Source organism: Vipera ursinii (assembly GCF_947247035.1).
Source record: "Vipera ursinii genome assembly, chromosome: 3".
NCBI lineage: Eukaryota > Metazoa > Chordata > Lepidosauria > Squamata > Viperidae > Vipera > Vipera ursinii.
Window position 1 is genome coordinate 92,838,784 of NC_139516.1, and position 134,767 is coordinate 92,973,550.

Consider the following 134,767-nt stretch of genomic DNA (forward strand, 5'->3'; position numbering starts at 1 on the left):
CATATGAAGCTACTCAGAATTTCGGCAAGAGATGCAACATAGTTATGACAATTTCCTTTTAAACATTATTTTAATGTTTTTCACTATTACTTTTGCTAAAGTTACTACAGTATTGGATCTCATACCAATTATCTCAAACTAAAAATGCCCCATAGTTCAGGGGTCCCCAACTCCCAGTCCATGGCCTAGTACTGGTCCATGGCATGGCAGCAACCGGTCCGCACAAATAAGCAAACCCCATCCACGAGATGCAGGCAGCACATAAAACCATGCACTCTCTGGTCCATGGAAAAACCTCTCTCCACGGAACCGGTCCCTGGTGCCCAAAAGGTTGGGGGCCTCTGCCACAGATCACTCCTGATGGTAATGCAGATCATTCCACAGTTAAAGAGACCCTTGCACCTGCATCATACTTAACCTAAATGCATAAATTTAGAAAATAATGCTCATAAACAGATCTGGTTAAGTTTCACTGAACCAAAAGTTGTGTCATCACACTATATTACCAACCATTTTCACTTTAAAGAATATCAGTAGTTAGCACTGACCTTATATCAGAAAAGGGTAAGATGTCAACATTCAAGGTTACACTTTCCACATATATTTATTACATGGCTCTCGCAAGCAGATGATAGTTTTCACCAGACAAGTGCCTAAAGATACACACATGCACAATTGATTGATTAATCATTTGCTACCAAGTTGGAGTTGACTCTTAGTGGTCACATAGATAGATAGACCTTCTCCACGTTTCCCAGCTTTATGGACTTGGGAGCCAGATCTTCACATAATATGTCATTGTATGATCATTTGAGTCTGGTTATTTACACAACAAGCTAGCATTTTTAAACAAGGAATTTAAAAATCTTTAAAGCCAGGATTCTTAATCTTTTGGAGACAATATATATAACTAACATTTTGTGAGCACATCAAATAAAATGGCTGCTGTAGAGAAGGGAGGTTTATCCATTCATGCAGTGGGTAATGTTAGTTATAAATCATTAAGTTACCAAATCCAAAGCCAGGAAATTGCTCCCAGCCACTTTCTGGCCCTTAGCAAACTCCCTATTAACTCACTTATGTAAATATATTCTGAATAAGAGGGCACTTCTGTAAGCAAAGAATTGGAATGCAGCCATTTATATTTTCTAACATGATCTTGGAAATGAATCCCAAAGCTGATGCTTTGTGATGCCCCATGTCAACTTCCATTATAACATTGTTCAAATATATCTTGAAGAATATTGGAAAAAAGTAGAACGGATCAAAACACTTAGGAGAGGGCAAGGAAGACTGAGAATACTTCTATATATTTCGAGGGTCGGGGAAGCACATATGTTGGAAAAGCCAGTGAACATCATGGAACTGCAATCGAAATGCTATGTGTGCTGTGTTATGGTAAATTTGAGCCAATATTTCTTGCTGAATTCATAACATGAAATAAGAAAGTACAGTTACTGATTTTTGGCTTTTTCTCATTTGTAGATAAGGTGGGATGAGCAGAAAATAGCTTATTATCCATTACTGGGCAGCCAGACTCCACCTAATATATGTTAATTGCTAGATGCTTGGAAATCAGTAGAAGTATTTTTGTGGACAGCTCTACATACGTATGTGAATATTGTTATTGTTATTGTGCTTGTGATTATGGCTTTTGAGATTGCAGGGATATGACTGGAGAGTCCTTCTTTTGAAACTTCATTGCTGATTGTGTGAAAATGATTTGGGCATTATTAATCTCAGCAAAACCAATTCCTGAAGAGAAGGAGAAAAGGAAGGGGGAGGGAATCACTCTTGACTATTTTAACAATTCAGAAATCATACTGATTTCAGCAAACTGGATGGGGTGAAGGAGCAAAAGAAGCTGAATGTCTGGCATTCTGTCAATACAATCAGACTCAACCAACAGTATCTACAAAAATGATTTCAAATGTTACCATTTCCCTCCTTTTCTTTTCGCCCATTTGTTTGGAACTTTGAAAGCCTATAGGCAGCATCTTCTCATTTTCTCTAAGGGAACAGGCGTCCAATGCTTAGTATCAACCCATACAAATTATCAGAATTCTTTTCTAGGCAGAATAACATATTAGTGATAATCAATGTTTCTATCAAGGTATCTTTTCCCAGGTGATTTGACAGGACTTCAGAACACCAAAGGAATCCTTTCACACACAAACACACACACACACACACACACACACACACACACACATCATTTGTGTTCCTCTTGTTCCTCTGGCTAGGTTTTTTTCTTCCGCCTTTGTTCATTTTTTCCTCCTTTATCTGTATTTCTTACAGCCGCCTGTGTTTAATTCCACACTTTGTCTATCTGTACCTTTGTTCACACCTTCCCTCTCACAAAGTCTATCTTTCCTTAAAGGTGCGAAATTATGCAAAGCTTTTCCCTTAGGTCTGCCCCACCATGTTTCCCTCCTGCAGACAAGCTCTCACACTCCTAATGAGGTTAGCTACCTTCACTCATCTCAGATACTCATAATGAAAGGCACTGATTCCTTGGAACATCAGTTTTCCAGTATTTGAAGAGAGAGGGGGTGCCCTTCACACAAGGGAATTTGCAAGAGGGAATAGAAGTGAAGGCTTTTATCAAAGCCAAGGACAAGCTGGTTGGCTCAACCCTAGTTGTGTTCCTATCCTCTCTCCTCACAATGGGGGCAAGAGAAAAACCTGCAAAGTTCTACTGAGTGAAGACACTCTTTGTACACAGACTTCCGTCTTAGGGTATACCTGAAATAAGCCTAGTTAATTATGTTAACCACCCAGCTATGTTAAACACTTTTGCATAACTAATATACTAACACATAATAATTGTGTTTCAGTTTACTGTATATAGAAGATTTTAAAAAAACACTTGGGAAATAAGCCCCATCCATATTACTGCATTTAAATGTCAGGAATAAAATAATGTCAGCATAAATATATAAGCAAGCCAGTCAGTTAATAGTTTATTTTTGAGAATGACAATATTATTACTGATGTGGTAGAAATTATCTTTACTATCTGCCTATATGCAACAAGTTATACGAGGCCAGAAAGTTTATTTGACATGTTCTGCAGCCTCCAGACCAGCCAGCTTCCAAAATGATGGGGCGTGTCTGCATTTATAGTCCCACCATATCTCAAGAGCGCTATCTTGAAAAAATTGGATTCTTTGGCAAAAGTTTTCTAATATTACAGGGAGGGACCTTTTACAAAATTGTCTACCAGTATATGTTTTTTCAAAGAAAACATGCATTTTATCTTTAGCTTTGTTTTCTTTAGCAAGGTCAGTTCTGGGGTGTATCCAAATGTTTTAATGTTTATCTATTGGGAGTAGGTGGGAGTTGGTCATCAAATGAGAAGGAAATAAGTTTTAACTGGGATTGTGATACAGACAAGGGAAATCAAACCTTGTTCCACAATTATCCGGCGTGATGCAATTTTTTTGAAAATCAAACTATGGCTACTGTTCAAAGTTTTTTTTAAAGTCAAATCATAGTATAAAACATGCTTGATGACTTGGCCTTGTCATTTGTAGATTCATTTGGACGTTTCTTTTACATGTTTAATAATTACGTACAAGAGTATTAAATAGGCCTGATGTGTGCTTTCACATTAAGAGCACCTGACTTTAAATCATGATAAACAGAGCAGGGATAGTGTGTATATATAGAAATGACTTCCCTCCAGAGATATTTTACCCCATTGTATGGCTACTGGGTTCATTGGCCAGCAGGGACATGTCATTGGACTCAGGGATATGTTGTACTCCTGTATGTGCTACCCTATCATATTATTAAGAGGATAAAATGGGTGATTCCACTGTTTCACTGAGTTCTTTTGATAAAGGGCTCTTTCCATTTTAAACAAAGTGTTTACAAATGGACTTTAGTCTACACAAGTTTATTCTTTTACAAAAATCTTAGATTCTCAAGTGACCAAGTCCAGGGTAATTTATGATGTGTCAGAGTACTGTCAATCTAGAAAAGCACTGCCTGCTAACTCTAACTAAAAGATAAATTGCAATTTACACTCTTCCCCCATTTTTTATAATGTACTTTCCTAGTAATTCAGAGTAAGCTAATTTGATTTGCCTGGCCTTTGAATGACTGTTCTCTATTCTATATTTTAATTGTCTGTAGCAAGAAAAGTCTTATTTTTTCACTATATTTGACTAATATAACGAACACATATGAAAGGAATGTTCATAATTCCTTGCTATTTTCTCTAAGTCCCAAAGAACTGGAAGTTCCCAGATGGCCTTTCCCAAAGCATATAATACTTCTAGTAATATATCTTATGGAGGCACAGGGTGGTTATGCATTGGATTTTTAAAATTTTGTAAGCTACTTGGAGTCACCTGAAGGCCAATACATGTGCTAGCTACAACTCGCACTTGACCATATGATGAAGAAAAAAAACAACCATGTGAATTGGCAGAAAAAGTTGTTAAGTTCATTGCCATAGCTACTAAGTTTTCAACTATGATGACACATGAATCCTTGCCTCATATAAGCTTCTGCTAAAAGAAATTTCACAAACACACATTTGGCAGCAAAATACACTGTTTAATTTGGCATGCCCACTTCCTCCAAAGAGGTCCGGTAGGTTTAACAGCTGCACACCTGCATAAAGAAATTCTTTTGGGTTTCTTTTTTGGCCAAGCTCAATCCATATCCTGTGCTTCTGCTTATATTTTATTAAACTTTGTTTTCTTGTGTGGTCTTACCCTGAGCTGTTCTTTCCAAATGCCTGAAATCATTACTGTATCTTTGTATCAAGCCTTCAGATGAAGAAGCGTCATCCTTCAATGTGCTGAATTTGGTTAGTTTTGTGTGTTTTGCTTTCATGCATTCAGAAAATTGCTAGATCTTACATTTTGCAAAATATATTCATTTCCCTTTTTAAAATGCTTGCATTTCATTTTTATTTCAGGATTAAAGATCTGATAAAGTACACTTTACAATATCTGATTTTTTTAAAAAAATTCTCCTGGAAACAGTTCTGGGTTATTGTGTTGTTGTGGTTGTTTTTGACATTTTGATGGTGCTTTTGAGCATACTATATTGTTGGATGTGCGGTGGGTAGATCTGCCCACCCTCTCTGTAAGAGTATATGGGAATGACTGAGGGGGACAGGGGAAAGGGGATGGTCAGATAAAAGACAGCATAACCCATAGCTGCAGAGTGGGCAAAGAAAAAAGCTTGGAAGAGAACCCTCATTAAGTTCTCAGGCTGTAAAGGTGACAGCAAGAGAGTTGCACTTTCAGAATTCCAAGTTTTTGTTAATGGGTTTTACAATAAATTAGAATTAGCTCATCAGCCCATATTTCCTGTCCAGTCCATCTGGTAAGGCTGAAGTCTCATCCCAAGTCTCCTTGACTTATCTATAAAAATCCAATATGTTCTCTTGTGGTTTATTTGAAATGGGGGAAGCAGATTGATCCAGGTTACTGGAGAGAAAAACAAACTAACAAATACTTAGGTACCTTGTAGTAAACTAAGGGCATGAGTATAATTCTCCAGCTATGAGAATTTTGCTTAAATTATCTCCTGCTCCTGCTTCAGAAACAAATGGTTGTCATCATTTTGAATCAAATTTGTTATGGAAAAAACAATTATATACTACATAGCATTATTAAAAAGCATAAATATTTTAAATGAGAATTCCCTTACTGTGTCCTGTACAAGACTTATAAGCAGCCTAGGAGAGCAGCAGAAAGTTTTGGGAAGAAAAAGGTCAATAACCATACAAGTAGAGAAGGGAAGGACATTGAAGAGAACAATATGGATAGAGTGATATGTTTCAAAATTGCAACACAAAAGTCTAACTGTGCCTAATCCCCCAGCTCACAACTGTAGGGAAATCTTTTAAAGGACACTTAGTTTGCAAACCTCATGTTCTAATCACTTTCGGAAATTGCCCACTGTAAAGACCATCTCAAAGCTATGAAACAACCTTCAGAACAAGTTTAAACTATCATGAGGTGAGTTTTTCTTCCCCTCTGAACAAAAGAAAAATTATAAGATTGGGAATTTAAAGAATTTGAAATAAACAGTAAAAAGCTAAGATTCTGAACAAAAAAAAGTTACACGTGGATTAAGGGTCCAGATAAATTTGGAATATTGATTTTTACTGAAAGATTTTGAAATTGAAATAAATAGCAGACTTATTTTGGCTATCCTGGGTATTGTAAGTCAAAACAAAACAAAGATAACTAATAATTTTAGAAATTAGACACTAGAAGGAACAAAAAATATTTTAAAAAATTAGAAACCTGATCTTAATGTCAGTTAATATTAATACCTACAAAATGACACAAAACATAACATCCAAAATATCAAAGGAGATTTTTGAAGAATGGTGGCAGAAATTAGTAACTACAGTATCAACACTGTCAGTTATGATATCTGCTTCTATGGGTAGACTGTGTCTAAAAGAAGTTAATGAAAGAATGACAGATGTAGAACAAATTTTATCTAATAAAATAGAAAAAAAATTGGAACTGGATCTACAAGTGACATGTCAAGAGAATGATTTGGGAAAGGACACTTTACTGGATATAAAAAAGAAATTGGCCAAAGTTTTAAAAATTAGAAGTGCAAATGATAAACCAAGTCAATGACCTGGAAAATGTTTTCTTACTGGATCTAGAAAAGAGGCTTGAAGAAATCTGTGCAATAAGATTAGATTTCTGTTCAATTTTTCTGTATTCCATGACACTATCTGACTGTGTTAAAAATTAAAACTGTTAGAAATAAAAGTAAGGAATATAAAGTTAGTTTATTTTATCAAGGTTAAAATAAGACATTTCTTTTTGCAATGTTCTGGGAATTCTTTATTGGACTTGTAGACACCAGGATGGAAAACTTGGTGTTTATGGATTTACTTATAGACAAGGGATGGGACGTAAGATGAAGAAATATCTGTAACCTTATATAGGTTACTAAATTTGTTTGTACCTGATGTGATAACGGCTGGAAGACATTTCTTTATATATTTCTTTTTCTTTATTGTATTCTTTTCTCTTTTTTCTGCACATTTTTGTTCCCCATTTTAGTTTGTATTAGATTTCACTATTGTAATTAAAATTCTTAATAAAAATTGGAAGGAGACAGAGGAAGAGGAAAACGTCTGTCCGCACACACTTGATTCATTTCAGCAGTAAACTCAGTTTGAATAACTGTGAGAGGATATTATCAAAAACTCCTGAAGTAGAAACAGGTCCAAACAGCTGTTAACCATGATGATCTTGAATATTTTTAGAAGTGCAATAGAAAATCCCTTGCAATCACAATATTATTTTCATTAACAATTGGGTTATATAGCCTTTTTATCCTTCTGCTATATTTGCTTCAATGAATATTTAAAGATGACAATACATTAGAAGCATTTTAGCACAACCTGCTGGCTAATTAATGAAGTGCAACAGAAACCTTTACCTTCAGAATTGGACAGAGAAGCTGTACAGACATTTTTTTTTCTCCCCAACTTAATAAAAAGTTGTTTGAAGTCCACTTGGTATACATAGTTTCCCCAGACAAATGACTCTGCATTTTAGATATCATGCACGCACAAACAACTCCAAAACAACAACAACAAGAAGAACAAAATAGTAATAAAAAGAACAGCATTAAGATGGGAAGGACAAAGAAGGAGATCAATAAATCGGAGTAAGAAGGTAACTGGACAGCAAAAGTGTTAGAAAAGAGAGAATATTTCTGGTTATGCAATGCAAAAACAATACAATTACCTGGCAGGAATTTCTTGTAAGCAATAGTCAATGATCTAACCTTCCAGTTAATTTTAAATATATTCTCAGGACTGCCATTATTTACAACTACACAGGTGTTTTTCAAAGTTGGTAAATATAATCTACTGTAAGTGGACTGCAACATCCTGGCTGGAGAATTCTAAGAATTCAAATTCATTGGTCTTAAAGTCACCAAGATTGAAAAACCACTAATCTATACCACGCATATTCTCAACGGCCTTTTTTTTTCTTATCATCACTGCAAGATGACGCCCACTCTCAAGTAATCTTTAACCAGCCTATGGAAGTGGTCATATACATCCATCTGCCCCTCTTTAAAGCAGCTGTAGTTTTCCTCTGAGTCATGCACCTGTCCTCCACAGTTCCTTTGATCCAGAGAAAAGTTGCATTTATTTTAAGGAGTTGCCAGCAGATGCTGTGCCAATCTCCCTGTTTCTGTGGATCAAAAGCAAAGTTTCCCCTGAAAATATGAAGCCCCACATAGCCATATGTTTTCTTGGCTCACCCCTTTGCCATTACTCCATTGTGCAAATTGCATACTTTTTGTTGCCTGTTCCTCTGAAACCTTCATTTAGAACAGGGGTCTTCAAACTTGGCCCTTTTATGACTTGTGGACTTCAGTTCTAGCTATCATGCCTGGCTGAGGAATTCTGGGAGTTGAAGTCCACAAGTCATAAAAGGGCCAGGTTTGAATACCCCTGATTTATAAGCTTCTGTATAGCTAGTCCTTGACTTACAACCAAAATAAGTCATAAGTCATGACACTTGTAAAGCAGGTTGCCCATGTGACCAACACAATTTTATGACCTTTTTTGCAATGGTTATTAATTGACTGCCATGGTCATTAAGTGAATCAATGGTTCACTATTGACTGGTGTTGCTAAAAACCGGAAGTAAATTTAATTTTTGATTAAAACATTGTAAAATGTGGTTGTGTAACTGTGGAATGCTGCAAATGGCCATAAATATGGGCTGGTTGTCAAGTACAAATATAGTCACATGACTATGGGAGGTGGGGGGCAGCACTCAGAACTTCTGAAACAGGTTATAGGTAGGATAGTTGATGATTGATGATTGATAATCATTTAAAAACATAAACATGGATTTTATATATTTATAATGTATTTTATGTTTATCCTTTTTCATTGTCTGAAGTTTTTAATCATAATTTTACTTTCTTTTTATAAAAATATCTTATACGTTATTTTTATTTTAAATTAGGAACGGTTCAAAAATATAATATCTGAAACTGTTTTCCATATAAAATTTAATGCAAAGTGCAGGCTTTCCAAAGGAATAAACTATAAAGAATAAAATAGAGCATCTTGTAAATAAAACGTCTATTCAAGCCATAGAAACAGAGTACAAAACAGAACTTCTGTATTAACATGTCTAAAAAACATTAGCTGAATAAAATTTATCCAGCTTTCAGCATTCATAACTTTAGATTTGTTGGTGATTCAGATGAATTTCTGTACATACAGTGACATCCTGAGGCCAAGTTTAGATTTGCAATTCAAAAACTTTTACTAGAAAGTTGTGCTTTGGCAAAAACACTTCCAAATTGCTGTTGAGAAAAGGATATCATACTTTTAGTAGCTGAGCTCAACTCAAAGAAATTGTAACTTTTTAAGGTCCTTTACCCAATTTCTGTGACCAGGTTTATACTAACCCAGATCAACTTTATTTTAAATCTCTCTTGTTTTGTTAACATTTATACAAGTTGTCTCAATTCATTATTACCAAGTAAACCTGAAAAACTGAAATCTGTTCATTTCATTTTAGTATACTATGACTCCAGTGAACGTTATACATTCTTTCTCCATATTTAAACTGGAATCACTTTGTAATTGTTAGAGCCAATGAGCCAAAACTAATTAGACCTATATCATTATCATGTAATCTCTATGGATTTTGACCAAAGATGAAGGGTCTTGGTCCCCATTCCAAAACATTTATAAATAACTCTCCTGCAATATCAGAAATTCGTTTTAAAATCCAAATCATTTTAGAAGTATGGGCCTAGTAGTTCTCATCTCTAAAAATATACTACGGCAACTGCAGGAAAGGTCAAATATGTCAAGATGGTGACTACAAGCTCACACTTGAAGCCTCATCCTTTTTTTACTTCCTCTGGGCATTCAGAATCAGTTGTGCTTTCTTTTTGGATACCAACTTGAATTTTTTCACAGACAAACATGTATCTAAACATGTGTATGAACAATTTGCTTTCCTCTTAAAAAACAACAACAAGGAACAGTAGACCAGTTGTCTTCTTTTGGAGCTATGGAAGATCTCTCTCTCTCTCTCTCTCTCTCTCTCTCTCTCTCTCTCTCTCTCTCTCTCTCTCTGGCAAATCTCCACACACACACACACACATATACAAAATTCACAGTCATCTTCTATCTATGCAAAAGTTCCTCAATCTTCAATATTATTCCTTGGAGGAAAATAATCCTTTGCGTTTTACAAGATGTGCTCTGTAAAGGAATGCCCATTTCTAAAATTCTGGTTTCAATTTTCTTTTGCGGGAAGATTCCCTGCAGCACATAGAGAGGATTTATTCAAGGTCTAAGCCATGTCACTTAAAACTGGATTTGTAGGTCCATTAAAAGAACTCTCTGCTTCCCTAGATGTATCCTTGCCTTTGAAATCATCACACATTTCAGCATCATCTCCATTTTCTTGACTCATAAGATGGAAATCAGATTCCAAAGAGTTATTCTCTTCTTCCTTGTTGGCTTCCTTCTGGATGTTAGTGATTTTCTCATGGCATTGGGCATTTTGTAGCTGTCCATTCTGGGCAGGATACAGGCTTGCAATGGTATCATATAGAAACTGGTAATCTTCCTAAATGACATTTAAAAACAGAGAGTTAGCATATGTGCAAACCCATCAGGAATTCTTTTCTTTCCCCAAGCAGTAGTTTCACTTAATGATACGATAATGCTCTAAAAAATGAGAAAAAGAGACAATGTGCTGCCTAGACTTAATTACTTAATATATTTCAGTGTTCATAAATTTCTGCTACTCTCACACTTGGTTTTCATGAATACAGGAAGCCTTTACAATGGATTCTTAAATAAGAGATATGAATAACCATTGGCAAGATTTCCTAAATTATAGCTCGTTGCTTGTCCATCACTTGCTATCTGTCAATATCCAGCTAAAGAATCCAGATAAAACTCCATGTTCATTCTGTTTCCGAAAATCTTACTGTTTAGTGAATACACTGCATGGTAATGTCAAAGCAAAACTAACTCTCAGGTTCCCAGACACCAGTTCATAGAATTAAACAATGATTTCTTCAGCCAACCCCCCAACATCTCACGTAGTCCAACAATTTCACTTTGTTATGGGAACAGTCTGCTTCCTCTCCACACCTGCTGTGGTGTCCTTGGAAAGGTTTCGGGCTCTCATGGTCTTCAGCAGAATTGTAGAGGTTTTGTTTCTCCATCTAACCCATTCTAAAGCAACACCTCCTCCCTCTTACTCTAATGGCAAGTTGAAACAAAGAGGCACATAGCTGCCAAAGTTTCATTCTTGACACTATCCTTCCCTGCTATAGCACAGAGATATAGCAGAGGGTCCCACAACAGGGACAGGAAGTATCTCCTCCCTTAAATATACACACCATAGGAGCCAAATTTACTCAGTAGTAGTTACTTCTTTGATTCAACTAAGTATGTGTTTTCTACTTTACTACTAGGAAAAATGTTCAACGTTAAAGAATTGAATGACTGTCCAAAATAAATCAAAAGGCATTAACATTCAATAAAGCAATTGTTGTTTGGACTCTGAACTTTTGCTTACTGAATGATAATGATAATGAAAGTATTTCTAAAGAAGAGATAGACTTTGGAAAATAAAATAAAATAATTACTAATATAATTTACTTACAAAGGAGGAGACCATTTCTGGTCTGGCTCTACGAAGAGCTTTCACAACTTGGAAAACATCTATTACACCTTCAGTCTCAGCACATTCCAAGAGATTTAGCAAAGCACAAAATACTCCCGTTTGCTTAGAACCATCACTATAAATATATATATTGTATGAAATAAAAATATATATTAGTTAACAGTGGTAGTGAAATGGAAAGACTAACAAAGCTCAACAATGTATAATGTACAGTATGTCCATAGGAGAAATGAGAAAGAACTGCTAAATCCTAAATTAAGAGGAGGGCTCACTGGAAATTCTTAAAATATAGATGAAAAAACAAACAACTTACTTTGATATTAAAGCAAATTTACTACCATTTTTGAAATAAGTGAAGAAACATTCAAATGAATTAACAGTTCAAAGAATAACAAAAAAGGGAGAGGGGATTAAGTACAATAATCCATGGTTCTTAAATTTGGCCAAGTCTTGGAAGTAGATGAAGAGTTCAGTATTGCACTCTTGAATAATTGCAGAAGCCTTAACTTTTGATTTAGGGCTCTGGGCAAAATATAGATTACTGACTTTATTTTATTTCATTTTATTCCATTTTTATATGCTGCCCATTTTGCTCTCCATCTTGCTTGTTTGGCTTACTGGTTACATATGTGTGCAGTTGAACATAATAGGTTTGTGCTTCCCTGTTTCATTTCAGTTTTCTGAGCCCTGTCCAAATTTCTAATTATTAATCATTGTGTAAAGACAGGTGAAAAGCAAACTATGGTTTAACATGTGTGTTCACTGTCATGCTCTGAGAGCTCCATTTTTTTCTGTAGTAGCACCAACCTTTTGCTGAGTTGACTCTATGACACAAGTGCTGTAGGCTTTCTATAAGAGCCTCCACTGCACAGGATTACAGATATTTCATAGATTCAGGTAAAACAACTTTGAATTCAAATAGAATGAATACTTATTTCAGAGTTTGGTCCTGGCTAACATATCCACCATGATCAAGAGTACTGTGAGAGGAAAATAGACTCTAGACTAAAGCAGTCCAGAAATCTTCCTTTTGGTAGGATCCAGACACAATTATATAATTGATATAAAATGGATACTTTAACTGTTTTTATTTCTGCTGTATACCACACAGAGTCTCTTGTTTGTTAGATGTGTGGCTATATAAATTAGCTTAATTAAGCAATAAATAATGTTGCTTTTTTTGAACAAATAATTTATATAATAGCACGAAAGACTTGTTATCATTCCTGTCTGTGGTTCAATGTGGTGTGGATTCCCAGGAAAGGAGGGGCTGCTTTTCAGAGGGCAAAAAGGCAGTGGATCTTGAAAACAATGGTTTGCAGAAAGAGGGTTAAAATGGTTCCTCCCTAGATTCTCCCAGAGTATATCTGTATTATGCAAATGGTTTCTTTAGTCTGGCAAGATTCTGTCTATATATGAAGACTAATAAAGGAAATTACTCTTAAGTAACTGCATCAATCTTTTTAGCAAGGGCAGAGCTTTCCTATTTATGACACTGTTGCTATACATTTGTACTCTGCCTCAGGATCAAGAACTATAGAACATAAAGTAATCAGTGGTGGGATTCAGCCAGTTCGCACCACTTCGGCAGAACGGTAGCTAATGTTTTGTTGCCCAGGCCCAGAATGGACTTCTGGAAGTGACATCCACACAGAGAACCGGTTTTTCACATATTTGAATCCCACCACTGACAGTAACCTATTTCAACATAAGTATTATTAGCTCACAACAGACCTTCAAACATGTCAAAATACCAATAAAGATGATACCTACCCACAGTGGACAACAAGTGGGACATTCCTGATCTTGTTGGTCATATTTGCTTCAGCTGCATCTTGGGTTGAAAACTTCTGTTTGAAATTCTGGATCATGGTGGTTAAGTCTTGAGGGGTTTCTGGGAGAGCAGAACTATCCCATTTATGGTACTGATATTGAAACACTTTCCTGTTGTCTTTCCTCTGCAACAAACGCAGGCAGAACAAAATAAACCATGAAGGTTCAGAGCCTTATTTGTACATGCACAAAGTTCAAAACATTTAATCTGGAAAGGCTAGCGTAGTGCTGACCCAAATGATTACTTTTGCTGCGGAAAGCCAAAGACCTCACTAATGCTTCCTCAAAAGATTACTTAAAATCTTAGGAGCTATGAGCTTCTTTACTGAGATTATAGTGACTAAAGTGTTTAGTTGCTTAGTGCCTTGCTCAAGTTTGTCAAATAAAAACACGAGTTGACATTTACGTAGCTGTGTGGGGTGTCTTCAGCCTGGAATAGAGGCAGAAGTCTCCTCTGCCCAATGTTTCCATGTAAGGAAAAACACCAACCTGAAACTGTAAATGACACAGACTTTTAAGAAGGATTTAGCATCAACACATAAGTGACTCTCACAGACCTGTTTCCCAATATCTCATTGACTAGGCTATTTCTACAACGAATGAAGGTGAATATACGTGTCCCAAGATACTGTTGCAGGATCCAGTCTACGCCAGTCACCGGGACAAGCAGTTTAGTCTTCCGAGCTTTCAGACATGTGCTGGAGCCCATCCTCAGGGAACTTCTCTCCAGCAGAATGAGCTGGGGAGAAGTTAGAAAGAAATTCCCCAAAGATGGGCCGCAGCATGCATCTGAAAGTTCTGAAGACTAAACATCTGGTCCCAGTGACCGGCCCAGATTGGGTCCAGTTTCTACAATACTTCCTGTTTTACACTTTCCTTCTCTCTAGTAACGGGTCAAGCCTCACAGTTTTATTGTTATTGTTTCTATTTCTGTACTTGTGTTCAAACATATTAAAAAGTATAACTTAAAAGAGTTAAAACAAAAGAAAATTATTTAAATAGAAAAATAAAATTACTGCAAAAAACATACATAGGCATTCTTGTAAAAAGATTGTGTGTGTGTGTGTGTTTGTGTGTGTGTGTGTGTGTGTGTGTGTGTGTGTGTGTGAAATGCTTGTTAACTATTTTTAGATTACCTTGCTAGGCCCCAAACATGGGACAAATCTTTATTTCCTGTGTCAGCCTAACCTGAAGGCCATCGACAGGCAGTAGTCACACCGGTGACAGCTCATATTTGTGTAAATTTTAAATGTTTGGGGCCTAGCAAGGTAATCTAAAAATAGTTAACAAGCATTTGACATATATCTCCCCTTGCTTCTCAGCTAACAAAGCGAGAGAGATCCTGTGGCTTAGAGGCGAAAACAACTGCCTAATGTGCAATCAGCCCAGGTTCGAATCTCAGAAGGGTATGGCTGACTGATGAAAACTAATAAGTTTGAAATGCATATCAGTCTCCCTTAATTCTTTGTTAGCAATTTAAAATTTACACAAATATGAGCTGTCACCGGTGTGACTACTGCCTGTCGATGGCCTTCAGGTTAGGCTGACACAGGAAATAAAGATTTGTCCCATGTTTGGGGCCTAGCAAGGTAATCTAAAAATAGTTAACAAGCATTTGACATATATATATACATATATATATATATATATATATATATATATATATATATATATATATATATATATATACCCAAGGACGTCTCCGTGGTCATGTGGCCGGCATGACTAGACGCCAAAGGCACACGGAACGCTGTTACCTTCCCACCGTAGTGGTCCCTATTTTTCTACTTGCATTTTTACATGCTTTCGAACTGCTAGGTTGGCAGAAGCTGGGACGAGTAACAGGCGCTCACTCTGCTACGTGGCACTCGGGATTCGACCCGCCAAACTGCCGACCTTCTGATCAACAAGCTCAGCGTCCTAACCCACTGAGCCACCGCGTCCCTTACATACATACATACATACATACATACATACATACATACATATATATATATATATATATATATATATATATATATATAAATGAGAGAGAGGTAGAGACAGAGAGATAGTGATAGTGATAGTGATAGAGATAGAGATAGATAGAGATAGAGATAGAGATAGAGATAGAGATAGAGATAGAGATAGAGATAGAGATAGAGATAGAGATAGAGATATAGGGAAGGGAAGGGAAGGGAAGGGAAGGGAAGGGAAGGGAAGGGAAGGGAAGGGAAGGGAAGGGAAGGGAAGGGAGTCTACATCATGGTTTAAATTCATGATGCATACCTAGTGAGTTGGAGATCATTAGAATCCCCAGAAAATATGGCCAATGTTTGTCATGTTGGCTGAATTATAATAGTTGAAATCCAGCATAGCTGAAAGGCATCAAATGAAATGCTATGAAATGAATCCTATTTAAACAACAGTAAATATGCCTTCCTCATACAGGCTACTTTAAATAATTTGAACAGTTATAGTTTCTCTCCAATCTGTGTGCATTAAAAGGAATCTATATCTCTATAAAGATAGATAGATAGATAGATAGATAGATAGATAGATAGATAGATAGATAGATAGATAGATAGATAGATAGATAGATAGATAGATAGATATCTCCATCAGTTCAATATTTGGAAACATAGTACTGTAGCATTTAAAATAAATCCAGATTTGCTTAATGATATTAATAACATATAGAAAAAAACATGGACACTAAAGAAAGTAGAAAATGAAACTTTGGAAGTGCAAGCGAAAGCCAGAGACGAAGTAGATGAGGATGAATAATTAGTCCTTTTACCTTTACATGAGTTATATCAAAGGCACGAATGGTGTAATTGGGACTACAGCTGCTATCTTTTAGTTCAACTATGATATTATCGTATGTCATTTTTTCTTCGTGCCAATACTGCGCACAGAGTTCCTAGATTTGAAGAAAGACTATATCAGTTTTTCCTGTGTGGAAATATGGACAAAATAAAATGAGTTGCCTTGAACCAAATTATATAAGAGCAATATACAGGGAGTCCTCAGCTTACAACCATTTGTTCAGCAACTGTTTGAAGTTACAACGGCACTGAGAAAAGTGACTTACTTCCAACCAGTCCTCCTTACTTAGAACCATTGCACCATCCTAGAACAACCCAGAACTAAGGAGAAATTTCCTGACAGTCAGAACAATTAATCAGTGGAACAACCTGCCTCCAGAAGTTGTGAATGCTCCAAGACTGGAAGTTTTAAAGAGGAGATTGGACAGCCATTTGTCTGAAAAAGTATAGGGTTTCCTGCCTGAGCAGGAGGTTGGACTAGACGACCTCCAAGGTACCTTCCAACTCTGTTATTCTATTCTATTCTATCCCCATGGGAACATGATCAAAATTCAGGACTTGGCATTTGGCATGTATTTATGATGGTTGTCGTGTCCCAGGATCACATACAGGTAGTCCTCAACTTACACAGTTCATTTAGTGACTGTTCAATGTTACAACGGCACTGAAAAAGTGACTTATGACCATTTTTCACAGTGACGCCCTTTGCAGCATCACCATGATCGTGTGATCTCAATTCCGATGCTTGGCAACGGGTTCATATTTTTGATGGTTGCAGTGTGCCAGGGGTCACGTGATCCCCTTTTGTGACCTTTTGACAAGCAAAGTCAATGGGGGGAAGCCAGATTCACTTAACAACCAGGTTACCGACTTATCAACTGCAGTGATTCACTTGAGGCAAGAACATAAAATGGGGCCAAACTCACTTAACAAATGTCTCACTTCACAACAACAAATTGTTGGGCTCAGTTGTGCTGGTAAGCTGAGGACTGCCCGTAGCGGCCATTTGAACACCTTCCCAGCTGGCTTCCAACAAGCAAAGTCAATGAGAGAAGCCTGATTTGCTTAGCCAGCAGAGTAATAACCACTGCAGTGATTCAGTTAACAACCATAGCAATAAAAAGTTGTAAAATTAGGTGAAGCTCACTTAACAACCACCTCAATTAACAAGCAAATTCTGGTCCCAATTGTGCTCAGTCATAACTTGAGGACCACCTTTACTTGGTATTCCACTGAGGGGAAAAAAACCAAACCAGCCATTCTCTTTCTCTTGAATAAGGTCGAACTGGATCATAGGGCATAAACACCTGAAGATCTTTTCAAACAGATGAAACAGAGTCATGCAGCATGAAGCCCTGTTTTAACTACTCTTATGAGCAATCGGATGTGCACACAGACCTATTATTTAGATATGCAAAACTACCATAGTATGGGGAGAAATAGGAAACCAGGCTGACAAAAACTGGAAACAAATTGCCTGGATGAAAGGTACGGATGCTTCTTTCACCAATTCTTGGAAATGCTAATGTGAAAGGCCAGATAGCTCCAGGATATTTCATGCTTCATTGTGGATGATATTTAGGGAGAAGTTCATTTAGTATTCTAAATTAAACCTAATTTTGCATTTCCAAACAAATATACAGTTAGGAACGCAATATTAAGATTTCAAAATGTTAACGTGCTTATTTATTTGTACCCGCCTTTATCATTTTTACAAATAACCAAAGGCAGCAGACATATCCAAAATTCCTTCCTCTTGTTTTCCCCACAACAACAACCCTGTGAGGTTGGTTGCACTGAGAGAAAGAGCAACTGGCAAAGGTGGGATGAGAACTCGCAGCCTCCCGCATTCTAGCCTGCTGCCTTGACCACTTCTATGCTGTTTTTCATCTAACACAGGGGCCTTCAAACTTGGCCCTTTTCACTTAAATACTTACAATCACTTACAATCCTCTGCCTTTCAACCAAGGATAGGTACCACTGAGGTAGATTCAATTGGTATATTTGTTTCCTAATGGATATGCTTTCAGTTCAGGGTATTTCTACAATGTTTGGTTTAGAGCACAGATCTGCAACCCGCGGCTCCAGAGCCACATGTGGTTCTTTCAGCTGTCTCCTGCAGCTCCCAGTCCTCTGCCATGTGCAGTCCAAAAAAAAAAAAAAGTGGGACTAAAAAAGTTCAATCAATTCAAATATGCAGGGTAGGTGCATATCTCGCCTTGGCTCCATTCTTCAGTCAAACCCTGTTCTGCACATGCGCGCATGTACGCGCATGCGCACACATTTTTTGCGGCTCCCAGTTTTTCCTTTTGTGAGGGAACCGGTTCCGAGTGGCTCTTTCACTGTTTCAGGTTGCTGACCCCTGGTTTAGAGAATTGAAACTTCGGCATTTTTCCATAACAGAAATATAGTCGCAATATGACTATATAGAGATAAATTCGCTCACCTGATTGTCCGTCAGCATAACAATAACTTTGACTTTCTTTTGATAAACCATGTTCCAGAAGTCACCTATTGTTTCTGGAAGTGGTCCTTGTGTTGCTATAATTCCATTTTGAGTCCAGTAACTCTGTTAAATAATAAGTAAATAAATAAATAAATAAATAAATAAATAAATAAATAAATAAATAAATCAAAACCAATAGTATGAAAATTTTTAGGGAGTAACATATACCAGTGCATATAAATTGAATGCATGGTAAATTAGAGGAAAGATAAATTACTGTCTGACATTGGTTAAAAGATAGTAACTTGCTTTAAAGATCATCCATGCAATAAAATAAAACCAAAAAAGGCAAATCTCTGTTGATTCAGTTAATTCCTGATATAATGTTCAAGAAAGCAATATATACTGATTCATATGTTTGTATACATCTATAAGATGGTCTCAGCTCTGGCAGGTCAAGCCCAAGCACTATCTGGCAGGGTGAGCTCCTGTCACTCGCCTCAGCTTCTGTCCATTTCGGTGGGAAGACGAGCTGGTGCTCTGTGCAGATTCCTGATTGCTCTGAACCTTCCCGGTTGCATCACCCATTTCTGAGGCAACTCCAGGAAGGGAGAGGGCCTTGGGTTACACTGCAGGAGGAGCTGCTTGTCTTTCTCTCTGGTGGGAAGCCATCTTGCCCTTCTGTGGCATACTTTGGGAAGTGTGCAAGCATGTCCTATAACAGGCTGGTATCTTGGCAAACCAAACTACTATTCTACAACAACATCGTGGTCTCTTGGCTACTGTAACAATGCCATGTGCTAACAATAATAATATCCATTGAAAGTAGGCGGGGAAAGAAATCAAATATTTTTTACGTTGATGCAAATAAATCTTTTAAGGACATTTTAGGTTTCTGTGTCATGAAACATTTTCTTTAAATGTTTTTTTTAAAAAAGTTGGAAAATAACTTCAAAGACAACATGAATCAAGTACACATACCGGTACAAAGGAAGCATTGATATATTTATTGGGTTCCTCTTCACAATCACTGTCCTCCTCAGAAGAATCGGCATCAAGTTCACTCTCTCTGCTCCCTTCTTCTTCATGTTTGAATAACACTCTGTTGTAATCATCTGTACAACAAGAAAGTCAGAACATACAAGACAAATAGCTTCATAGATGTTAATAGCACATCTCAGTTATTCATAAACCACCATACGAGCTATGGCAGCTTAACAGTCCTGTTAATCACACACAAGCTGGATCTTCACTGGTGTTAAAGATGGCAGCCATGCCTGCTTGACTCTCTCTCTCTCTCTCTCTCTCTCTCTCTCTCTCTCTCTCTCTCTCTCTCTCTCTCTCTTTTGTCTTCTACAGCAGTCAATCATCATTCCTTGACCACTAAATAAGACCACTCAGTTTTATTGGGCTACTTCAGAAAATGCACACTTTCATTGGGGACAAAAGAAGCAACCCACTTGCTGGCAAACAAGGGTCAGCATAGCAAGAGCACTTAGACTTATATACCACTTCACAGTGCTTTACAGCCCTTTCTAAACAGTTTACAGAGTCAGCATATTGCCCCCAACAATCTGGGTTCTCATTTTACTGACCTTGGAAGGATGAAAGGCTGAGCCAACCTTGAGCCAGTGAGTTTCGAACTGCCAAAACTGCTGGCAGCCCACAGGCAGCAGAAGTAGCCTGCAGTACTGCATTCTAACCACTGTGCCACCACAGCATAGCTTATTAGTATCTGTCTTGTAAGCTCTGAACTGGTTCCTCCTGGGTTTCCATGTGAATTTTAAAATGTTGATGTTAATTTATCTATACACTACTAAAGCTCTTAGGTCTGTCTATTTGTAACCTTCAACTGGGTGAAATAGTGCACTATAAGGCAACAGTTTTTGAACCAAGGAACCTCAAATGGGCGAACGTACAGAATATATCTAAAATCTAGGATCATTACACTCAAAGAATTGAAATTTGAAATGTTGTGCCCACTTCAGCACTGCCAAGCGGTCACATTGCCGTGGTCAGCAGTTGTCACATGAAGTCATTGCTCTGATTGCTTCCCACAAGTCTATGAGGAAGCCAGAAGGATAGGCACTGGGGAAACCCAAGTCGTGGTTTGTCCTTAGCCATGGAAATTCACTGAGTAACTTTGGGCCAGTTACTCTTCTTAACCCAACCTATCTCACAGGGTTGTTACTATGGGGAAAAACCAGGAGGAGGAAAAAACCTGTACAACATTTTGAGTCCTTATGAAAAGTGGATATAAAATTAATTAACAAATAAAGGTGATAAGGAAGACTTGGAGGTAGGTGTAAAATTACAAAGGAACTAAAAGTGCATTCTTTCATCTTATATTTCTTGATTTCCCCCCCAAAAAAAATTGATTGTATTGCTTAGATGACTGAGGCAAAAGCTAATATTTTTGCAAATTACTTGGAGAAATGTGTGGCTTCTCACAGTAGCAGGAGATGTAAAAAGAAAGTTTCCATGCAGTTTGTTATAAAAGTTCTCAAAAATTGTTTTAAAATTTAATGTTATTTTTTTAAAAATTTCATGGATCCTTTAGAACAATAAAACTCAGAATATGTTATTTGCAGATTTCCCTTTGCAATACTCACATGGAATTACTGTGGAACTCCGGTTTTTCTGTCTGTTTTCTTCTTTTCTACCAGCTTTCTGATTCTGCCAGTTCCTGTATAAAGGCAGTCGCTAAAAAAACAGATGTACAAAAGAAAAGTTATAATTCAGCAGAAATCCTAAACTGTATCTCACCACTATACTGTGTTTACTTAATTTTAAATGGCAATCAACTAAAGTGACCAGAAACCAATTGGCAATGACACAGAGTATTAACATTCCCACCCCTGCTTAAAATTAAAGTGTTAGTTTAGCAGTCATTTGCTGTATTTATTTTATTTTATTCATTCATTTATTTTTTAAAAAGGTGTCCCTATGGACTTTACTCTACTAATCATTGCTGACTATAGGAAACAGTGTTCATCGTTTCAAGGTCATGAAGTGCTGTTACCTTCCCACCGAATTGGTACCTATTTATCTACTTGCATTTGCATGCTTTCAAACTGCTATATGGGCAGGAGCTGGAGTGAGGTGAGGACGGAAACTCACCCATTACAAGGCGCTCAAGTCTCGAACCTGGGCTGCTGGCTTTCTAGCCGACAAGCCCAGCATCTTAACCATTAAGCCACTGCATTGCCTCATTTATTTATATCCCATCATTATTATTTTCACAAATTTTCACTCAAGCCAGTGAACATATCGTTCCTCATATTCTCCCTGTGAAGTGGATTAGGCTGAGAAAAGAGTGACTGCTCTAAAGTCACCCAGCCTGCTTTCAAGGCTAAGGTGGAACTTGAACTCATGGTTTCTTGCTTTCATGTCTGGTGCCTAAACCACTAGACCAAACTGGCTGTCTCTGTACGTCCAGACAAAAAAATCCTATTTACCTGAAATTCAGCTTCTAGCAGAGATGGATCATTGGGAGAATCCTTTTTCTTTAGCTGACTGAGATAGTTGGGAAGTTCTGAAACAAAGACTTCTGTTTCGCCAAACTGGACATATTCAACCAAAGCATGGTGGATCAAGATGTACTGTGCCTAATGGGTCCAAGGATTGCAGATTTTGTAAATGGAGGAAATGGAAAGTTGCAGCAAAAATGGGACTGGTAATTGAATCAGTTCAGCATTGCATAAAGTAATATATTGTATTTGAAATGAAATTATTTAAAACTCCCATAGCATATATGTTATAAAGGGAGCATATAGGAACTCTGTTTTTAAAGAGTTTTCTGTTTTAAAGAGTTTTTTTAGTCCCTTTGAATTTTAGGGTGATTGTTGCAGAAATCTTTACAGTTGTAGGCAGGTGAAATAAAATATCATGATATAACAAAGGTGAGAATTATTTCATACATTACAGAAAGGCAGTGCTAATTAATCAAACTCTTTAAATATACCTCCACTTGAACCATGAGGCATCGCTGACGTCGTAACTTTACAATATACCCGTATACATCAACTCGTCCTTCAGCTTCTAATGCTTCCAGCATTGCATCAATCCCAATATAGGTTCCAGTGCGTCCTACACCAGCACTGTCATAATCATAAATTTAAAAAAATACAATAAGCATCATTCAAGTTACTGCTGTTAAGATTGACAGATGGGAAATATGCAAGATTTGTTCTTAAATCAGTTCAATTCAACTCACAGAGAGTTTGATGTTTGATAAAGTTATTCCTCTCATTACACATTGATAATATTCCTTTTATTGTTTAAATTGTTAAGTAAAGTTAAGCAAATATATTGCTTCAATTGTTTAGTAAAGATTGTGCATTCGTATCAGTATGCAGCTTTTATCAGTATCATGTAACTGGATATGTAAAGGAAGATCAATTAAGTACAAGCTTATTGAGGAAAACTTATTTTACCTGCAATGGACTACTATTGGGCCACTAAAAAAGTTGCTTAAAGTATTGACTCGGCGGCGCAGCTTGAGCAGAAGATGGGGATCATCGGGTACCCCATGATCTGGCCAGCTTGTAAACTGAATGTGGGTCACATCTCTCCCTGATGACTTATCTCTTCTCTAGAAAAAAAGTCAGTTTAATGTCAGTTAAACATCAAAAATTCCATGTAGCAATCATTGATTAGTCTGACATAGGCCAGAGGTAGGGCAAAAATATGGAAAAGAAAATGAGACATGAATCAATAAACCACTGGTTCATCTCATGATTCTAGGCATTTGGATATTATAACTATCATCTGGATATTACATGAAATGTCTCATAGACAAGTATCTACTTCTGTCAACCCTATTAGGAAGACCAGAGAGAAAATCAACTCCACAGGAAAACAAAAACTATAGCTTATATTGATGTAGGCTATAATAACAGAATCTTGCAGATCTTCTTCTTATACTCCAGTAAATCAGGAAGGCATTTGCTTGAATTCTTTCCAGATATTATCTTGTTTCTCAGTACCTCACGAATGTTTCAATCCTCTTTGCCTAGGTAGAGTTCTTGCATATTCTGCCAAGGTCATCTCCCTTACTTTCTACAATTATTGAACAAATTGTTACAAGTTTTGGTGTTCTTACTTACATGGTTGATGTGCAGCTTCTGAATTATGTAATCTGGACACACTTCGCATTCATTTATGCTTACTATAATGTCCCCATAAGATGCAGTCTCTGCCTCCATTGTTGGCCAGTACTTGGCACATTTGATCTATGGAAATACAAAGATGCTCAATTATTTTAGCAGGATGGAATGTACACTTTCTGCTTTATTGCTAATCAGTTGGGTAGATTTTCAGTTTGTCTTTGTTATTGGGTATATCACTCTAAAGACACTTTTACGCAATGAACTAGCGCAAAATATATTTAGATTAAAAAGAGCCCTGGTAGCACAGTGGTTAGAATGCAGTATTGCAGGCTACTTCTGCCTGCTGCCAGCAGTTCGATCCTGACTGGCTCAAGGTTGACTCAGCCTTCCAGCCTTCCAAAGTCGGTAAAATGAGGACCCAGATTGTGGGGGAAAATATGCTGACTCTGCAAACCACTTAGAGAAGGCTGTAAAGCACCGTGAAGCGGCATCTAAGTCTAAGTGCTATTGCTATTGCTCGATGGTTGTATGCTGCATGTCAAGCTTGGCCAAAGCTGGGTGAAGAAAGTGGTTGTTCACTTTTATTCCTTCCAGGTAGCATGAATAACAAACAGGTCTTACCAGAAAAAAATGGCAGCAGTTCAAAATAAGTTTAACATTCATATCAAAGTGAATCTTTTTTATGGGCATAGACCAGCATAGGCTTAACATTAGCATAGGTAAGAGCTATTTTCTACTCTTGTTTCTCCCATTCTAGTTCTGTAACCAACTTTTAATTGAAACAGATTAATTTGCTTAGAATACAATTAATAAAACAAAAGGCAAAGTGCTAAACCTCAAGGCCATTATGTACGTCTTTATAGCAAAGACGTTTCCTATTAAATTAATCAGCTAAGCCAATTACGTCAACTTTCACTTTCAATAGCCATTGACACACTGGAATAATGGGTGGTTTAAAAGTGGGTTTTTTTTCCCCCAAGTAAAGGAACTAATAAATCACACAATGGATATTTTTCTCTCACCTTGCTGCCTTCCTCACAGCGAGTCACCATGACAACAATGGTTGCTTTTTGTTCCCAGATCATTCTCCAGAAATCATCTATTGTCTCTTCCTTGGGACCTGACAAAAATATTACGGTACTTTGATCACGTGAAACATTTCAAGGTAATAATTAGGGATGGGCTAATTTGTCAACTGTAATATCACAGTTTGCCTTTCTCCAGCCCTAAATAAATTGCATCTCATTGCTTCACTGGTTTGTAATTGTTTTTCCCGCAGCATGAATACTTGCAAAAGTGTTCTTTTCTTCTGTGGTTAGCAGAATATAACTTTCTCCAAATTGAAGTAGCACGGTGGAAACATACGTGCAAATATTCATATATTCATGCATTTTTGTATATTTTAATAATAATCATTTATTAATTCTGTATGTTTTAGAAGGAATTTTCATTAATACACACACACATGAATTTAATTTTATTTACAAGAGTCCAATCAGTTGGTGTTTGTCTCTAATATTGCTTTATTTCTAATTTGATATTTTTTCTTCTTGTTTATTTGTTTTATACTGTTTTCAATCAATTCCATTTATTTTAACCAAATATATTTATTTCTAATTAAAGAACAGAAATTAAAAAGATGAAATGACATTTATCAACAGTAACCTAGAAACCAACATTTCAATAAAACCCAAGGTAAACCCACTGTTTATTGCAAACATTGAGTTTTTCTATAACAGAAATTATATGCAACAAAAGAATTCTGTTTAGGTTGTCTCTTTCAGATATTGTATTATTTGTACATACTCCATACACACACACACACAGACACAAACAAACATGTACACACACACACACACACACACACACACACACACACTGCGGCGTCTCAGGGGGTTGGGAGTGGGGGGCACTGTTTTACGGTGGTTCTCCTGCCTCCTGGGCCGCTTGCAGTCGGTGTTGATGGGAGGACAGAGGTCCACCCCGAGATCTCTCGTTTGTGGAGTCCCTCAGGGGTCGGTCCTCTCTCCCCTCCTGTTCAACATCTACATGAAGCCACTGGGTGAGCTCATTCGTGGTTTCGGGGTGGGGTATCACCAGTACGCTGATGATACCCAACTTTTTCTTTCTACCCCTAACCAACCCAGTGATGCCCTCGCCGTGATGTCCCGTTGCCTAGAGGCGGTCCGGGTTTGGATGGGGAGAAACAGGCTTTGTCTCAATCCTGCCAAGACTGAGTGGCTGTTCATACCGTCATCTCGGGCTGACCAGTTTTCTCCATCATTAGCAATAGGGGATGAGGTGTTACCCCCCGTTGATAGGGCTCGCAACTTGGGCATCCTCCTGGATTCACAGCTCAGTTTTGAAGATCATATAGGAGCCGTGACCAGGGGGGCCTTTGCCCAGATTCGCCTGTTGCACCAGTTGCGGCCTATCTGGACTGAGATGCCCTACACACAGTCACTCATACACTTGTGACCTCCCGGTTAGACTACTGCAATGCCCTCTACATGGGGCTGCCCTTGAGGACCACTCGGAGGCTTCAACTGGTGCAGAATTCAGCCACGCGAATTCTCCCATGTAACACCTCTTCTCCGCGAGCTGCATTGGCTTCCGGTTGCCCTCCGGGTGAGATTCAAGGTGCTGGTAATGACCTATAAAGCCCTAAATGGCTTGGGTCTGGACTATCTAAGGGAACACCTGCTGCCGGCATCAAGTTCCCTTCGTCCTGTGTGCCCCCACAGGGAGGGCCTTCTCAGGGTACCGCCGGTTAATGAATGCTGGTGGGTTATTCCCAGGGGAAGGGCGTTCTCTGTGGGTGTGCCTGACCTATGGAACCAACTCCCCACAGAACTTAGGACTGCCCCTGACCTTCGCTCATTTCTCCGGGACCTGAAAACCTGGCTCTTTGAGCTGTTTGGTCCAGACTGTGGGGTTGTTAATTTAATTGGGTTTTAGATTTACTTTTGGGGCTTGAATTTAATTTAATTGTTTTAATTGATTTTGATTTTAATTTTTGTATTTCATGGTTCTAACTGCCCTGTAAACCGCCGAGTCCTACGGGAATAGGGCGGTATACAAATTCAATAAAATAAATAAATAAATAAATAAAAACACACATATATTTCATTAGGAGTATAAAGTAAGTATGAATACATACTCCATACTTCAAGTGGAAAAAAATAAATTAAAATAAAATATGAAGGGCCCTTGGTGGTCTCTGAGCTGAACCAAGCTCAGAATGCACCAAGGATCCCTCATTTCAATCCTGAGCTACAAATATTCTCTTTTATTGGTAAAATAAAATATTTGTTATTAATTGCTACTAAACTGAATGTGTTTTTAAAAAAAAATTAAACAAACAAAGTGTGAATTTTAGGTGTCTTGGGTTTTTTTAAAAAAAAATTAAACTATTTTAATTGTTTTCTGGACTTTGTAAGTTACCACGAGCCTGTTGGAATGGGGGCCATAACAAATTCAAACAAACAAACAAACAAACAAATAAATCCTTAGAGATGTTTAACAAGAACCAACTAAACTTGGTTTTTTTTCCCAATCTGACAGTTCATTAGATACATGATATTTCATTATCTTTGTACAATATATGGAACTGAAATAAATTAATCCCTAGTGATGGCTACCGTGAACCAGCTAAAGGTAAACATGGAACTTAAAAGTTTATTATTTTGCCTGGAAGCAACTTTCATTTTAAAAGTTGCAATTTGCCCAGAACATAAAAGGAACAAAGCAAAGAAGATATAACTGCATGTTCTTAGGCACATAAGGAATGCGTTGCTCTCTAGGATAGAAAGAATAATGGTTGAGCATGTCATGATGTAGAATGGGAAGGAAACTTCCACAGCTATACAGGTACATACCAATTTGTTTTATGGTATGAAAGGGGCCACCAATTCTGCTTGGCGGTCTAATCAGAGACAATAGAGGTAGCAATGATTGTATTAATTCATTTCTATGTGCAATTCAATGTCAGAAGGCTAATACAAACCTTGTGCAGCAATGTATTTTCTCATTTCTTTGAAACCCTATGATAGAAAGTCATATATAAGAGTTAGAAGATGATAAACAATGTCTGGCTATGTTTTTGCACATTTCAAATGAAAGTCACTCACATCAATATAGCTTGCATTTATGTAGTCGTATCCCTGCTCCCCAGGGCTTGAGGCAAGCTCCACACGATTGTAATCGTCTTTTCATATGGAAACAAAAATCAAGATCAAGAATATCAATCAATATTGTCAGTTTGTAATTTTTGAAAGCAGGTAGGGGAGACAACAACTTGAAAAGTTCACGTTTGCGTGATGTGCTTACAGGGGAGGATATCGATGTAGCGGTTTTTGTTCTGGTTAAAAGTCTTGCGTGCTTCTTTTATAGGGTATTTACTGAAGACTCTGGGAATGCTCTGCAAAAGACAATATCCATCTGAGCAAAAAACCTCAGGTAAAAAACAAATTCAGAGAAAGAGTGTGAGCTCCTGAATCCCTGTTTGGGGTTGTTGTTGTTTTTGGGCAGCTATTCTGATTCCAGTTTTCTAGTTCCATTTTGTTTAGCATAAGACCCAAATAATTCAGCAGGATATATTTCTAAATAAGCCTAAAACACAATAATTGAGGCCTATTAAATAAATAATGTAATCTGAATAGAGACATAAAGGCGCTTGTCTTCATATTTATATACATACTTCAGATTATTATAAAGAGACTGTTACTGTATAGCCCTATTCAGACATATTTAATCTAATCTCCCTGATATTGAAAGGAAGGGGATTTTTTTATGACGCTGCAATCCCTTGCTTTGGGGTACAGTCAGGGCGACTGATTGGAACTAAGCGTTTACTGGACAGATGCCTTCCTGACACCTCTGCAGAGTTTGCAGCAGACAATTACTCATTGCGCCCAGAAAGAAATATATGCTGCTACCTAGGATTGAACTCACAGCCTCCTGATTGTGAAGCAAGAGCTCCACCTCTAGGCGACCGATTGGTTCACCTGTCCGGCGGGAAAAGTAGGACACCAGGTTGGGTGTCACCTGTCTGGCGGGAAAATAGAGCCAGCGGATTGGCTGACTGAGGGGATGGGGAAAAGCTATAAGAGGGCACCTGGGGAAGAAGGACTCAGTTCCATCTTGTATTCAATAAAGAGATAAACCCCGTCTGCTGTCTCCTGATCATTACACGGGGCACCCACTACAGAACAGATACTAACCTGAAATTCATCCAGAAACAGCCTTCCTTCATCTGCTATTTTTCTCTTATAAGTCTCCCATAATAACTCTGCAGGAATTGGGTCTATGTTCTTCATGTATCTTTCATCATCTTTAAAAGTAGAAACACTTCCAGATAAGCTTCTGATATGTATAATGAAACAGTAATTCAATACGTGCTTGGGAACATGTGTCAAAATTATTGAATGGGTTTACTGCCTGATCTCAATGAGCTAAGCTTTAAAACCTACCCCCAGATTATTCAATTCAAGGGCATTTAATTCATTTCTGGCAAATCCATTTAAACTTTCACAGTAACAGTGGAGAGGTGAATAAAACATCCCCTGAAAACTAATACGACCATGCAATTGCAATTTATTACAACAGTTTTTCCACCTTCCCTTTTTAGGATCCTTAAATTTGCCAAGATTGAGAACACTGAAATGAAGGCAGCATACATTTTCTTGTAATTATTGCTTTTTTGCAAGAAAAAAAAAATTATACATGGATATTACTTGTAGATACTGTTTTTAATATACTTCAGTGGTGTTAATTGCATTTTTTTCTTTTTAAAAAATCCCTATGTAGGAAAAAGGGCTTAGAAATTTGTTTTGATTAAGGATCAGGAAAGAATTAGTCTTTTTCCACATATTGTATGTTTTTTTGTGATGCTAATCAGGCCATATTCTATTTACAATTGAGCCTGAATTAGAGCAAGATGGTTTTTATGTTTTATTGAAGTTGGTCCTCATTTGCAAAGATAAACAGTGTTTTAGCATATGTATTCTTTGTATTAGAAACTCTTGAAAAGGCTCTAAAGAAATATAAAATTATGCTGAATAAAGTTTAAATTCACTGCTCAAAATGACATCATAATAAAGCTAAAAGTTCATTTCTGGACAAAAGAGAGAGAATAAGCTAAATAAAATAAAGAGTGGCTGCCACTTTTCACTGTTATTTTTACAATAATAACGAGTGTGCGCTGATTCCATTGATATAGGCCATGTATTCACTGATGTAGGAAAGGATGATGAAAGAGACAACAGTGCGCTTAGGGCTTCTCTTTATTCTATCTTAGTTCAGAAGTAGGCCAGGAAAACTCATCAAGGTAGAGAATTCCATGTAGCAATGGAATCCCTAGGGAAAAAAACTTTCGTAGAACTATTTCAAGGGACCTAGAATTAAATATTTACCTCTGGTTACAAGACTTACTCCTTCTTCTTCATCTCTGCAAAAAATATCAAGAGATATGACTGAATGCTGAGAACAAAATATTACTATTTTTCAAGACCTTTTAGTACACTGGTGTGATCAGAATGTGAACACATTAAGCATTTTTTCCAATTCTGCTACTCCACCTTTGAAAGAGAGCAAGTTCCCTTCCTGCTCATTTAAGACCCAGAACAGCAGAGTGTGCTCCCCTGATACATATTAAGAACCAGGGCTTTTTTTGTCATAGAACGCTCAGAACGGAGTTCCGGCACCTTTTTTGGATGGAACCTTGTAGAGTAGGCAAGGCGGGTTGTATGACATGTGTGAGTTCCGGCACCTTTTTCTTTTACAAAAAAAGCACTGTTAAGAACTATTTCAAATGCCACATTTTTAAGCTAAACTTGAGGACAGCCTCACTCCCTGACATACAACTGAACATATTCCTGATCTATGTTACCCTGGCGTTATGTCATTAACTGATTCCCCTGGAGACCACTTGAAACTGGTTTCACTCTATTTGCAGATCCTAAGACAGACATAGCTTCAATGCATGGCTCAGATCCTTTTACCAAGGTTTGAACCCACAAAACCTTACATATGACGATTGTGTTGAGGCAGTGCACTTAATTCAAGAGCTATCTTGAATTGGGAGGAAGGTCTATATATTTCATGTACATAATAAATACACAGAAACCTGGTGCTTATTGGGAAAAAGGACAGGAAACAAAAAGGACAGGAAAATGAAAGGTCATCTCCTGGAAGAAAACTTGATGGTTGGAATGGAACCATTCAATCAGCATCTTTCTAAATTTTCAATATAAGTACAGGTTCATTATGTTCATTGACCGATGGTGTGTGTGTGTGTGTGTGTGTGTGTATGTGCGTGTATAAATAAAATTATCAAGTTCCAAGGAGAATAAAAACCAAAAAAAGGCAAATAAATGAATGAAGTACATAAACGTTACTTAAAATGCTAAAAAGAGATTGCAAATAATATTAAAGAGAAATAAATTCTAAATTAAGAAGGCCAAAATATTAGTACAGGTAGTCCTCAACTTCAAACATTTGTTTAGTGACTGTTTGAAGTTCCAACAGCACTGGAAAAAAATGAGTTATGACTGGTCCTTGCACTCACAACCATTGTAGCATCCTCATGGTCACGTGATCAAAATTTAGACACTTGGCAACCAGCATGTATGTGCCATGGGGTCACGTGTGATCACCATTTGAGAACTTCCCAGTTGGCTTCCAGCAAACAAAGTCAGTGGGGGAAGTTAATGACTGTGTGTTTTATTTAACAACTGTAGTGATTCACTTCTGCAATGATACACTTAACAACCATAGCAAAAAAAGGTCATAAAATTAGGTGCAACTCATCTAGGAGATATAGGAGTATAGCCAGCAATACCAACAGGCTGAAGAACAGCTTTTATCCAGGGCTTGTTAGGCTCTTGAACGGGAAATAACTTTATAAATTTTATGTATGATTGACTTGCATGGCCAGTGTGTTGTGCAATTAGCTCACATTGTGTAATAAGATGGAGGGTTTGTTGTCACTGTGAGTTGTGTGGGGGGGCATGAAGGGAGGCTCAGCCAATCTTAATGTATACATGGTTGTACTTTGACAATAAAGGTTCATTCATTCATTCATTTAACAACCACCTTGTTTTGCACCATAGATTCTGGTCCCAATTGTGACTGTAAATTGAGGACTACTATAAAACTATAAAGTAAAGGTAAAGGTAAAGGTTCCCCCGCACATGTGTGCTAGTCGTTTCCGACTCTAGGGGCCGGTGCTCATCTCCGTTTCAAAGCCAAAGAGCCAGCGCTTGTCCAAGGACGTTTCCATGGTCATGTGGCCGGCATGACTAGACGCCAAAGGCGCACGGAATGCTGTTACCTTCCCACTGTAGTGGTCCCTATTTTTCTACTTGCATTTTTTACGTGCTTTCGAACTGCTAGGTTGGCAGAAGCTGGGACGAGTAACAGGCGCTCACTCTGTTACGTGGCACTTGGGATTTGACCCACCAAACTGCCGACCTTCTGATCGACAAGCTCAGCGTCCCAACCCACTGAGCCACTGCGTCCCTACTATAAAACTATACCCCTCAGAAAATCAGAGTGACAATGAACTTCCATAAAATCAGAAGAAATCAATCAACTGAGGGGAGGGGGAATTTAAGTGTAGCTAGTTAAAATCTGGAAGGCATTCCAGCAAGACTAGCAAAAATGTTTAAAAATATGTCAAACAGATGCTGGAAATGTAAACATAACTCAGGCACGTATTATCATGTTTGGTGGACATGTGGCAAAGCAAAGGTTTATTGGAAAAAGCTACATGCTTGGTTAGAAAAACTATTGGGAGAACATGTTGAATTTAAACCTGAACTTTTCTTATTAGGTATAATGCCAGAAAAGATTAATAAACAAAGCTTATATTTGATTCTACATGTCACAACAGCAGCAAGAATAGTCTTCACGCAATATTGGAAAAATGAAGAGCTACCACCAGAGGAAGAAATAATCAAAAAAATATTGGAATGAGCAGAATATTACCAAATCTAGGATGCATTGTACAAATAGCTAAAGGAAAGAATCAAGGATTAGGAACCGAATATGCATTAGCGATTTTTTGAATCCAGACAGCATGCTGGTTGAAAAATTCATATATGTATGTAAGAGAAAATTAATAAAATCTTTATTAAAAAAAATCTGGAAGGCATTGGTTTTTGTCTTGAATGCAACTGTCAGTAATTGTGATAATAATGAAAAATTCTTTCTATAATTTTGTGTAAAATTTTCTGTGTTTTTCTGCAGTGCAATTTACAGTGATAGTAATGGGACAGACCAGGGTGCCATTTTCCTATCGTTGTCATACACACTTAGGAGAGCAAAATAATGCATTTTACAAAGCTACCTTGTGTTCTTTCTGTTAAGGATATATATTTTATACAGGACAAGAAGTAAAGCCAAAACTGTTACAATAATCAGGAACGCCAAAAATCCAATGACAGCTTTAGTATCATCTGTAGAAAGAAATGAAAGGAAACAAAGAAATGTCAACGTTTTGTTGTTATTATCTTGTGTTTTCAGTATGCAAATTAAACTAATCAGCAAATTAAAAGGAACTTTTAAAATGTTAACATACACTTGGTGGTTATTTCTTTCGATATTGGCTCTGAAAAGTAATGCCCATTGGAAACCAATACCTGGCAAGAAGAAGAAACAATAAATTTAGAGATTTGAAATGCTACAAAAATGAACTGTTACATAAATCTTCTAAAATTTTCTATGAAAGCCATATCTTAGGAAACCTTCATCAAGAATATATATGTCTTAAGGGACGTTGTAAGGAACAGCTGCCCAAGAGTTCAGTGCCAGGGTTAGGGTTATGTTGACTTAATTCTGAGGAAATGGCTAAGGATGCTTGGCTGTTAATTAATTTATTATTTCAATTAGCAATTTGACTGTATTCAATTTAGTTCTATTTAAAATTGCTGCAGGGTGCCCCTGACCAGATAAGGTTGTAGTTACCACATCTGACCAAAGGGATAAAAGATACATTTGGTCCTTGAAAACACTTGTCAATTGGCAACCACTAATGACAATGATAGATCCAATTACTGCTAACTATTGCTCCTATAATTCTGAAGCAATCCACTCCAGAACATTGTATCCTGAATTTAATCATCAGATTAGCCAAGCATAAACAGTGTTTTCAGCTTGTCTGCATGTCAGCCCTCATCCAACCATTAGCCTGGTTGAAGGACTGATTCAGAACATCAACTTAATTTATTATTATCTCAAAACCTTGACTTTACTGATGAGATAGATAGATAGATAGATAGATAGATAGATAGATAGATAGATAGATAGATAGAGATAGATAGATAGATAGATAGATAGATAGATAGATAGATAGATAGATAGATAGATAGATAGATAGATAGATGATAGACTGTATTTCAGGGGGAAAAGGTGAAATATCTCAGTCTCAAGTTTAGAACAATGCAACTTACTGTAAAAGTGTACGTTTTCAAAAAAGAAAGCTTGTCCACTTTGAATTTGCAGTTGCTGCTGTTCTTTTCACCACCACCATCCCATTTTAAAATATAGCGCTTGTGGGGTCCATTTAATTCATCTGGCCCCATACAAAAAACCTCTACGATATTGTTTCCATCGTTGGATAGGATTAAGTCAAAGTTTTTCAAAGGACTTGGTTCTGTTGAAAATTAAAATGGTTTTCATTAAAAGAAAATAAGCAGCACTAAGAGTATAGGAATCAGAATGCTCCAACAATTTCAGGTAGTCCCTGTTTAATGACTGCAATCAGTTCTTAAGCAAAATGGTCACTAACTGAAGACGCAATTAAGAGAAAGGCAGCGATGGATGCTGCAAAATTCACTGGTTGCTGCTCTTTCATTCAAATAAAGTTCTTTTGTACAGTGTCCTTTGACCTTTTTTCTTTTTTTGCTCCCTTGCAGGTCAGAGAGATTGCTTAAACAAGCTACAGATAGTCCTCAACTTAAAACAGTTCCTTTAGTGACTGCTGAATGTTACAATGGCAATGAAAAAAGTGACTTATGGCCATTTCTCAAAATTACCACCTTTGAAGCAGGCCCTGTGATCATGTGATCAAAATTCAGACGCTTGGCCTTCTGACAAGCAAAGTCAATGGGGGAAGCCAAATTCACTTAACAACTAGGTTACTAACTTATCAACTGCAGTGATTCACTTAACAACTGAGGCAAGAAAGGTCGTCAAATGAGGCAAAACTCACTTAACGAATGTCTCACTTAGCAACAGAAATTTTTGGCTCAATTGTAGTCGTAAGTCATAGACTACCTGTATATCTTTTTGAGTTGTTTTTCTCTGCAGTGCAGCATTTCCATAAAAAGTGCTAACCACAATTAACAAGGTCAGCTCTGTGACCTTAATTAGTTGATTAGAATCCTGGAGTTAGGAATGGTTAGGAATGGGGCGGTGGGGAGGGGGGTCAAGGGGAGGAGGGGGCAAACCCGGCTAAGCTCAGCTCTTCCGTTCTCCTTCCGACCGCTTGTTGGGCGAAAGTCTCCCCAGGCCGCCTCTGCCTGGCAGTGAGCGCAAGTCTCGGCTTGACGCTATCCCGGCCCCTGAAAGCCTCCGGGTTTAGATGCCCATTTGCGGGGCACATTGAAAGCAGGTCTCCTGCTTGAGCAGAGGGCTGCACTAGAAGTCCTCCAAGGTCCCTTCCAGCTCTATTCTGACCTTCAAGATGCCTGAAACTGACCAAGCCATAATCAGTTTTACACCAGATATTTTTGGTTGTCCTAAATGTGTGCATTGGTTGGGAAATGATATTTTTTACTACTGTTTATTATAGGTAGTCCTCAAGTTATAACCACAACTGAGTCTAAATTTTTTGTTGCTGAGACATTTGTTAAGTGAGTTTTGCCCCATTAGAAAACTTTTCTTGCTACAGTTGTTAAGTGAATCATTGTATTTATTAAGTAAGTATCATATTTGGTAAGTGAATCTGGCTTCCCCCCTTGACTTTGCTTGTCAGAAGTCCACAAAAGGAGATCACGTGACCCCAGGACACTGCAACCATCATAAGTATAAACCAGTTGCCAAGCATCTGAACTTCTGGTCATGTGACCATGGGGATGCTGCAATGGTCGTAAGTGTGAAAAATGATCATAAGTCACTTTTTTCAAATTGTTGTAACTTTGAATGGTCACTAAATGAACTGTTGTAAGTTGAGGATTATCTGTACTGTCACATTTACAAATGGTCACTATATAAGGCAGTTGCTAAACAAGGACTATCTGTACATAAAATATACTCTCCTTGGTGCTACCCAGTGCTTTTTTTGTAAAAGAAAAAGGTGCCGGTGTATCACACATGTCATACAACCCACCTTGCTTATCCTATAAGGTTCCATCCAAAAAAGGTGCCGGAACTCCGTTCTGAGCGTTCTATGACAAAAAAAGGCCTGGTGCTACCTATATTAATTATATATGCTAGATGCTACATACAGCACATTCAGAAAGTATTCTGACTCCCTTCACTTTTGTCAATTTTGTTATGCTGCAGCCTGATTCTACAATTGTTGAAATTCATTTTTTTCTCATTAATCTACATTTAGTACCCCGTGATGTCAAAGTGAAAACAGAATTTTAGAAATGTCTATAAATTTATTAAAAAGAAAAAACTGAAATATGTTGACTTTCTAAATCACTTAGAGTGCTGGAAAGCACTATAAAGCTGTATATAAATCTAAGTGCTATTGCTACTGCTATTGCTCAACTCACACATAGTGACTCCAGGTGGCATACATTAAAAATCCACAGTTAACAATTCACAATGTAAAGTCCCACCTCTACCACCTTGATGGAAACAACAGAATCAGACAAGCTACTTAATTGGTTCCAAATAGGGTCTCCAAGCCTTGGATCAAAGCATGTGTTCAGTGCCTTGATTATACTTTGAAATTGCATTTCTGCACTGTGATTAGCAATAAAAATTATATTATTGGGGTTGGTTGCATAGTCTGACAGCTGTTTAGGACAGATTAGATGTTTTTCATACACCCATCCAGTCTTTCCCAAGGACCTGGGATAAGCAAAAGTTGTTTCGTAATATTAAAGTTATCATTAAAGTATGTAAGTTGTTTCAAGTAAAACTTTTGCAATTGATTGATTGTGATTTGGTCAATGCCAGTGGTATTTAAATAATGCTCCAGATGTTTTGAGATTGCACCCAAGACGCTTACTACTACTGCTACTATAGTTGTTTTCTTTTGCCAGTCATTCTATTTGTATTTGATGGCCTTTGTCTTTTGTGATTTTTCTCTAGTTCTTTCTCTTTTATTCTGCTCTCTTCCATGTCCTCTAATCAGACTTTATAATGAATGTCTTCATCAAGACTCTTTAAATTATTTCCATATGGCATCTTGATTCCTTCTGTTTTCACTATTTTTTCCCCATTGATGATGAGGATGGAACATTTGTCTAGTCCAAACTCCATTGCGATATCCTGGCTGTGTATATGAACAGCAATGAGCAGTAATTATGTTTTTCCATACAGCTTCAAGATTATCCATGTTAAGGAGGTGGGCTGGTCTACCAGGTTTTTTTAAAAAAATATTTTATAGCCAGAGCCTGACTTGTTCAGTACTGTTGACAGAGGAATCAGTGCAATCACAGATAATAGTAATGAGTTACCTTGAAAGTTTCCTCTCTTCGTATTAACATCTCCCAGTTTATCACTCTTGATCAGCAACTGTGTCTTCCACTGTGCCATTAATCTTTTCACAAAGTTTCTGATGTTTTTACTGAGTCCTGTTATTTCTAGGCACTTGATTATCTAATCACTTAGCAGGGAGTTGAGCACCTTATTGTAATCAACCCAAGCTACATTCACGTTGGTCTTTTTTTTCTTACAATTATCCAAAACTTGTCAACTAGGAACTGATCTTTTGTTCTTCTGTTGTTTGGGCAGTTTCCTTTCTGCCTACGCAGAAAGAGCATGGTTCCAACTAAGCGCTGTTGGATTTCATCAGCTACAACACCAGTTAGCAATTTGAAAGTTGTTGGTAAGCAGATAATTGGCCTGTAGTTGCCTGGTGCTGCCCATTTTGTTGGACCTTTCATTATCAGGTAGATTTTGCCAGATGTTAACCAATCCTCAACTTCACCTTCTGGCAATATGTTATTAAACTGTTTGGCAATAAGTAAATATAGACCAATCAGATGTTTCAACCAAAAACCATGCAGTTCATTTTTATCTGGTGCTGAACAGTTCTTGAACTTCCTTGCCCTTTTCTCCACCATTTATGGTGTAATTATAAGTTCTTTCATTTCAGCTCTTTTTTATTCTATTCCGCCTCCTTTATCTAAGCTGCATTCTTGTATTGTTTTGGATTGATCCATAGCTGCACCCAAAACTGCACTGTTTCTTTTTGTCAGGGGTTGACTGATTTCAATGCAGACTCTCCTTTGATGAATTGCTAAAAATATTTTTGATTTAATGAAATTGGAGATTTTGCCTATCGTGTGCAATTTGATATTGATATTGCTGATCTTCTTGACTATAGTTTTTATTTGCTGCTTTATTATTTACAGTGCTTCCTTAATCTTCCTTGTTTCTAAGTAGTATTTCTTGATGAGGTATTCTTTCATCTTCTTGTCCTCCAGCTTCTTTTCTTTTATCTGTTTTAGTTTGCCTTCATCTAATCTTAGCTTGCTGATCTTATTTTCCAATTTGGTGATTTGGGGCTTTTTTTCTTCTTTGTTAGTTTTGGATCTCAGGTATTCAATTATAACCTCAGTCATGCTGTATATTAGTTCATTTGTTTCTTGCTGTGAGCTGGTGTTTAAATTTCATACAGTATTGGTATCTTTTAATACTTGGGCTAGTTGTTTCTTTGGAAGAAGCCTCAATGTAGCCAATCTAATTTTGTTGTTTTTGTGCTGTTCTAGATGTTTAGTTACTCTTTGTTTCAATTCTTCTTTTTTTAGTTAGAGAACTTTGTTTTTTCCGAAGCAAAAGCAATGAAGAAGTGCCTGGTTTGGGAATGGAAATGATTCAGTAGCAATGCTAACTGCTGCTACTGCCGACTCCTTCTTATTTGCTTCAACAGTCTGAGGTACTTCTGGCAAGAATCACAAAACTGTGTCTCACTTACTTTGGCCATGTCATATGGGGTAATTTACTGGAGAAAGGAATTATGTTGGGTGAAAGGAAACCAGGTTGTCAAATAACATAATGACTGGACACTGTCAAAGCTGACACCAGCCAGAGCATAGAAAAACTCAAAGAAGTAGTGCAAGACCAAAAGATGTGAAGAGATCTGACCCATAGAGTCCCTGAGAGTCAAACACAACTGAATGGATAATATCATCATCTTAATTATTGCTTTGTTTTCAATCTTTGCATATTTGCAACAAGTAAACCCCTTTTGGGACGCAATGGGTCCATGGTTAAAGATGATGAGCTTATCAGCTGGAAAGCTAACAGCCCAGGTTTGAGACCTAAGTGCTGATCCTGAGTTCACATTACTTGCCCCAGCTCCTCCTCACCTAACAGTTTGAAAGCATGGATATGCAAGTAGATAAATAGGTTCCACTTAAGTGGGAAGATAACAGTGGTCTCTGCACCTTGGCATATAGTTATGCTGGCGACATGACCACAGAAACATTTTCAGACAATGCTGGCTTCTTCTGCTGGCTAAGAAACAGAAGGAGCTCCTCCCCCTAGAATCGGACACAACTGGAGAGGGGAAACCTTTACCTTGGTGGAGCAGTGGGCTAATGCCTCCTTAAGTAATACCAGCTGCCTGCAATTAGTGCAAGTTCGAGTCCCACCAGGCTCAAGGTTGACTCAGCCTTCCATCCTTCCAAGGTAGGTAAAATGAGGACCCAGATTGTTGGGGGCAATAAGCTGACTTTGTAAAAATGCCACTTGGGGGCCCCCGAAAGACCTAATAAGCAGGCATATACATAGAATGAAGGCTATTGATTTGTGCTTCTTAGATTGTAAGCCGCCCTGAGTCTTCGGAGAAGGGCGGGATATAAATGGGATAAAAAAAATACCTTTTCTTCTAGTAGTCCTGCAGCTGCTGGCCCTGGTTGTTCAGCCAACAGTCCTGAGTTCTGTGCCTCATTTGTACACATGTAGAATACACATGATGGCACTTTTTATATATAACCATCCAGAGTCGCTGGGAGTCAAATAACATATAAATTTAATAAATAATACTAATATTATATATTGTTGCTATAACCTTAGCCCCCAATTAAATATTCACAACTAAATTTAAATATTTACAATTAAATATTCACAACTTACTTGTTGGCTGAGTCATATTAGACACAATACAGGCTTTCCCCTCAAGTTGTAGGTGATTTTTTATTTCTGTATATGCCCATATTCTCATTTCATATTTTGTGTAAGGTTTTAAACTGATCCTTGTATATTGCATGCGATTCTTTTCTTTAATAGTACCTAGATTTTCTGGAAATGTTAAAAGCATAAATACATTCAAATATAAATAATGTTGGTACAGACACAAATTCAGAAATAATTATTGGCACTTATTTTCATAAAAGGAAGCCCATTAAAATTGCCAAAATAAAGATGGATGAATGAACATATCAAATTTGATTTCTTATTTTTTCTGAATCCAGCAACTTTCATTTGCCAAACTGAGATCTATTTAAAAGAAGAAGAAGAAGAAGAAGAAGAAGAAGAAGAAGAAGAAGAAGAAGAAGAAGAAGAAGAAGAAGAAGAAGAAGAAGAAGAAGAAGTAGTTTGCACTAAGGTTTCTATGTATTTTGATGTATACTTTTTCCAAACACATCCATTTCATTTGCAATTTTGCATATTACAGTTTTTGCAATTTTCTTTAACAATGCAGTTATGAAGATTGTTTTTACAAACACATATTTTCTCTAATATATATATATATTAAATTAGAAAACTGTAAAATGGTGGAATTTGAATATTACCTAACTAGGTTCTACATTAATATGAGTTAGTTAGATACTTTCCATTGCAAACTAAACAAATTTCTTACCAAATTTCAGAATAATACTTTGTTTTGATTAATTTATCCTCAATTGATTTTTACCTCAGAATATTTATTGCAGTTTACAAAGTTTTTTTGTTTCAGATAATAAATTGTTCACTTCAAATGTGTGTAAATTACACACAAGTACTATATGACTTAGTTCTGGAACTTGGAAGATGGGAGAATCCAATTTCAATAAATTCTAGCTCTATCTATCATCTGCCTATCTATCTACTTGGGGAAATTAGTCTCCTAAGGAGCACAGTTGCTCATGAGGGTAGAACACTGGTCTGACAATTGGTTGGCTCAAGACCCAGCCCCCAACTGGGCATTCCCAGGCAACAGTGATCTCACCAGCAAATCCTTTGGCCGCAGAAGTACTTCAGTACTTCCGACATAGAAAAAAAATAGTCTCCTAAGGGAAGTGGATGGATGGATGGATGGATGGATGGATGGATGGATGGATGGATGCAAAGATGGATGGATGCAAAGATGGATAGATGGATGGATGGATGCAAAGATGGATGGATGGATGGATGGATACAAGGATGAATGGATGGACAGATAATTTCCTGCTCTTTCCCTCTGCTGAACTCCCAGCAACAATACTGCCTTTATTTCTACATTGGTCTATGTGATAGAACTTTACTTGGAATTAAAAATAATCTCTCTTAATATTTCAGTCCACTCCTTTGTTCAAATGTTGTCCTTTTTTCGCAAGAAAAACAGGAAGTCATGATGGCTAAAGGAAACCTTTTGAACAAAATTTGTTCAAAATTTCACATGGCCTCAAGTGAAATGGGCTAGGAATATTTTGCAATGAAGGACATGTTGACATCTCTATCTGTTCAATATATCAATATGAACTAGAGTGGCAACTGACTTTTATACTGCATTGACACAATGTATAAGCTGTGTACAAACTGCCAAGATATCTGAGATGTAGTACTGGTTGAGTGGCATCTACTGCCCTTCCCTCCAAGAGAAAAGGAATAATTTGAGGTCCAGAAGAAGTGGCTGAGGAGTAACCACTGTCCTCCACCAATATCTGCCATGCCTGTCTGCTAATTGAAACTGGGATGATACTGTGAAGATACATTGAGATCTACAGAAAGGAGAACTTCAGTTTGAAGGAGTCAATACAAAATCAAACTATTTTCAGTGTTAGTGATCGAGATTAGAAAATTACTCTGAATATATCCTTGAAATTAACTGTGTTATTCATATTCAACAGAGTAAATCTATTACTAGAAGAAGAAGCGAACAAGAGTAGCTACTTGTCAAGGTTTTTATAATGATCCATCCAGAAAATTTTGAAAATATTTTTTAAAAATCCTGAAAATGCATGAGTAGGTGTTTTCAAACAATTGGAAATATATATCGGTAGTACATAGCAATAGTAGCAGTATTATTAGTATACATACATACCACCAGTTTTTGTATTGCGTATGTTGATGTTATAACCATGAATAGGGCCATTTCTCTGGTTTTTTGGTGCACTCCAAGTAACTGTTATATTTTCTGCAGTTGAGTCTGATAAACAGTTTTTAGGTGGGTCTGGTACTGATAGAAAAAATAACAGAAAATCAAGCAATGACAAAATAATGATATCTGGGGTATGACAACAATAAATAGAATATGAGCAATATAAACCATGACTTTACGGAAGGGAAATAGAACCAGTGTCCAGCAGTAGATTGTGCACTTTTGCAACATTGTGTATTTCTAGAAAATGTCAGAAATTTCAGGCCTTAGAAATGTTTATCAACTTCAAACAGAGTAAGAATACAAGACCAGCAAGTCCTATGTGGAGTTAATCAACTACCCACATAGACCAACCACTTCTCCAACTCTACTTTTACAAAACTTCTACTTGCCCCAGAGGTGATATTTATTCAGGACACGATGTATGGTGATAATATCTCTTGAGAGTTGAGTGGCATGTACTGTAAGTGTACTAAATTCCTCTTTCCACAAAGTACATCTCTTTAGAAATCACATATTGGTCTCCAGAATCTCCTGCTAGTTGGGCCCATAAACAATGAAAAATAAACTTTCATCATTTCTAATCAATTGCAATTTTTGTTGGTGATTATAAGAGCAGTTAATAATTCCCAATGACTTCTGATGGGATGAGATGAAAAGTCAACACATCCCGTGCTAAATCTGGCACAGGGAAGTAAATATGAGCAATTATCCTGAGATCTGTGTGCAGAGGGAGAGTATTTATAACAACAGAATCTCCAAGTTATTGAAGATTTTAGAAAATCAAAATACAAATGACCTGCATTCTCCAAGTAAGGTACAATTTTCTTGTTAATTAAGGTTATGTCTTATGATGCTATAGATATATCCATCTAATATTCTCAGTAGCAAATAATAGCACTGAGTTGCCATTGTCTTTTCCCAAGATTTTCCTAATCTAATCTAAAGCTTTGACATTACTAATGCTCTTAAGATCAGCCAATCATATTTATACTGTTGCCCTCAGACAAAAAGAATGGAAGAAAGGAAAAAAGGAATAAAAATCCAATAAGGTCTTAAGTATTATAAGTGATTTTTTTAGATGACAATGGCAAAAATTCTTTAAAATCTTTGGGCCAAATTAAAAGTAATTTTAAATGCATATTTGCACTTAATATGCATGCTTTTGTTGGTCCTGAAAAGAAGTAACTTTTTTAAAGCAGTTACCTACAATGGGAGGAAATCACAAACTGTTGATCTTGTATTAATTCTCTTTAATCTCATTACTCTGTGAGGACCACCAAATAATTTATCTTTACCAAAATCATCCTATGCTTTAGTCAGAGGGCTTTAATTATAAAGTCTTCCAACATAATTATAAAACTTGGTTGGACTGCAGTTAGCCAGGCAAAAGTAAAGCCATGCTTTTCCAGATATCTATGATGTCTCTACAGGATCTCCACAGCATTCATTGTATGGAAACATTCACAGAATTCTAAGCATACTGTATGCAACATTCACAGAATTCTAAGCATACTGTATGCACCAGAGATGCGATCCTTCAGTCTGATCCATTAGTTCCGAAAAATCTTTTCAGGGTCTGAATCAGTTCAGTTACTTTCCATTAAAATTATTCAGATGTTGGCCAGTAAGACTAAAATGCAAACTGGGGAGAATAGCCACACCTGTGAACTATGCCTCCAGTTTCCCTACGGACCTAGCTGCTTATAATGAACTTTGATGATTTAGCATTATAGTCTGATATACCTTACCAAATATCAGTTATCAGGATCACTACACATACCTCTTCCTGTTTAAATACATTCAGAAATATTTAGTTTTGGGGAAAATTCAGTAAGTAGTAAGTAACAAAGCATAAGAAAATCATGGTGGGATACTCACTTCCATAGTCTGTTGTTAACTTAACTGTACGATTTATTGATTCACCATGAATAGTTGAATTGCATGTGTACTTTGTGTTGGGTGACACTTCAAATGTATGCTCTGGTTTATTCACATGATCACACATGAGGCTAGACTTATTACCTGTAAGGAATTAAAAAAAATGCCCTGAAATCTAAGCATCTGGGAGATTCTACATCTGCAATAGTCTTGCCAAGCCTGTCCTCCAGATGTGTAAACTTCAACTCCTACAATTCCCAAACTGGTATAAGGATCACTGAGAATTCTGTAAATTTAAATGCTCAAGAACATCCTGGGTTGGGAATTTTGATTTGCATGTTGAGTTTTGATTTCATTTTTAAAGAAGAAAAAAATGATTTGTTTTTCAAAGGAGAAAAGAAAATTAGATCTACAATGCAATAGAAATAATTCTAAAGACAATCCACCAAAAAGTTGTATCAGTACTACAGATAGTCCTTCTTTATTTACCATAATGGGGACCCACAATTTGATCATTAAATGAAACAGTCACTAAGCGAAACCTTAGCTGTGCTTATTATCTTTCTTCAACTTTCTTTTGCTTTACAGACTTTTGAAGGTCATAAATGTGAGGACTGGTCACAAAGTCACTTTCCATCACTGTATAAGTCAGTTGCTCAATGAAGCTTTCCTATATGTACATAAAATGAAAACTCAAATTGTTTGAAACATTTTTATAATAGTGCCTTTATCTTTTATAAAGTGAAGCTCTTATATACAAAGTACTTTTTGATTTCCCCATCAATTTTAGATCAAATGCCAAATTGATTCCATTAAAAAAAAATCCTACCATTTTGGAAGCAACAATATGAATATTTCAATTTACACCCAGCATCAGTGTCCCAAAATAAAGTTATTGTAGTATTACTGTAAGCTTTATTCAATTGCTTGTTTTCTGAAAGAGAGGGAGAGAGAAAAAATGAATTCATTTAAGTATTTTTCATGTTTTAAAAAATGCTGGAAAATTACATCTTCATTTACGTGGGTTACCAAACTATACACTGGATGAAACATTAACAAAGTTTTCAACAAACAAGAAAGAAGAAGAAAGGTGGAAGTGTAATTCCAACGATGAGCAGCTCCTTATTACTCTTTTCAAAGAATCTTTTCTCACATTGAGATCACAACATTGGAAATTCTTTTTCTTCCATGGGCTGATAGACCTTGTCTACCAGCTCATTACTCTCTCAACGATACTAAAGTATAAAACACCATTTCCAGCCAGAGAATAGGTTGTCTTAGTTTCTCCCATGCTTCTCGCCCTGAAATCTTCATCTGCCTATCAACCACAGCTTGTAAGGAATCTGGGATACAAGTTGTGGGATGAGGGAAGCAGGTATATCAAGTGAAAGCAGTTTCTGGCTTTCAGCTGTTAAATGGGATTCCTGGATAAATTCCCTGAAGGTTGCTAAACCTTCAGTTTTACATTTGAAAAGCAAAATGCCTCAGCCATTCCTATTTTAAGTTTGTTGCAAAATATTCTTCAAAGGGAGAGTGATACTTGGTAACACTTGGGATCTTGAGATCATGTCAGACAGGAAGGGAGTGTTTTTGAATCAGGAAATAGCTTTCTGATGAATTACTACCAGCCTCACCTAGCTAGCAAATTCAAGAGTCGCTAGGATTTCATAATTTTAAAAATTCCGATAGTCAAAGTAAAGATAAGTTCAGGTTCTTGCTTAATGATGGTAATTCAGACCAGCAACTCCATCACTAAGTGATGCAGTTGTAAAGCATGATGCCACTTGTTTGTTCTGGTTTACAATGGCAATTTTGGCATTTACAGTTGCCATGAGTACATGAATCCCATCACTGTTAAGAAACTCATTTGTCTTGTTCCCACAGCATTAAAGCGTGTCTATTTGGTCCATCTCATTTAGCTAAATTTGTACTCTGTATTGCTAAGAAGCAATACAGCCCTACCCCAAAATGATGTTTAATGCAGGCTTAACAGAGTTCGGAAAACAGCAACCCTTAAAAGCAATAATGTGGATTTTGTTTTAGTGAATTATAATTACCAGAAACGGGAACATAAATATAAAAATCTCTCTCGCAATCCTTGTTGAACTTTGCTGTTATGGTATAGTTTTGGCATTCTTTCAGACGAGATAAAGTATTGTTCTCTTTGTTCCAATCACAAGAACTGCAGGCAACATTCAGCAAATCTAATGATCCATTAAACATAAGGTATGGAGCATCCTTTGTAACTTTCTTAGAAAGGTGAATAGAGTCTACAAGACAAATGAACAAATAAAAGTTGGATGTAAGAATTAAATCCACCGAAGGCCACAAATGAGATAATAAAATGTAAATCATAAGTTTACAGTTTTATTCCTGTATTAATTAAACTACTTAGTACTCAGAGGATTCCACTTCTGCTCTATGGCAATGACTCCGCTCTTATAAAAACACAAAACGTCTAGAATCAGTGTGATCTAATTTTTTTCTGATTAGATTTATGAAGCCACCTCAAATCATTCTTCAGGGCCCTTGATGTGTTTACTCAATCTGGATTAGGTTTTCCTATACTGCTTAAGATAGTAACTGAAAATAAATTATGGAAATTTGGCCCAACTAGTTCTTACAGATTAATTTAATTGTTTAGGGGAAAAACATTTTTTTTCTTTGCAGCCTGTCAGTTTAAAGACTAAAAACGATGGGTCTGGACAAAGCTATCTCAGAGACCATACAACATATCCTTAGACTTCAACAAAGACTAACAGATCCAAAGTGCCAAATTATGCTTCCAACTCACCTTTTCTGGAAATTTTCATTCTCAAACAGGAAGACACTTACATTACACAGTTTTAATACTAAATCCTCCAGGAAGTAGAGAATAGAGGGATAGTTCAGCAACATTTTCAGTCTAGATAGAACAGTGTTTCTCAACCTTGGCTATTTTAAGTTGTCTGAACTTCAACCCAGAACCCAGAATTCCCCAGCCAGTATGTTTAGCTGGGAATTTTGGGAGTTGTAGTCCAGACAGCTTAAACTTGCCTAGGTTGAGAAACACTGATGATGTTATCACAGCGACATTGTCAAATGTGGCTTATCCAGGGCTCACCTGTATCTCTGCTCTGTTGTTCTGTTTATTAAAAGCACTTTTATTAAGCAAGCTGCCTGTGGTCCTCGACCTTTGACTATAATTGAGCCATAACGTTATGTTGCTAAGTGAGACATTTGTTAAGTGAATCATTGCAATTGTTAAGTTAGTAGCCTGCCTGTTAAGTGTATCTGGCTTTCCCACTGATTTTGTTTGTCAGAAGGTTGCAAAAGGGGATCACGTGGCCCCGGGATACACTGCAACCGTCCTAAATGTGAGTCAGTTGTCAAGCATCCAAATGTAAATCACGTGGCCATGGGGATGCTGCAACAGTCATAAGTGTGAAAAACAGCCATAAGTCACATTTTCAGTGCCGTTGTAACTTTGAACAGTCACTAAATGAACTGTTTAGTCATCTGTATTTGTTACCAAATGGACAAATACAGATGAAGAGCCCATGAAAATGATTCTCTGCTAAGGATTCCAACAAAAGCTCTTCTTTTTTAAAAAAAAGTATAATAATTTATATGGCATGTGTATATGTATATTTTAATACTACAAGAGAATCCAAAACAACTGGGGAGGCAATCTTTTAAACTGATAGAGCTTCTTTCTTATTCAAATGGTTATAATATATTTCATCTTCGGGGATTGTGTGTGTAAAAAATTAAAAACTTACCACAATCCTTATGATGGTCTGTAAAGAAAAAAACAAAAATAAGAGAAAGTCATGTGTAGCAAATGCCTTTAAGAGAAAAAATATAATTTTATTTAATATTAATATTTTTGGATGTACACATTCATGTACATATTTCATTGTGTTTTGGTTGAGAGGAGGAAGATTAAATAATATGTTGCATTGCTTAATAGAATTACTTCATAATTTCATGAAAATAATAATTGGATATTCAGCATCTGGCTATATTTAGGATGTGGCTCATAAACCATGCTGAAATGATCTGCCCAGTTAATGACATCAGACTTCAACAAACATCAATCATAGTTTAATTTCAGAATATAATCTATCTCTGTGATTTCAGTAGATACTTCAGTAACTCTTGGCTATATCAGACGTCTCCAGACCCTTATATTGGATAAGGTGAGTTGGATTGCTCCAAACAGTTGCAGAGTTTGTAACAGCTTCACAGCTATTAAACTAAACGCAGGTAATCTTCAATTTACCACCAGAATTGGGATTGTAATTTATGTTGTAAATCACTATGATCAAGTTGAGTTACCCCATGAACAGACTCAATTTTATGAAATTGTTAGAGTGATGTAAAGAGAATCACTTGATCACAGCTTCCAAAATGGGGATTTTTTGCCATATTTAATCAGAAACTGCCCCCAAAAAAGTTGTATATTGTGATCACATGATGACAGACATTGCAACTGGTTGCATAGAGAGTCAGTTGCCAAATTCCCAAATTATGATCATGTCATTGCAGGGGAGGTTGCAGCCATCATAAGTGTGAGTCCAGGTCATAAGCCGCTTCTTATGAGACTGTTATAACTTTGAACCATTGTTAAACAAATTCTCATTAAGATGAGGACTTCCTATAGCTGGATAATTGCCCAATACACTATTCAAACAAGCATATTAAGAGTAACCATACTGTAATCTTGCCTTATGAAAACTTCAGGAAAACTTTTGCCAAACGTGCATCAGAGTTGACCAGAATTTAATTACCTTGTATGCAATATTGAAAGGGAGCCATATAATAAATATGTCCTCCACCCTCTTTTTTCAGAAAGTTTTCCAACATCGAGGAAGTTAAACATGCTCAGAATCTTTATTAAGGTTGTGGCACAGTACGACATAGTTGTTGCTTTCTACTGTCCTTGCTACATGGGGCAGTAACATTCCACCGTTCTATAACCTCCTTCTTTACAGTGAAAGAAAGACATCATAACATCACAGTGTAAATGCTCTGTGATGTGTAGTTATTGATAGGGAATAACCGGCTACTTTGGTGGAAAATGTATACTATACCAGTAGATCCTAATATAATGCAAAGCCCCATTCATCTCCTGTTGTCATTCAACACTACATATACAGTGTTCTGCTTGAGAATTTTTAGCAGAATTATGATGTACAGATCACAGAAACCTGCAGGGTAGAGCATAGTCAACCAGTTTATCCTCAACTGGCCTCTTCCACTGACTCTGCTGACTATTTAACAGCAGCAATGGGTTTAGATCATCCTATGAAAACATGGCTGAAGCTATTTGAAGATTGAGATGCATAAGCAAGATCTTACTTTAACCTTCAGTCTTAAGACTGTACTTGAAACACATTTGGAAGCTTGTAAATCTCGCCCTCACAGTTTTTGAATGATGATTTATGTTATAGTTGTCTGTGTAATCAATTGAGACACATATAACAATCATGCAGAAATGCATTGCCATTGTTATAGTAATCATAGGTTTGGATTGTCACAATGCTCCTTCGTGTTTTTAGAGATACATGCATGGGCATATCTTCATCCAGTGCAATAAAGCAAACTGCAAGGATCTGACCTAGTTGATTTGTCAAAGCGTACTTAATTCTTCTCCTTAGCAAGCCTGAAGAGAGGGGATTTATTAGGATGGGAACTTTAAAAGGAGAGAGCAAACTTAATATTTTGTTTGTCCTTGAAGATGTTTCACTTCTCACCCAAGAAGCTTCTTCAGTTCAGATTGAATTCTTCAAAAGTTGCCTTTTGAAAAAGCACCTCTGAGACAACCATGACCTGAATGACTGAGTATTGCCATAGATATTTTGTTCTTTCTTGCATTTTGGATTTCTATGTAGAGATTGGAGAGGATGTTTTTTTGCCATGGGCATTGCCAAAGACTAACCCATCCATTTCTCTTTGGCCATTGCAATTTCTCAACCATCCTCAAAGTCATTCCCAGTTTCAAAAAGCAGAATGCTTTTCAGTAAGCAACTTGTGAGGCCAATAGGATATGGTCCATTAGCGCTGTAGCAGGTGCATAAACAGGCCTGCCTTTACACAAAAACCTCCCACCTGTTTTCGGAGATGTTCTGTGGCTGTATGGCCGTTACGCAATTTACAGCTTTATAACTGACAGAATTTTCCTGAATGAAAATTTAGGAATCTATAAAAATCTTGTTTTTGGAGATTGATTCTATAGCAGATGCATGAGGATAAAAATCGTGATCAAGATTTACCCTTCAAATGAAATTATTTGACCCATACATGTTTTCACGGGAGCATACACACTTTAAGATTATTACAATTCATTTCGTATGTTACATAAATGTAGTGGGGCTGCCCTTGAAGACTATGTGGAAGTTGCACTAGGTTTAGCATGCAGTGGTATGGGCCATTATGGGGCATCTTGGTGTTCTCATATTAATTTTCTGCCCTGCGAAGTTGCATTGGGTGGGATTGAAAGTGCTGGTTGCGATTCAGTCATTCTTGGCACAAAACTGGATTATTTGTGAGACCATTTTTTCTCCAATTGTTTCTATCAGTCTTGCTAAGACTGATAGGAAGATCACAGTTTAAGTTCCCTCAATTAAATAATGCCATCTAATAGGATCTAGGAAGTGGACCTTTTTTTTTTATAGAGATTAGATAGCCCCTGGCCCTGTTGGTCTTTTACAAACCATTGAAGATCTGAATGTCTTCCAGAGCATGGGAGACAGGAGGTTAGATGGCACGTGAAATGATATCAATATTGTTCTATATTTATTGGGGGGGGGGGTTATTAGCAACCATCATAACTTTCTTTATTTCTAGCTTTCTGCATTGATTTTCATGTGCTGTTAGCTGCCTAGAATAGCATCTGTGAGGTAGGCAGCCATATAAAATGATTTAGTAAATAATCAATAAATATATAAAGTGCCACTCTAAGGGAAAAAACCCACTATTGTTTTATGGTAGGCCTATTTTAATGCCTATTCCTTCTTACAAAATTGTAATAGTACAATGAAGTAATTATAATACTTTAAAATGAATTGGATACATATAAATAATTAGAGAGTTAGTTTGGCATGGGGGTTTGAGGCACCAGGCTAGAAACCAGGAAACCAAGGTTTGTAGTCTCGCCTTAGGCACAAAGCCGGCTGAGTGACCTTTGGCCAGTCACTCTCTTACTACCCTAAGATGACGGCAAGGGCAAACCACTACTGAAAATTTTGCCAAGAAAGCTCCAGTGATCTGTTCAGGAGTCAACACTGAATCAGAAACAGCAACAACAAAAACCCCTGAATCAAGTACTTTATGAGTTTTAGCTCTTCCTTCAGATTATAGGGCTGAATGCAGAATTCAGAAACAGTTTCTACATGATTCCCATTCAGTTCAGTCAACTTCTAGAAGAAAAAATGTTTTCAACAAATTTTAACTGTATTCAAAAACTTTGGATGGACAGTAAGTAAATGGGTGCAGGTTTGTCACCTATGGAGGTGGTGTTTGGAAGGGCTGAAGAGATGCTTGTTGTGGTGCCAGTGGTTGGTGTAAACAAAGTATTCCCATCATCTGCCAAGGAAATAAAGAGAATGTTAGCATCACATCCAGAAATAACTGCTAATATATTTCCCATCTAGGGAAACAATTTTAAAGTTTGAAAGGAAAGAAAATGCGCTGTGCTGCTTTTTCAAATCAAAAGTAGAAAACTTAAAAGTATAATCTTTTACACAACTACACATTACAATGTATTACATGCTACATGCAATCGACTGCACAATAACAGCTCCTAAATGCAACGGAATTTACTTCTGATTAGAAATGTATACAACTAATGTTAATTTAAGGTGCAATCCTTCCCCTACTTAATTAGAGATTATGACACCTCCCAGTGGTTTCAATCAGGGGTCATGATAAACAGTGGTCTGTCATGATGGTAATCAGATTAGGCCCAAATTAGCCTTTTGGTGTGTGTTTTTCATCCCATGGCTTGCTGTAAAGGAACAACCTGTTAAGAAATATGTCACAAACTTGATAGAGGAGCCATGAAGGATTTAGAAAAGATATTTAGATGCCATAATTTTTCTATACTGAAATATAAGCAGATTCATGCAAGCTATATTAATTGCTGAATTCAGTTCCCTTTGAATTTAATAATACCTTGATTTCAGTGCTACTGATTCAGTGCCACAATAGCCTATGCTACTTTATAAGATTTATAAGATTCCCTTAATAAAATTAAAGATCACACTGATGTTAGGGTTGGACAAGAAATAACATGCCACTTATGTTTTAATAATCAATTAAAATAATCAATTAATAATCAAATGTTAATCTCTTTCTGCCTTTGAACTGTTTTGAAGGGTTTAGACTTTAGCATCCTTTTAGCATTGGTAATGTTCTTTTATTTATTCCTATTAAACATCTCAAAATTTTCTATGCATTTGAACCTTGTAATGTCTTTACAAAAAATAATAAAATACTGGCCAGTGACCATGATAAATGTACTACTGTTAATCTATATCTAATCTATTAATATACTAATCTAAATATCACAAGGGCTGTGAAACCCTGTGATACTGTAATGCTCATTCTAGGTTTTGCAGACACAAAAAAACACAAACCCCAGAGCATGTTTTCACAGCCCGTTCAATCTTCCTGCAAGTAATTTTTAACTCACATAGATATGTGCACACAGTGACACACACAGAGAGACATACACAGACACACACACACACACATATTGCTTGAAACTCTCAGGCGAGTTTAATCCATAGATTAAGAAGTCCTGCTTTCTATGGTCAGAGCACACAAAAAAAACTTGTCACAGTTTAATCAGTCAGACAGTGTGCACACAAACAGGTTCATGCATATTTTATAATATTTTATTTATTTGTCAAATTTAGATACTGTCCATCTCACTCAGAGTCAGTTACATAATGTTGCATATTGGCCCAAGCATCGGCCTATCTTTGTGCATAGTCATAGCACACGTGTCCCACTAATTGTTTCACTTATTGCTCTACTAAGCAAATTATCTTAACTTTCCTGAATCTCAAAATTCTCGGGAGGGGGGAGGAGGAAGAGATGGTTCTGAATATCATTTAACAGATAAGAGTTAGCTGAAAGCTCCCTAGGGGTTCAGCCTTTCCTGATGCATAAAACAACACAGACTTAAGGCCAGCCTCTGCCTTGCTGAGATACGTCAACTTCACCAATTTTTCCATGTATTTACCTCTCAGACACTACAGAAAGAGCCGCTGCCTCATTTCCTACTTCATTGTATAGATACATACATAAACAACCTTTGCTAGGCAGATACCATCCAGATGGGTAGTTCCCAGCATTCTCAGCATACCAGTCTCAGTCTATGGGAACTTGGAGTGTTATGAGTCTAACACATCTGAAAGGAGCCAGGTTGGGGATAGGTGACATAGAGACGGATCATTCCAGATCGCAGAACTGACACCATTACCAAATTTCCTGCATTGCAACATTGTATAATCAAGAGTCCCAATAAAATGCTTCCAGCCCTAAGGAATTCAACATAGACATAGAGTTTTCCCATGCAAATAGACAATATTTACAAGGCATTATGACCTGAATTTCTCAGTTTAGCTTAGTTTCCTTATGCCTGAATCGCTAAAGCAAACCTGAGATTGTGAGGGAAGCAGAAGTAGCAATGAAAGCCACACTCTTTGTGCTAAGAGAGGTTTCAGTAAAATTAACAGCCTGAGGAACAGGAGGAGGTACTGTTTCGTTGGTTGGAGAACCAGGCTTTGCTTCAAAGGTGCTTGCAGGTGAGAATGGAGTGGTGCGTGAAGGTGTCAAGGAAAAGTCAGGAGTTGTTTTTCCTATGGAGGGTAGATAAGGAATGGGGGGAAAAACAGCATTATTGTGCACAGATTAAAAAAAATCCCACAAATTGATCTGGTTCACTCAGAAATGTATAAAACACAGTAATGACCTGAGACCACTTACCAGGGGCTTTATAATTAAACATTGCAAAACACAGCTCTACTCACCCATCCCTCATATTGTTACTCTAATATCACTTCTGTCCTTAAATTTAGCAATATATTAAAGGCATTTTAATGTTTAAATACAATTACATTTTAGAAGAATACTGATTTCCTGATAAAGTTTATGGTAGCCGCAATGTGCATTTTTAGCACTTTTAACCCTTCTAATTCTTCAATTATATTATTATTATTGTTGTTGTTGAAAAACTTCCTGGAAGTTGCATAAGCCTAACTTCACTGATCAGAAAGTCAGTGAAATGTCTCCAAAAGTTAGTAAAAACAATTAGAACATAATTAACCCAAGTAATATTTTTAGCATTTGCCCCTTGGAAAGGAACTGATTAAACATACATCAGAGAGAAAGGACACCCACGATTCATTTATACTGTTAGCATATGATCCAGCAACCACATTTCTGAGTACAGTTTACAAACCAGTGAAAGTATAAGACACAAACATAGAGCATATCCATACATTTAAGTTGCTCCTGTACTGTGCTCATGCAAATTTGATTAAATCATTTTAATAAAATCCTCTCCAGACCAAGACACTCTTACAATAGCTTGCAAGGTATTAATTTCAAATGATAAGCTATCACATCCTCCATTGGACAATCTCTCTACTGCTGTCCCTTGCTATTATTCTCTCCCTCCAAAAAACCCAACTGTGAATTATTTTCCCTTCTGTGGGTAGGTGTCTACACTATTGTGTATAAGTGTATGTGAGTGTGTATTTGTGTACACACTTATACACCAAGCCATCTGCAAAGAACTATTTTAAATGGATAAGAACACTTGAGGTAATGGTGGGATTCAGCTGGTTCGCACCACTTTGGCAGAACCGGTAGCTAATTTTTTGTTGCCCAGGCCCAGAATGGACTTCTGGAAGCGGCATCCATCCAGAGAACTGGTTGTTCACATATTTGAATCCCACCACTGACTTTAGGTGACATAAGATGGGAAAGTGTATTTCAGAGACAGAGCAGAAAATCACACCTTGAAGCTGCTTTTATGAGTCAGAAATCCATAGAGGATGGCATTGTCCATTTTTTCCTTTCTGTTTTGGCAATGGGACAACTGGGCAGTGTAGATAAGCTCAAATTAACAACCCCAGGGAAAACAAGGAAAGCCAAAATAAACCAATATTTCCAAAAAATGTAGACAGACAAATATAATGTTACTCCCCTTCAAAGGTTAGTAGCATTTTTTTTCTTTTTACAACTCTGTCATCCCTTGCATTGGGGTGGAGTCAGGGTGACTGAATGGAGCTGAACATTTACTGTCCTTCCTGAAACCTATGCAGAATTCACAGCAGATATTTTCTCTTTGCACCCTGGTACAGAAACATCTGCCTCAGCCTAGGATCGAACTCTCAGCCTCCTGAGGCGAGAGTCTTAACCTCTAGGCAACTGAGCTGCTCAGAGATTAGTTCCATTGACTAATGTAGTGACATTGATTATATATGGATAGAATGCAAACCCTCTTCCGTTTTTAGTCATTTTATAGCAGCTTGATTTCAAAGTTGTAATGATACATCTCCATCCTATTGCCCTCAATTCTTAACAGGGTTCTGCTCATGTGGATGTTGCTGATGAACAGCTATTGTGGCATAAGATCATATCCTATGAAAAGCAAAGATTTCACAAAAACAAATTAAATACACATATTGCTTACCATTTGTGGCCGCCTTAATAGATGTTGTTCCTGGTGGTGTTGATTGGCCTAAGAAGGAGGAAAATGGAGACATGTATACATTGTAATAATAATAATAATAATAATAATAATAATAATAATAATAATAATAATAATAAGAAGAAGAAGAAGAAGAAGAAGAAGAAGAAGAAGAAGAAGAAGAAGAAGAAGAAGAAGAAGAAGAAGAAGAAGAAGAAGAAGAAGAAGTTGGAAGGGACCTTGGAGGTCATCTAGTCCAACCCCCTGCTCAGGCAGGAAACCCTATACCATTTCAGACAAGTGGCTGTCCAGTCTCTTCTTAAAAACTTCCAGTGTTGGAGCATTCACCACTTCTGGAGGCAGGTTGTTCCACTGGTTAATTGTTCTAACTGTCAGGAAGTTTCTCCTTAGTTCTAGGTTGCTTTTCTCCTTGACTAGTTTCCATCTGTTGCTTCTTGTCCTGCTTTCAGGTGCTTTGGAGAATAGCTTGACTCCCTCTTCTTTGTGGCAGCCCCTGAGATATTGGAACACTGCTATCATGTCACCCCTCACCCTTCTCTTTGTTAAACTACACATACCCAATTCCAGCAACCGTTCCCTATATGTTTTAGCCTCCAGTCCCCCATTCATCTTTGTTGCTCTTCTCTGTATTCTTTCTAGAGTCTCAACATCTTTTTTACATCGTGGTGACCAAAACTGGATGCAGTATTCCAGGTGTGGCCTCACCAAGGCATTGTAAAGTGGTATTAGTACTTCACGTGATCTTGATTCTATCCCTCTGTTAATGCAGCCTAGCACTGTATTGGCTTTTTTGGCAGCTGCAGCACACTGCTGGCTCATATTGAAGTGATTGTCCACTAGGACTCTGAAATCCCTCTCACAGTTACTACTATTGAGCAAGGTACCACCTATACTATACCTGTGCATTTGATTTTTCCTGCCTAAATGTAGAACCTTACTTTTTTCACCATTGAATTTCATTTTGTTAGATAGCGCCCAGTGTTCGAGTCCTTCCAGATCCTCCTGTATCTTAAGCCTATCTTCTGGAGTATTGGCTATTCCTGTCAGCTTGGTGTCATTTGCAAATTTGTTGAGTTCTCCATCTATCCCCTCATCCAAATTGTTGATGAAGATGTTGAAGAGCACTGGGCCCAGAACAGAGCCCTGGGGCACACCACTACACACTTCCTTCCATGTAGTATGAAAAACAATGGTCCAGATATTTTACAAATGGAGGTTTGAGAGATTTTTTTTTACAAGAAAAATATTTATTTTTATTTGAAATCTGTACTTGCCAAATGGCTAAATGTAACTGAAGGGTAGCATTTCCCAGTATTCAATATTGGCCAATCTTACTATATCAAATGTAATTCAAATGATGTAATCTGCATAATCCACATTATTACATGATGATGACATGACACGCAAGATGACACTGCAGCTTCTGTACAACAGGTGCATACTTTCCTATTAGACATAGTTGTTAATATGACATGCCTTCAGACTAGAGACTCTGTTGTTCAATAAGTCAACTCCAACATAAGCATACTTCAATGTAACATAATACCTTTGTGAGTTTTCTAGGAACCAGCTTTGTCTATACATTTTAAAAATACTAACATAGGATTATCAATATGAAACGTAGGGTCCCCACCCCATCCAACATAAACAGTTTTGAAAGCTTTACTACTTTCAGATTCCAGTTTGTGTCTAAGGATTATTTAAACTAGTTGATAGTTCCCCTCCCAACCTCTTATTTAATGATATATTTGATTTATGTCCTGGTTTTGTTTTTCTTTTTTATGGATGGAGCTAACAAAAGTTAAAGCACACAATAAAACTTTAAAACGTAGGTTAAATGGAATTCTACACTGAATTAACAGCCGAGCAAAAGGGAACCCAGACTGGTTCAAACTCAAGGCTTTGAGATTGTTCAGAATTGGATTCACTTATGGCTTTCTGGGGAAAATAAGTCCCTTACTTAGGACTTCTTATCTCAAATTTAGGAAGGCCACAAATTAGTTAAGTGAGTTTTGCCCCATTTTACAAACTTGCTTGCTGCATTTGTTAAGTGAACCACTGCCACTGTTAAATTTTGGATGCTCACCAACGGGCCTGCATTTACAGCCATTTGCAGTGCCCTGCAGTCACATAACTGCGATTTAGCTTTGCCAAAAAATGGCATTTACTTCCAGTTACCAGCAAAAACCGCCCCAAAGCAAACAACCACCAAATTTCCTTAATGATCACTGCAAAAAAGATCATTAAAAATGGGTCTGCTCTGGTAATCGTAATTACAGTCTTAAATAGAGGACCACTTACATCTCATGATTTGCTTCATTGGATCACATTAAAACATAACTCCCAAGCTACAATCCACGGTGACTGGGCTTGCGTTATATGTTAAAACCCAAAACAAACAAACCAAATTATGATTTAGTATGAGGGGAGAGAGAATATAGGTGTCTATATTCTACATTTGTGTCTACATTTGTGTCTGGTGTATATATGTCCAGACGTGTAGAAAAGTAAGATTTATATACTATTTCTGATGGGATAGTAAGTTTATTTGTGATGGGATAGAAAGTATGTATGTTTACACACACAAACATATAATATATATTTGAATCCCATTATTCAGCTGTGAAAGGTAAGGTGACTGGAGGACAATGATCAGGTTATTCTTTTTGCTATCTTTGCTCATCCTTGAGTTTTTTTAAAAAGCATTTAACAAGAAATCAGTAGATGGCACCATAACATAACAAACTCCAACAAACTCTAATAAACTCTATGTCATAGAAATCAGTTTCACTATAAGAAGGTAGCCATGAGCCACTCTGTCAATTGATGAGGAGACTTGCTTTTAAAAAACCAAGATGTAAAAACCCTATGGCTGTGATCATATCTAGCTGATAATTTTTATTTTACATAGTCCACAGGAGTTTAGAGAAGTTTACATGATTTGAACTTCAACATGAATATGATATTTGTAAGGAAAACATTGCTAACTTTTGGCATGTTTTTGACAAAAAAAATGTTTTACTAATATTAGATCATTTTAGGGGGGGGGGCTTTTATTAAAGTCAAGTTTAAATTTTTTTTAAAGGCTTGGGTTACAAAACTCCAGGTCTAACAGCAAAAGTTTGCCACCTTATTTTTTCCAGCCATTGTATGGTCTGCTTTGTACAAGATTCTAAATCTTTCTTAAATAGAAGATGGCTGCCAGTAACATGTCTTGAAGTAAAGGATTTTTCACACAAGATGATCTAATGGCTATAAACCCCAGAGGTCAAAAAGTAACCTTTCTGCAGTTCAGAGAAGCAATTCTTCCAAAACTGGAAGGTGTTTCAAACTTTTGAAATGTATATAAAATAAATTTCAAGGAAGGAGGGGGGGAGAAGGATTGTTACTGATGTATCCCATACTGTATGACGGTATGTACCTGTATGTCAGACTGCAAGCATGCATGCAGAATGCTAATACACTGATAATAGTCTATCCAGGCAGACCAGCATTGCGGAAGATAATTAAACTGAGTTTCCAACAGTCAAATCTATTATAAAGCAAGCATCTTTTGCAAGCTTACTGAGAAGCAAATCCTTCTCTGATTACATCCAAATGAGTCTATACAGTACAACAGTTATTCCCAGTCCGATGCCTTAGACATCCATACTGAAGTTATACATATCAGTGTCAACCTTAATAGGAATATCAGACAGGAAACATGAGCTAATTCTACTTTATTGTAAAGCTACAATAACAGAATCTTGTAAGTCTGAAAGTATAACTCTTCCTCCATCTCTTTTACAGTCTGGGAAGCTAAGGAGGGTCTCTTCTGAGCCTCTTGTTCTGTCCAGTATCCAGCTGGAGGCTGTGCTGTCTCTTACCTGGTCACTCCTCTTCAGGCAGTTTTTCTTGGCCCATTCACCTGAGATTTTTTTCACCTACCATTACAATATCTGAAAGGAAATGGATGGAAGCTGGAAAGAGCTGATAAAAAGAACTCAGCTAAACATTAACTACTGTATGTTGTTGTTACATTTTGCTTTAAAAGAAGAGTGTGATCAAACTGCAAGATTCAAAGGCTGATCTTGCACAAGCCATTGTCAATCAAATGAATGTAGCAACTGGAGAGAAAACATTGGGTGACATGTCATGGAATGGTCCAGGGAACACAAGCAGTATTCTTATGTCACAAAAAGACAAAAATATGTTTGGCTTTGTCAGGAGAATCTATGAATATTGCAACTGCTTTGCAAATATTGGCTTATAACATACATTGCTAGCAAGCTCTTTCAACCTGCACAGTTCCCCAATTAACCTCCTAAGTGCAGTTGACATTAAGAAGCCTGAAAATTCTTAAAGGCTCTTCTGATGAGCACCCACCACCAGCAGAAGCTGTAAAAGAAGGGCTATATGGAACTGTAACAGAGATATGTTGAAAATAAAAACAGATTTGCTAAACGTTTGAGTGTGAGATCAGGTTTTGTTGAGCGGAAGCCAGATATAATCTGAATTTTAACTCAACAACAGACCACACCTGGTCTACAATGACATGAGTTCAAGCATAATTATCTAAGAAGCAATGTCTTTTTCTATATTTTCTCCATCTGCAAAATAATCCAGTTTTCCTCCTTCTTGATACTTTATTTTAACATGGATATATTATATCAGAGGTGCCCAACCTTTCCAGGTTGGTGGCCCAGAGGGAAAGGAAGGCCACGTGCACACACACAATGCTAACAGGGGTGTGCACATGAAGCTGGGGTTGGGGCTAGGACCCATGAAACACTGAGAGCAGGCCTAGCACCTGTGGAATGCTTGGGGCGGGCCTATCGCCCACATGACGCTTGAGGCAGGCCTATCACCCGCATGATGCTTGGGACGGGCCTAGCACTCATTCAATGCTCAGGGCTACACTAGCGCAAGGGGGAAGTGCATGCACACACGTATGCACACTGGCCAGCCAATCACGTGGCCTGATGGCCAAGTGGCCACGGCCTGGTAGTGGGCCACTGCCCAGAGGTTGGGGACCCCTGTGTTACATTATTTTAACATGCAGGGCATGGTTAAAAAGTCAAGAAGGCAGGCAGGATTGCATGATTCAGGCTTTGCCTTTTTTTTTTAATGTGACACGCTACCACAGTAGCAATAGACAGTACCCTCACAGCCTCCATCTTGCCTTTTTCTACCATATCCTGAAAACTTCTGAAAATGGAAAAGAATATCTTAGCAGTGATCGAGTTGCTAGAGTATCTAATTTGGAACAACATACTTCACCAGCATCATCCTTTAGCTTACTGTATATAATTGTATGGATAAGTTTAGATTTTAATTGAGACAAATAAAACCATTTCAAGTTATTAATAGAATGCCCATAAATATAAAAACTTGTAATAATGTCTTCACTAAAATATTAATATATTTTTAAAAACCTGTTTAGATATTTCTGCAAAGTTTTTCAGGAATGAAACTCATTAGACAACATCAATGGTTGAAATCAGCCTTCTTTAATTAACTGAGAGGAACTGGCCCAACCTATATGTCAGAATCTATATGGCAAGGTAAAAATAATTCTGATCTAAAGAATTGAAAGTTGAAGTCACTCATGACTAGGGATGGACAACCCAGCCTATTTCAGTTTCACCATGGCTAAGTTTTTTCAATCTTAAGTTTGGTTCAGCTTATTTTCAAGCTGCCTTTCTTTCTTCCAACTTAAATGCAAACACAATTTTGTATGCTTCTCATGCAATTTTACTAATGTGCATATTTTCTAAGCCATGAAATTAAGCTATAATTAAACCCTTTACTGTAACATAAACGTCTTGTAGACATTCTTCTGTAAAATAGGTATTTTAGGTCCATTATTGCATCTTAAGAAATAACATCACAAAATCCAGAAAATTCAGATTTGAGCATATCACTATACTCCAGTTCAGGTTAACATTTTGGAAATAAAAAGGAGGCTAATTTGCCTCCTGAATTGAAAATACAATTAATTTCTATTCCTTAGTTGCAATTCACTGTGTGCTTTCAAGTTCCTCTTTATCTTATCTTCAACTAACTAATTTAGAACAAATACAGCAAACAGGATAGCTTCAGCAAATGAGTCCTTAGTTACACATGTGTGGTTTCGCTATGTGCATTTCTGTTTCTCTTTTTCAGAAGTCTGCATAAAAGGAAGAGGATGTGCAGCACATTGTGGTTTAGAACATAAGCTCATCTAAGTGGCGAAACAGTTTCCATAGCAGCAACAGGCTCAGAGTCTCAGCCCACTCTAAGTGCTAAACCACAACTTCTCCAGTGCAGTTGTCAAGTTTCCTGATTCTGATTCTTTGCTACAACTGGGCCTTTCTAATGATGCTCATAAATTGTGTATACTGTAGTTGTACTAAAGATAGAGTCCATTTTGAGACTGAAATGGATGGGAAAGAGATGGAGGGAGGGAGGGAGGGAGGGAAGGAAGGAAGGAAGGAAGGAAGGAAGGAAGGAAGGAAGGAAGGAAGGAAGGAAAAGAAAGACCCTGCAGATGGATCCTGGAAAATAAATCAATACAATTTGCCCATGAGAATGTTGAAAGGAATTGTTCATGGAGGCTGAAGGCTGAATGGTAAGGGAGGGAGCCCTTCTTCTAACATATATCTTGAAATACGCAATAAGCATAACTGACTCCAGATAGTTAAATTGGACATCTAGTTACACGGCCACTGCTAAACCTCTGCAGAAGTTTGCATATTACTATATAGATTGTGTGTTTATTTCTCTTTATGTTCTCACCATACACTAAATAAATAAATAAAAGCTCCCAAGGTTCTCCTCTATTGTTCTTTCACCACAGTGTCTTCCCTGATTCAAAGAGGTTCTTTGCAGAGGAACAATTCATAATGATACCCAATAAACAACTTCTGCTGTGTATCTTCCTTGCTGGCAATTTCACAATCTAATTTTATATATCTAATATATGTGGAAAGATTTGCTGCAAGGGAAGCTGATCTCAGGAAAGGAAATCCAGAACAGAGGCACGAAAGAAGGCTCCTCAATGAATTACATATTGTAGGATTGGAACTATTTCACTGCAGAAATGTATGACATAATGTATCAGTAATATTTTTGTAGTATATATCTGAGCACACAGATACCAAATTATTTGCTTAAGACCCGAAACCAACCTAGAAACCTAGTTTGGAAAGTAAAGAACAGAAGGAAAAATTGAGGGAAATAGTGACAGGGGAAGAATGGAGAAAATAAAAATAAAGTGGGGGCAGATGGATCGGTTGATTCACATATAAATCATATTTAATTATAATACAGAATATAGTATAATGCAGAATAATATTCAAACATACAGTATCTTGGGAGATGTATTGCACAAAATGGGTATAAGGGGAAAATGCACATGGAAAAATAGGAACTTTTGCTTGGCTTTAAAAAAACAACTTATCTATGTAAAAGCACAATAAATCATAAAAATAGTAAATTGGGATGCTGGAAAAAAAAATGCAATCAAAGAAGTCCTTTCCTATGAGATAGAAAAGCCATGGGATTCTCAGGTACAATTTATTTGACCAGATACGTACTGATTAAAGTATTAGAGTGCTGGAAGACAAATCAGTCTGGGTTCACCATGACCTTTTTGTAAGTGTCTCGATGGCAGACAGAAATACAATGACATTAATCTAAAGCAATGAATAAACTTGCATTCTATTCTACTTTCAAATGTCATCAATGCATTAACACACAAATGGCCAATCCAACAACACAAAAAAATAATGGAACTCTTCTCTCTTTTCACTGTCTTTTGGCTGTTCCAGAAATCTATAACAGAGGAAAGCCTTAAGAACTCATGACCACTTCTGACATTTTTCACAAACAGCATGAGTATATGTCCAGAGTATATGTCCAGTATTTAGAGTCTGGTTGTGAGCATTATAGCATTGCTGGTGTCCTCAAGCAGTACACAGGCCACATAAAATTATGTGTATAATTTTGATAAAGTATTGATAAGACCATATACAAAATAGCAAAAATTTAAAATTTGATAATGACATTTCAAAGTTCAGTGATAGGACCTCATAGGATCTTGGCAAGCCTACATAAAATTTATTTATTTATTTATTTTATTTTATTTGTATACCGCCCTTCTCCCGAAGGACTCAGGGCAGTGAACAGGGCCATAAATACCAAAATAACCAAAATACAAAATTAAAAACAAATTAAACCCTAGTGCCCAAATGTAAAAATAAATTACATTAAAACAATAATTAAAACCCAAACCCATCAGACCAGGCCGGCTTGTTCAAACAAATAGGTTTTTAGATCATGTTAGATAACAAATTGCACCCAATTTTGCTAAACTTGTGAGATTTCTGCCACTAAAAAGAATACATTATTTGAGGGCTACCCACTACATACAAAATTGCATAATTGTCCCTGAAGCTAGAAAAGTTTATTAGTTACTGACATAGTCCATGTCCACATTGAACTATAACCACCACACATGAAGCTGTATTTGATTGAAGGCTACAACTGGTGCATAAATTAGTTCCACTTGGAGATAACATAGAGCAGTAATGGGATATTTTCCCTATTAGGGTATACTAAATCCTGATTATTCCAGTATTTGAGGGGCTGCAAAAAAGAAGAGGGGGGTCACGTTATTCACCAAAGCATCAGAGGGCAGGACAAGAAACAATGGCTGGAAACTGATCAAAGAGAGAAACAACCTGGAATTAAAGAGAAACTTCCTGACAGTGAGGACAATTAACCAGTGGAATAGCTTGCCCCCAGAAATCATGGGTGCTCCATCACTGGAGATTTTTAAAGAGGCTAAACAGTCACTTGTCTGAGATGGTATAGGTTCTCCAGCTTGAGCAAGGGGCTGGACTAAAAGACTTCCTAGGTCCCTTCCAGCTCTATTCTATTCTATTTTAGTCTATTTAATTTTGGGCTTTTTTCATTCAAAGTACTGTGCTGAATCATAAATAAGTCTTAATGAAAAATAAGATTTCTCAGTGCATTTTGTTTAAGACTTCAATCAAAGGCATCTGAAGCCATTTTTAAAAAATTCAGGTTCATTTCTTCAGGATAAATTCCCTTGACTGGAATTTAAAATGTAGGATATGGTCCATTGGAAAACTTTTAAAGTGGAAATCGAGCCAGTTTCCAAATGACCCTTAACCTAATTTCAATGTATTTATGGACATTCTTCTCATTATGAGTTAATTAAATTCCTGCCACCGGTAAGCTGTAGGATATTAAAGTGAGATGTTAGGAAATGAAAATGGTCAACCAGGGGAAAAAACTAAGTGCCCTGTGACTTCTTATGTTGCTATAATATATCTCCTATTCAGGAAGAGGACTCAGCTGTGGAGGAGAATTTAAGATTAAAGGATGTAGGATGTGCTTTTCAATATCTGCATACTCTACTCCCTGGCAGTAATGAGTTCTCATATTCCCCAGAATTATTAAGAAGGCCCCAAATGGATATCTAATATTGTCAATAATGAATGACAATCTCTTCCAGTTATTCTTTAAAAAATAAGTCCTGGCTTTGAGGATAGATGGACTAAGCAGCTGAAATAATTACCACATTCACTTAATGCCTCTGGGAACTGCCATGGACAGCATCTTTCTACGAATATAATACTACGTAGTAACCCAGGATTTTTATAGGAAACTGGTAGGGTCATGCCCTGGTTTCATCTAGGCTAGAGAATGGGCATTCTGGGCAAATTAGATTGGTCTTCTTTTCATAGAAAAGTAGAAGTTACAAGGGTAGCTTTGCATAGGACATTCTACACTTGATAGATGCTCTGATACTTTTGATGGCAAGACTTTACTCAAGCTTACACAACAAGTAGCTGATGTTGTGCCCTCTGACATCATTAGACAAAACAGAGAAAGGTGTAAACATTCTCTTCTTCTGTTTTGGAGAACCTGGTGATGTCAAAGGAGAAATTACAAGGTTCTTTTTCAGAATGATTGGGGCCTTGAAGAGCATTCATGGTACATATTCCCATGTGGTCTCTTAAGGTATGGCTCATGCTTTTCACCTGCCATGACCCCAATTTCTTATTGTAGTACCTACAATCCCACTGCCTGATATAAATCTAGCCCCTGCTCTTTTGAATACACACAAAACACATGCTCATGGAGTGATGATTTCTGTATACAGTCCCAAGTTAGCTGAAAGCAGTAGATTACTGGCCCTTGAAATTAGTTATATAGTCACAAACATTACATATTGAGCTTCAAGCATTTGTGTGATTAAAAGGGATAAATCCCAAACTGGGATTTTATTTTGATTGGCACTCAAAAAATTTTCTGCTTACGGAGATATATCCAGGAGCTGAAAGAGACAAGTAACACCGTACGTATATCTGACATACACACAGAAACATAAACTGGATTTCAATAATATTAAAGATCATAAGCAAATTCTTCACACAACTGTGATTAGTACAGTCATGGACAACTTTTATTCATAGTGAGCAGGTTCTTACAATCTTTTAATTAAAATAATTATATAGAAGGCTATATGAATGCTGAGAAGTGTATTATATATTATGAACTTTTTCCAAATGTTTGCAATATTTTGATGGCACTAGAAGTGGTAGCAGATGAAACCAGTTTCATTAACATCAGTCTCTTTATAAACTTGTTATACATTTTAATTGAAAAATTTCCAAGAACACTTAAACTATTGTTAGTAAAATAGTCATTGCAAGGATCAATAGACATTGATCAACTGGTGCAGAATGCAGCTGCGCAAGTTGTACTGGGAGTTTCCCGATACTCCCATGTTACACCTTTGCTCCGTGAGCTGCATTGGCTGCCGGTTGCCCTCTGGGTGAAATTCAAGGTGTTGGTAATGACTTACAAAGCCCTACATGGCATGGGTCTGGATTACCTACGGCAACACCTACGGCCGGCGTCAGCTTCCCTCCGTCCAGTGCGCTCCCACAGAGGGCCTCCTCAGGGTGCCTCCGATCAAAGAATGCCGATTGGTGGCCCCCAGGGGGAGGGCGTTCTCTGTGGGCACGCCAGACCTGTGGAACCGCTTGCCGGTTGAGCTCCGGATGGCCCCCGACCTTCGCTCCTTCCGGCATGATCTAAAAACGTATTTATTTGAGCAATCTGACCTGGTCTGTTGGGTTAGGGTTGGGGTTTTAATATGTTTTTAATTATTGTTTTAAATTTTAAATTTGGGCATTATATTTAATGGTTTTTTAACTTTTGTATTCTGTTTTTTATATTTATTGCCCTGTACACCGCCCTGAGTCCTTTGGGAGAAGGGCGGTATAAAAATATAATAAAATAAATAAAAAATAAATAAATTTTACTGTCTCTGTCACCATTCTTCTGGCAATGCTGGTATTCAAAATCCCATTCCAATGAATATAGGTGTTTGGGGATGTTATCAATTGCCTCAAATACCAACTGCATCCATTTTACAACAAATACCCTGAGAACTATGCCCTCACTATCAGCTTTGCATTTAATACTCATAGTTCCACCTGGAACCTCCTTTAGAAGAAGAAACTTAATAAACTTTTTTTAAAAAAAAATTACCATAAAATTTTGGTAAGCTCATGAGAGGGTTTTTTTTTAATTTTCAAATACCTTTAAGCTCCTTTAGTCACAATCCAAAGGGCATACAACCATAACTTTGAAAAATTTCTACCAAAAGCAGATCAATAAACAACATCTTCATAAACAATACAGTATTAGTAGACAATATCATAGTAACAGTTGTGTAACCAATCCAGTATCATATTCCATATTCAAATTAATGGTGCCATCGCCTATCAGTTGTTTGACTGCTCTAGTTACTATCCAGAAAAATCTGGGACAACCAGGTTTTCAGCAGCTTTTAAAAGGTCTTATGAGATAAATAACAGGTGAACATATTGATGAGTGGTCTCACAAATGAACATGTCTTGTGATACTCTAGCAACAGTGGCTACCTCAATGCCATTCAGAGGGTCTTGATTGTCCTTATGGGAACTACTATTGTTGCTTGATTTCCTTAGTGAAGACTTCTATGCTAACGTGTGCAATTAGAAGCAATGGCAAAAGAATATACTTTCTAAGTTAATGTTTGTATGGGATTCACTACCATAGATACGATGAAGAACTGAATCGGTGCCATGAGCACTAAGAATTGATTTTGTTTATGTAGATCAGGGGTGTCAAACTGCTGGCCTGGGGGCTGGATGCATCATAGCAAAACCACACCCACCCCATTGCCAGCAATGGCAAAAAAGTCATGATATGTCGCGATACGTCACATGGCGTTGCAAGTTTGACACCCCTGATGTAGATCATTCTTCCTGATAGGATATCTTTTCTACCTGTCTAACTTCAATACTGGCCAGTGTTATGATTCAGTGCTATCTACAAATTTTGAAAATATAAAATTACTCCCCCCTCAAAATTCCTTGTCAACACAACTTGAGGCATTACAGACTTTTGTCAAAAATGGCTATATTTAGTTTCTGCTACCCGCATTCCTCTCTTATATTTTGGACCCACCTTTTTATAAACTTATAAGTTAATGTTAATCTTTGTGTTTTGTTTCAGTTTTGCAAATAACGGGCACTGAATATTTTCCCAGATTTTTTAAAAATATTTTTAAAATATAAGAGTTATGCTTAAAATATATAGTCATGATGAAGGCTATGCTATCATTCTAATTGTTATTAAGATCTTACAGTACAACCTTAAACTGGCTAACTCAGATATAAGTGACACTGAACTCAATTTTGTCGGAGTATATGTAGGATTTGAGTCTTACTTTTATAAAACTGGGCATGATCCAGCAAAATGAAAGCATTTTTTTTAAATTTCAGTGAGAACTATAAGCCTGGCTATAACTTTCTCATTCAAGTTAAAACAATTAGCAGGGTTGATTCATTTGTCTCCAAAATGCAATGTTTATAGCTACAACAGTCTTTTAAAAAAATAAAAATAAACTTGTTAAATTTTATTGAAATTACGTGTGCCATTGTACCTGTTTTAGAAAATGCTGCTAAAACAATTAATAAGAAGAAAACACTTGGGCTGGCTATCCCTTTCACCCAAATGTTTATTTCATTCATTTTCTATCACACCTTTAATCTGTACCATACTGAGGAAAAAGTGGCAGGCAAAGGAAAATGAAAGAAATAGTGTGTGGTTTTAGTTTAATACGTTGAGGTGCAAAATCCTGAGCAAAGCCGAGGCTTTGAAAATCTGCCACTGACTTTTAAAAGTCTCTGTTCCAGGCCTCAAGTAAAGCCTTTGGGCGATTGCTGAGAAAACCTGTGATTACATGCGCCAGTGACTTTCTTTCCAACCCTTCTTCCATTCTCTGATAAACATGAGGCAGAGGATTCAGCAGAACTGTAAATATCTTTTCTGGGCTTGACAAAAAGGTATTTCTAAGGTGGCATTTCAGATATTCCCAGTAAGGCACATAGAGAAAATGTGAGAGAGCAAACTTTCACAAGGAAAGGACATCAGCTTTATTAGTTTCATCAACAAAGCAAACCCACTGTGCCTCCACAATGATAAATGTTTGATGGTAGATTTGTATGTAATATCATCAGTAGGCTGTCCAAAAATAAAACTTCCGAACGTGCTGTTGTAGAAACAAGAGAACTGTACAGATTTCAGCTATAGCATTGTACAGTAGTATTTGTCTACCTGACCTGGTACAAGGATTTGTTTTTGTTTTTTAAAGGTACCATTTTCTAAATTACTTCATTGGCTTGCAAAGCAGTTCTATATGGAGCATAGTAGAGTCTGGACTGTACAATGCATCTTTCTTGTTTCAATTCCTATAACAACATGACACTAAGCAGCATAGGGAGATCCAATGAGGAAGTAGGTTCCTTATAGCTAAAGTCATATGCTGACATAGCAATCCACAGGATACAATGGCTCTGAGTCAGGAAATGATAAGTCTCTTGCTTTTCCTGTTGGCCCAGCATATAAAAAATTGTAGATGAAGTTCTGGTTTTGGGTTCTGAGAACATAAATGCAAACTTCAACAAGAGGAAAGAAATGTAAATAGAATCGAGATTATGATGACAGACATCCTGAGAAACCAATAAGAAACACTGAGAACTGAGCCTTATTGGGAAAACTATAAGTCAACAAAAGGCAGCAAGCTTTAAGGCTAAACAACTTGGTATATTTTAGGTTAGCTTTTAAACCTGTTTAACCAAATTATCAAGGTAATTTCAGAATGAGTTTAGAGAAGTACTCCATAGTAGGCAAAAGTTGAATATTCAAATATTCAAAAGCGAGGTGGCACAGTGGTTAGAATGCAGTACTGCAGCTACTACTGCTGATTGCTGGCTGCCAGCAGTTCAGTAGTTCGAGTCTCACTGGCTCAAGGTTGACTCAGTCTTCCAAACTTCTGAAGTTGGTAAAATGAGGACCCGGATTGTTGGGGGCAATATGCTGATTCTGCAAACCGCTTAGAGAGGGCAGTAAAGTACTGTGAAATGGTATATAAGTCTAAGTGCTATTGCTAAGTGCTATTCTGCATGGTAATTCCATTCGTCTTTATTAATAAAAGGATTAATGGTTTAGGATGTAACCTTGTTTCATTTACAATCCAATTGCTTTTGATAGGAGAATAGAGCAAGTTTTGCTTTCTTGTTTGTAAGTTGCCCAGAATCACCTTGTAGAGGAGATGGATGGCATAAAAAATTAACAAATAAATACAATATATATCAGTAGACCTTCCAAATGCAGTACAGTACCTATAATGACATATCACAATTATGTAATGACATAAAAGTTATCAATTAGATCAATTGTTTGTGAAGTCCAATATGAAGTTTGTAAAGTTTCTTTGAAAGTCCAAACAAAAATTTTGTCCATTGCATCTTAATTTAGCCAAATGGAGGCCTTTAAAATTCATGCTTTACTGTATATTTCTTTCTTTCCTTCTTTCCTTCTTTTCTTCTTTTGTTCTTTCCTCCCTCCCTGACAATGGAACTGAAAGTATTCCAAAGGAATTCAGTTGATCACAAATTATCTTTTAATGGACAGTCTTAACAGAAAACATAAGCAAGGTAAGCAGAAATAAACTTTAGATCTCAAATTGTTTGGTCTGACAAGTTCTGTTCTTGTTTTTCATAAGGATCAATGCTTGGGTATGATTTCTATGCTCCTCCAAAAAATACTTTTGATATTGATTCACATGACTTTTGGTCACAACAGCATTTGCAGATGAGAGAGAGAAAATAAAGAAAATATTTCCTTTATGAGAAAAAAAATATAGAGAAGAGCTTGGTAATTATTTCAGTATCAGACAATTCACATAGCTTGTTCAGCCCTCTTTAGTAAGTGATAAGTGTTGAAGTACTTTGCTGAACTACAAGGGAGAGATTCTAGTCAAGTGTAGTGTGGAACACAATGAGAGAAATAATTCCCCTCTTCCTGTACAACAATGAAGAAATGAATTTTTCCCGGCATTTGGCCACCCCATTAGCAGTGCATATGTAAATACGGTTTTTTGCCTTTCATTAGTTTATTTCCTGGCACAGGCTTGATGTATTGAACAACTGACTGGTGCCGGATGTGGCTATGTTAATTTTATCTTCAGCATGCAGAGTCTTTTTAGTTTGCAATGAGAGCTAGCACCTGTTTCAGCTCCTATGCTTTCAGAAGCAACCTTTTCATTTCCAAGATCAGATTCTTATAAATGAAAAAGTAAATGAGCACTAATGAGCAAAAGCAACATTGCAGAAGCTCATGGGGGAAAGTGGATAAGGATTCTCGTCCACTTTAAGAAATTGCAATAACATTACTGGGTGTGAAGTCTTTGAAAATCACATGCTGAAGGGAAATCAAATCTTTTGTCATTACCCCATCAGCAGTTTGGGAGAACTAACTAAACTCCTTGAGTTCTTGACACAAAGTTGGATTCTTGTTGACTCTTTCACATGATTCCTTCCAATATTTTTCCAATCTAGTGTCCTTTATTTGTTGATATATGGAATTGCACTGTAAGTCTTCCATTTGACTTGGAAAGGCTGACTTATGGCTGAAAATCTTGCAAAATAAAGCCTAGTGTTCTTAGTGGACAATAGGATATCAGGTACAGTATGTCAAGCTTGTAAGGTTTCAGCCCTGAACACAATTTTGTCTTGCATATATTGCTTTCTTGAAAATTAACTTGATTTATTTGGTTTTTCACTTAAATTCACTTATTATCTTTATATTCTAAACATGAAACAATTCATACCACATGGATTCTAGAATGTTTCCACGTACATCAATAAACTTGATATATATAAATGTAATAAATATTAGAGTGTTCTACCTGAATTTTCTTGAAATCACAAAGGTCTATTTGTCTGATGTTGTATTCACATTCTTCAAGTGCCCAGCCCATAAAAAGTCCTCCTAACCAAACTTTTAAAAAACACACTTTACATTGGAGAGAACTGTGTAGAGAGAGTTTCCTCCTTTAAATTTCTGGGAGTCTACCTCTGTGAAGATCTGACCTGGAAAGTTAACACAACTCAGGTGGCTAGAAAGGCCCAACAGAGGCTTCACTTTCTTAGGGTCTTGCGGAAGAACAGGGTAGAACAACAGCTAATGACCCTCTTTTACCGGTCTACTATAGAGAGCATCCTCTCGTATGGTATTGTGGTTTGGTATGCTGGTCTGACAGCCGCGGATAGGAAAGTATTACAGAGGGTAGTGAGCACAGCACAAGACATTGTGGGCTGTTCCCTGACACCACTGGATGACATCGCCAGGGCTCGTTGCCTTGGAAGAGTGAGGAAGATTCTCAGGGATGACTCACACCCTGGACGGTATCTCTTTACTCTCCTACCATCCGGTAGGAGATATAGGAATATAGCCAGCCGTACCAACAGGCTGAAAAATAGCTTTTATCCGTGGGCTGTTAGGCTTTTAAATGGGACATAATCTTATGCAGAATTGACTTGGGAGGCCGGTGTGTGGTGTAGTTGGTTCACATAGTGTGGTGGGATGGAGGGTTTGTTGTCACTGTGTGTTGGGGGCAGAGAACACAGGGGGAGGCTCAGCTAATCTCAATGTACACATGTTGTACTTTGACAATAAAGGTTTATTATTATTATTAAAAACAGAAAATTTGATCTGCAAGAAATTAATCAGATATCACTTAATGTTCTAAAATGTATGATTAAAAACAGGCATGCGAACTCATTAAATAAGTTGAGAGTTTTGGGAAAAGGAAATTGGATATAAATGTAGGGAAGTCTGCAATTATTGCTACAAGATGATTCTGAAATATAGAAATGTCAGTCTCAGATCTTTGGGAGATTCTATATGCACTGTAGACATTTTAACTATTTAAAAATCTACATAAGGATGCAATTCAAAATGCCAGTGGGAATTATATGTATGAGGGTCCCCAAAATCATCTAGAAACTTTGCATGGAGAGAACTATTATTAGTTAACAAGTAATGTGGTACACAAATGAGAAAAAACAGCAAGTAAAAACAAAACTTAAATAGCAATAAGTATTGCTGAAATAATATGGGGGAGATGTTCCTAGCAAAACCTTTGGAACTATTATGGCAGAAGCCTGCCTTAATCCACCCTCAAGGTTAAGTGATGCCTTATATTAAACTATTTTCTATATAATGTATGTTTTATATTTAGATAGGCAGATCTGTTAAAGATGTCAAGAGGTTGTTCTAGGTCGGGTATTGTCTGACCCAAAGACTTGGGAAAGTATCTCCATCAGATAGCTAAAACACCTTTAAGTTGTGCGAACTTCAACTCTCAGAATTCCTCAGCCATCATAAAATTGTCAAGGTTAAGAAACATTGTCCTAGAGTGATTTTAGACTCAAATAGCAGGTCAGCAGAATACTAGAGAAAAAATGCATGCACACAGATGCACATATATATACACAGAGATGCAGATCATGGAACTGCAAACCATGCAGCTCAGTGTGCAGTGAATCTAGCCTGAAGCAAACAAACAGAGATATCATTCTGAAAGAGATTTATCCTTTAAACTATGTTTGTCATATAATAACCTTTTCAGGATACCAGGTCAGAAAGTTGTGCACCAAAGCTTAGCAGCAATTTTCCATCCCTCTCAGTCTACTGCCCAAAGCAATGATTTCATTGCAACTAATGGCAGGATCAGCATGGATTGTTCCCCATGCTACACAGTCAAAATGCGTAGCCTAGCTTTTTCCCTACCATATGAGGATTGGAGTTTGGCTTGCATCTTTGCTCTTCATACTTAGTCTAAGAATCTCTCCTAAGTGTCTGGTTGATACTGGTTCCTGTAATTGGTGTAGGTTAGTTTCACATCCCTATGGGCAATCTACAGCATGTTGCCATTTTATATTTAAAAGAGAGCATGCGGTGTTTGAAATAATCTAGAGATGCAGAAGGGAGGGGCTTTTCACAGAGGCAAAGAGACCATGTAGCTTGGAATCTTTGGTATGCAGGAAGAGGGCCACAGTGGATCCTTCCTAGTAGTTCACAGGGTATACCTAGTACTCATGCAGGTAAGATATCTGTCTATAGGCAATCTGGCAAGGTATCTGTCTATAGGCAAACAACAATAAAAAAATTACTATGAAGTAATTCCTTATGTCACTCTTGGTCTCTTGGACCTGATATATGCTATTGTTGAATCATATGGCAATGGGCCTGCCTCAAAGGACTGATAATGAACTGTATACACATATACAGTTTTCTTTTCACTACACGCATTCAACAGAAATACATGCCTGCTGCTTGCTGCTTACTCTTCTTTTACTGTTTTTTTCTGATTTTACTACCATGTGTGGCTACTAGTCACCCCAAAGTCAAGTGTTGAAAGACTTTTTTTTTCAATCCTTACTTTTTCTGTTAAAGCAAGATTAACAGTTTCAATAGATACCCTTAGGTCCAGAAAGGTTCATTGCAAAAAAAATTGAACTAAAATGTAGAGTAAGCAATAAATCCATGAAACATTCCTACTGATGCCTCATAGTATAGTATAGTAAAACTGAACAAGAGAACATATTATGTCCAAATTGGCTGAGTTCTTAGGATTTCTGGGTTCTCAGAATTACAATGTCAGACTTACTACTTTGAAGACAATGAACATGCTTGATCTTATGTTCCCTTATGGTGTCACTTTCTATTCTCTCACTAACCATGGCTAATGAACAATTTAAATGGAAGGTTGATTGGTTAAAGTTGTAATTGTCCTAATTTAGCTAAGGATATATTTTTAATGTTTAGACTGCATTGGTCCTTTTTCAATCATGTTAAGTGTATAAAATAAGCACTAAAAGTAGTTTCTCCTTCTTTCACTCAATAGTAGCTTTTATTCTATTAAAATATTAATGTTTCTTTAAATATTACTAAAGTACTTGTTTTATACATTGAACACACGATTCATTAGTTTTTAATTATTAAAAGGCATATGGTTAATCAACTAAAAATAAGTAGATTGTCTCAGATATTGTTGGGCTAATTAACTATTAAACAAGATAAGCACATGCTTAAGGCACCAAAGGAAGGTGGGCACCACAGGGGTTTTTCCCTTAGATATAATGATAATGACAATGATGATGACAATGACAGTAGTAGTAGTAGTAGTAGTAGTAGTAGTAGTAGTAGTAGAGTTGGAAGGGACTTTGGAGGTCTTCTAGTCCAACCCCCTGCTCAGGCAGGAAACCCTATATCATTTCAGATAAATGATTTTCCAGTCTCTTCTTAAAAACTTCCAACGTTGGAGTATTCACAACTTTTGGAGGCAAGTTGTTCCATTGATTAATTGTTCTAACTGCCAGTTCTATCTTTGTTTGGTGAATGGCTAAAGTTTAAAAGTTTGGTTTGAAGGGATCTTCAAATATCACTCTTGTTTTCATCCCATGGCATGAAAATTTTCCTTCTCTCAAGAAGCACCAATGTGGATTTTCCACAGGGCATTGCTTGTTCTTAATCTGGCCCTGAGAAGGTTACTTTTAGAAGAAGATCATGGATCAAGATCTGAGACAACCAAGATCTGGGACAAGCATGTCCCTGAATGCTTGGAATAAGTGTGGAAGTCAATTTGATCAGCACAGATGAATGAAGAGTTAAGTAGAATGATAAAACAGAGGGCAGGATCTGTAGGAGTGGTAAATAAGAGCATTTTTAATAAAGCTTATTTATTTCATTTTTTAAAGAAAGGAGCAAGATGTGGGTTTTGCAGAAAGTGCAATTTATTAAACGTTGAGGAACGTTTTAATACAAAGAGAGAGGAAATGAACTTAGCAACATGCTGCATAGATGGGAGTGGTCACACACATCCATAATACCTGACCCGGTTCTAATTTTCCTTGAAAAACTGAAATAATACAATCAACCAATAATAAGTAGAAGAGAGTTTGTGTTTTTATATTTTAGATTCTTAAAACATGGGTCTTCCTATAACAACCACACTGTTTTAATAAGGATGCCATATAAATGTCACAACAATGCAGCTTTTGTTTACTATAGCTATTTACTTTTCCTCTGGATCAGTGTGACATATATGGATCCTCCCTCATTTTAATCTTCTCAAGAGCCTTGTGAGGTAGTGTGGGCTGAGAAACAGCAAAAACTCACCTACCGAGTGTGATAGCTGGATTAACCCTTCCCGGTCCAACTCCTAAATTATATTAGTTTGATTATAAATGATTCTCAGCAAATAAAATATAGGATTTTGAAGAGACAAGAATGTTATGATTATGGAGAATCATGACAAATACACATCCTTTCCATTTTCATCCATGTTTTTATTGGAATAATGGAAATATGAAATTAAGTAGCAACTAGACTCCACAGTGAGATAAGCTCCATTTGGGGGATGTACTACATTTTACTGTAGATCAGGACTCAATAGATGGAATGCTTCTTCATGGAACAAAAACAAAAGCAAAAGCAAGTCACATTTAGAAAAAGTAGAAGTCAAAGAGAGAGACTCTTAAGTGGCCAAGTAGGAGTGAGCTACTAAACATCAGATAAACCAGGAGACAGAAAATGGGGAACAGATTTGTGATGCAGATCAAATTACAATTCCATGAGCCTATGGTTAGATGGCCTAAATACTGATATTTGAACATAGATCTTTTTAACATTTATACAGGTAGTCGTCAACTTACCACCACAAGTGAGCCAAAAATTTCTGTTGCTAAGCGAAACATTTGTTAAGTGAATTTTGCCCCCATTTTATGACCTTTTTTGCCACAGTTTTTAAGTGAATCACTGCAGTTGCTATGTTAGTAACCCAGTTGTTAAGTGCATCTGGCTTCCCCATTGATTTTGCTTGTCAGAAGGTTACAAAAGCTGATCATATGACCACGGGACACTGCAACCATCATAAATATGAGTCAGTTGCCAAGGGTCTGAATTTTGTTCACATGAACATGGGGATGCTGTAATGGTCATAAGTGTGAAAAACAGTCATAAGTCATTTTTTTCCAGTGTCATCATAACTTTGAACAGTCCCTAAATCAACTGTTGTACATCAAGGACTACCTGTATTTTATTGTGTTTTACCAGTCTAGGTCAGGGCTTTTCAACCTTTTCACCCATTGTTCCACTTTTAGGATATGGCAACATCCGAGTACCACCAGTCGCCTAGCAAGGTGTCAAAAACTTGATGACCAAAAAAAAACACGGAAAAAAGTGATGAAATACAGGTAGTCCTCGACTTACAACAGTTCGCTTAGTGACTGTTTGAAGTTACAATGGCACTGAAAACAGTGCTCCCCAAGCCACAGCCAAGCAAGACACCTGCCCGCCCAGCGGCGCTCTTCATCTTGTCTGAGGTTTTCATTTTTATGAGCATTTCAGTTGAGGATTGGCAGCAGGGTTGGGGTGAGGGTGGGGGTATTTGGTTTTTATTTTTTCCCCTGTGCTGGGTGGTTGCAGCAGGTTTTGGTCGCTTCACATGACCCTGGGATACAGTCACCGTCATAAATATGAGTTAGTTGCCAAGTATCTGAATGTAAATCACAAGACCCTGGAGATGCTGCAACATTCCAGCTGATCGGTGCTTCTTCTGGCGGTGATCCTGGCACTTCCACTGAGTCCTGACAGCTGTTCAGCTCTAGCTGTCTCTCGCTCAGGCTTGTGCGGTGCTGCCATCAGTTCAGCTCATTCCCCTCCTCCGCTACTACTTTTCTAGGATGGTCCCATACCACCTGCCAGGTGCCAATGTACCACAGGTGGTATCCGTACCACTGGTTGAAAAGCCCTGATCTAGGTGAAATATTAAAAAAATATTGCCATAATGTCGTATGCCTTTTGCTAAATAAATAAATAAATTTGGGACCATTATGTTCAGGACAAAATGTTGAAAATAGATTTCATGATATTTACAACAATATTGTACAGTAATATGGAAAGGACCTGTCTAATAGGTAAGGTTGAGTGTACTTAGGATAAACAAGACTAAAACTTAAGCCTTATCTCTAGAAAGCTTGCTCTACATTGGTAAACTGCCCTCCCTCCTCTGAAATCCTAGAACGCTAGAAGGATTTTCAGAGGAAATATAAGTCCAAAATAGGGAAGAATGAAAAATAGAACCTATTTATTTATGCTAATATATTTTATTTAGGTCATCTAAATCTTAAGATGAAACTTTTATCAAACTTTCATGATACAGTTTATAGGATAACTCAGAAATTATCCCTCAAAATGCGTATACTAGTGCAGAGATAGACACAAATGTAGAGCAGAGTTATTATATTGACATGTTATTATAACAATCATTACATCTTATATGTTTTTATTATAAAAAATACTTAATAAAATGTATTCCCACCTGGAAAACGACACATGTAAGTATGTATGAATATTAACATATTAAAATGCCTATGAACTTTTCAGTTGATATTTTTTGGATATATATATATAAACTCAGACGGAAGGTGTCTTGAAGCAAGTTTTGAAAAAAAAATAGTATGAAATGCCTATCTGAGGCTAGGTCTAACTGAAGAGTTAGTAAATTGTAGCTGGCAGTTAGTATACTGTATAATGAAGACAAAGAAAACTTACATGGCATCTAAGTATAGAGATATACCTACAGAATTCCTATTCACATAGCTTGCTTCCAAATAACTTACATGGCATCTAAGTATAGAGATATACTTACAGAATTCCTATTCACATAGCTTGCTTCCAAATAACACCTATATTGCCCATGAAAGATTTCATAAAGTCACTTTGTTAGGCTAAACAGGGTCTTAGAATGTTATTAATTCAACTTTATTTGCTGGAGGACTTAATATCTGCTGACAGTGAACATACACCATCAATATATCTGCATTGATTAGATCTATAGGGAGCAGATAACAAGATAACAAGATCATAGCCATATAATTGTATACTTTACCAACATAAGGGGTCAGGTACTGAATCACTAGCAAAACATCTTGAAATCAACCATAATCATGGGGAAAAATAAATAAAATTTCAGTATTTGCATTTTTTTTAATTTTCTTCTTAAAAAGAAAGATCCCCTAGCTCTTTTAACACTGACTGGACACATGTAAATGAATTTTCTGCATTGTAATATGAAAGGCCAATGGATTTCATATCTCCTGTGTTGCATTCAAAATAACTGAGCAATTTTCATTACAGTATTTACTAATAAAACTGCCTTCTTTTCTATCTTAAAAGTCATATGATGTACTCACTTCATGAAAATTCATGAAGCTGAAATCACTCCATATTAGATTGGGTGGCTGAATGTCCTAGGTTGTGAGCATCTGCAATACCACAAGCATTTTTCAATTTTCTGTTATCAACTTGATGCATGTTCCTCAACAATACCCATAATACTTGTGGCTTTTGCCTCATTCACTTTTTATCCTTCTTACTATTAAGAGGTCATGGTGATCTGATCAATTCAAAGAGTTTTTATCATATGTCATGTTTATATCTTACGCAGGTCATTCTATCTTCAGGCTATTTTACATTTTGACAAAGCAGAGGTTTAATACATGATTGCTGAGCTTTTGTTCTGTGTTATATTGTGAAAACTAATGCTTTTTAAAAAATTTATCTAGACTTTCTATTTGAATATAGTGCTGTGATGGGGAAGAACAATCTTAATTTTAACATGGAGGTTATAAATCAACAAAGAATTAAATGCATTAAGCTCATTCACTGTTTTAATTTGTTATTTTATTCTGATGGATTTAATCCTATCCTTCAGTCACTACTGCAGTTCAGTACACAAGGCTAGTCTTGTTGCTATTAGAATTACAGATAAAAGGTCAAAGGACCTTCAGAGAATAATTGCAGAGTATGACAAGAGAGGAAGCTCACGTAACATTGTATGCTGCTGAACATATTATGTTAAATAAAAGTAGCAATGCTTTAATTAGCTGTCTTTATTTAACTATGTCAAATGCACACCTAATGGTCACATTCACAACAACATGCTAAACTCTCTTTGGTTAGGATTTCTGTGATTTAGAATAACATTCGTACAAAATAAGAGTTATCAATCACACTAAAAATCAGTTCTGAAGCACAGAACCCCGTAACAGATATAGAGAGTCAAGGAACTTCTCAATGCTGAAAATGCAACCTTCTGGATGTGGCTGCAGATAAGGCCATTCATCAGTTCCAAGCATCAACCTTTCCATTATTAACGACACTCAGAAATACTTCTTGTTGATCTTATTAAAGAATGACGTGGCTGCTGCATTTGAATCCTTCATCCCAAAAGGCCAAGTATAACTTTGTTTTCTCTTCCTACCACTTTCCTTCTCCTCCTAGATATTCAATCCTAATGTTATTTATTTGCTATTTATTCATTCCATCTGCACAGTGCTCCATCTCAACAAGAAACTCTGAGCAGAGAACAAAGTTAAAAGCTCTTTCTATGATCTGTTTGTGGAAAACAGTGTTGTTGTTTTTTACTTAAACCTTAAGTAAAGCCTTCAGATTCCATTCTGTGTAATTCTGAATTGTCTTTACAAAGACAGACGCGAGACCGTAGGCAAGGTTCAAAAGGTTTATTCGATTCAGCTCCCGGCAGCTGACTGTCAAAAAACTCCGGGTTTATATAGGGAACTGTCAAACGATTCAACCAATCAGGTAACTGTATTTCCCCGCCGTTCGGAGGACGGCCAATCAACACTCGGTACTTTGACAGCTCGGCGGCTGTCAGGGAATTCCTCTCAGCTGAGCGCTTAGCTCAGTTCGGAGGACCGAGTTGTAGACTGCGGATTTGACAGTTCCGGGAACTGTCAAATCTGGCGCGTGCGCGTTGGCCCCCGGCCACTCTTTTGACAGCTGTCAACGGGAATGGCGGCCAGCCGGGTGGTGCGCATGCGTCGTTGCTTCGGGCGGCCATTTGACAGCTGTCAACTGTCAAATGTCTGCCGGCCCGGCTTTTTCTCGCGGCTTGGAAACTCCTGGTTTCCAAATATGATTCACCCCCTTTCCCCCCCCCTTGAACAGGTATGTTATGCCTAACAACATTTGAACGTTTTAACACAGTATGGTTAACAGATTTTTTGACAGATGGAGGGTTTCCCTTCCATTCAAAGTCTGCGAGGTATGCGGGGGGTCTTCTGGCTCGGCTGGACCGTCGGGGACAGAGGGTGCTTCCTTCGGGTTGCGTGGCCGGAGGAGTTGCTTCTAGGTGGGGCTCGGTCAGTGGCTGTGGGTCCTGGGGAGGGAAGAGTTCATCAGGTCCGGGGGTGTCGGTTGGTGAAGGCTCGCCCAGAGTTGGTTGTAGAGGGGGGTTGGGGAGTGACCTCGGTCGGAGCTGATCTGTGTGTCTGCGTTGCGTGAGTCCTGCCCCGGTGTCCACTGTGTATGATAATGGTCCAGTTTGGTCCAGGATAACCCCCTGAACCCACTTATCCCTTCCCCCATAATCTCGGGACCAAACACTTTGTCCTTTGGCGAATGTTTTTGGCTGGGTGTTTGGTGTCATTTCGGCTGCCGGTCTGTCGGGGTGGAGTCTGTCGAGCCTTGTCACCAGGCGGCGGCCCCATCGTAGTTCGGCTGGGCTCTTGCCGGTGGAGGTGCAGGGGGTCGAATGGTGGGCTAAGAGAAATTGTGCCAAGCGACGGTGCCAGTTCCCCGTGATGATTCTTTTGAGGGCGTCCTTGGTGGTCCTCACCATAACCTCCGCAAGGCCGTTGGACGATGGGTGGAAGGGAGCCGATGTCGAGTGCCTAATACAATTGCTCCTCGTGAAGATCTGAAAGTCATGAGAAGCGAATTGAGGGCCGTTGTCTGATATAATTACGTCGGGGAGACCGTGTGTGGTGAAGATTCCCCTGAGGGCTTGGATGGTTGCGGCAGAGGTTGTGCTGTGAACCGGGAGAACCTCCAGCCACTTGGAATAACTGTCTACAACTATGAGGAAAACCTGCCCTTGGAAAGGTCCGGCATAATCAATGTGGATGCGGGACCAGGGGTTTTTTGTGAGTTCCCATTTGTGAATTGGGGCTCTGGGTTGGAGTGGGCGAGATTCTTGGCACAAATAGCAACCTGCGATGTATTTTTCTATGTCTTGGTCTATTCCTGGCCACCAGACGTAGCTGCGGGCCAGGGCTTTTGTTTTTACGATGCCTGGGTGGCCCTCATGTAAAGTATGCAATACTTTTGGTCTGTGTTTAAGTGGTACGATTACCCTGCACCCCCATAGCAAACATCCCAAGTGTGATGTTAACTCATTTTTGCCTAGAGAAATACGGCTGAAATTCTGTGCCTGGACAGGAGGTTTGCCAGCCGGTGTGTACCCATGCTAACACTCTGCTAAGTGTTTTGTCTTGGGAAGTTGCGGCAGCGATATCATTCGCTGTCAGTGGGCATTCTTGGAGTTCTTGAATAGCTAGGATGTTGCTTGCTGGGGCTGGGTCTAGTTCTGTGTGGGGTAGGGGCAACCTGCTGAGGCCGTCAGCGTGACACATTTGGTGTCCTGGCTTGTATATTAGCTTGTATGAATATGCTGCGAGGAATGTTGTCCAGTGCAACATCCTGGGCGACAAGATTTGGGGGGTTTGACGGTCCCAGGTGAATAGTCCTAACAGAGGCTTGTGATCTGTGTAGATCACAAAGGGGCGGCCATAAAGGTAATCGTGAAATTTTTTTATTCCTGCTACAATTGCCAGGGCTTCCTTATCTATCTGGGCATAATTTCTTTCCGTTTTGGAAAGAGTTCTGGAATAATATGCCACTGGGGCTTGGGTGCCGTTGCTGTCTAAATGGCTTAAAACTGCTCCAATCCCGTATGGGGATGCGTCGCAGGCTAGGCAGAGGGGTTTGTCTTCTTTGTAGTGGGAAATAGTGGCGTTGCTGGAAAGCATTTGTTTGAGTGTTCTAAAACTGTTTTCATGGGCTGTTGTCCACTGCCAGGCTGCCCCTTTGTCGAGCAGCCTGTGGAGGGGTTCTGCGATCGTTGCTTTCCCTGGCAGGAAGGCATGGTAAAAATTTAAAAGTCCAAGGAAAGCTTGGAGCTCGGTTTTATTCTTTGGGGTAGGGGCGGCTTTGATAGCAAGGACTTTTGAGTTCGTGGGGTGGATTCCCTGCGAGTCAATTTTGTAGCCTAAGAAATCTGCAGATGGGACGCCTATAGAACATTTTTCCCATTTAAGTTTTAGCCCCTCTTTCCTAAATCTTAATAATACTTCTTGTAGCCTGTCTGCTAAGTTGTTTTCTGATTCCCCTGCGATGAGTATGTCATCGAAATAGGGGCATACACCTGGGATTCCTTTTAATGTTTTCTCCATGACTTCCTGGAAGATGCCAGGAGCCACTGAGATGCCGAATTGGAGGCGGTTCACCTTGAAAGCGCCTCGGTGTGTGACAATGGTTTGTGCCTCAGCTGTCTCCCGGGTGACAGGTAGTTGGAGGAAGGCATGCGCTAGGTCGAGTTTGGCGAATATTGAGCCGGACCCAATTTCTGACAGCACGTCCCTGACAGCTGGCACTGGGTATGCATGGGGATTTAATGCGCGGTTTAGAGTCGCCTTATAGTCCGCGCATATTCTCACGTCACCATTTGGTTTAACTGGTGTGACTATGGGAGTTTCCCAGGTTCCCCCGTCTGTTGGTTCCAGGACCCCAAGGCTGACTAAACGGTCTAATTCGGCCTCGATTTTTTGTTTCAGCGCAAAGGGGACCCTTCTTGCCTTGATGTGGATGGGACCTACCTCAGGTTTTAATTTGAGGTCTATAGGGGTGCCTGTGTATTTGCCAAGCGTTCCGTCGAAAACGTCCGCGAACGCCTGGCAAACCTGTTCTAATGTTTGGGATTGTATACGGTTGGTGCCCTCTAGGTGGATGCCCAGAGCCTCAAACCAGTCTAACCCAAGGAGGGTAGACCTGGGTGCCTCAGTGATCTGGATCGTTAAGTGTCCCAGGAATTTTTTGTATTCTACTTTTACTTGTGCCTGCCCCTTTAATTGAATAGCGGCTCCCTGGAAATCTGCGAGGAGTATTTTGGAGGGCTGCAGGGGAATACGGCGTCTATTTTTAACCCCAATTTTTCTGAGAGTGTCCCAAGACATTATTGAAACTGAGGAACCGGAGTCGACCTCCATTTCGCAGGGCACCCCTTGAATTTTAACCCAAATTTTAATTTTGGGTTGTAACTGATGGATGGGCGAGATTTTTGTTTTGGCTCGTATGGACAAGACTGAGGGCTGGGGAATTCCTTTGGCTGGGGAAGGGACCTGGGTCCTACCTGCTGGAATTTCCTCAAGCTCGTGGAGGGTTTCCCGGTTCAAACTGCGGCATGCTGAGCGAATGTGCCCGGTCTTCCCGCATCCGTGGCATTTGGCGTTTCTGAAACGGCATGTGGCTCTGGCGTGAGCCCCGCCGCAGCTGGCACACTTTGGTTTCGGCCCTGTGGCGGTGGGTCTTGAACCCGGACCGGCTGGTCTGGATGGCCTGCGGTTCTTCCCGTGGTCGGCGCTCATTTTGCTGAAGCGGGACATGATGTCGTCGACGCCGGTGTAGGTCTCTGGTTGCTCGTCGTCCGGCTCCCTGGCGTGGTGGACTGAACCGGCCGGGCTGCTTCTGTACACCGGAGAGCCCTCACGGTGGCTGTCTTTGTAGGCCATGATCTCTAACGTGAGTTGAGCGAGGTCCATCGTGGGCCTGGCTACCAGCTTCCGCTGGAGCCGCTCGTTAGAGAGACCGACGATAACCTGGTCTCTGATACGGTCTTCCAGGTCAGGAAATTGGCACCTGCGGGCGGCGTGACGTACCCCCGCGATGAAGGCTGTGGTGGTTTCGCCCGGTTGCTGGCGGCGGCGGGCGAAATGGAGGCGCCAGTATAGCTCGGACCGACGGGGCATGAAGTGCTTGCTGAGGCGGTCAGTCAGCACGGCGTACGGGACGGTCGCGATGGGGTCAGGGCTGCAAAGCCCTACGGCGATGTCATAGACGGCGGGCCCGCTGAGACAGAGGAGGGCGGCAGCTTTGTGGCGGTCCTCTGTTATCTTATTGACAACGAGGTAGCCTTCAATTTGTCCCCAGTGCGACTCCCATCCTTCAGGATGGCGGACGTCGAATTCTCTGACGTGACCTAAGTTTGCCATGGTCTGGGTCCACAGTACTGTTCAAGCTGCTGAAAAGGGTTCCTTTGCCCTCCAAGTGGCTTCAGCAGTGACTTGTCAGCGGGAGGGATCGGAACTCCTTCGCGGTGTGACTCGGCTCAGTTGGCAGTTCTATAGTACCGGGATCCCATCCTCGTCGCCAGGTGAATTGTCTTTACAAAGACAGACGCGAGACCGTAGGCAAGGTTCAAAAGGTTTATTCGATTCAGCTCCCGGCAGCTGACTGTCAAAAAACTCCGGGTTTATATAGGGAACTGTCAAACGATTCAACCAATCAGGTAACTGTATTTCCCCGCCGTTCGGAGGACGGCCAATCAACACTCGGTACTTTGACAGCTCGGCGGCTGTCAGGGAATTCCTCTCAGCTGAGCGCTTAGCTCAGTTCGGAGGACCGAGTTGTAGACTGCGGATTTGACAGTTCCGGGAACTGTCAAATCTGGCGCGTGCGCGTTGGCCCCCGGCCGCTCTTTTGACAGCTGTCAACGGGAATGGCGGCCGGCCGGGCGGTGCGCATGCGTCGTTGCTTCGGGCGGCCATTTGACAGCTTGGAAACTCCTGGTTTCCAAATATGATTCAAATTCCAAGGACAGTATAGAAATAAAAACAAATGTGGAAACAGAATTAAGATGTCCATTCAATTTGGGCTTCACACCGAAGCAAGATTGAGGCAGTCTACAGACTGGACATTAAGAAACACGCTGAATGTAGACCAGTAACATTTAATGGAATCTCCTAGGACAACGCTTTTTTGAAGCAAGCTGGTTTTTGGGGTGTAGTCTGAGCAGAGAATGAGTGTGAACCAGACAATCTTGCTACAGCCTACATACTTTAAAATGTATAGCTTAAACTGGCTTGTTGGTCCTACGCATCTATTCAGAAACAAACCCCAGTTATTTATTTCAGTGACACTGCTTCATCAGTGGCATGCAAAAACAAATCCATAGAACCAACATTTCACTGTTCCATCAATGTTGCTTTTTTTTAAAGAGGAAAAAAAAGCTGCTTTCCGCCATTCTCTCCCCTACCTTCCCACCTTCCTCCATATCAACCTGTGACTGGAGTGGAGACAGGTTTTCTACCACAGGCCACAGTAACCAAATGGCATGAAGGAGTTTGCTGACAAGGAATTGAAACTCAGCACATACCCCAGACCTCATAGTTTGAGACAGACCAGAATAAAGACGGATCCTTTTGAGGTTATCCCAGGAAACACTGCGGAAAGTTGTTTTAGCTGCTTGGCCTGGGGGTGGGGGGGGGAGTTTGATGATATCACACATTTCTGCTCTCAAAAAAATGGTGATTGGTTCATGGTGGGACAAGCTGGAAACATGGATCTACCCACAAACTTTCATTTTCCTCATTCGTGCATCAGGTTTCAAATCTTGTCTGGGGAAAAAAATCCTACTTGAAAAATTGGGAGGGTTTTTTTTCCCCCCAAGCCTAATTGCAATACAGGTTAGAGCCTGAAAGAGATGGCAGGTCAGGTTGCCTTCTCCTGGGAGAGAAGAACACATTTTTCAAGTGGAGAAATAATAGACTATTCCTGAACATGACCCTCACTTTTTAAGCATACTTTTCTGAAGAAAAAGAGAGAAGAATAACACCACCTTCCACAGCAAATTATTAAAATAAAGACATATTCACACATCTACTTATAATAAGCCTGACCTAGCTTTGTGGTCTATTCTCTCCCCGCTTAAATTGTACCTCTATAAAAACTTTTTATTATTTGAGCTTCAGGAAACTTTTTTCTGTAGAGTACAAGTACTTAGATAACGTTTTTTTTTCTTATATCCAATCATCTTTCCTTATTTGTGGAATTTTATGATGCTGGAGAAATGGGGAGAATCATGACTGCATCATCTTCCATTTACAGTTTTCCTGTGTCTTCGGTTTTTTCCAATTTTTGTTCTTTCAAATATAAAAGAGACAAGGAAAAATACAAAAAAAACAGGTAGTCCTCCACTTACAACAATTCATTTAATGACCATTTGAAGTTACAACATCACTGAAAAAAGTGAGTTATGACTGTTTTTCACACTTATGACTGTTGCAGTATCCCCATGATCACATGAACAAAATTCAAACTTATGACTGTTGCTGTATCCCGGGGTCATATGATCCCCTTTTGCGAACTTCCGACAAACAAAGTCAAGCGGGAAGCCAGTTTCACTTAACAACCATGCTACTAACTTAAAAAACAGCACTGATTTACTTAACAACTGTGGCAAGAAAGGTTGTAAAATGAGGCAAAATTCACTTAACAAATGTCTCAGCAACACAAAATTTGAGCTCAGTTGTGGTCGTAAGTCGAGGACTACCTGTAGTGTCACACATTGCTTTTGGTTTGATTAGTTGCACTAGGAACTGTTGGTGTAGAAAGGATGAGAAGCTGAATATAGCAAATTTATTAAATTCCTGATTTCCATTGGTATGTGGAAATTAAAATTAAAATTCTCAAAAGTGAGAAGGTAGATCTAATATCTGAGCTATTAAGGCTCATATCCCCCTCAAATCTATTTGGTTTGGGATAAATCTTCATTTTTTGCTTCATTTACATTGGAAAAAAGGAAGCAATAATCACTGTTCTAATCTCAAAATTCTGAAACTGAGTGTTTATCCTGATAGAGGAGTCCATTTCAAACACTGTTTATATTGATGTAAATAAAGAAGATCTTTCTACTGTAGCAGGCTGTGCCTTTCTTTTCAATTTGTTTCCTGATATCCAGCGATATGAATTAGGAGTAAAAAGATACAAACTCTCTGAGCTGGGAAAAGAATCAAGCAAGCATATCAACTAAGGACACGTTGACACAGAAGGAATAATGGCTACCCTGAAGAGTGAAAGGGGAAATTTTAAAAAAGAGCTTAAAAAATACCCCACTTTTCTTTTTAACATTAAATACATTTGTAGAGAATGCTGAAAGAATCATAGCTAGTTTTCAAACATCTAGATAACCACAGCCACAAAAGGATTTCTTTTTTTATTTTAAAGAATGGAGTAAATGTTTGAAAATAGATAAATGGCTTAGTAGTTCTTAAAAGGACAGCAAGCAAGCAACCTGCTTGCAAGGGTCCTATTTTATTGATATATGCAGCTGAAACTCAGCAGATGGCATCTCCTGCTAGAAATTCATTCTCCAGCTGTGCTTTCCCATTTCACTTCTTATCACAGCCTTTTTCTTCTCAATTCTAAAAAAACCTTTTAAAGTTAATAAACAAGATGATTTTTTTCAAATAAAAAAGAAAGATACGGAAATATACAAAGTACACAAGGCATATGTTTTAATTGCTTCTTTTTCCCATTGTTACCCCAAATTATTTTCCTGGGCTTGAGAGTCAGCAGGTAAAGTTGAGCCTATTTATTGGCTATGCTGGTTTGTTACTGATGAGTTTATTCCATACCTTGACTGCTGTTATCTACATATTGTTATTGCCTGTTTTTATTATTATTTTAATGCTTTTTAAATGTATATATATTGTTAACTGTCTACAGTAATGAATTTGAGACTGATGGCCATATAAATTGAAATATAATTCACTAATATAAACAATAAATAATGCAGCAGTCCTAATTATGTCAAGGCAATTTTAGAAGGCTCACAACTGTAGCATAGGAGAAAGAAGAAAAAAGAAAGAAAGAAAGATTATGATTTAACACCTTGATTTTAAAAAAAATAACATCTGCCTGCATTTATATATATATATATATATATATATATATATATATATATATATATATATATATATATATATATATATATATATATATATATATATATATATATAATGCAGCAAGTAGTGAATCAAAATATAATTGTTCAATCACAGTCCACAACAAATTTAAAGAACTACAAATAAATTAGTATACGGAATATGTTAAAGACTTATAGCCTAATGTTGAAATTTCATATACTTTGATGTGTATTTTAAAAACATTAGCTATAAGATGGTAAAACAAAGGCTTAAATTTTAGCCAAGGAACTAGTTTTAAAGCAAAGTTGTCTGCTTCATATAGCCTTCTCCTCCTATGTATTTAAGTTTAATTGAACAAAATTGAAATTGAAGCAGTCTTGAACCTGGTTAAATCTTGAACAGAAACCACTAGAATTATCAGGGCTGTAAGCTAAAATTAAGCTTATACTCAAGCTTAAAACTTGAGACCATCCTCATTGGTCTCAAAATGTTAATAGCTTGGTTGGACCTTGTTAGTGCTTGAACCGGAAGCTACTAGGACCAGGAAGTTTAAAAAACTGTAAGAAAGCAATGGAAAAATTACATGGACTTGTCCATGACATCACCAGAAGTTCACCTCAACCCAAGGGATTTTCTATCTGTTTTTATTTTTTTTTATTTTATTTTATTTGGTCTTTGTATCAGGGCTTAGATAGAGAGTTTTATTTTCTTTTTATGACTTGGTTGTAATGTGCTTTATAAAAATTCATTACAAGAATAAAAAATGCCATGGGCTCGGATGTAGAAATAGAAAATACTGGTTTGTTTTAGTATACTTTTTATCACAGTTACTAACACTTTAAAAAAATGAAAGCTAGAGTTCAAAACTCAGAGTTACAATTGGCACCACTACCATTCCGTTATTTGAAAAACAACTTGTACATGTTAACCCAGCTGATTGTAGTGGATGGAGGTATCTTTGAGGCCTCTTAACAGCTTGGAAAGCAGCAACTACTTCTTCCTCATTTAAGCCACCAAATATTACTGAGAAAGAAGAATGGTTTATAGGATGTGGTATTTGTATTATTTTGCAGCTAGTATTTCCTTTTAACTCATGACTTCATTAGAAGACCACCCAGCGTGTTATCTTGGGGAAAATAGGAGGAGGAAGGAGTGTCAGTTATGTTTGCTGCTTTGATTAATTTGTAAAAATAATAAAGGTGGGAAATAAATATGGGCCGTATTGCTTTCATTGGTGATGGTATTTATGGACCTTTTACTCCATTTAAGGCATCAAGCTAGAAACCAGGAGACTGTAAGTTGTAGTTCCACCTTAGGCACAGAGCCAGCTACATAATCTTGGGCCAGTCACTTTTTTTCAGCCCTAGGAACGAGGTAATGGCAAATCATTTCTGAAATACCTCGCCAAGTAAACAGCAGAGACTTGTCCAGGCAATCTCTGAGAATCAGACACAATTGACCAGAATTTTTTTGGGGGGTGGGGTGGGGAGGTGGGGGAGCGAATCAAGTAGTACTACTTGAGTATCAGTTCAAGGATCAATCATTTTCTCCAACAAAAACCTGAAATAAATGGCTTTGCAGAGATGTCTCAGTCCCAACTACCTGATCTGGCAATCCACAATTCAGAGGATCTGGATATTTATTGCTCTGTGAAGGAGGAGCTGTAGCATTTCAGATGTTTCTAGATTGTAACCCCCGTCATGATGGGCCACGCTAGGTAAGGTTTCTGAAGCTGTACTTTAGCAAGACCTGCAGCATCAGATCTTTCTTACATCTTCTATAAATGCTTTAATAATTCTAAAATACATCATCCACATGCAAGACTTTCATATCCCGACCACCATCTGTAAGAAATTTGGAGAACTCTAAAACTCTGAGCAATTTGGTTGGAGCAATGAACAAAAGGGACTGTTTCAATAGAGTGCATCTCCTCATTGTAAAAACTAGAGGAAAATATTCATAAGACTGTAGTATCTTTGCTTTTTTTTTTTTAGAAAATGCCTAGCACACTTTTGCACTTCTTTTAAAGGTGCTGTTTTCTGCAAGTTTAGAAAAGAGACAAAGGTTCTCCTTTTTCTCCTTGAATTTTATACCTGGCAATCCTTCCAAAGTTTATTTCCCCTCAATGGTGCACAAGTAAAAGAAATATGGCCTTATTAAACATACCTATTATGGGTTTTTAAATTAATAGAAAACCATATAGGGAGTAGGAATTGTTATTTTCTCACATTATTCTTTTTAAAGTATAAAGTATTTTAGTAACACATGTGGCAGGATGTTGAGAATGTTTTTTCCCTAGATTTCAACATCTCATTCCTTCATGACAAAAACTAAGACCATTAACTATAGCTGTAGTGAAGCTCCACCACTAAGCTGGAGTTGCAGGGTGACCTGGACCAGCTAAACTCTGGTGGAAAATTTCTCTTTCCTGACAGGAACATCTGGGTTCATCTGAGGGCCCAACGCTATGAACAACAACACCATTAAACATCTCACAATGCCTTGATGTACCCCTACGTTATGGGCATTGTAGAAAATTAGTACAATAGCTACTCAACTGCATGTGTTACTCAAAACACAAAAAGAGTTTTTTGTTTTTGTTTTTAACCAGCAGATCCAGATAGAGTGGATCAATTTGCTGGTCTCACTTTGCACTCGAATCTCCCTCACAAACTTGTGTTAACATGAAAGAAAGAATGTAACTTTAAACTCCTAGAGGGAAAAAATAGGATATTAATAAATGAATAAATCTAAGAAATAATTAGGGTGAACACTGAAACAAATGTAGTAGGGCAAACCATTTGGTAATTCAGAAGGATTGTAAGGTGCCAGGCTATTAATTGTAATTTTATGATAAGAGAGAGCTATGAATGATTGGTTGGTTTTTCTGCCTTTCTAGTGTGATGTGTACTCAAGGTGGTTAACAAAATAAAAATAAAAATAGAATATATGGTTAGAAGCCATTAATTAACATTTAAACAGGCCATTTAAACAGTGTCACAAAGCCTGGGGAAACAGGTGCATTTTACTCATTTTCTAATGGAGTAGTACTGGATAAAGCCTTTTTCCATGGGTCAGGGAAAAAAACTCTGATGCCAGGGTCATCTTCAAACAGATCTTTCCTGCAGATTCTAATGTCTAGGCAGTTTTGTAAGAAAGGAGATTGCCCCTAGATAGATTATAAACTATCTATTCCTAGATCAATTCCAACAATGTAGTAAGCAGTTGGCAACTAGCACAGTCTTTATCTAATCTCCAATAGCAGCCAACCATGCTGCATCAACAGCAACCTCAAGACCTTTTTTGAGGGTAGCTCCACACAGTAAGCATGTTACAGTAATCCAGCTGGGAATAATTCTTGCCAAAACAGACTGCACCAGCTATAATTATGCAGAGGTACTGCTCACCACAGATGCTACCTGCAAATTGAGTAACAACCGAGGATCAAGAAGCAGTCCCAAGACCACAGCGCCTTTACCAACAGCGCCTTTTTCTTGCCAGGATTGAATTTTTCTTTCAACTCCCTTGTCCTGCCCTAATGATAAGTTAGGCAAGGGAGGAAGTATCTCCCAGACTAATTTAGGTGGCAAGGTTAGAAGCCAAAGTCAGAATATGAGAACTTGGGAAAAGCAGCACGTACTCTGACAGGAAGATTTCTATGGGCTTAATCAACTAGTTGAGAATGATCTCTTTTGGTTTTATTTTGAGAAATATACATCCTACTTATTCATATGTATGACAGGCAGAGCAACACATACTTTCCCCTTTCACAAAAAGAGGCACCCTATCTGGCTGAAAGGTACAGACAAGTATCCTTGTAAAAGGTGATGTGACTGATGTACAATCACAGAAGAGAAGACCAATGTGCAACTATTCCCTTCCAAAATGATAATTAAGGGAGGAAAAAGAGACTTTCTTCCTTACTGTACTTCTTAGTTATGGAGTAGAGATATCTTAAAACAGTTTCTAACTCTTAGGTAATAAGTTAGAATTTCTATAACAGCAATTTATTAGAATATCCTGTAGATTCATCTCAGGCAGACGAAGAAGATGGCAATCTGGTTTTTGAAGAAAATTATTGCCGTACATCTTGCCCTGTTCGACATCATATGAAATCAAAATACAGGGAAGCTGCAGAAATAAACACTGGGCTGCATCAGCAAGAGAAATGACTGAAGAGGAAAAACAATTTTTTCCTGTGCCATATATTTGTTTTCATACCATAATCCTTCAAAGCCTTATGTTGTCTCTCTTGATCAACAGTTTAATAAGGAGTTTAATAAGGAGATGACTTATTTAATCAGTGTTTAACAAGACCATGGGGAAGAAAGGTGTTCAGAAAACATATTAATGCCCATTTTCTAATTTCATATTTGTGGAACAATATGTAAACAGACTTCTTTGAAATTTGTACTTTTCTGAATTTAGCAGTCCCGTTCTGCAATTTAAAAAAATGAGTACAAAAAGGCTTATTACTGCCAGGTGCTCATTATGGTTGATTTAATAAGCATATAAGAATAATACTTTAACAAAAATATCAGGAAAAAATTGTTCTGTTTGCTATTTGTTTGTTTGTTTAATTTTTATGCCTCTCATCTCCCCTAGAAGGGATTTTTACCCAATTTTACATTATCAAGTAAATATGTAATTACAATCAAAATTCTCATTTTTCTATATTTTATGATGCAATTATGCTTTGTCAAAAATGAAAATTTCAAAAAAATTAATATATTGACAAATTTGAATGCAAATCTTTATAAAATGGCTGCATGTTAATACCGCCTTCATACATTTTTAAAAAAGTAAAATGTGGATCATTTTAATAGATGTTGAATCATGGTGATTTTTGTACTTTATTTTGACATATTAATATTTTAAGTTTTAATATTAACATTTCAAACATTTTTTTCCATTTTCACTCACACTTTAAAAAGCAAATTAAACTGAGTAGTTTAATTTTCTTTTTAAAGTTCACAGAAGAATAAGATTTCTTCCCACTCCTCCCAAAATACAGATGTATAAAAACTGCTTTTTAAAATTTTGTAGCAAAGTTATCAAGTTGCAAAAAGAGGTTAAATTTAATCTACTTAGCATTAGCTGTAGACAAGAAAAGCCAGATCACCTGGATAGAACTAAGCATTGTAAACAAACATGCGGTCTTCATTCTCACACTCTCCTTATAGCACTAATTTTGGAAAAGAAGAAAATGGCTTGTTGCATGAAGAATCTTTAGTGAGTAATGCACTACTATTCTTTCAGGTGGAAATGAGCTTATGCACAAATGGATCATGCAGGGCAGTGGTGGGATTTAGCTGGTTCGCACCAGTTTGGCAGAACCTGTAGCTAATTTTTTGTTGCCCAGGCCCAGAATGGACTTCCGGAAGCGGCATTCACACAAAGAGCCAGTTGTTCACATATTTGAATCTCACCACTGATGCAGGGCCCTTATATACAGGATCATTTACTGTGAAACTTCTATAACCCTTAGATTTCAAACTCGAGGCAGATGAAAACTCATAACAATGTATTTATTCCAGAATTAAATACACACACACACACACATATCCCAAAATTTGTTGAATGTTATGTTAGTGACACAATTGTTAAATGAATCTGGCTTCCTCATTGACTTTTGCTTGTCAGAAGGTCACAAAAGGGGATCACATGAACCTGGGACATTGCAACCGTCATAAATATGAGTCAATTGCCAAGCATCTGGCAAGCAAAAGTGAAAAATGGTCATAAGTCATTTTTTCAGTGCCATTGTCACTAAATGAACTGTTGTAAGTTGAGGATTACCTATATTTTGTGAGGGGCTATAAATGTTATCAGCTAATGCTTTATATATTTTCTGGTGTAAATTTTGAAGTCTCCCTTTGCCTTGTTTCTTAAAGTGCACTCTTGAGATCAGGTTGGACACAATCAGTAGAAAGGAAAGCAAAACAAAAAAGACACAAAACCACCAGTGGCACCACGAGCAGCAGAAAATATAAACTGTTGGACTTCAATATTTTCTAACCATTTGAGGAACTGTTGAAATTAAGCAATGGGAATGAGAATTCTTGAAAGTTGGAAGGGCAATGTTATATACAGTACAACGGTATTTATACTGTTACTAAATTACACTTTCAGCAGCAAACAGATTTAGAAACTGGCAGCCTGTTCTAGGTTTCAAAAACATGGAGAAATATACTTTCAAAGAAGATACAGATAAAGCTTCAACCATGCCCATGTTCACGTTCTTTAATCACTATAAATCAAGCCATGAGCATCTTCTCACCAGCTAGACATAAAAGATGTACAAATAATTTTATCAGGTGAAGCAGTTTTCTTCCTGTGAATAATAAGCTTTTTGGCTGATGTGTCTGAATCCAAAATGGTCGTCTTTGGAGTTACCAAGAAACTGAGAGTTATATTATACAATAACTTCAGGTTTCCAGACACTCAGAATGTTTTACAAGCCTTTAAATGCAATTGAAATAAAATGGCAGTACTACTGTACATGATGACTTATTAACCAGCTAAGCCACATAACCCAATCAGTGAAAAAACATATATAAAACAAGATTTCTAATTTGGGACATCGTAAAAATAATGATTAGTCATGACTGCATAAAATGAAAAATATAGATGTGTCAGCCATTATGGCTGACTTGTATAGACTATATCTATATGCAACATACTGGTATAATTTATAATCTGATGATGATTTTTAACTAAAGAAGGACAAAAATATGTGATGCAGTAGAGCTTGAAATCTGAGGAACTAAATACAGGATCTGAGATTAGGGAGTGGCTCAAAATTTAATGCAGAAGTCCATCTTAAAGCAGGGGAAATTCACTGTAACATTATTGCTTAAACTAACATGTGAAAAAAGCTTATATAATATCCAAATGTGAATCTATTGAGTTACATATATACTAAGGAATAACAGTAGCAGGACCGCAATCTTAAGTGTTCTTGACAAAAAAGCCTAAATGCTAAGCACATTTGCACCAAAAAAGAACACACTTTAAATCTTTTTTTTCCTTCAAAGTCCATTCCAAAGGAGATCTTCACCGTGGTGTGAATGCTTTCAGAGTTTGCACAACCCAAAGACCACATAGGTAATGAAAGAAGACCTTAACCCCTGGCGGACAGCCTCAGATTCAGTGTGAAAAAAATAACCACATGGTTAAGATCCCAAATGATTAAGTTATCTGGAAACTACTTCCATGTGGGCATCTCTGCTTCCTTGAATGTTGCAGGAGTGTTTAGAGTTCATTTCAGCATGCTGCTTGTTTATATAACTCATAGGCTGGACCTGAATTTTACTCAGCCAAATGGTGTTATTTAGTTTGAGGTTCTTGATGATCATAGAATCATGGAACTCAGAAAGAGGGATAGCAAGGCCTAAGACTTTTTAAGGTTATGGTCAACCCCAACCTTTCTTCAAAAAAAAAAAAACCAAGCATGAGAGACTGATTTTCAGTTTAAGAGCTAATTATTTGATCAAACTGATTCAAGGCAACATAGTGCTGTTGCTGCAATTACGAAGAGAACCTGTGGTATCAAAACAAAGGAAGGCACCTACCATTTATGAAAACGTCCATGTCCACAAGAGCCAAGGCAAACACCAAGAGTTCTAGCCACAAAAACATGGTTATATCCAGGGATTATATGTATCCTTACAAAACAGCATGTGGATGTCTGTCTCTGGAAAGTAAAATAAAAGTTATTGCTCTCTGTGAAAGTCATGCAAAGTCCCCATCAAATGTAGAACAGACTGTATGCATACATTGAAACTCTTCTTTATAATCCAAGAAGCAGCTTCCTCTGTCAGGCAAAATTTAACTACTGGCAGTCACATTCTGCAGCAAAGTGATGTCAGTTTTACTCACTTCTCTAAAACCACTTTTTCTTCTTTCTTCAGTTTCCAGGAAGTAACAAAGAGGGTGTTTTTTTTCCCCTGAAGTTATTGCAGTGCTGTTCTGATATCCTACTTAAGAAGCAATTGCTTCTGCAGAATTGAGGTTTTTCTTTCAAATGTTGAAGTAAATTTAAATATTCTTATCTTTGATCAAAGAAAAAATAAAAACCCTGCTATTCAAAAAAATAAGGCAAACTTTTCTATGATATAATATAGTGACAAGTTTAAAAACAAGTCTACATTGAGTGATCTTATTCTTCTTTAAAGTACTCACTAGGATAAACAGATGTGGACAAACAAGGATGATATTTTCACGAACCTATAGTAAATGAAGTAACTATGCTAAAACTTTCATTTGTGATCGGAATGCTAGCTAGGGTTATGGACATTATAGTATAACAACAAGCCTGAAAACTAATTTAAGAATCACTCATCTAAATTAGACGTATGCAACTTCTTTTTTTTTACAGACTGAGGGCCACATTTGGACTTTGAGTAGTAGTAGTAGAAGAAGGTCTGCCTTCAAAAAATGAATGAGATTAAAGGGGAAAACTAAACTAAGTTTAAATGTAATTTTAATTATATTCACATTAAAAAGGTAAAGGTAAAGGTTCCCCCGCACATGCGTGCTAGTTGTTTCCGACTCAAGGGGCCGGTGCTCATCTCCATTTCAAAGCCAAAGAGCCAGCGCTTGTCCGAGGACGTCTCCGTGGTCATGTGGCTGGCATGAGTAGACACGAAAGGCGCACGGAAAACTGTTACCTTCCCACCATAGTGGTCCCTATTTTTCTACTTGCATTTTCACGTGCTTTCGAACTGCTAGGTTGGCAGAAGCTGGGATGAGTAACAGGCACTCACTCTGTTAAGCGGCACTCGGGATTTGACCCGCCAAACTGCCAACCTTCTGATCGACCAGCTCAGTGTCCTAACCCACTGAGCCACCGCGTCCCTACATATTCACATTAGCATGCATCTAATGTTTCTTTTCTGTTGCAGTCCAGTAAAAACTTCTGAGGGGATCTGTGAAGGGTATGCATTGCCTTTTACTGGTTGATCTGAGCATAGTGCAACACCAATCTATGGAATGTTTATCAAAACCATCAGCTGACCCTATTTCCTCTGATTCCCTTACTTGCAATCATTAGGCACAAAGAATACATGTCACTATGGGGACAAGTAGGTATATGTGACTTTTCTCCAATCCTATCTCCCATGTCAATTACTCAGGGAGTACTCCTATGCTAAAACAGTTTTCAGAGCAGTAGAACTACTGAAGTAGAGTCATTTTTGTGAGATTGACAGTCATATAAATTTGATTAGTAAAATATAAACAAACTCTTAGGTAACTTTCACAATTTTTATTGGTTTATTTATTAAATTTATATGCTGCCCATCTCACTCTGAAAAGGAACTCTGGGCGGCCTGCAATTAAAATAACAAATATTTTAAAAAAACATTAAATACAAAGACAAGAAGCAAAAATGGTAAGATCGGTACAGAGGTAGCATCTTTTCAGTTAATTCATCAGCCACCTTCAACACTGAGTGCCCCCATCAAGACTCCAAGCTAACTGGCAGAGCCAGGTTTTAACACTTTTCTGGAAAATCAGAAGGGCTGGAAAAGACCTCACCTCATTCTCTTCAAGATTATAGCTGCATTCAGGGCTTTTTTTCTCATAGAATGCTCAGAACGGAGTTCCGGCACCTTTTTTGGGTGGAACCTTGTGGGGTAGGCAAGGCGGGTTGTATGACATGTGTGAGTTCCGGCACCTTTTTCTTTTACAAAACAAGCACTGGCTGCATTAATTTTCACACAGCTGACAAGAGGGCTGATTTGAGAATAGGCTGGCATAATTTTTGTGTATTGGCCATTATGAGAGAAGAATAGGTGATTTTCCTGATGCCAGCAGACATGGCATCAGAAATCTTGGGAGACAAAATTGAACCCCCCACTTATCTACTGACGATAATCGCTGGGCATTTTCATTGTGCCAGGTGTTAGCTTCTTTTGCTACAATGAAAAAAAAATGAAGCACGAAGATATTCAAAAGTAGATAATGAAAATCTCCCAATGACTACTTTGACTGATTAACATGCACTTCAATCATTTCCAAATGGGATGTAAAGCTGTCTCATAAGGCTTCTACATGGGAAAAATACATTGTATAGCTATGCTAACTTCCACTGTGATACACAATCTTTTAATATATATATATATATCTTGACAACTTAGTAATGTGTGTGTTGACATATCTCAAATGCCTTAGCATCAGCAAGTTATGGAAAGAAGCAGTGAGCTTTCAGGACAACAGGCTTTATTTCCATTTTTGTGGAAGAGCCACTTGTTCTGATTTTAGTAAAAGCTAACCTCCCTGCTATTAGTCACATCATGGAAGAGTTGAAACTATTTTCAATTATGATATAAGGATAATATATGAAGCAAGATATGCAGTAACAGCTGCTCATATGATTCACAAGTGTTGATAGAATTCTGAAAGTACAAAGGCAGATATGTCTTTGCTGAATGATCATTTAAGGCAGGGGTCCTCAGACTTGGCCCTTTTATGACTTGTGGACTTCAACTCCCAGAATTCCTCAGCCTGAGGAATTCTGGGAGTTGAAGTCCACAAGTCATAAAAGGGCCAACTTTGCAGACCCCTGATTTAAGGAGAGCTGTTATACTTTCTGCAATTTATGACATACCAAGTATTTAGCAATTACATTAACTCTCCCATTTCCATCTTCATTCTGCGAATGTTGTCATTTACTGCACAGTATCTGCTGCTTAGCTTCAAAGAGCCCAGTGGCAATTCCATTAAACAGAGGTGCATAATTGGTATCTGATATCAGTAATAGGAATGGTTTTTTTTTTGTTTGTCATTGAGTTTTGGGGTCCATGCTATGGCAGCTTAAGAGATCTAGCCTCTTCGCCCTCTAATACAAAGTTATATAAAAATAATTATGAAAAGCTATGGGGGAAAATTCAAAAAGAATTGGAGAGTTGGGAAAAATTGCAATTGTCTTTGTTGGGACGGATTGCAGCAGTGAAAATGAATGTCCTGCCTAAATTTTTATTTTTATTTCAAATGATACCAATTCTTAAGAAAGATTCTAATTTGGAGGAATGGCAGCGAGGTATCAATAAATTTGTTTGGGCAGGGAAAAGGCCACGAGTTAAACTTAAGATTATGCAGGATACTCGTGAGAGAGGTGGTCTTAAAATGCCCAATCTTAAACTATATTATGAAGCTGCTGCATTAGTAGGAATAAGTGATTGGATTAATTTGACACAAGAGAGATTATTAAATCTTGAGGGCCACGATTTGTTGTTTGGCTGGCATGCATATTTGTTGTATGACAAGAAGGTAGACAATGTGTTTAGAGTGCATATTCTAAGACAGGCATTGTTGAGAGTTTGGAAGAAGTATAGACATAAGCTAGATTGCAAGATACCACTGTGGGCAATTCCAAAACACGCAATAGAAAATATACATGCTGGTTTCAAACATGATGTGACTACGTAGAAGGAGATTCTGAGCTTGGAAAGAAATGTCTGGTGTTTGAAATCATATAGCCTCTTGCGAGAAGAGAAGTTTGTTCAGAATTGGTTTCAATATACTCAGCTACGGGCCAGGTGGAAAGAAGATCAGAAAAATGGTTTTACAATGACTGATGAAAATCTGATAAAGCAAATCAGAAATCAGGGTCCAGCACATATCAAACGGATATATCTTGCATTGATAGAGATTGACTCAGAAACAGAGCTTGTTAAAGATTGTATGATTAAATGGGCCCAAAATATCCAAGAAGTTATTACAATGGATACGTGGGAAAGGATTTGGGTGAGGAACGTAAAATTTACACAAGCTCAAAATCTAAGAGAGAATTTTTACAAAATGTTTTATAGATGGCATTTAGATCCTAAAAAGCTTGCAAGTATGTATCCGAATTATCAGCCTAAATGTTGGAGGTGCGGTGACGAAGACGCAACATATTTTCACATATGGTGGACTTGTAAAAAGGTTAAGGCTTTTTGGATAAAAGTCTGGTGGAACATGCAGAAGATTTTTAAACAGAGGATAAAGTTTTGTCCGCAACTTTTTTTGTTGGGAATAATTACAGATGCTACAGTTGTGGACACTAAGTTGATGTTGAATTTAATTACGGCAGCAAGACTCTTAATAGGTCAGTATTGGAAGAAGGAGGAACTGCCGACTATAGAAGAATGGACTTTAAAGGTTTCTGACCTGGCAGAGATGGCAAAGATATCGGCCTATTTGAAAGAAGAATAGAAGCAAGAACGCTATATTATGGAGTGGAGAAAATGGATTGAGTATATCCAGAACAAATACGGGACTAAGAAGTTTCATGTAGCATTTGAATAAGTCTTCCTTTCTTTTTCCCTTTTTTTTATATATATTTTTATATATTCTATATTAATAGTGTTTGTAGTTATCCTATATGAGCTAGAGAGTGATAGATTTTAGAGTTTACGGTTGTTAGCATATGGTTGTTTATGATTCTTTTTTTTTGTTTTTTATACCTTGTACTTAGCTATGGGAAGTCGGGGGGGGAGGGGTAAGGAGGGAGGGATAGGGGAGGGGTAGGGGGGTTTGTTAAAGATAAAATGTATGATAAAACTTTTTAATAAAAAAAAGAGATCTAGCCTCTATCAAAGTAGGTATTTGTTCTTTCTACTTTCTTTGAAAGAGAAATAAGATGCTTTTCCCAGAACTTGCCAGCTCTAGGTACATGCCTCCAAAGGTTCCTATTAAAAAGCTTTTGGCCATAAATTTCATGAAACAAACATTCCCAATACCTCTACTTGTCTAGGTCTATCAAATGTGGGCTGTAGAAATCCAGATGATCCAGCAAAGAGATACTGAAACCTTTAACTCTTTCCTGATCCAGATGTTGGTAGCTCTGATATGATAATCTTAATCCCATCCATCTTTCCAACCAGAAAAAGTAAGAGTTGTGTGAATCTGACTGTTAGGAGGCCAGAAAAAGATATTGAATGAGAAGGAAAGTCAGAGAGAAATAAAGAGGAAACAGATGGGCCAAAAAGGAAGCAACCATGCAGCCATGACATGACATGTTACATGTAGCACAACCAGCAGGTATATATGCAACAAGTCATGGCTATAGGTATCCTTTGCCTCTTTTTCAACAATTTTCCATAAATTCTTATTTTTTATTTTAACCAACTTCTAGTACATCAGGCCTTATTTAAGGAAGAATGAGAAGAATAGAGTATCATTGGTGTCAATTTCTTTATGCATAAGATCTGTCTTTAATACAACATCTGCACTTTTATTCAGTTTCTCTTTGAAGATCATCTTGAAGGAAAATTGATATAGGTGGATTGGTGAGTCTGTATCTGTACACAGTACATGAACTATGTGTATGTGTGTGGGGTGTATGTGAACCATACATTCAGAATTTGGAAAAGCAAAAATATTGAAGATGCCAGGTTCATGCACTCCTTGCTGTCAATTACTTACATTTTGTTCTCAGTAGTTGTCAAAGTAGCCTATTATACAATGGAATGCATTTAAAGACAAGCTCAGGATCCAAAAAGATCTTGACAAACTTGAACAATGGGCGCTAACCAACAAAATGAGTTTCAGTGTGGAGAAAACCAAAGTTTTTTTCATTTAGGCAGGAAAAATCAAAGGTTTAAGTACAGATTAGGCAAGACCTGGCTCAAAAACAGCAACTGTGAAAGGGACCTTGGAGTCCTAGTGGACGATCACTTGACTATGAGCCAGCAATGTACAGCAGCAGCCAAAAAAGCTAACAAATCCTGGGTTGTATAAACAGAGGCATAGAATCAAGATCATGTGAAGTATTAGTAACACTTTATAAAACCTTAGTAAGACCACACCATGAATACTGCAACCAATTTTGGTCATCATACTACAAAAAAGATGTTGAGACCTTGGAGAGAGTTCAGACAAGAGCAACTAAAATGATCAAAGGCCTGGAGACTAAAACATATGAAGAACGGCTGCAGGACTTGGGTTTGGCTAGTCTAAAGAAAAGAAGAAATAGGGGTGACATGATAGCAGTGTTCCAGTATTTGAGGGGCTGCCACAGAGAAGAGGGGGTCAAACTATTTTCCAGAGGGCAAGACAAAAAACTATGTTGGAAACTGATCAAAGAGAGAAACAACCTGGAATTAAGGAGAAACTTCCTAACAGTGAGGACAATTAACCAGTGGAACAGCTTGTCCCCAGAAATCGTGGGTGCTCCATCACTGGAGGTTTTTAAAAAGAGACTAGACAGTCACTTGTCTGAGATGGTATAGGTTCTCCTGCTTGAGCAGGGACCTCCAAAGTCCCTTCCAGCTCTATTCTATTCTAAATTCTGTACATAATATCCCTAATAATGCCTCTCCTTGAAAGTTTTATAGGGCTTTGGCTAAAAACAATGAAGGGAAACGTAGTGATATTTTGAAAGACAACAGAAATTTGTATTGTGAAAAAAAAATTGGAGGGGGGAATGGAGAGTTCAGGGTTTACATTGGTTAAAGTTATCTTACAGAAATAGCCAAGAACATAACAGAAAAAATAAAACAAAAATGGAAAGAAGTAAGGGAGAAAGAAAGGATTCGAGTAAGTTGTTAATAGGAAATCTGAAAGCAGGATTGATTTGAGATTTAGTTATACTTCGTATAGACCAGGGGTGTCAAACTCAATTTCATTGAGGGCCGCATCAGCATTGCGGTTGCCCTTAGGGGGCCGGGTGGGTGTGGCCTGGGAGGGTGTGGCCTACTGGGTGGGCGTGGCTAGAGTGTATGGCCTACTGGGTGGGCGTGGCCAGCTCTACATCGTTCGCATCAAGGGTGCCTATGGGGGCCTGGGCAGGAGTGGGACAGATCTGAGGGTCTCTGGCAGGAGGAGGGTCTCTGGGCCAGGGCCAAGGCAGTGGGGGCCGTTCCCTCACTGTTTGCAGGATGGCTTCGCGGGCCACATGAAACCACTTCGCGGGCCGGATCCGGCCCCCGGGCCTTGTGTTTGACATGTCTGGTATAGACTCAGTAAAATAAAATTGTATTATTTATATCCAGGTTTTTCTCTGGGAGCCCAAGGTGGTACATATTCCATAGTTTTCCCCCCAAAACAATAATCCTGAGCTCAAGAAAGTGTGATTTATCTGTCCAACCTACATTATACTGGCTCTCATAATTGATTGAATACTTGTAGAATGCTAACATCCTTTTTGAGCCAAGCAAACAAGTTTCCTGTTCTTCTTTCATACATCCTGCTCCTCATGTATGTATCTGTGGGTGTATACATGCATACCTGCGCATGCATATGTGGGTACTGACTTATTTTCATTGGATGATCAAAGAGATAAGGATCATACCATTTGGTAAAGACTTATTAGAACTATCTTGCTCTTTGCTGGAATTGAACCATCTGTTAGAGGCATATTTAAATAATCCTTCACATTTGCTTAGTTTTTACACTGCATGCAGGACAATTATTTACAATAAATGCTGTATCTGGTCACAGTAAGATCTTTTTAAAAGAGTTCTTAGGAGTGTGTCTGGGAATAAAAAGTGACAATTGCATGCAAGAGTTTAATAATAACAAAAAATAAAACAGCTTTTTTTGAACTGGAGTTATATACAGTAGTAGGCCTTCAGATGATAGCTCTGTTCATCTTTTTCACCAGTGAAAATTCTTTGGTTCTAAATGCTTATGAAATCAAAGTATGAAATCACATTTATGAAATTGGTTTATGTGAAACCTAAATATTGTGTTGATTAGAAATGATTTTTTACCAAAGACAGCAGAATAAAAAAAACCTGAATAATTGATTCTGAGATCTAATCAATGAATGAATTTAGAAAAGGAATTAGAGAGCTGTGATCAGATTTGACCATTTAAAGTTGTGTTTAAGATTTGATGCTGAATTTAGCCAAAACTATCTGAGAGGTGTAAATCTCCTAGAAGTGAAAAGGTTGTAGAATATAGGCAGGAAGAACTATTGTAGGAAGTGGCTGAAATATATTTGATGGTTGCTAAGTGGGTATGTTGTTAAATTGCTGGGCTGTTTATGGATATGAATGTGGAAAGGAAACCAGAAATGATATTGAGGGAAAACAGTGAATAATGAGATGGAATGGAGCGTGTGGAAATAATGCTGCATACTACTGCCAATCCACTAATGAATGGATGATAGGCTAGGGTTAATGAATTCAAGAGTTGAAATGAATTTGGGTACCTCTCTGAAGAGAGAGAAGACTGGAGGCACAATTGAGAATCTGATGGGCAGAAGGAGGTATGGCAAGGGACACCAGACAGATCATCAAAGGACAAGAAGAACCCAGGCAGATATGTCATATATTCTGAGAATGGGCTGGGCAGAGACCAGGATATAACTTGTGGACTTCCTCATGCCTGGCTGAGGAATTCTGGGAGTTGAAGCCCACAAGTCATAAAAGGGCTAAGTTTGAAGACCCCTGCCCTAAACTATGTGGCGCTGGGCTTTGTTAGGAAACTGCTTGCCAAAAATCTGTTCTGGTCATCAAGAGAGGACCTGTGGAAAGTTCCCTCTCCTTGTGAGTTCACAGGTATGGGTGAACTCAGTAAGAGCCCTTTTCTTATGCAGGTTGTTCCGCCCCAGGCACCTGATGGACCCTGAGAGGTTCCAGATGGAGCTTGGGACATTTCCTGCTTCCCTTGCCCACGACTCTGCCAAGGCCCTGGTGGTGGCCTGGGAGAGGGTGGCTGCTGGGGCCTTGGATCGAGTTGTGCCTTTGCAGCCTCTGACCCATCGCAGATCCTGGGTGTCCCCCCTGGTTTACCGAGGGACTCCAAGAGATGAAGCGCCAGAAAAGACACCTAGAGAGCTGTTGGAGGTCCAGCAGATCCAAATCTGATCGAACACAACTAAGAACTTATCTTAAGTCTTACCTAGTGGCTATGGAAGTGGCAAAGTGTGTTTACTTTTCCACTCTCATTGCATCTGAAGATAACTGCCTTGTTTAGAGTGACCCGCTCACTGCTTAATCAGCGACCGAGGGATGACCCCTTTCAAGGTAGGGCTGAGGAATTTGTATAGTATCTGCAGGACAAAATCACTCAGATCCGGACTGGTTTGGACTCCGACAGGGTGGAGTCCAGTGGGGTGGAGAGGGCAGGTCTTGGTTTTACCATTTGGGGTGAGTTTGACCCTGTGTCTTTGGATGATGTGGACAGGATTATGCGTAGACTGAGCGCTACAACCTCTTTATTGGATCCATGTCCCTCCTGGCTAGTTTCAGCTGCTGGGGAGGTGACAGGGGGCTGGCTCCAGGCAGTTGTCAACACTTCATTGACAGAGGGTGTCTTCCCCTCCGCCTTAAAAGAGGCAGTGGTGAGGCCCCTCCTCAAGAAGCCTGCTCTGGACCCGGCCTTGTTAAATTACTATCGTCCTGTCTCCAACCTTCACTTTGTAGCGAAGGTTGTTGAGAGTGTTGTGGCGCATCAGCTTCTGCATTTCCTGGATGAAGCGGACTATCTGGACCCGTACCAGTCCGGTTTCAGACCCGGTTACAGCACGGAAACTATTGCGCATGCCCACGATGGCGGAGGTGCTGGGCTGAGCTCCGTGGAGCGTTTCCAGTTTTGGTGTCCTTACTGGTCCTTTGGGGTTCCTCCGAGCCCGCGGAGATGTTTTTCCTCTTTGTCGTGGCTCGGAGAGTTGATTGAACCGAGAGAGAAGGAGAGTCGGCAGATAGTTGGAGTTGCAGCCCTCCATTTTCCAACTAAGCTTCGGTGTCTTCATCTCGGAGGCCCTGGTGGAGCTGGGAGGAGCCGCGGCTTGGAGGGCTCCGAATGGTGGATCCTCGGGGCTGATAGAGCCGCGGCCTAGAGTGGCCTCCGATTTTCCTGTTTGCTTAGTAATGGAGGTTGACTCGGCCTCAGAATAGAACGGTGGAGTGATCGACTGCGAGCGGAATGGGGAGCGTTTTGCTGGCCCGTGGCCCCTGTGCGGTCTGTGGAGGTCTGTTTGAAGTCACTCTTGTCTGCGCTCGACCGGGGAGGCCTGCGGCTGGCGTGGGACTGCCTGACTTCTGGTGCTGTGTGTGGCTGGCTGGGAGACGGGCTTTTTGCCTCCGGCTTTCAGCCCCCTGCATCGGGGTCCATCAATCTGCTATCCTGCGTCTCCTGCTCTCCCCGCTTTCCGTTTCCCGCCTTGAGATGAACTCTGCTCTCCAACTTAACTATGGTTACCCTCAGGTTAATCCTGATAACTGCTACTCTTCTTTTTCTCTCTCTATGGTCCCCACTGAAGCAAGAAGGTCTTGGACGAGCCTCTGTGAGAGGGCGGCTCGTATATGTTATCATCGATACCAACCAATTACCATCTGCTGCCTCCCTAGAGGTGAGAGATCTAGGGAGGTATGCCTTCTTGAGTTGGCAATTGTCCATCCCATCGTAGATCTGGGCCCTTCGTGAGAGGGAGGTGCCTGTTCTATCCTGGAGTCATCTGACGGGTACCCAGCTCAGTGGCAGGGAGCTGGTGAATTGGACACTTTTGACTTTCAGCTTTCCAACTTTTGACTGATGGACTGCCTGACTGGACTCCCCCGGACTAATGGTTTTATCTTACTCCAGCACAGCCTTATTGGCGCTCAGGGGTGCCCCCCTCTCCTGGGTGCGACCCGCCTGCTTTTCCATCGTGCCTCTTGATGACAGACCCAATTATTGGGACCCCGAGAGATGGCTGGGCAGGGACAGGAGCGTCTCTCCCAAATTTAATAAGAGGCCCCTGGTGTGTTTTTTAGCTAAATGTTTTGAGGGGTTAGGGAGGGGGGTGGGTTTATCGGCTCGGTTGGAAACTAGGGGGTTCCACCAACCGTTTCTCAGTCCAGGTCAGGGACTGATTGTGCCATGGTAGGGGCTGGGCTGGGGGTTTATGGGGCCCCGGGGCGGGGTGTGGGATTATTTATTCCCACGGCGGTTGGGAATGGCCGCAGGTGTAGAAACAGAGGGCCACATCAATACCTGGGGGTGCGTCCCCGCTGTCTTCAAGCGGTGATGCGCTCCGACCCTCTGATTTCAGCACGTGGTACCGGGAGCGAGGATGAGCAGCCACCTGAGCTCAGGCTCGTGTATTTTAATGCCAGGTCTGTAATGAATAAAGCACCTCTCATTCACGATCTGATTGAGGAGGAGCATGCGGACCTGGCTTGCATTACGGAGACCTGGTTGGGCCCAGAGGGCGGGGTCCCCCTGGTTGATCTTAGCCCATCAGGTTTCCGTGTGCTGCACCAACCTAGGGCTCAGGGTAGGGGCGGTGGAGTGGCAGTTGTTGTGAGGGAGACCTTATGTCCGCGGGAGGCCACCATAGTCCAGATAGCCGGGTGTGAGTCCCTCCTCCTGAGATGTGGTCCCAGAGCTCAGTTGGGCTTGCTGTTGGTGTATATTTCACCTAGACACGTGGCAGCAGCCCTGCCTGAGCTTCTCGATATCCTCTCAGGGTTGGTGGTTGAGTTCCCCAAACTTATAGTTTTGGGTGACTTCAACCTTCCATCCCTGGGGGGATCATCTGAGTTAGCTCGGGAGTTCATGGCTTCCATGACGGCCATGGACCTGAAGCAGGTTATTCTGGGCCCAACTCACGGGGGGGGTCACACGCTCGATCTGGTTTTTCTATCTGGACGGTGGTTAGATGATCTTGGGGAGGGTTCCCCAATTAATTCACCCCTGTCATGGACCGATCATCATCTCCTGCGGACGGTCTTCCATTTTGCCACTCCCTGTCGTGGGGTTGCTGAGCCAACAAGATGGTTCCGCCCTAGGCGCCTTATGGACCCTGAGCGGTTCCAAACGGCGCTTGGGCCCCCACCTGCCTCCTTTGCTCACAGCTCGGTCGATGCCCTGGTGGAAGCCTGGGAAAGGGCAGCCACAGAGGCACTCGACCAAGTTGTACCCATGCGGCCCTTGACCCGACGCAGATCCCAACGGGCCCCATGGTTCTCCATGGAGCTCCGCGAGATGAAGCGTCGGAGACGGGGCCTAGAGAGCTGTTGGAGGTCCAGCCGATCCGAATCCGACCGGTTACGACTAAGGTCGTTTACGAGAACTTATCTCGCAGCATTGAGGGTGGCTAGGTCTAACCACTTTGCCACCCTCATTGCGTCCGCAGATAATCGCCCGGCCGCCCTGTTTAGGGTGACTCGCTCTCTCCTTAATCAGGAGGTGAGGGAGGAACCCTTGCAGGGTCGAGCCGAGGAGTTTAGTCGATTTCTGTCGGACAAAATCGCTCGGATCCGGACCGGTTTGGACTCCGACTGGGCAGAGTCTGACGAAGAGGATACGGGCGGTCTTGTCGATTTAATCTGGGAAGAGTTCGATCCTGTGACCCCTGAAGAAGTGGACAAGATCATGAGGAAGCTGAGCTCCACCACGTGTTTGTTGGACCCGTGCCCCTCCTGGCTGACTTATGCAGCCCGGGAGGGGACACGAGGCTGGCTCCAGGCAGTGATTACTGCTTCTTTGAGTCAGGGTAGTTTTCCCGCTGCCTTGAAGGAGGCGGTGGTGAGACCCCTCCTCAAGAAACCTGCCTTGGACCCAGCAATTTTAAACAACTATCGTCCGGTCTCCAACCTTCGCTTTTTGGCGAAGGTTGTTGAGAGCGTGGTGGCGCATCAGCTCCCTTTGTTCTTGGAGGAAGCTGACTACCTAGACCCGTACCAATCGGGTTTCAGGCCCGGGTACAGCACGGAGACGGCATTGGTCGCGCTGGTGAATGATCTCTGGCGGGCTCGGGACAGGGGTTGTTCCTCTGTCCTAGTCCTTTTAGACCTCTCAGCGGCTTTCGATACCATCGACCATGGTATCCTGCTGCGATGTCTCAGGGGGTTAGGAGTGGGAGGCACGGTTCTCCAGTGGTTCTCCTCTTACCTCCTGGGACGTTCGCAGTCGGTGTTGGCAGGGGGGCAGAGATCGACCCTGAGACCTCTCATTTGTGGAGTTCCTCAGGGGTCGGTTCTCTCGCCTCTCCTGTTCAACATCTATATGAAGCCGCTGGGTGAGATCATTCGTGGTTTTGGAGTTGGGTATCACCAATATGCTGATGATACCCAACTTTTTATTTCTACCCCAAACCACCCCAGCGATGCCCTCGACGTGATGTCCCGTTGCCTGGAGGCGGTCCGGGTCTGGATGGGGAGGAACAGGCTTCGACTCAACCCTGACAAGACTGAGTGGCTGTTCGTGCCGGCATCCCGGGAAATTCCGATTATTCCATCATTGGCCATGGGGGGTGAGCTATTACCCCCCGTAGATAGGGCCCGCAACTTGGGGGTCCTTCTAGATTCACAGCTCTCTTTGGAAGAGCATATTGGAGCTGTGACTAGGGGGGCCTTTGCCCAGGTTTGCCTGGTGCGCCAGTTGCGGCCCTATCTAGACCGGGATGCCTTGCGCACAGTCACTCATGCGCTCGTGACCTCTCGTCTAGACTACTGTAATGCTCTCTACATGGGGCTGCCCTTGAGGTCCACCCGGAGACTCCAGCTGGTGCAGAATGCAGCCGCGCGAGTCGTCTTGGGAGTTTCCCGATACTCCCATGTTACACCTCTGCTCCGCGAGCTGCATTGGCTACCGGTTGCTCTCCGGGTGAGGTTCAAGGTGTTAGTTATGACGTACAAAGCCCTTCATGGCATGGGTCCGGATTACCTACGGCAACACCTGCGACCGGCGTCAACTTCCCTCCGTCCAGTGCGCTCCCACAGAGAGGGTCTCCTCAGGGTGCCGCCGATCAAAGAATGCCGATTGGTGACCCCCAGGGGGAGAGCGTTCTCTGTGGGCGCGCCAGACCTTTTGGAACAGCTTACCGGCTGAGCTCCGGATGGCCCCCGACCTTCGCTCCTTCCGGCGCGATCTTAAAACATTCTTTTTCGAACAAGCTGGCCTGGTCTGACGGGATGGGGTTGGGTTTTTAAAATTAGTTTTTAACTTAATATGTATTGATTTTATGGGCATGATGTTTAATGGTTTTTTAATGGTTTTTTAATTTTTGTATCTGATTTTTATTATGTATTGCCCTGTTCACCGCCCTGAGTCCTTCGGGAGAAGGGCGGTATAGAAATCAAATTATTAAATTAAATTAAATTAAATTGGTCGCACTGGTAGATGATCTCTGGCGGGCCCAGGACAGGGGTTGCTCCTCTGTCCTGGTCCTACTTGACCTCTCAGCAGCTTTTGATACCATTGACCATGGTATCCTGCTGCGACGGCTCAAGGGGTTGGGAGTGGGAGGCACTGTTTTACGGTGGTTCTCCTCCTACCTCTTGGGCCATTCGCAGTTTGTAGTGGCAGGGGGGGCAGAGATCTATCCTGAGGCCCCTTTCCTGTGGGGTACCTCAGGGGTTAGTTCTCTCCCCCCTCCTGTTTAACATCTATATGAAGCCACTGGATGAGATCATCCGTGGCTTTGGGGTGAGGTATCTCCAATATGAGGATGATACCCAGTTGTTTATCTCCACCCCGAGCCAACCCAGTGATGCCCTTGACTGATGTCCCGGTGCCTGGAGGCGGTGTGGGTCTGGATGGGAAGGAACAGGCTCAGGCTGAACCCCTCTAAGACCGAGTGGCTGTGGATACCAGCATCTCGCATTGTCCAACATGTTCCATCTCTTTTGATGGGGGAGAGCTCTTGCCCCCCTCAGAAAGGGCCCGCAACTTGGGTGTCCTCCTGGATTCACGGCTTAATCTGGAAGATCATTTAACCACCGTGACCAGGGGGGCCTTTGCACAGATTCACCTGGTGCGCCAGTTGCATCCCCGTTTGGACCGAGATGCCCTATGCACGGTCACTCACGCTCTTGTCACTTCTCACCTGGATTACTGCAATGCTCTTTACATGGGGCTGCCCTTGAAGTGCACCCGGAGGCTTCAGCTAATGCAAAATGAGGCCGCGTAGGTGCTTATGGGAGTATCTCGATACTCCCATGTTACACCTCTCCTGTGCAAGCTGCACTGGCTTCCGGTTGCTCTCTGGGTGCGATGCAAGGTGCTGGTAATTACCTTTAAAGCCCTACATGGCTTAGGCCCGGGGTACTTGCGAGACCACCTGCTGCCAATGTCAACCTCCCATCGCCCAGTTCGCTCCCACAGAGTCGGCCTCCTCAGGGTTCCGTCGGCCAGGCAATGCGGGCTGCCGACCCCCAAGGGGAGACCCTTCTCTGTGGGCATGCCGACCCTCTGGAATGAACTGCCTCCGCTGTGGATGGCCCCTGACCTTCGATCCTTCCGCCGTGACCTGAAGACATGGTTGTTCCAATAAGCAGGCCTGGACTGACCATGGTTTTTAATTTGGTTTTTATTGTGTAAATTGTCCCATATTTCTTATATTCATTGTTTAATTCTTTTTTAATTTTTGTATTTTATGTGTCTTAATTTTTATTGTTGTGAGCCGCCCTGAGTCCTTAGGGAGAAGAGCGGCGTATAAATTTAATAAATTCTAATTCTAATTCTAATTTCCCACAGAAGGATATGCAGCCTTCATGATGTTGCAGTTCCAATGTGCTTTGGGTGCTGTGTTTTCTTTTTTCTTTTTTTTTCTTTTCTTTTTTGTGGTTAGGCTTTGTTTTAGTTATTGATTTAGACTTAGTTATTTATTAAGTTTTTATTTTATGTTGCAGTCTTGATTGGGATGGACAGGTTTATAAGTATTTTAAAACAAAGAATCTCTGCCATCCAATATAGATAACTAAAGAAAAACTGTTAATGGTCTTCCCATATTATAGTATATGGGGTCTGGAGCCAAATAATAGGACTTTTTGATTGGATTCCTCATTCTATAGAACACCTATCTCCTGGACATCTGATGGCATCTTGATTTTTAGAAGGAAATTAAATCTGTACCCTTTCAATAAGCTTTTGGTTGTTAGTATTTTTGAGTGACTATTGAAGATAGTTTACTATTATTACTTTTGTTAATTTATTTAATTGTATATAGATGTGTTGTTTGCCACAAAGAATCTGTCCAAGTTGGAGTAAATGGTAAACACTGATTGAAAAGAAATAAACAAGTATTTAAATCTGGGGGTGGGGGAAACCTGGGGGATTGTCTCATTAAATTACACATGCAGCACTTCTTACTTTTTTGCAATGATCTGAAATATGTGCCAGGGACTACCTACTCTATTGGGTGAAAAATGAAAGTGTGCCACGTAGTCAAGAGAAGTATTTGTCTTGAAGAAGTAGGTGGCTTTCAACAGGGCCATTTCATGCTAGACCAGGGGTAGGCAACCTCGGCTCTTTTATGACTTATGGACTTCAACTCCCAGAATTCCTGAGTCAGCTATGCTGACTCAGGAATTCTGGGAGTTGAAGTCCATGAGTCATAAAAGAGCTGAGGTTGCCTACCCTTGTGCTAGACCTTGCTCAGTATCTCCTCCTCTTTGCATATATTGTCCCAGATTCTTTCCATTATACCCAACCTCTATGTCTATGCCATTATCTATAGCTTCTATTTCCACTGCATCTTTGCCCATCTGTGCCACCACACTATGGTTTCCCCTTGTCTTGTCATTTTTCCATTTCCCTAACCATTAAAGCAACATCTATATTCTCTTCTCATCTCATTTTCTTCTCTTTCCCACCCCATTTCTCTCTTGAATGTTTCATTGCATCTCGTTATTCCACTGTTTTCCTTCCATAGCATGTCTCGTTTCCTTTCCATCCTATTTTCCATCACTATTCTTGCCACCAAAGCTGCTTTCTTCTTAAAACCTTATTCCATGTTTTAAATTATGGCCTTAGAATCTATGTCTCTCTGTGTGTGTGTACCTGTACTTATTAATTTATTATTTGTGTTTGTGTGAATGTATGTATCTGCATTTTATTCTCAGTTACTGTGATGTTTAGCCCTAACATACATGGATGTTAGGTATTTTTCTATGTGCATATGTGGGCTTCAGTATTTGTATGCATCTATTTTTGTGTGTGCATTTCTTAGTATTTTATTATTTTGTTGTATCTGTACAAGTGTGTGTGTGTGTGTGTGTGCGTGTGTGCGTGCATGTGCATGTGTATGTGTATTTGTATAAGGAGGTTGTTTTTTTGTTGGTTTAAGGTGTCTTACTTGGTATTTCTATCACTTTATTTTATTTATATCTTCTCCTTCCTCCAAAACACATTGTTTCTCCACTAGCTTTCCCCCCCCCCCCACAATATTCTTGAGAAACAGAGTGTGGTAGTGGTGGTTAACAACTTACATATTGCATTTTGCATGTTTAATTCTCACATGAAACAGGCAACTGGACAGCACATGGAAGTGATCCAGTAGTAGAATGAAGCACCTGCATTACCATTTCTTTACAATTCTCATTCCATCAATTCTCTCAGCTGATGAGATTAGTGTGTGCAGACTCTACGTATGTGAATGTATGGGCATGGATTCTATTATTGCAGTTACATAAAAACCAAATTTGGTTAATTTTAGTCCTGGTTATTGAATGAAAACCAGTTAGCATATTTTCCACATAGAACAGAATGAAAAAAGCTTACGAGAAAAGGGTTCAGTTTACCTTGATCTATAAAAATCTTCTTGTTCTATGTTTTATATTGCTAAAGATTGTCACTAAAAAAATCACATACATTTAATAATCTGAAACCTTTTGATTTTTATGGAGCACAGGAACATTACAAATTCGAGGCCTCTTTCAGAACATCAGGAAATGTCTCAAAAACTGTGAAGAATTTGTTCAGCTGGACTTGTTATAATTGAGATTAGCGAGTCACACTGCTTTTCAAATCCAATTTAGGTTCAAGTCGTTAATGAAGAAGGATACCTTCGATAAAAATGTCCCTGACTATATCATGCCACACATATAGCGCATTATGCTTCTCTAAAATTGCACCGCATATAATAATTATGTGAGCAAAAATTCATTAGGTCCATAATCTATTCAATTTTTTCCCCAACAGATGCACTTGATGCCTTTTAATTATTTCATTATGCTATTATGTTAAACTATTTGATATAACAAAAAGAATAGATACATACAATATGAACAATATGATTTACTCTCAAAATTATTTATCATAATAATTTACAAAGGAGGAATGGGAAGGAAAACTTGAGAATAATTCTCACAAAATTTGACTGCCTTAATGTCTTAACAAGAAGTTTAATGTCAAAAAACACAAAAATCTTAATTGCAATGTTGACAAATACTACATACTGAATCAGTAATTTGTTGCTGCTAATTAGACAGATTTCTCCTTCCACTGTTATATGATAATACTTTTAGCCTGTTCCATACCTGAAAAGTCCATAATTCTTGCTGTTTTCCTAGATTCAAAACACAGGGGATATAGACAGGGAGCACTATTAAACATTTTCTGAGTTGTTCAATGTGCACAAAATATTTGTATTTATTTGATTGCTTTGTTTTTTAAAATGACTTTCTGATGATTCACCAGAAAAGGACATTGAAGCTCAGTATTCCAGAAATTGCATAAATAACCAGTCTCAGTTTAATTAATTTTCTTCAACTTCCTGTAAAAAAAAAGAGAACATTTGAAGTAGTAGTATGAAGTAGTATGAAGTAGTCACTTGCTGGATCAGGCTTCTGGCCCATCTAGACCAGCAGTCTGTTCTCACAATGGTCAGCCAGCTGCAGAAAACCACCAGCAGATGGACTTCAGAGCAGACATACAGCCTAAAACTATTAGCCATAGTTCCCCATTGTTACGTACTGGGCTCTTGTGAAACACCACATGGGTTGCTGGAGCAGCTAAGGGCTCTCCAGCAACCCAGACTACAAGTCTCCTGTGCTGCAATTGGCTATCTCCAGGCGGCAATGGTTGATTCAAACCTATTGGCTGCCGCCTAGGGGCTAGACTATATATTGCAGCTAGTTGCAGACAATTTCCCAGTACAGTTCCAGCACAAAATAAACAATGAGTTATTCTGTACTCTGTTCCGCATCGTCATTCCTGCACCAAAGAACCCGCTATTTAACACCCATGACTTCCATGAAACTTTTTTTGAAACTAGCCAAGTTGGTACCCATCACCACATTTTCATGGAAGCAAATTCCAAAGTTTAATTATGTGTTAGGTAAAATATTTTCTTTTCTCTATCCTGATTCTTGCTAGCTTAGGAGCCACAACAAATTCCTCCAATTCCTCTAATAACAATGGAATTTTAAAAATAGCAATAACATTTTCTGGGTCAAACACTTGATATATTGATATAAATTGAATAAACTTCTAAGAGTGTTCATAAGCAAATCAATTACATATTAAAATAGCTTATGCAAAACTAAATCGTCCCAAAGTAACAATACTGTGAGGGGCCTAACTTACATACTGTAAATATGGATTCACTTATTAATTTTACAGTATGTTGCAATTATTTCATGATAAACCACATCAGAACTATACCTGTGATCTAATACTTTTTATAACTATCTTGTAGCATTAAATCCTGATATTAAAACTGTTGTGTAGTGAAGTCTTTCCTGGCAATAAGCGAGATGAGAGGTTGCAAACAGGAACATTACTTTATTGAGGCAAACAGGAACAGAACTGAAACAGAGGCTTCTGCGCAGCTACTTATATGGTTGGGCACTAGGTGGCGGCCAATAGGTTTAAACTTTAAAGGAACCCATTCCCACCCCAAATCATCCAATGATCTTCTTGGAGACAGAAAGTCTGGCTAGTCAGTGACCGTTACAGTCACACCAATTGAGCAACCTTAAGCAGCATTCAAACAGACACGTGAAACAGTTCAAGTAAAATCCCAATACATCACACCCCTCTCCCCTGGAATGTACATACATTATTTAAGAATATTATCTTGTAAATATTGTGGTGGTCTACACGACCATTCTGAATGCCTGGGGGACCCAGGCAACTTCCGGTTTACCAGCTTGCCTGCTTTTCTTAACAGCCCATCTCCCTCAAAGAGGTCCTCTTGCTAGATGTTTCTCTGTGTTGTATCTAAAAACTATTCTACTAAGGCTTCTTGTGGACTCTAAGATTACTTTTGATTTTACTTGTCAAACTATATTAAAAAGTTGCAAAGTGAACCAAAGGGTGGAAAATGCTTGCTTAGCAATCAAGTTTCAGAAGAGTTTAACATCTAAAATACACTGAACATCTGCTGAGATAGACAAGTTAAGTAATATGTAGAATAAAGGTGAACCAAGATGAACTAATCAAGTTCAAATATATGCCAGGTCTATATTTTACTAGAAATTAAACCATAATGAGAGCTTTATAATAAAGCAAACTTCTCAGCTCCACTATTCTGGCAACTGAGAAATAGCAGAAGAAAGGAAGAAGGTCCTTTGTAGGTTAAAATGTAATTGGCCAATAGATGATAAATAAGTTGCCTTTGCTGCATATCTAGAAATAGTTCAAATTTTTGTAGTCAGGATGTAGTAGTTGTGTAATAGCAGTATAAGTGGTTCTTTCCTCATTCACTCCCTCTTTTATCCTGCACTGCTCCTCCAGTATGGATCTTATTGGGCTTTGTTTTTGTTAATTGAAGGCACAAGGAGTAAGGCAAGGGAAAGTCCAATATGCTTTGTTATCTGCAGGGTTTCTTCATTAGAATGCTACTGGACATTGGCATGATGATGATGATAAGGACAATGATGATGACAATTAATTGAATATTAATTAGTAATAGAAGAAAATATCACATTCCATGGTGCCAATAACAACCATATAATGTAACACTGAAAGCCAGTTGGGTGTAGTTGATAAGGCACCAGGCTAAAAACCAGGTGACCATGAGTTGTAGTCTCACTTTATGCCCTAGACCAGCTGGGTAACCTTCAGCTAGTCATTCCTTCTCAGCCCTTGTAAGATGTCAATGGCAAACCATTTCTGAAATCTTGCCAAAAAAACTGCAGGGATGTGTCCAGGTTGTCACTAGAAATCAATACTGACTGCCACTGAGGCGCTTGACCGTGTTGTACCCTTGCGACCCCTGACCCGGCGCAGATCCCGGTGGGCTCCATGGTTTTCTGTGGATCTCCGGGAGATGAAGCGTAGGAGATGGGGTCTAGAGAGCTGTTGGAGATCCAGCCGATCCAAATCTGACCGATTGCAGTTAAGAATCTTTATAAGGTCTTATCTTGCGGCAATGAGGACGGTGAAGGCTAATTACTTCGCTGCCCTCATCGCGTCCGCAGATAATCACCCGGCTGCCCTGTTTAGGGTGACTCGCTCCCTTCTTAACCAGGAGGTGAGGGAGGATCCCTTACAGGGATGGGCCGAGGAGTTTAGTCATCATCTGACGGACAAAATCGCTCAGATCCGGGCCGGTTTGGACTCTGACTGGGCAGAGTCTGACGCGGAGGAATCAGGCTGTCTTGAGCATGTTATCTGGACTGAGTTCAATCCTGTTTCCCCTGATGATGTGGACAGGATGATGGGGAGGCTGAGCTCCACCACCTGTTTTTTTGGACCTGTGCCCCTCCTGGCTGGTTTATGCAGCCCGGGAGGAGACACGAGGCTGGTTCCAGGCAGTAATAACTGCTTCCTTGAAGGAGGGTATCTTCCCTGCCACCTTGAAGGAGATGAAATTAGGCTTTATTTAGTACTTAGCTGAACTGAAACTATCTAGCTAAGCTAAAACTGGAAGAACTGGAGCTGCTTCTCTCCGGCAAAGTAGAACAGGAAGTTCAGAGTGTAATATCATTTGTTTTTCATTTCATCTATAAACTCCCTTTTAATGACCCTGTAGTTCCTTAATTTAGGGTAGAGTTAGGGTGGCTGGCTAGAGTTGAGCATTCACCTTACTCTGGGTCAAATTTGAGTCCCAAGTAGATCCAGTTAAAGGAAAGAGTTTTGACCAAGTTTTCATACAGAACACAGAGCACTAGCCCACATTGGGCAATATTATAAAAAATGAAACTAAGGCAGCAAAATGAACACCATGGCATTACAACCTGGCTGTACTGTAATGAAATATAAAAAAACTGATGATTTTGTTATATATAACCAATAAGGAAGAATATGCTAAACATCAACATTTTTAACAGTCTTCTAATAGGAAGTTGGAGTAGAAGCTATGAGCAGACACAGTACCACCAAAACAATTTAAAAAGACCCAAATAGTTTTGTATGAAATGAATTATGAAATAACAGTTGATTGGTTGGGTCTGTTGATAGAGCTAAAACTTAGATAGCAACTAATCTCAAAGCAGGATTCAAATTACAAACCGTTTGTTTGTGACTAATATCAGTTTGAAGAACTGCCACCCAAGTGTACACTAATAAAGCAATAGGAGATACAAAAGTGTGAAATTCCCTTTAAACTTAATCATCATTACAGGACATAAACATTCTGTTACATCAAGAGTCATTCATGTATTTAAGGCATCAACTAATGTGGAATATACCAAGATGGTGATTCGATCACTTTGTGAAATAATTCCAAGTAATGAAAGAAAAGCACACTTGCCTGATTTCCTAGGGAGAAAAAACTTTAGAGTCAGACACACCAGAAGTGTGGAAATGAAACAACTAGAGGGAAAAATCAGCATATTCTTCTTAAAAATTATGGATTTGGTGTGTGCTTTTATTTGTTGTCTGGCAAAAATGTGTCCATTTTGTTGTAATTGAGCGATCTTTCAAAGACCTGGGAAGAAAGGAGGAATTTTGGAAGAACTACATAAAACAAGATAAAAGGGGACTTAAGACATACATCAGGGCTTTTCAACCGGTGGTATGCGTACCACCTGTGGTACTTTGCCATGTGGCAGGTGGTCTACGGTTGCTAGCCAAGTGTAGCAGGGGAGGGGAATGAGCCTAAGTGACCCAAGCCTGAGGGAGAAGCAGCTGCAGCTGCATGACTGTCTGGGCTCGGCAGAAGCCCCAGGAGCTGGCAGGGCTCCACAGCTGATTGGCTCCAGCTGATTGGTGCTTCCAAAAGTAGCTCGGAGCTGGAGGTGAACTGAAGAAAAAAGGGGGGGAAGAGAGGAGATGCTATAAAAGAATGTGGTTTGGGCAGGGAAAGGGGAAAAAAAGACAACAGGAAAGGTTTAATCCCTTTAAACAATTGTAATTAGTTTTACCCCCTTTAATTGAGTCTGTCTGTGGCTTTTAGAGTTTTCTTTGAAGGTAAACTGGCTTAATTTGAAGCTAAAGCTTTTCGCAATTGCCAGAGCCTTTCATTCTACGATGCAACATTGCAACACATGACACCCCAGAGGAAGCTTAAAGAGGGGGAAAAACAGAGTTTGTGTTTATTTTATTTTCTTGCTTTGCACTTGATTCCTGTGTCTTTAAGGGTACAGGGAAGGGATTGGGGGGGTGCATTCTTACTACACTGTGGAAGAGCTCAGAAGGGAGAGACGAAGAAGGGCCAACCAGCTAGCTCAGGAGTCTACAAACTTAGCAACTTTAAGACCTGTGGACTTCAACTCCCAGAATTCCTCAACCAGCCACGAGAGTTGAGGAATTCTGGGAGTTGAAGTCCACAGGTCTTAAAAGTGCCAAGTTTGAAGACCCCGAACTAGCTGGTAGTGGTGCATATTAATAAACATGGATAAATTCATCATACATTTGTCAGTGCAAAGGGAAAGTGATTCAACAAAGAAACAGCCACCAAAGAAATTAAAACTGGTACTTTTTTACTTTTTTCCTACAATTTGTAATATTTTATTAGATTATAGAATAAAATACAAAAATACAAAAGCAAATAGTAGGACAAGGGGGGGTGGAAAAAGGGGGGAAGTGAGGGGGAGAAGAGAAAAAGAACAGACTTCCTCTGCTGCAGTAGAAGGAAGCATTAACATTGAACCTCAACTTTTTACTTTTCCATAATATTATAAACTAGCCAATTCTAGAACAACAAATGAATCTAATCAGTAAAACCCAAAATCCCCCCCCTTTTTTTTTAGTCATCAAGTTTTTGACACTTTGCTAAGCACTGGTGGTACTCAAATATTGTCATGTCCTAAAAGTGGTATAATCTGTGAAAAGGTTGAAAAGCCCTGACATACATCACTGCCTGACGTATTAGGCTCTCAAAGTTACTAGCTAGTAAGGCCATTGGGTATAGTAGGCTACCCTGCTGAAGACTAGAATGGCTAGAGGCACTATCAAAAAAAGACTATTCTGTGATGCAAAGCACCAGTGGTGACAGAATTAAAGTTCCTCTTTGCTCTTGTGTTCCTTGTACTATCTAAATCAGGTGTGTCCAACCTGGGGCCTGTGGGCCACATGCAGCCCTGCATGACTCATAACATAGCCTTACAAGACCCTAAAAAATAAAGGAAGTTTGTTTTTTTATATACTACTGTATATTATATATTTTATATGGGACCCAAGACAATTCCTCTTCACTTCATGCGGCCCAGGCAAGCCAAACAATTGGACAAGCCAGGTCTAAATATATATTACTAGTCTGCTGGGATCTGATACAACATTGGTTTCCATGATGTACATCAATGGAAACGTACACAGAATAGGCTATGGAAGAATTACGTATATATTTTTTGTTGGCCTTTGAAAGCTGCTTCCTGATAGTTATCAAAATCTCTCAAAAACCACAGTAGAATAGATTTTCTTTCATACAAGCAATTACTGTAAAGTCCCCCTTAATTTTCCCCCTTATAATAAGGTTTTCCCCATCCTTCTAAAAATAAACTGCTTATGTATATGATTCCAAACTATGGAAAAATGTGGTCCCCTTTTCTGTTTTTTTTTTATCTTTTACTGTAGAATAAGGGAAGGCAGAATCAGTTCTTAAGACAGTCTGTAAAGCTGTATGAAGGCTGATTTTTCGTTCACAACCGAGTTTAAAAACAGACCATTCTGGCAAAAGATATAATGGTAAATTAAGAACAAGACCTTTCTCTCTCTTATTCCTTTATTTGTTTTATTCTGTTAACTTAACTGACCAACAGACCCAGGCAACTGAAGAATCAGAAAATGGAGTGACCACACTGAAAATGGAAAAGGCTCTTTACAAATTAAGAAAGCAGAATATATTTGAGGAAAAGGAAGAAGAACAGACTGAATGGAAGATAAAACCGTTAGGACAACCGTGGGAAATTGGAGTAACAGGAAGGCAGTTTAATGAATACTAATGGGCTTGTATGTATACATACATACATACATACATACATACATACATATATATATATATATATATATAAATACATACATACATACATACATATATATATATATATATATATATATATATATGAAGGGACGCGGTGGCTCAGTGGGTTAGGATGCTGAACTTGTCGATCGGAAGGTCGGCAGTTTGGCGGGTCGAATCCCGAGTGCCGCGTAGCAGAGTGAGCGCCTGTTACTCGTCCCAGCTTCTGCCAACCTAGCAGTTCAAAAGCATGTAAAAATGCAAGTAGAAAAATAGGGACCACTACGGTGGGAAGGTAACAGCGTTCCGTGTGCCTTTGGCATCTAGTCATGCCGGCCACATGACCACGGAGACGTCCTCGGACAAGCGCTGACTCTTCGGCTTTGAAACGGAGATGAGCACCGCCCCCTAGAGTCGGAACGACGACTAGCACGCATGTGCGTGCGGGGGAACCTTTACCTTTTATATATATATATATATATATATATATATATATATATATATATATATATATATATATATATATATATGGAAAACTATTTGATGACTCAAAGGCACTGACATGGAAGGTTAACTTAATTGTTAAGTTCTCCATCTTAGAATTTGGTTGTTCCATTTTTCCTTTTATTTTCTGCATTGTTGATTCTTTATTTCTAATCATGATCTGGGTTTGCACATTTGGATTAGAAAATTGTTCCTTTGTGTTGTTTCTTATTTTATCACAAGCTGAGAGAATAGTCTCATGTATTGATTTCAACATGGAGAGAATTTTTTCCTGATCTTCATCTGTATTTTCTCGGTGGTGTGTTAAATTGAAGACTTTGGGATCAAGTGTTAGAGATAGTTTTTGCCTTTTATAGCTGAGTATGGGATATCTATTCCACTTTTTATAGGTGGTCTTTATAATAGGGTCTTTATAATATTGTTCATCAAATGAAAATTTATAATCCAAAGTATTCCATCAACTTATTCTTTTATTTGTTAATGAAGCAAACAGAGATCCAATAAAGCTAAAAATAAGGAGAGGGAAGGTGAAAAAAAATGTGTGTGCAAATGCATGCACATACGTGTATATACGCACATGTGCATACATTCTGGTAACAGTTCAAACTGAAGCCCCAAGGTTGAGCACAGATCCACACCCGCAGGGCTCCACAGAAGGTGTCTAATATTGGAGCCAACTTATTCTGTCATGAGATAATGTTCCAGAGGACTGACACCATGGCAGAAAACCTCTCCTATGGGACCCTGCCAGCTTCCACTCCTTGACCAATGGTACCGTACCATGCCCCTCCTGTTGGATAGAATAGTACAGGTAGCTACAACCAGGAAGAAATGGTCCCATAAATAACCCATCCCCAAGCTGAGCTTTAAAAGTAACTATCAGCACCTTGAATAAATTATAAGTGAAATTAATTAAGGATGCAATTAAAATGGCAAGGTAGCACACAGTCTTGAAAAGATGTACAGCTGTTCTGACCTGAACTGTTATAAATATTTCCAGAGTTATTTTTCTGAACAATCAAAAGAGCAGGGGAAATATTTGTAAGTACACCAGTTCAAATCAATAACAAAGACTGGCCCTTTTTTGTTTTTTGTGGGTTTTTTTTAACATAGCCATACTGTATCCTATGGCATGCTTATTGGAACTCAAATTCTTTAGGATATCCAGCTACAGAGTGTTTTGTTATCCATTTTCCAAAAATGCGTTCAAAAAAGAATACTGGGAGGAACAAATGAAAAAGAGAGGGAGAGAAAGAGAGAAAGAAAGAAAGGGAAAAGGTGAACAGTTATCTCTATTCAGGCAATTCACAAAGATCACCAGATGGATGAAATACGGCTCCTCTTGCAATCAATAGATGTTTGACTCATGCTTTCAATAGATCCAAAAGTTTGTCTAAATTCTTTGTTTGTTGCCTTCTTTTTTTTTTCTTTGTTTTAAAGTGACTCCATTTTTTTTTGTACTATGATACATGTGAACTATGGTGTTTATTATTTCATCTCTCCCATTTTATGCAGGAATAGCCCAGGGCCGTTTTCAAAACAGAAGCAGGAGAGAAAGGCAAGAGACTTTGAAATCATTGTTACAGCATTCAGTAACCCCAACCGTCAGCAACGCGCATTCACAGGCAGCATAAGAGACAAATATGCTTTCTGCTGAGGTCTCTTCCCTGATGTGAAACTGCCACTGAGGACTGAAAACAGAACATTTCACCAGGGGGAAAAAAAAGTTGGAACAAATGCTTCCAAGTTTTATATTAAAGGCAAGGTTTCTGAAATTGTCCTCCAGTGAGTTGCTTTCAAAAGCGGGAAAGGAAACTACAACAGTTACTAGAGAACTAGCAGCCAGAAAATTGATTGCTTAGTGTGTATCCATAGGTTCTTATCGTTAAACAATACACCTAAAAGGGGGAGGAGGTATAGAACAAGATTTTAAAAAATACAAACTTGCAATTTAAAATCATAAAAACAATACCAAGCATATGATAACAGGAAACACAGAAGCAATAAACACAGGAACATGGTAACAAAAAGTTGACTTCGTTTGGTGCTGGAAAGTCCCAAGAATTGTCATTGTCCACAAACACAATGACGTTATGAGGGCACCCACAACATTTCATAAGAAGAGAGCGGCCACCTATATTCCAGGCTTTCTAAGTGGTTAGTATGAATCAACAGAGTGGGCATGGTCCAGGTCCCTTCAATTAAACAGTGCCATCTATCAGGACCCAGGAAACATGCCACCTCTGTCGCAGCACCTGCCCTCTGGAATGAGATCCCTCTAGAGACCCACGTGTTTCCCATCCTAAAAGTTTTTTGGAGAACCCCAAAACTGTGATTGTTCTCCCAGGCATGTGTTAGAGTGGATGGAGACCCTTGTTGGATGTGTTTCTGTGAATGTTTTCTATTGAGTGCCCAGGCCCTAACTTTTGTACTCTGTGTTTATTTGGTTTTTTGCTGTCTCGTGAGCCATCCAGAATTCGTTTGGAGTTGGGCAGCACCAAAACCTAATTAAACAAATAAGTAAATAAATGTCCAAGAAGGAATTTTCTCAGGCTGCTGCATCAGGAACCATCCTTACAGTCTTTTGGACCAGGTTGCCATAATTGATTTAATAAAAATAAAGCATAATTATCTAGGTCATAACTCATAGATATACTTGCTCAGAATTAGGTGCTCCTTTAAGTCTTGGACCTTAGTTTTATTAGGTTGTCTCCTACTCCACTTGAAGTTCTTATGGAAATAAAAGTCTGGTTTTGACTGATTTAAGAATGCAAAGAAAAAAAATGACTTCTTCGAATTGTAGGATTCTCTGATTTTGGTTTTTCATTTGCAGACATTTTATTATTCAGCTGGATCAGATGCATTGAAGATGCTGCAGGAAGGAGGGTAATGGCATCTGTGCAAATGAAAAAAAATCTAAGCTCAGAAGAACTACCATAAACTGATACAGCTATTAGTAATTTTTTGTTTTGCTTTGTTTTAATAATTCATCCTCCTGATCTGGTAACATAGAAGTGTGTGACTAGGGATTTCAAACCTTCTTTGCCCTTTTTGTGACCCACTTTGTTTTTTAAAAAAAGAAGTGAAGAGGCATGAAAGAGGCATGAAACTTTATCTACTTGAAATGATCAGGAAAAAAACACCATGCAGTGTTCCAGGCAGACCACAAGATGGGGCTTGTTTGCTTCAGTTGGTGAGCTTGGCCAAGGGAAACTGCTTCTGCACTCAGCATTTAATCAGAGGCTTAGCAAAACAATGTGCAGGTAATCCTCGACTGTTCAAAATTACAACAGAACTGAAAAAAGTGACTTATAACCTTTTTTTCACAATTATGACTTTTGTAGCATCCCCATGGTCATGTGATCAAAATTCCGATGCTTGGTAATTGGTTCATATTTATGACCGTTGTTGTGTCCCAGGGTCACGCAATTCCCTAATGGGCGAAACCAGATTCCCTTAACAACCGGGTTACTAACTTATCAGCTATAGTGATTCACTTAACAACTGAGGCAAGGAAGGTCATAAAATGGGGCAAAACTTATTTAACAAATGTCTCACTTAAAAAAAGAATTTTTTTTGGCTCAGTTGTGCTCGTAAGTCGAGGACTATCTGGATTACTTTCTTTTTCCTAGCCCCAGTACCCAGCACCTGCCTTTGTTCTCAAAGAATCAAAATTTTTCTTTCTACAGCCATGAGGGAAGGATTACAGAAAGCCCACCTTTCTACAGGATTTCAGAGCATACTTTTTTCCCCCCTTTTGAAAAACGTCTGAAAGAGAGGACGATGCATTCTATATTTAGCACAAGTGCCTGACAGTCTGGATGATTATGAATGCAAGTTGACTTCACAACAGATTGCCTAAAATGTTTGCATTTCATGCGTTAAAAACACACAGACAAAAATTGGACACAAATATATATATTAATTCAGAAGATGTTAAAGATTACAGTGTAACGGAATCCAAACTTTTCATTTGGGCTAATGGATAGGCAACTCGAAAAAACGTCATGCAACTTTGTTTTCATGTATGACAACTGCTGCGAGACTATTATATGCTCAAAAATTGGAAAGGTTTGATGCTACCCACAATGGAAGAATGGCTGGTGCAGATGATGTAACCTGTGGAGATGGCTAAACTAACTTCTTTGATCAGAGAAAATCAATTTCTACATTTATAGCTAACTAAAAATCCCTTGCAGACTTCTTTGCATGAAATGGAAAAAATAACTTCTGACTTGTGGTATTTATTACTAGAAAAAAGGATAATAGAAAAAGGATAATAATCATAGATAATTTTGTACTTATATTTGCTGCAAATATATCACTTATCTCTTTCTGTATTTAAAAAATAAAATGTTTGCATTTCTCCTTAAAATCATGTGTATATTTTACTGTCTAGGAGACAATTGCATATTTAAGTCTTTTCTTTGTCTTTGTCATGTTTTAGGTTTTAGCTTGATATATTATTTCTTCAGTTAAAAAATAGCAAAGCAAAAACAATGTATAAAGTTGTTACTGAGTCCTTCGGGAGAAGGGCGGTATATAAATAAAATTATTATTATTATTATTATTATTATTATTATTATTATTATTATTATTATTATTATTGTTATTGTTATTATTATTATTATTATCTTGCTGTGATACAGTCCAAAGATATTTATTAGATGTTGGTATAATGTTGTTTTTTTTTTGAAAAGTTTTAAAATACATTTTATCTTTAACAATCCCCCCCTCCCCCTCCCCAACCTATCCCTCCCTCCCCCTCCACCCCTTTCCCCCCTCCCCCCACCCGACTTCCCAGAGCTAAGTACAGGGTATAAAAACAAAGAACAATCATAACCATCCATATGCTACCAACAATAAATTCTTAAATCTATCACTCTCTAGCTCAAATAAGATAACTACAAGCAATACTGACATTTGATATAAAAAAGGGGAAAAAAAGAAAATAGAAAGGAAGACTTATTCAAATGCTAAATGAAACTTTTTAGTCCCATATTTGTTCTGGATATATTCAATCCATTTTTTCCACTCCATAATATAACGTTCTTGCGAATGATCTTTCAAATAAGCCGAGATCTTTGCCATCTCTGCCAGGTCAGAAACCTTTAAAGTCCATTCTTCTATGGTCGGCAATTCCTCCTTCTTCCAATATTGACCTATTAAAAGTCTTGCTGCTGTAATTAGATTCAACATCAACTTAATGTCCACAACCGTAGCATCTGTAATTATACCCAACAAAAAGAGTTGCGGACAAAACTTTATCCTTTGCTTGAAAATCTTCTGCATATTCCACCAAATTTTTATCCAAAAAGCCTTGACCTTTTTACAAGTCCACCAAATGTGAAAATATGTTGCATCTTCGCCACCACACCTCCAGCATTTTGGCTGATAATTCGGATACATACTTGCAAGCTTTTTAGGATCTAAATGCCATCTATAAAACATTTTATAAAAGTTCTCTCTTAAATTTTGAGCTTGTGTAAATTTTACGTTCCTCACCCAGATCTTTTCCCACGTGTCCATTGTAATAACTTCTTGGATGTTCTGGGCCCATTTTATCATACAATCTTTAACAAGTTCTGTTTCTGAATCAATTTCAATCAATGCAAGATATATCCGTTTGATATGTGCTGGACCCTGATTTCTAATTTGCTTTATCAAATTTTCATCAGTCATTGTAAAACCAGTTTTCTGATCTTCTTTCCACCTGGCCCATAACTGAGTATATTGAAACCAAGTTTGAACAATCTTCTCATCTCGCAAGAGGTTATACGGCTTCAAACACCAGACATTTCTTTCCAGACTTAAAATCTCCTTATACGTAGTCACATCATGTTTGAAACCAACATTTATGTTTTCTATTGCGTGTTTTGGAATTGCCCACAATGGCATCGGTCCATAACCCTAATATGTGTTTCTTGCAAACATATAACATCAGTCTTAAATTGTTTTAAATATTGAAAAACTTTCTTTCTCTTCTGTGGTGAATTTAATCCATTAACATTCCAGGTTAGAAATTTAGTCACCATGCGCAGCACCCCGAAGCTTTTGGAGCACATCTTTAATAACCCCTCTATCTTCTTTGGGCCGCGCTCCTCCCACAGCTTCACTATAAGTACGCTTCTGCTGGTCTTGCTCTTGTATTTGTCTTGCTCGTTTTGAAGCGGCACGCGTCACCCTCTGCTCTCCAGCAGCAGCTGACGAAGCTATAATTTGATCCCCTCCAGCACCATTCTCCTCTGTCTGTCCACCTTCGGCCTCTTGAGGTTTTCCCTCTCCAGATCCCTTTGCAGCTTCCAGAAGTGGTAGAGGAGTTGCTTTTAAAACATTATTGTAGAAATCACGCACCTGAGTCACAGTAACCAGACGATATCTTTTACCTTCATGCATCACCAACAATCCGACTGGAATCTCCCATCTAAACTTAATATCACGTTGCTTAAGTTCCTGCACGAGAAATGCAAAATCCTTCCTTCTCCTTAAAATCTTTGGAGGAATTTCTTTTAAAACCAGAACTTCTTGCTCAGCAATCGCAACCTTAGTATCATAAGCAGCTTGAATAACTTCATCTCTAGTTGCTCTCTTTGTAAAATAAACCACCACATCTCTAGGTAACTTCCTCTGCCTTGCAATCCATGAATTTACACAAAAAACTTTATCCATGCATCCCTCTATTTCAGACGCTGGCTGGCCCAATACTGCTTCCAAAGCCTCAGAAATCAGCTGCTTTAGGTCTTCTTTAGGAATCTCTTTTAAGCCCCTGATTCTAATAGCATACTGCATCTGATGATACTGAACAAGGCTCAATTCTCCGTCCATTTTATCCCTTAAATTTTCATTCTCCAATACCTTTACTTCTAATATAGTGTTCTTTTGACTAAGATCCTCCACTTTTTCGTCCAAACATTGCACACATTCAGCCACGCTTTCCACTGTAGACAAGATGTCTACCCTCATTGCACTAAACTTCTCTTCCATCCTCTCCTCCATTACGTTAAACTTCTCTTCCATCCTCTCCTCCAATTTCTCCAGTTTCTCCTCCAACTTTGCCATCTTATCACCCAGCATTTCTGATATTACCTGGGATTGCTTTCCAAATTCATCTTGTAAGTCCTTCAGCGTCAATGCCACAGGAGGTGTAGGAGGAAGCAAAGCTTGCAACGATGTCTGTTGCACCGGGGAATTTCCCGCACTCCAAAAAATTTTAGAGGAAGATTTAGCCGCCATCTTTCCTCACTTTCACTTGTTGCGCACTTTCACTTTAAGTCTATAAAGTCCATTAAGCTAGAGAGTAAGAATAAAAATCCTCTTCACCTTGACCTCCTGTACTGCTCTGCCTGCTCCTTTTTACTCCAAAGTCTTTCCTTTTGGCAGGGGTGGTCGCAAACGCCTGGCTCTGCTCCAAAAATCCCGGAGCAGAGACGCTAAGCAGCTGGGAGCAACCCAGGCTACGGGGGAGCTCAATCCTTCAGCCGCCCAAGCTTTCAGCTCAGGCGGCCCCGGAGAACTCAACCCCTACCTGGGGCCTCACCCCCTCCTCTTCTCCTGAGGAGGGGGCTTCAAATCCACCCAAACAGCTGATCGGCGCTGTTTTAGGTGGAAAAAACTCAGCTGTGAAGCGGACAGCCCGAAACGGCTATCTTCGGCGCCGCGCCGCCACCGGAAGTCTCAATGTTGGTATAATGTTTAATAATGCAACCTTTAACTTGCTATTGCTATCGTTGCCAAACCTGTTTTAAATGGATTTCAAAAACTTATGCTATCTATTTTGCTGGGATATAACACTGAGATACCAATGTCATGAATTGAAATAACCAGATTTTTGTTGGTTAAACATTCAGAATCAGAATAGAACTGGAAGGGACCTTGGAGGTCTTCTAGTCCAACCCCCTGCTCAAGCAGGAGACCCTATAACAATTCAGACAGGTGACTGTCCAGTCTTTTCTTAAAAATCTCCAGTGATGAAGCACCCACAACTTCTGAAGGCAAGCTGTTCCACTGATTAATTGTCCTCACTGTTAGGAGTTTCTCTTTAATTGCGGGTTGCTTTTCTCCTTGATTAGTTTCCATCCATTGTTTCTTGTCTTGCCTTCTGGTGCTTTGAAAAATAAATTGACTCCTTCCTCTTTGTGATAGCCCCTCAAATAATGAAATAATGCTATCATGTCACCCCTAGTCCTTCTTTTCTCTAGACTGGCCATACCCAATTCTTGCAACCATTTTTCATATGTTTTTGTCTACAAGCCCTTAATCATCTTAGTTGCTCTTCTTTGCACTTTTTCTAAAGTCCCAACATCTTTTTTGTAATGTGGTAACCAAAACTTGATGCAGTATCCCAAGTCTGGTCTTACTAAGGCCTTATAAAGCAATACTAATACTTCATGTGATTTTGATTCTACTCTATGCCTCTGTTTATACAACCAAGGATTGTATTAGCTTTTTTTGACTGCTTTTGCACAATGCTGACTCATATTTAAGGGACACCAAGGCCCCTCTCACACTTACCATTTTTGAGCCAGGTCTCGCCTAATCCGTACTTGTATGTTTGGCTTTTCCTGCCCAGGTATAAAATCTTGTATTTCTCCAGATTCAATTTCATTTTGTTAGATAGGGCCCTTTGTTCAAGCATTTTTTTTAAAAAAAATCCTATATTATTTTATCATAAACCCAAAGCTTCTTTTTGACAGAAAGGGAATTTGAGGTGCTTTTGAAAGAGGCCCATTTCCTTTTGTGAGTCTTCCATTATTACCTGCCATGCCCTCTCGTGAAAAGGTTTAATCTCCACAGTGGCTACTATCTTTGACTGCTGAGACACAGGGTTGCCAATGCTAATGATGCTTCAAAATGTCTCCTGCCCCACAGAGAAAAATAGTGAATGTTAAATCTGGGAAAACTGAGAGACTGAATATTTCAGATCCATCAACCATCATTCATCCACTTCTTGTTTTGATTACAGTTTGGTCTGTTGCTGTCATCACACATTTCCATCATTTTGCATCCTCCTTTGCCATCTGAATCCAACACCTTAGAAAAGTATTAAGAAAAATGTTTCAGCTTACTAGCTGTGTTCAGTGGTGCACCCGTTACTGTAAGTATTCAGAGAGAGAGAGAGAACAAATGAATCTGTGAATCCATCTTAGATTTAGATTGTGGAAAACAATTAGGTGAGACCAGTATTTCCAGCAAGAGGAAAACAAATTGCATATAAGCTGCTTACACAATGCAGCCTCATAAGAAATTCCAGGTTAATTCTAGCTTCAAGTGCCATGTAATGCAGCTGGAATGAGGAATGATTAAGCCTTCAGAACCAGCCAATGTCATGCATTACAAATCTTCCTAAATATTTTGGGAAGATGAAACAGATAAAACAGACAAAAGGCAATGGCAGTGGTGCAATTCAAACCCCACCCATTTTGTAAATGTGTACATGTACATGTACATGTATAAATGGGTGGGCTTTGTTCACACTGCTACAAAAAACTGCATTATTTGCTGTTTTCACCTTCCATGTATATCAATGCTCCTGAAAACTCTGAGTCACATGTTTTATGATTTAGAAATGCAGATTAGACACTGATCCATTAACCTTAAAGTTTTTTCTGAACCCTGAAAAGCAACACACAATTTTCGTTCACTCATTTTATTGTCAAAACAAAACAGGGGGATCTGCAAGATCATTTTAGGAAGATATTGGGTAAACCAATTATCACATTCACATAGAAATATAAAATAAATACATAATACAAAATAAAAGCAATATTGAATTTACCTCTTCATAGTTGGCTTTGTTCTCATTTAGTGGGGATTAACCACACCACTTACAATGGGAATTTGGAAAGAGATGGACCACCCCATCTGGGCTATAAAAATCAGAATAGTAGTCAAAGAGATATAGAAAAAATTAACTTAGCTGTATTGGTAATATATAGTTTTGCAGCTCAAATCTGGTACAGGTAGTCCTTGCCTACCAACTGCCTCATTTAGTGACTGTTTGAAGTTACAGTGTTTTTGAAAAAATAACTTTATGAACAATGGCTGCTTTTATGACCTTTGCAATGTCCCTCAGTCATGTGATTGCCTTTACAGTCAGTAGGTATAGTATGCAGGGGAGGGGGGGATAAAAGAAACAATTTCTAGACAATCTCTCCTGCTCCTGATCCATTTTCCCTCCTCCCTTCTCTAGCAGATCGGAGAGATTGAAGAAGAGATTACAAGAGAGTAAGGAGGCATACCGTGGGGAATACATCAGGCAGCTGGCAGCAGCACATTGGTCTCAATGTATATTCCCCATTGTGGCCCCATTTAATCCTTTCTCTTCCAATTAATGTAAATAGAGACATTAATTCCCTTCTTGCTAATTATCCCAGCATGAGGTAGGCATTCCAAAGGGTGGAAGAGTGGCAAAAAGGAAAGCACAGTTGTGATTTTCCACTTAGTGACCACTTCACTTAGTGATGGAGTTGCCAGTTCCAATTGTGGTTGCAAATGTGGGCTGCTTGTACCTGTGTCCAAAGGATTAGATTTAGCCCAGAACAAGTCCAATGATGTATAGAGCTTATCTAAGCAATATCATGGGAATTACACTATAGGTTTAATTAGCCAATTAATTAATTCATGACTGACATTAATTAATTCTTACTTTTCATGATTCAAGATGAAGTGCAAGAGAATCCATGCAGAAATGGGGCATATCTAGGCTGCTTTGGTTTTCATATGCCATGATGACAACTTCTATCCCTGTCTCAAACTGACTGCAGTGGCACAAATCTAAGTATGCCACTCTGGGGTAGCAGCTTTTGTTGTTATTATTATTTTGTTCATTCCATTCTATTCCATTCCATGGGAAGAAAGGGAACAAAAATGGAAGTGGAATTGATGGGTGTCCAGCTGTCTTACCATTAGATGGAAGTACAGAGCCAGATAATACTAAGTTTGCTGCCAATAATGAATCTACTCCTGAAAGAGGAGATGGCCAGAACTGGACTGTTTGTCTTGTGAAACAGAAGGCTGAAGACATCCCTGGTCCTTCTCCCTTGTGATTCAGGATGATATTTTTGTAAAAAAAAAAAGATGGCAAGAACCTTTTCTGTTGTTCAGCTGCCTCAATATGATGTTCTTGTATCATCAGTCAGTTCCAAAATATTTGTGATATAGCTAACTTTTCTAGATACTAGTTCTAGATACTACCATGACTAGTTATTGTTATTAGTAGAGACAGTATGTTGCTAGCATTTGCTGTTTCCCCAGTTCTTCAGCCTGTTTTTTTATGTTTCGCCCATTTTATAAGTTGATCCTTGCAAGAAGGAAACGGTGTTATTTCTGTATAGGTTTTCTTGATTGCGATTTATTTCTTTTGGGTCTCTATATGTTACACTGAACTTCTCCAGGAATCTAACATTTGTCTCTATAAGCCTTAGAAGGTTGTTACTGTTCCAGACCTTACTTTCTCACTTCTAATCTCTTGTCTGTTACCCTTGTTTTTGCATGCCTCTCTGACTTCAGCCTAGAGCATAAAAAACCTTCTGTCTTGTTTACAACTAGTTTTTCTACCCATTGGTACCCAGGAAACAGGTGGCATGAAGTGCCTATCTTGGGAAGGAGAACTTTCCTCTTTCCTTCCTGGGTTGAGTGGCCATATCACAAATTCTAATTAAGATACTTTCTGTTCTTTAAGAATAACCTCTTGTGTTGCATGAAAAGAAGTGCATTGTTCTCTTAAGGTCCTAAAAGTGGCTCAATTGCCACAGGAGACGGTTCCATAAGGCAGGCATCATGACAGTGAAGGCATGCTTTTGAAACCCCACCAGGCAACATGACTTCACTCTAGGAATCCAGAATATGTCCACCTTGCCAGATCTAGTAGGACGGGCAGAAACCATCAATGGTTGGTGCCATCTATTGTTTATTTGAATTTTACCTCTCAGATCTGGTAACCCTTTTGCAACAACTGTACAACAGAATAAAGAAGCTCTCAGTAAAGCTCAGTCCCATGCTAATAAATAGAAAAAAAAATTCCAAAAACCAAACAGGATGTGGTAGGAGTTAGTGACACCAGACAAGTAGAAACGCTA

General features: G+C 38.7%; 1 protein-coding gene across 4 annotated transcripts; it reads right to left on the bottom strand.

Annotated features, from left to right (window-relative positions):
• Positions 1 to 9,134: 9,134 nt before the first annotated feature.
• PTPRC (protein tyrosine phosphatase receptor type C) lies at positions 9,135 to 97,042 on the bottom strand. Of its 4 annotated transcripts, none has more exons than XM_083359775.1 (31): positions 96,973 to 97,042; positions 96,769 to 96,890; positions 55,932 to 55,979; positions 53,890 to 54,090; positions 51,728 to 51,808; positions 48,001 to 48,018; positions 46,297 to 46,509; positions 45,069 to 45,173; positions 44,240 to 44,383; positions 42,302 to 42,436; positions 40,153 to 40,317; positions 34,341 to 34,543; positions 33,470 to 33,530; positions 33,239 to 33,347; positions 30,303 to 30,337; positions 29,112 to 29,221; positions 28,219 to 28,309; positions 28,020 to 28,096; positions 27,896 to 27,932; positions 24,912 to 25,009; positions 23,887 to 24,012; positions 23,215 to 23,372; positions 22,743 to 22,878; positions 22,237 to 22,386; positions 21,391 to 21,481; positions 19,760 to 19,893; positions 18,779 to 18,901; positions 16,305 to 16,427; positions 13,466 to 13,650; positions 11,672 to 11,807; positions 9,135 to 10,621 (listed from the first exon to the last, which is right to left on the bottom strand). In XM_083359775.1, exons 2-31 carry the CDS (start codon positions 96,833 to 96,835, stop codon positions 10,343 to 10,345), a joined length of 3,639 nt encoding a protein of 1,212 aa, XP_083215901.1. In that variant the 5' UTR covers positions 96,836 to 96,890; positions 96,973 to 97,042; the 3' UTR covers positions 9,135 to 10,342. The 4 variants fall into 4 exon arrangements, 3 of the variants coding, with proteins under 3 accessions (XP_083215901.1, XP_083215902.1, XP_083215903.1); XM_083359776.1 differs by lacking the exon at positions 96,973 to 97,042 and having other exon boundaries at positions 9,135 to 9,338; positions 10,417 to 10,621; positions 96,769 to 96,940; XR_014492134.1 differs by lacking the exons at positions 9,135 to 10,621; positions 96,973 to 97,042 and adding an exon at positions 13,932 to 14,020 and having other exon boundaries at positions 11,675 to 11,807; positions 96,769 to 96,940.
• Between the last annotated feature and the right edge of the window lie 37,725 nt (positions 97,043 to 134,767).

What these genes read in the sequence shown, in the direction of transcription:
- PTPRC (XM_083359775.1), bottom strand. Translation starts at nt 96,835, where the DNA reads ATGTTTTTGTGGCTAGAACTCTTGGTGTTTGCCTTGGCTCTTGTGGAC. An exon ending in TGTTTCTGGATGAATTTCAG is followed by an intron (nt 28,310 to 29,111) that starts GTTAGTATCTGT and finishes TGTCTTTTGCAG; the next exon opens with AGCATTCCCAGAGTCTTCAG. An exon ending in CCACTTGTTGTCCACTGTGG is followed by an intron (nt 11,808 to 13,465) that starts GTAGGTATCATC and finishes ATATATTTATAG; the next exon opens with TGATGGTTCTAAGCAAACGG.